General features: G+C 38.8%; 1 protein-coding gene across 3 annotated transcripts; it reads right to left on the bottom strand.

Annotated features, from left to right (window-relative positions):
• Positions 1-60,883: 60,883 nt before the first annotated feature.
• Positions 60,884-140,152, bottom strand: ADAMTS18 (ADAM metallopeptidase with thrombospondin type 1 motif 18). Of its 3 annotated transcripts, none has more exons than XM_054841062.1 (23): positions 139,824-140,152; positions 139,592-139,670; positions 137,414-137,730; positions 111,993-112,275; positions 108,102-108,301; positions 107,274-107,357; positions 106,246-106,405; positions 105,534-105,639; positions 101,666-101,803; positions 100,081-100,234; positions 98,941-99,036; positions 97,836-97,984; positions 92,138-92,310; positions 90,045-90,175; positions 89,786-89,909; positions 88,309-88,553; positions 77,509-77,650; positions 75,832-75,958; positions 71,187-71,391; positions 68,676-68,867; positions 68,086-68,298; positions 66,482-66,629; positions 60,884-62,855 (listed from the first exon to the last, which is right to left on the bottom strand). In XM_054841062.1, exons 1-23 carry the CDS (start codon positions 139,923-139,925, stop codon positions 62,740-62,742), a joined length of 3,684 nt encoding a protein of 1,227 aa, XP_054697037.1. In that variant the 5' UTR covers positions 139,926-140,152; the 3' UTR covers positions 60,884-62,739. The 3 variants fall into 3 exon arrangements, with proteins under 3 accessions (XP_054697037.1, XP_054697038.1, XP_054697040.1); XM_054841063.1 differs by having other exon boundaries at positions 139,820-139,861; XM_054841065.1 differs by lacking the exons at positions 137,414-137,730; positions 139,592-139,670; positions 139,824-140,152 and having other exon boundaries at positions 111,989-112,113.
• Between the last annotated feature and the right edge of the window lie 4,027 nt (positions 140,153-144,179).

Raw genomic sequence — 144,179 nt, 5'->3', positions numbered from 1 at the left:
GCTCGCAGTAGGTTTTATTTTTCTTGCAAAGAAAGGTGACAGCTAGAAAGGGAATAGCTCTGGGACATGATCCTTACAGGCTGTGTATGCAACACCTGCGTGTACATGAGCATACAGACATCATCTTGAACAGCCTGAATAAAGACCAGGCTGATCTGCAGCCTCTATGATAGAATGACTTCAGTGTGAGCTATTTATAAACCCTTCTTTCATTCTCAACAATGCTTTGGCTGGAGCCAGAAAGGACAGAACTACTGGCAGACTGGCCCCTTGCCTAGTGTGCTGTGACTGACATGTAATCTGTCACTCCCCATCATCTGTGGGGTGGTGATAGGAAAATAATGCTCCTCAGCTTGCCTTAGATCACACATTACTCTCCTGAATACAGCTCCCTAAAGCTGTGAAATGGCCTTTAGAAAGTGTCTTTGTTCATTTTTGATATAGGAGAATGAGAATAAATGATAAACAGACTGGAGGGAAGGAAAGCAAAAGACACATTAGAGACCTGATGAGAGAAATTGGCTACTGAGATTTCAGTGTGATCCGATGACCTTTTTGTGAAGAATACCCATGGTGTGTATCAGAGGCATACAGGGTGCAAGAGCTGGGCTGTGTACTGACTAGGGCACTGGCTGTGAATGGCATTTCCCAAGCTTTAATCGTGGTTTAACCAGCCATGTTCAATATATCCCTGGGAAATCAGTCTCCTCCTGTTTCTGCACTCTTTAGAATATAGAGTTCCTAGTGTGACTTTCCTCTATAGCAAACACGTGTGGCATAACAGGGTCCCACTTCATCTGATGACTTGGAGTTACAGCAATACAAATACTCTAATGGTAATGATATAATGCAATAAATACAATAACCATGCACCTTCTTAGTTACACACATCTTTTACTAAATTAGAATTTTTTGGATGAGTTAAGGATCATAGTTGTTCTTTAAAAAAAAAATGGCACTAAATATTCTTCTTTCAGGCCATTTTCTTTGATGACTTGTTTACAATCCTTCTGTGCTATGAAAACTCTCTAAGATTTACAGAGATACCAAATTAACTTTCTTCTGTCTCACTCCTCCACCACCCCCTGGTGCCTGGGAACCAGTCCTCTCTGTTTCATGGTTTGTATACAGTGAAGTTGCTGATGCTCTTTAGAATATTATAATGCTCTCCCTGAGGTCTAACCTTGCTGCTTCAAATGACATTTATGTAAATTGTCACCAGAAGTTTAGGGCACATCTCTTTTCTTCCTTAATAACATGTCATACTGATGTGGCTTTATTTGTATTTCATAAAGAGATGATTGATTAAAGAGGCCAAAATTAATTTAGATTGATATTCACTGGACTTCTTGTAGTGACATTGAAGTATGACTCCCCCATATTTTGCATTTTAATTTGCTTCTCAATAAACTTTATGACTTCACAATCTCACTGACCCCTCTTAAGGCTTGCTGGACAAATTCCTGAATATAGACTTTCAGTCTTCTTACCATCTCTCCCTCTTACTCAGTCAGTATGTTACAGGAGAAATAGAGCACCAGAAAATATCTCAGACACTGTATTTGCACCGGTCTGTTCAAGCAGAAATTTGTAAGTGCACTGTAGGTGATAATCTGTGCCGTCCCATTCTTCCCTGTAGAGACAAGGCAATGTTGCCATTGACTCTGATGGAAGCAAAATCAAGACCATACCCTTTTTACTCATGCAGATGAATGCAATGTCTACTGAAAACCTATCTCAATTATTCATGTTTTAGTGTACTTATCCTCTGAGCATCTTTCACATTCTTTACTGTTCTCCCAGTGTAGATAGGAAATACATTTTAGCTCAGATTTATACTGGCACAAACATCAAAGCACTGACCCATGAAGCCCAATGTAACAGGTTGTTTCTTTTGTATCACAGTAAAAGACCCTGATTTATTCCCAGTTTACCTAGTAGGAGAGAACAAGAAATATGGAGGCTAGAACTACTTGGGTGCCTTCCAAAAATGTGACTGATTTTACTCAGGTAAGTATCCAGAAGCGGTGCTTCAGATATTATTATTTTATGGTCAATGTCCCCATAACCCCACACAGAGCTGAAGCATCTCAGGTGGTAAAACAATTTCCAAGATGACTAGCACCTTATCACAAAAACAAAGCTTCATGGAACGGCTGAGAGCAGAATAAATCCCATTTTAAAACTGGTTTGAATGATCAAAAATGTTACACAGAAATAAAATTCCCATAGAATAGAATCCTGGCCATTTCCAAAAGGTATTTATCACCTTTCCAGACACTGTTGATCACAGATGGAGGAGCCAGTAGGGCAGTTTTTGTTTGAGTTTGTGCCCTTTTGTCTGCATTCCAGAAAATTCTAGAAATTTGCTAAAATTAGCATTTTCCCTGCTGCCTTACTTACAAGGACCACTCTGTCCTCCATGCCATTGGTCCTATCAAATTCTTGTTTTGCCATATTCCTCCAGGAACCTTGAGGTTCCCTTTTCCCTGCCACCACCATGTGTGAGGGGCTGTGGGGAAGAGGGATATACTCTGCTTCGGGACAGCTCTGAACATACGGCTGCAGTCATTCATAATGACAAAACTGATCTCTGAGAACGTGAAAATAACTAGCTTGAATAACTAGTTTGAAGACAGCGTGTCAGTAGGTAGCATGCAGGAGTATGCAGCATTTTTCCCTGTGATTTGCAGGATAAATCAAATACCTTGTTTTATGCTTCATTGTAAAAGGTTTCTTTTGTGTACAGCTCTTCACACATAGCTCTTAGCACTATTTATGGATTATCTGAGGCCCTATTACCACCTCTGGGTAAGGTAATGAGTGAATGCTGGAAATTCTCACACTACTGTGCTCATGTGTAACAGAACAAAAGGGTCAGTTAAGTTACTGTAGAGGGTTCTTTATGAAAGAGAAATGCTGGTTATAGACTCGGGATGAAAAAGGACCTACCAAAAAGAAGTTATACATTTCTTCAGGCTCCTTTCATTTAAAGAAAAAGACAAAACCCTTCTCTTTCCAGAGGCTTCAAGGCAGGGACCTACCTATTGTCACTAGAACCCATGGGTTAGCGTGGAGTTACCTCATAAGGAAGCTGGATATTTTTCAAGTCCAAAAAAATAATTAGGAATGTGATGTACTTTCAGAAATAGAATTGAGGTGAGAGTGATTTTGCTTACATTTCCGTGTAGCAAGTGCTAGCCTGCCTGTTCAGGCCTGTGCTTTTCCACGTTCTTCATTTTTCTCTCTGCGTATGGTTAGCCTTTCATATCCAGAAGGGAGCAGCTGTATCCTCTCAGGGACCACATGTTTGCTCCCCTTGGGTTTTGTTCCCATGGATGTAAGAGGACCCAATTGCTCCTGATACACAGCTTTCAGCAAAGACCACCTACATTCTCCATTTGGATAATGTGTCATCATTCACTTTGACAATTTCATCATGATCACAAGAGCTGAAAGCAAATTTAACTCCCCTGGTGTCTGAATTTGAACTGTGTCACACTTGCAGCCATAGATTTAATCTAGGTTTTTGCTGTGGTAGGTCTGAGTGACAGAGATTCACAAAGCTCTCTCACAAGGACAGTGCTGACTGGGTGTGCTGCTGAAGAGTCTTGAACAAGAGTCTATCATCATACACTCTGTTATTTCTTAATGGGAACACTTTAATTGCATATTTCATATTTATGACCCTATAAAGAATAATTTTAATTTGACATTAACATCTGAATGTGATTGTCTGAAAGACAATAGCAGCAATGACAAATACCAATATAAATCAAACCAGCTGATTTTCAATTTCTAATTAAAGATGACACTGAACACTCAAGGTAAGAGACATATGGAGAGAAACACATTTCTTTGCAAGAGGAACCAAAACCATATGGGGAAAAAGTGCAAAGATATCAAGCTAAAATCTGAACTTCTTGGCATCTGAAATGTCAGTAAAGGGAATCCTAAACTGATCATCTTCCTATAAAAAATCATTTATCAGTCTCTTCCACAAGCTACTGAGTAAGATGTGAGACATCTCAAGCTGTTCAGAACAACTGGGAATTGATTGTACGTAACCTACAATGCAATTGTTTTACCAGTTGAGACCATGAGACAGATGGCATGAATATATTTAAAGATGGGGACAAAGCTGATGTGACACCGTGCTGGATTACTGAAATGAACAATGCAAGTCACAGATTTGTTATCAGATGAAAAGAACTTAGCTCAGAAAAAATGGGTGCCAGTGCAGCCAGTGGTCTGCTGGGGACTGGGAGAATAGACTGCTAGTCCCAGGATCAGCCCCACCATCTGCAGTCCCAATAATCAAAACTTTTAACTACTCCCTCTCTGCAAATAAGCCTTGAAATAGGTAAGGCTTTCATCATGTTACAAAGGGTATTAAAAATGTTCACAGAGGAACAATAAGGAACAGCCTAGCTACAGGCTGCTGATACAACTGTTATATTCTAGGCTATTTCACAAGTCAAATATTGGGAATTGCCTTATTAAAGTGCCAGTGAAAGACGGAGAGAAATTTTAAAGGCTTTTAGAGGCTTTAAATGATCTTATGTAATATTGCAATCTTAACTTGCCTGTTTGTAAAGAGCTTATACAACCTCAGAGCCTGATTTTTGTTGCGCTTTGGCATAAAACCATTTGCAGTATTGAGATTCACTTTTGCTGCGTTTATTGTATCATCAACTACTTGTTTATGTGGGATGGAAGATGAAGTGGTTAGCTCTACTGCTTGTTTGCTGGGCAGTAAACAACTCTATCTGTAACCTGATGTCTCAGTTCCTTCCTCTTAATGTTCCCTTCTCTCTAAAGGCCTTTATTTTTTTGTTTTAATGACAGTTTAAGCTGCAGCTTTAAAAATGAGTTAACTTCACATTTAGATTAGTTCCCATAAACCTGATTTTTAAAGGGACCTGATTATCTTCCTCGTTTGTAAACATAATTTTGTTGAAATAACTGAAGATACAAATTCTGCCAACTCAAAGCCTAAAGACCTAGAAAAGAGGGCTAGAGCTGAATCTATGGACTGTACCAGGACACTGAAGACAAGCCATGGTTTTATTTAGGTCAATGTGAAGCCATTCATAGGAAGGAAACCATACTCCTCAGAAGACAGGAGCACCAAAGATCATATATTAGCCTTTAATGTATGTTTTCGCTAAAGAAGCCTAATGACTGGTATGACACAATGGCCAGGAATGAAGTTTTAACTATCTGACAAGACAGGCAACTTTTAACTACTGCAAAGTTGAGGCAACTAAAAAGCATCAGTCAGAGAAGGATGTAAGTTGCCTCAACGTGTGGCTTTAGTATATTGCCACACAGGGAAAAGGGCTGATACAAACAACTTTTTTCAGACTATATTTAGTCAGCACTATTGTGTGAACTATGCCTTGCATGGTGTGGAATACCATCAGGCTTTTCCACTCTCTGCCTGTGGTTGCCACGGGTTTGTCTGCTGAGGATCAAAATGCCTTAGTCTAGACCACGATATTGGTCTGAACCTTGAGGTAATTGAAATTAATCTACTGCGAGATAGAGGAGATCAAATTGGCCCAGCTACCTTAAATTCTGTGAATATCAAGAGAGGGAGAGAAGTCAGTCAGTGTAAAACCTGTCCTTCACCAATGTAGGATTTTTAATAAATCCCAAATACATTTTTTCACAGCTATAGAACACTTTTTCAGTAATACAGTACAAACCAGCCTTTATAATACCGGAATCAAAACTGAATGCTTCCTGTATTTATTCTGTCCCCTGTGCAATAGGCAGGTTTCCGCTATAGGGAAAAAAATTCTTAAAATGGAACATCTAATCGAATGCATATTTAGCATTAGACTATGTCATCAGAGAAATGTCTTAGCTCTATGGCAATGACCTAGGTCCTATGTTTGCTCACATTGCAGTTTACTTAATGACATGATGTGGGAAATTTTTAGGAAACAACTACAGTTTTTCTTCTTTCCCTTCTTAAGCATTGTTTCAGGCTGTAAAAAAATAAGTCACGTTCCACAACTTCATGAAGTTATGATGTTGTATTTGTAAACATATAATGACATTCATGGCATAAAAAATGGCACAATTGCTATGGGTAATTACTTACAAGTATCAACAGTGAACACTCTTAAATAAGCACTCCAGCAGAGCTCAGGGCACTTTTAGAAGACAGAATGAAGAAGAAAAAGTTAAGCAGAAGTTGTCCATTGCTATTATTATGTGCTAGGAAAGAGATTCTATTTATTGCTCAGGCAGTTAAGCAGACTGGCTTCACTTCACTTGTAAGATGACAAGTTCATAGCCTGAGGTATAAAGTCTGCATCATACCATTCTGTTATATTTTACCAGAATAGGCTTAATGACCTGGCATCCCAGATGAAACACATCCAACTCTCTTTTTACTCCTTTTAGTTCTCAGCAATTCCAGGGTCAACGTTATATAATCTGATGGGTGAATAAGCATCTGTGAAGGAGTTTGATATGTGTCATGCACAGTGTGGCTGGAATCCATCTCTGCCAAATCTTCCTGGGACACTAGGATAATTCAGTAAATCTAACTTACACTCATGGTTAACAACTTTCAAAGTTGAAAGAAACCCTACTTTTTGTTTTCCGAAAACCTTGGGATGGCAGGGGAGGGAGGAGTGATTGCCCTGGATGTGATAATGGCAATAATTTGACGGTGTCAGCTGTTAGCTCTAAGCTGTCAGATCTCTAGAAACATTGAGGTTAAGGCTTTGAAGATGATTTCATAAGAAAAAGGTACTTCAATGATCTAGGACTTTTTTTTTCTTTACAAGATGAAATCCTGATGAGGTCCCAGATGAAGGCACATCATCATGTTAATGTAATTACAGAGAAATAAGGACTTGCAAGGGATTGTGTCAGATGTATTAGAAATCATGCTGAAAGAGTGAGAACAGGAGAGGTTAACATTTGCGTGTGCTAGTCGACATTAAAACTCGACAGAATCAGAAGAAAGTGACACTATTTAGTACGCCAAGCAGTGTTATATCTCCACAGAACCATCACTGCAAGATAAATCGTGGAAGCTAGTAGAAATGGATAAAATAATATAATCTCTCCAGGACTTTTTTTAATCTGGGCAAATTCTGTGCTTTTAAATTCTGTGTCATGCATAGGAATATAATCCATAGTGTTTCTGCTATTTTATCTAAACTGTGTTTTGCAATCAGCCTCGGTTTTTATTCTCATTGTACAAATTAATTGACATTTATTATCTTTCAAGGCTTTTTTACCCCGATTGCACCTGACTTACTGAAAGTTCCTAGGTATATCACACCAGAAAGGAAGCTGGTTAAATGCTGCTGTTACCAACGGTATAAAACAGAGACATCAGCAGAGTCCAGTGCAAAAAGCCCGCAGATCTTTTTGTTAGTAACAGTTCAAGAGAGCATTTAGACATGTATTTAACTTCTGCAGATTTATGTGTCTTAAGCACAGGCTTACTTAGATGCCTGACATTTTGCCTGTGCCTATGACAGCATCCAAGACGGCGTGTCAGTGAAATACACACTCATACAAGAATTAAAAAAAAAAAAAATCAACAATTAAAACCTTAAATAAACTAATAGGCAAAGAAAGGCCTTACTTGTTGAGAAACAAATGCAGATTATAGGATGAAGAGACAGAATTAGAGACTTTGCTAAATGCCTAGATTCAGCAGGAACATACCTAATGTAAAATATTCCTTCCAGTTTAATAGGAGATGAGGATAGAATTGGGAATTTGCTTTGCTGAAAACAAAAGGCTTGCAGACTAAATGAAACTGGAAAGTTTGTTGAGAGGTTCTGACAGTGTAGTCAATCTGTTTGTAATGGGAGAATACTGGGAGATCCTGGAGGAGTGTGTATAGAAGCTACAGTGGACTGGGTTTGAACTGGGGAGTGAAACTCTGAAGAGCTGCCAGCTAAAATAAATCAAAAGCAAAGGACAACCATTTTTGTTGGAGCCTTTCATTAAAATATTGGCAGCTGCTGATGCATAACAAAAGCTCTGCTTGTGCTATGAGATATTAGAGTTGAAAACCAAGGAGGCAAATGTTCTCTTCAATTGCAGTGCAAGACTAAATGGCTCCCAGCCAACACAAAACACCTAAGAAAAGAAAAATTTCAATAATGTTCTGATAAATTATTCTAAGATTATCTTTCTCCATTTTGCTAAGGATCAGGAGTTCTCTCACATTAACTGTTCCTAGATTATTTTTTATGAGGGTTTTTTTTGCCTTTTAAATTTTCCAGTTTTAGCTTTTATTCCAAAATTGTTGTCTAGCTCCATATATACCTTGTAGGGGGCTTCTCTGTTATAATGATAACTTTCTGTATGAAATTCGTCATAACTAGAGAGTTAAAACAGAGTAGGCTTGGCACCTATAGCAGGAATTCAAACTCTTTGTTGTATTTGAAGTACAGGGAAGTGTTAAGTTTATTTAATGACCTTTACAGTTCCTAGTATTTGCAGATGTCTTCTAAGTGTAATCTTAATGCTGATATTATTAGGTTTGCAATGTATGGCTTGGGGAATTAACAATATGCCTCTGATATTTTATATCCTTAAATGCCTGGTACGCATGAATCTGAATTTTATCTCCATGTGATTGTTCATCAGGAAGTAACACAAGGTTATAAAATAAAAGCTAACTTGGATTTTTCAAGATGAAAAATGTTTCTTTTAATGAAATTGTAGGAAAATATAACATACAAAGAGTTTATTTTATTTTATTTTAGACGTTACTAATTCTAATGTTATGTCTTTGTGAGATCATTTCCTTGGTAAATTATTTTTCTCCATGCAAGAAGAAAACAGAATTTGAAAGCCTGCTTATACAGATTCTCTGCTCACTTTGCTTAGCTCTCTAAATTACTACAATAACTTATATTTCAAACAGACGGAGACCTCCTCAGTGTCAGCAGTATAAATTTCCATTTAGTCTCTGCTTTTCTATAGCTTCTCAGCAGACTGGGAAAAATTCCCTTTCGGAGGGATGGCAGAGTGGGTTCTGCTGGGGGACGAGGACTGCCAGCAGCCCCTAAGGGGCATGGCAGCTCAGTGGGAAAAGGACTGAGAGTGTCGGCAGTCAGGCTTTAGGGGGTTTATGGCTGAGTAAGTTTGGAGGACAGTGGTCTTCCGAGTGGCTCTAACTGGACGAGAGTAGTTGAAAGAGGTTCTCACTTCCCACCTGCTTTAAAGTTTTTGCATTTCTCTACTCTCTCCTTACTGGGTTTTAAAGGAAGCAGCCCTGTATCAGAGCACTCTGTATTTGAAGTGCTTCCTAGGCTTTTGGAAAGGAAAAGCGCCAAGATGGGGAGACTGCTAGAGTGGGACTTTTGGTGGCTGTTGCTGACAGGATGGAGCTGCAAGAGGTGACTGCCAGCACTGGCAGGGAATGTGGCCTGTACCCGAAACTGTACGTCTTACACATGCTTGATGGCACCGCAGCGTCTGCCAGAGCAGTTCAGGCTGATCCGCTGTTAAAGAGTGGAACAGACAACAGCAAAGGAGAGAGTCTGCCACTTCTTTTAGTCTGTCTAGCCTGTACCTTGAGCAGGACTTGCATTCTGAATCAGGATTGACAGGACCTGCCAAGGGGCTCCAGCACTGAATATTGGCTCTTGTGAGGTCAGATGTTTTTCTTCAGCCTCACCCAAATGTGCTTGAAGGCAAATCCAGCTTGTTCTATTTAATTTCAGGTCATCCTTGTTTCCATTTTAGTTTTCAGTTCAAAAAAGAAAAGAAGTGAAAGTGGGATTATATAGAATGTAGAGAAAATTATCAGTGTCATTATTCACCAGATATTACTAAAACATCAGCTAAGCTACTGAAATGATGATATTTTAATGTCATCTGCAGCATCTACTTTGACATAGAATGTCAGAAAACATCCTATAAATGATTCATGATTCCTTTTCCCTTTCTCCAGAAATCAAATAGTCCTTTCCATAGATTGCTGATCCTGAATGAATATTCTAATTCCTGATAGGAAACATTTCATACAAGTGGTTTCCATTCAACATTTCTGACAGGGTTTCTCATGAGACACTCTCATGAAAACTAAGCTGTCAAAGCATAAGAGAAAAGGTCCTCTCATGTATTAAAAACTGGTCAGAAGATAAGAAATAAAGGGTAAGAATATATGGACAGCTTTTCCATCGAAGGGAGGTTCCAAGGCTTTGAGCTAGGATTTGTGCTAATCAATGTATTATCAGAGATCCTGGAGAGGAGGTTCATGTGTGGTGGCAGTAAGAAAATTATCAGGATAGTCAAACTGAAAACTGAAAAGCTTAGACCTTGAACTCACAGAACTAATAAAATAGCAGATAAAGTTTAGTACTGAGAAGCCCAAAGTAATGCTCAGGGGAGAATATTAAAACAGGAGAGAGGCAACAAGAATGCTCAAAATAGGAGGAAAGATCACACAGATTAGAAGTCTTTGGGATGCATGTGATGGAAGTGGATAAAATCATAAATATAAGGGAAAAGCATCAGGAATTATTACTTTGCTGCTTTTCAAGACGGGTGTACAAGAACATAACCAGCAATCTTAACGGTGAGTATGTTTAACAGAAAGAAAAAGAAGTTCTTTTTCACAAACTATGTAATTAATTTGTGGAACTCATTGCTACAGGATTTTTAGAAGATAAAATTAAACATAGATTCAAAGTGTGATTAAACTCTTTAAGGGCAAGCTTATTAGAGGCTAGTAAAAGCAAGTCTGTGTTCAAATCTTTTGTCAGAGACTGAATTGTGTCCTTGTGTATTCCCATTTCTTGTACTCCCTCCTTGGTCACTCTCGGAGACTTGAGTACAAAACTAGGTGGTCTTTTCATCTAATGTAGTGCAGTAATTTTTAGTGTCTATGGAAGTGTGCAGCACAGAATAGCTTTTCATTGTTTTTCCTCTGTTAGGGCTTTTTTCAATGTATCACATATCAGGCAGGTCTGTCAGTATATGCTGATTAACCCCTGGTGAGCTAGGCAAGCAAACCAAGCCTTTCTATTCACAAACGTGTGTGTACCAGCTGCAGAGACAAGCATTCACAGATACGGATATGAATTTCATGGTAGTGCCCTTTATTCCACTTTCTGACCTAATTATTAACATCCCATAGAATTGACAAAGAAAGATTGGATTTAAAAACCAAACCAAAACTAGTGTCCTAGAATCAAGCACATGGGGAAAGGAAAAAGTCCAGAATGGACTATTTCCTGCTGTTTACTCATCTCTGTTAAAGAAAAAAGATTCAAACATTAGTATCTGAAGGTATGCCATTTTACCCATGATGCTTAGATTTTTCTTTTCTCTTCTGCAGGAATATATGATTGTCTGATCTTATTTTTAAATGGCCTTTCAGAAATTATATTTAGGAAGAAATATTTTTTACTTTTCTCCTGTGAATTAGGGATTACAGTAAAGGGATTTTTTCCATGGTTGGAAGATGATGCTGTATTTCCCACTGTAATGATTTCATAGTAAGTCTATGTTTTGCAGTGCTTGCCAACATTTACAGGTGAAGCAAACCCATCCGCTAGCCCTAGAGACCTTGAAATGTAAAGGCATCCGGCAGTGTGCCAGGGGGTGGGAGCAGTGAAGCCAAATGCTCATGAAATGGCTCTGGAATAGGAGAAACTGGAAAAGGAAAGGGCTCTGCTGACCTTCCTAATGGCTGCATATCTAGCCTGAATTTAGAGGTTTTCTGGTATGGGTTGGTTTTTGTTGTTGTTGTTGGTTTGTTTGTTTGTGATCTTTTCAGTCATTTCCATTTACGGATTTTTCAATGTGCAGCAAATTTTCTTTGCTTGCTGTACTTTCTGTACTAACGCTTCCGATGTTCATTGCAGAAGCAGGTTGTTTTGGGCAAAATCAGGAAGGTGTCTGCTGGAGGGCCCATCAGAGGCTGTTAGCAAAGCGGTGTCAGGCAGAGGCTGGCGGCAGTCTGCGGAGGATGGCCCCGTCAGAGGGCTGCCCCTATGATAATACCCCGGGATGCAGGTTCAGTGCAAACAGTGCGGGTTGGCAGCAGCGCGGCTGCTCCCCTGTTGTGTCACTTGAAGTACACACTGTGGAGGCGGGTTTCAAAGAGAGCGGGTGGTAAGGACAGCCCCTCATATCCTGTCCCAGTCTATTTCTGCAAGATAGATGTATTTTCCTCCTTTCTTTTGTTATGCAAAGTTTATCTCATTTTCTTCAGTTTAATTAAATCCTTTACCTTGTGCAACTGTCAAAATCTGTCTCTGCATCTCCAGCTTCAAGAGAATGAAAATCACTGGCTAAAAACCCTTTTGTAGCTTCCAATTGTAAATAGATCAGCTGATTCTGTTGTTTGATTCCTCTCAGGCCTTATGTTTGTTACTGCCTTATATCAGGTTGGCCACTACATATTGAGGAGGTACACACACTGATATCTTGATTTCTCTGCTGATGATAATTGCACAAATATTAAGCATATCAGGGCTTCAAATAAAGCACTATCAGCCAAACCAGACCTGTTTTCATCAGTCAGTTTAGCCACCTACTGCTTTGCAATATCATCCTAATTCTGTGGAAAGGAGCTGCCATTGATTAAAATCAAGTGACCCTCGCTGCTGGTGAAGGTCAAGTGGGTGCTAATGCAACGAAATGCATGTAAATGTCTGTTACAGTAATGTTGGGGGGGGGTGGTGATGTTTGCCTACTTCAAATCAGGAAAGTGAATAAAGTATTATGCCTTCCCTGAATAGCTTATGGATGGAAACAAAGGGAAAAAAGAGATGAGATGAAATGGCATGTCCAAAATCACTGGGCAGTGACACGTCCAGGTTTTCTGATACTCTGCCCTGAACCACCTGCTTCTCCCTTATTGCAAATGATGTTATTACTAATAGTGGTATTATAAGTGTGATTATCATCATCATTATTTTTAGTCTATGCAACTGCATGCATGACCATGTTTCACTTGGAAAAAAGTAAATTATTTAAATAGTAATTTAATTGGGACTTCTGGTGACATAGAAACTCCAGCACTTACCTACAGCATATGTGAATACATGCAGCCCTCAGCAAAAGAGAATGGGCCCATCCCCAAATTATTCCATCTGGCAGAGTCAGTACCTGCTGTAGTTCACACATGAATAGCATCAATTTGCATGTAAATAGAGGCCTACATGCTTCTGTGGAGCTAAAAGCTGTATTTCAACATTTCACAGTGGAATTAGGCAGTGGGCACATCACTACATGATGGTTCAACCTTGTAGTGACGCGCCAGCTAAAATCATTTTAAATGCTCTTCTCCATATTTCCCGGTAGGATTATTTATTGAAGTAGTGTGTAAGAGCTCAGAAGAATCCTCTATTGAAATGCTGCCAGCTCCCAGCTACGATTCTGACATTGATGTTGTCAACTGAGATTAAGCATTGGTCTTAATGAATGCTGACAGTCATGTTTCTTAGGTATGGTCCTGTACTTCCTTTCAGCAAAGAACCAAAATAGAAAGGCTGGACATGCAGAAAAAGATTTAGTAGCAGGGATGTTTACCTGCTACTTGAGCTTTTTTTTCTTTTCTGCTTCTTTCCTTGAGAGGTGCAGCACTAACAGTTAATGTTTTCATATCAAGATGTAACGGCAAATGATCATCTATCAGTTTCAGGTAAAAGAAATATATACGCTGTGTTCCTCCAGCAGTGCTTTCAGAGAAGCTGGGAAATTCCAAACTGACTACACAGAATAAAATGAGACCTTCCTTCCACTATATTGATTCAGTATTTCCTTTGAGAGATTGGATAATATTTCCTTCTCCTTGCCCACATAAACCCTAGGTTTGATCACGTTGCCCTTAAATTTGTGTTTTGACCCTTTCCAAATGTATATTTGGTTAGGTTTTTTTGAGAGTATGCACTACACTTAAGTCTCAGTGGTATTTAGACAGATAGGTGCTCAAACGAGACTCCATTTCACAGCCTAAACCTTTATATGTTTTTAAATTTGTTTAGTTCATTTGCACCTACTTCTTGGGACATCCATAGGCTAGAAAGCTCCTTGTCCACGATTGCAGGGAAAGTTTTATTTTGTCGTTGTACAAACATGCTGTTTTGTTGCGAAAGGAAGGTGACACTGCTAAATTCAATAGCATCCCTTTCATGTTAAAATCCCCCTGAGCAAAATCTCATGACTAACTCCTCTAATTACCGAATATGAAAAAAAGGTATGCACATAGTGATAGAGCCTGGTGGCTGCAGAGCGCAAGGAACTTTTCCCTGGGGTGAAGATCAAGGGTGAATGTTTCCGCTCTGGAGGGAGCAGGCAGGCCCGTCATTCTGAATGCCAGCAGCGAGGCATACTTCACTTTGTAAGACAAAAGTGTAGTGAAAGAAGATAGCAGCCAGGAACACATCCATCTGGACTGACTGGCAGGGAGGGACTGAATGCACAGGGGGATCAGACTGCAATAACTTGGGCAGTGTTCCCACCTTTTCCTTCACTGCAAAACTCAAAAAGAAGATGCACTGAGGCACCAGAAATGTGTTTCCTTGTAAATTTTTACTGCAGCTTTAAGACTGAAATCAAGCAATTTCGGTGGTGGCAGGATTGAAACTTGAGTGCAGAATGTGCCCTTAATACTTATTCAACCCATAGAGAGTGATACATGCTCTGTAGTCAGTAGATGAAAGTGGATCAGGACAGACTTTAAGGTAGATCCCTTTAAGTAAAACAAATAGATTTTGCTTGTCATTTTTGCTGCATTTTCCGATGTGTTATTTGCAGTGTTGCATATTTAAAAACCACAATGAAAGAGAAATAAAAATCAGCCTGGCCTTCTAGAAGCAAGGTAAAGATTTGCCGGTGACCGGTATAAAATTTTCCATGTAAGCACATGGCCTGGGCTTATTAATGGTTTACTGTGAGCTGTGCAATCCAGTGTCAGGTAATGAGAGGTAACAAAAAGCAGACAGCAGGATCATTGTGATGGGAAGTTAGAACTAAAGAACAATCAGGCTCTGACTTCCATTTGACATTCAGGTGCCAAGCTGTTGAATTTGGGCCAGTTCCGTACCTCAGTGAATGCAAGAGACCTTCTTTCCCTCTTTCCATTACTTTTTTACAGACAGAAAAAAAAGCTGTATGGCAAAACCTCATCAAATGGCATGCACATTTACATCTGGATGTATACCTTTCCTTGAGCACATGAAGAATGGATCGGTAGAGCGTACCAGGTTAACAAGAGCGAAGGGGGCTGCATTAAGCATTCCTGTCAATAGGCAATTGACCCTCAGACTGTTCTTTGTGTGCTGGCACTTACTTGCAAGTGGTATAAAGTGACATATCCTTGGGAGCAGCCCGAGAAACAAATGCCCCGCTTGCAAAGCTGCTTCTGTTCCTATTTATTGTCATTGCCAATTTGTTTCAGAAAGTGAGTGGATGAATTAATACCCTTATGGACACTTATCTTACAGGGATGCTATCACGTTTTCATATTAACAAAATTCCAATTCAGGGCAATTATTGACAGTTCTTTACTATATATCTTGGAGGCAAGCTCCAGGTCCTTACTTTGTTTTCTTTAAATGTATCATGCTATTGCAGAGCCAGGCTATTTTCACAAAGAAATGAGTTGTATCTTTATACCAAGTGCTGTTAAAGAGGATTATAAATAGGCTTTAGACTACAGACCATAGCTTTGCTTTACAGTTGAAAAAAAAAAACATCAATCACCTGGCTGAGACTAAATCCTAACGTCTCACCTTCCTAACAGATTTTAAAGGTCACAGATGTATAGAAATGTTCAGCTTAATCTTAAATGCATTGACTAGTCTGGCAAAAGCATTTTAGGGCCTTTTCCTTTTTATTTTCTGCCAGCTATTTAAAATGTGAAAGAAGTGTCACTTATAACTAAAGAGTGGATCTTTAAGAGAAGGCAGAGTATCAGAGATCAGACTCGAATCTCAGAAAGGTCTCTGCAGTTCTGCTCTGCTTTTCAGTCAATATCTGATTCGTAATGTTTGCAGATTGCACCGCTTCACCCCCACTCCCCCAAACAGGTTATCAGCAATCAGCTACATGCTGGGGACAGAGAACAACCTCAAATGAGCTCTAGCCTAAAAATAGCCATTTTCAAATTAAAATCTTGAATCAGGCAGGAGAATGGGTTGCAGCTGGGACATCTTTTATTTGCTTATGTCACCAATGGCAAACACCTATAACAACAAAAATCTCTCCTCCATCCTGAAGTTGTTGGGATTCTGCTTATTAAACATATTTTATTTTGCAGTGATGTAACAGAAACACAAATTAAGCTGCAAGATGATTTCAGGTGCCTGCCAGTGGAATAAATAGGACCTCTTTCAGTCTGCTTTCATCTAGACATAACTATGATTAATGTTCAAATGTAGCCCACAAAACCTGTATCTAGGTAAGGAATATACTTGCTCTGATACATTGCTGTATGTTCGCAGATATAAAGAGGCACCCAAAGAAGATTCAGAGCCTTTTTGATCTGAGTTCTCCTCTAGAAGTGTGTAACTCACTGCTGACAGTATAGGGAGACTGTGGGTAACACACCTAAAGTTCAGGGTACTATTTTCAGAAATTTCCAGTGAGGGAATAAATCTGAGATATTTTCATGTTCTTGCCCTTTGTTATTTTGTCTTTTTCACTTTTCCTTGCAATCTCTGCTTCACTTTTTGAATTCCACCAAGTTTGCAAAACAAATTGGGAAAAGATCCAAATGGGAAGTACTCCTTTTCTAGATAGTGATCCTCTTGTTGACTGTTTTCTTCCCGGTATCCTAGTCATCATTTCTGAAGAAATACTTTTCTGACTGAGTAAAGGTAGAATTCTGGCACGGGGTAAGGGCAATGGTATATGGGAGCAGCTTGTCACAACAACATAAGTTTACCTTCACTTCATAGCTAGATTAAGTTCTAGCACTATGAAATGGAAAAGGAGATGGCTGATTGGGCTTCATGCCTAGCCTCGTAAGCATTATAGGATGGAAGGAAGCTGGATTTCCTCCTGAAAGATATGCTATAATTCAGCCACAATTTACTGGATCTAAGGACTGCTTACATGGAAGGAAGCAATAATTCATTTGATGATAGCAGGATTTATTGGATGAAATTCTTTGGCCTGAGCAATGCAAATCAAACTGGATAGTCATAGCTGTCTTTACTGACTTGAAAATCCATGAATCCTGCAGGCTGATTCAGCTCGGGTTTGGTGAGGTTGTGTTAATTTTCTTATCTGTAAGACTTGCTGAAATAAGACCTTAGGAACTGACATCTTGAGCTGCATGTATTTTAAAGATTGTGTAACATCTGTTTAGGAGCAAAGATCTATCTCACTGTCTTTATCTAAAGTAATGATGGAAAAAAGAAGCTAAAGACTGTTTTTGAGGAAATCCAGCTTCCTTGAAAGGCAAAGGCCACCTGGGGGAGACCTTCACTGGGTAAAGCAGTCTCTGCTGAACAAAGAGCTCCTTGACTTAAGAAAGTGAAAGGCTGTAAGTTGACTCCAGTCTTCTCTAACTGCAAGGGAGTGTATCTAACTAGACATGCACTGCAGTGGGTCGTTAGATAAGAATAAGCATGTAAATAGACTGCTTGTGCTTGGTTTTATTTTCATTTGCTTTAAATTTTTGCTACATTTGCTAATAATATGCTTGTTTAATAAATACAGTATTGGTAACAGGATCTTGAGGAGTTAAAAACACATATCTGGTTTGACCTTCACATGACAATCAATTAAAAACAGGGCATATACAGATCCATATGAAAAATGGGAGATCTGCCCTAAAAGAGAATAGATGCAGCCACAGAAGTCAGTAAGAAGATGAGAAGGGTAATTAGTTCTATAACCATGATGCTTTACTAAAGGCATATTTAGAATATTTATGTAAACAAGTAGTTGTTTAGATCCTCTCATTTTCCACAGTGACCTCCCAGCACTACTAGTTCCTGGTACACTCATGGAATAAAAATGGATATAGCCTTGAGCTGCCATCAGTTGCCATTACACTTGTAGAACTGGCATTTGCTTTGCAAAACAAAAACAACAGTGCAGTGCCCTTGGTTTCAAAATTAACCTTACAACCATTGTACTGTGCTTGGGTTGAAAAAGGTAGAAAGGCTCCTTTTGAAACTTCTGTCTTCTCTTACTGTGTATTGATTTCCATACCTGTTACCGTAGCATGTGGTAGCTCTATGTATCAGGTCCAAAAGGCCTGATTTCCTCTTAGCAGAAGGGGAAACCCACTTGGATTGACCTAACAACTTAGTCTTCTGGCCACGATGCAAACAGTGTCACTAGTGTTTGCTTGTTCCACGGCATATCCTGAAGCAGCTGTTCTGAAATAACTCATGATACTTTTATAGGAACAAAGTCTCTGAACCTTAGAGGAAAAGCATAAAAATAACTCTTCCTTCCCTGCAAATCCTATTTGCATTATCTAACCATAACTGCACTTGCTTACTAGATATCCCTTGTGAAACAGAGCTTTCCTCTCTCCTCTCAGCTGGCGTGGTAACTTCAACTCAAATCCTTTCCTGTGAAATATTCTGTCTCCAGAGTGAGCAGGGTGGAAGATGAGGGTAGTGTGTAAAGAATACATATGTATCAGTGAACCTTTTTCCCTCATCCAATGAGCTGGACTTGCTGCAGTTGCATGTGGACTTCTATCTTTAGTCCAATACAAAAAAAGTCTGTCTGTCTGTTAGACAAGCAGATCTGTCTTTCATGGAGATCAACATTTCTAATTCCTTCTTTGAAGCCATTTACATTTTTATTCTCCATAACATTAAATGATATTGAACTCCATAATGTAATTGAGCATTTTGTTTAATAAGAACCTGCTGCCAGGTAAGAAGATTGGGTACCCCATTGCTTGATGAAACACTGAGTATGCAAGTCTTTAGTTGTCTTTTCCATACCTGTCTTTGGCTCTGTGGTCTGCCAGAAATATTGTGAGCAGTCCTTTAGCAAACTACTCGGACCCTGTGTGATGCAGTTTCCCAATTGTAAATGGAGATAATAGTATGACCACACACCAAAAGAAAGACTTGTTTATGTACTGTGAGAAAAAATAAGCTAGATGACTGCATGACTCTTAGCTATGAGGGACTTTAACATATGCAAGGCATGTGCTCACTGACCCACTTAATACAGCCAAATTATATATCAATGACAATGGATCTTAAGTCAGATTTAAAGTTTTTGACATCTAATCCTAAGCACTTCTCCACTTCTTTCCAACAACTGGTGATAAAGGCTATAATAACAGGAGAAGAAAGGAGGGAGAAATGGGATGCATCTCTCTCTAAGCACTGAGGTGAGAGCCCTTGCTATGCTGTCATGAACAGTCCCTGTGCAAACCTCAGTGCCTGAGGAGCACACAAGGGGTCCTCTTATTCCTGCCATGAGACAATGAATTCCAGCAGAGTGGCACAGACAGCTGGAAACTGTAACTACCTTAGTTGCCACAGGTTAATTTAGAGATGGTGATGATGCTAAGGTAGATCTCTGTGCAGGCTCGCTGACATGAGTCAGCCAAAGACACTGAATTACATGGTAAGGAATTTATGTGCTTCACTGAGCAGATGCTACCCTGAGTATGTCTATGGCAGCATTTCCTCAGAAGCTGAGCTCTAAACACTGTTTTGTGAGTGCTAACTGAGTGTGCAAGTCAGGTTTTTAATGTGTAAGGAGTGTGAAAAATAGTTAATAAATCAACTAGCTGAGTGATCTGGAAAGAAATACAAAACAGAAGACAGATTAGGTAACACATACACAACCTAAAAGGTAAACTCTGTGTTAGTGAGTGGAGTGATCCGTGAATCTGTTAAAATGACACAGCTTGATGGACATCTCTGTTGTAGTAAAGTGGCTTTTCGCAAATCCTGATGCAGCTGGCATCAATATCAAAAGTCCCACTGCCTGCAATAATTCTTGGATCATGCTCAAAAGACTAATGCTACATTGCTTTATCCAATCTCCTTTAACTTTTCATTACAATAGTGTCCTATTATGTAGAGGAAGAGAATGATCTCATTTGTGTACTTATAGAGAGAAATAGCTGAAGCTAATTGGGCTGTTAAACAATTAATTCAATAAGTGGGTGTTATACACTAGCATTCAGGTTATATGAGTTAAATTGTCTAAAGCGTAAACAGAAACTATGGTCCAAAATACGAGTTCATAGACAAGCACTCCAAGAGTGAGATGATATAAAAAGAGCACAGGTGTAGAGAGACCTCTAGTGTTCCACAGGAAAAAAAAAAAAAAAATTACACAATCCTGTTCTTTTAATAATCAAACTACTCAGCATAACCAGATCTTCAGTTCTATTAAATCTCATTTAGCATTTCCAGGGTGTTTTAATACAATACATCAAAAAATAGCTATACATTCTCAAGTATATAAATATTAGCCAGAACTCCCATTTCTGCTATACTACATAAACAGCACCGATGATCTAAGGCTGTTTTATCAGAGTATTCTAAAGTGGCCCTAGGGTAACAGAGAATCAGACATACATCTTTTCAAATAGTTCTTCCATTTAACGTGGGATTTTAACATGAATACATTATTATGGCTTGTTTCTTTTAGTAAGCCATCAAATTATTGCCTTGCTAGGTGTGGAGTTTTTTCAGTTCAAATAATTGCAGTATCATAAGGATTATAACAAACATTTCTGAAAGCTTTTTATTTTTAAATGGTAACTTTGCATACTTTTAAGATAGTTAAAAGGCAAGATCTTCATACTGCCTGTAAATGTGAACAATTTTCTGTATGCAATTTATCTTGTGGCATTATCTGCATAAGAAAACCTGCATATGTAGCTATTATATAGGCTAACATGGAAGCTACTAGGACCACCTTGCTCTTATTGACAATAACGAATGTCTGTGTTGGCAATTTTCAGAATTATTCCACCTTCTACAATGCTCTGGTGTAAATTAAAGCTCTGTCATTAGGCAGTGGAAGTATGTATCAATATGGGCATATATGTGTATAGAAGAAAGTCATATGAGGGTAATCAACATGTTCTTTCATGTTCAGAAGACATAAAGAAAAATCTATGTGAGTATTGAAAATAGACAAGTAATATTGACCTCAAAACAAGTTGTTTCTCTTGGCCTTTTTTATTATACTAAGCTGACAGGGAGAGAGCAGAGGAAGTCTAGCTGAAGGAAGAGGACCCCTCAAGCCAGCTCACCTTCAGACCCTCCGACAAATGTGCTCTGAGGTGGAGTACAAGGGTCCTTTAAACACAGAGCAGTGTCTCCTGCTTGGTGCAGTATGTCAGCAGTGGTGCCCTGGCTGCTGTGTCCTCTTTGCTCTAGCGGTTCCATTGTGGATCTCCTGGTGCAAAAAGACGTTTCCATGTTTGCCTGGGCATTCGGTTGCTGAGAACAGCTGGCTAGAAGAGATTAGACTGGCTTTCCTAACTGTAAATGTATCTTGATAGCTTCGTATTGCTGAGAACAGTAAGAAAATGCATACCAAACCCCTTGTAAAATGGATAGAGGAGGACGAGGTGAGGAGTGCCTTAAAAGCAAACAGCTCTCCAGGATGCTGTTTAGGACTGGCTGTTAGTTTTCAGCCCCAGCAGTCTCTGCTAATTCACTTGCTCCCACAGCTGAGGTTTCAGATTACTCAGAAAACCTTCAGGTCAGCAGAGCTCCTCTGCTAGTCATGTTCTGTAGTCTTGAACAAATGCTTGGTTGACCATTCCAGTTGACCATCCTCATTTTACAATAAAGTCAGTTAATTTGATCTGAAGGTGAAAAATCTCCTGTGCCCTAACTCCCTGGTTCTGTGAATACCCTAAGGATTTGTTTCTTATCCTTCAGAGATAACTGCATTAAAATAAATCACTGAACAGGAATAAAACTTGCTTATGATGCAGTTCCAGGGGATTTTCTTAACCTACTGCTGACTGGGTGTTCTGCTTCCTAAGAAACGTGCAAGTATTATAACAATTGAGAGAAGATCTTCTTTGACGAAGAAAGAGAATGTCATCTTAATATTTTCAGTAGGCAATTGGCATGTCTTGGAAAGTGAAGATGGTTTTGTTTGTATTAACCCAATGGCAATGTTACTGAATAGGGTTCAACGATTGCCCAACTTCAAAAACTGGTGAAGCTCAGCTGAAAACAAGGCTGGAACACAGACTGAGCGAGCTGTGATGTTAACTGATAGCTGGGGAACAGTGAGTAGCTATTGCTACTTCTAAAATGAAATTTAATCAAGCAAATTTGGCTATTCGTGTTTCTAAGAATGTGTTTTGTTGGGGGGGGGGGGGTTTGATCTTGAGATCTCTCCTGTTCTTTTTGTGTTGCATTTATGGCTTTTGTTCTTTTTCTGCAGGTCTAGAATTTGTTAAGAAGTGTTCAGAGGTGGATGATGGTATCTGGACAAGAAGTCATGTGGCATTTCCAAACCAGGTATCCGTCATATCTGTTATATGCCTCAATAACTCCAGCCTTATGCCATTCTATGCTTTTAAATATACTATTTTTAGTAAATGAACAAAAATTGCAAAGATTAGAAATGTTTTGAAGAAGAATGAGGGCCTTTTCCTTTTCCTCTATCAGATGCTTCTGGTGTGTTAATAACTCCATCTACAGTTCATCACTGAAATAGTTCCAGAAGTATTGGAAATACAAGCCTGAACCAGGTCACTAATAAGATAAAACCCAGATTCTGTTCACATTTTAAACAATGGACTAAGTGAGGAGAATACACTAGTGTAAAGGCAAAAGTGCAAAATTCTGATGTTTTGCTGGAACTTTTTCCATGGCACGGAGTAGAAGGAGCATTAGCACACAGTTGAAGCTGTTCTGCAATGGGTGTTGGGTCAGTTTCTGTTTTGATGTTGGAGACTTCAGGGCCTGTGGGCAAGTGTCAGTGGGAAGGGTGCTAATGGACTTTCTCCAAGTGGGATAGTAACTCCCTGAGACCACACTCAGAATGGGCAAAGTGAGCAGATCTCATCCCAAAGTCCAAAGGCAAAGTTGGAGCGGAAAAAAGTGAAAAAAAGCTATGCTCAGATGCAGACAGATACACATCTGCTTTCCCCACGCTTTGAGCTGGCCAGACAAGCTAGTTTCTGGTCAGGTTTCAGCTGGCTGTTAGCTAGCCTGGCCACATGGTTCCCAGGCCAGACCTCCTTCACAGCTGGCCAGCTCAGGACGTGCAGAAGAGACTTTGTCTGAACTTGATGTGCTGATACAGCTCCAGGCACTGCGGTCTAGAAGAAGATGAACAACAGAGTTTCTGATAAGGGTCGGGGATATTGCCTTCTTACATAGAAATCTATTTTCACAGATTATTTGACTACTTTTATCAGTGTTACTTTTGGCAGTAGACCTGGGTAGCGTTAAACAAACATACAGTCCTTGTACATGGACTACAAAGACAGTCCAAAATAGATAGATACTAAAAATTGCTAATGTGTATTACTGTAAAATGAAGAGACAGTGGTAATAAACTCCAAAAAGAAATTTAACTACTAATCAGTTATTATTGTGCCTGAGCTTACAAAATTTGTGGGCATCAGTTTTAGCATGTATGTCCACATGTGGGCAGATGTATTAAAACAGCTCTGCTTTCAGAGAGGCTCTTAATCTTTGCAGCTTTCACCGCTTTCCCTGGAAGCTGTGGGAACTCTGTGCTTCTGAGATCATTATTTTGTAGGAATCATATAGGTGTCCTGGTGTATTAATTACTTCAGGTTCCTACATAATTATTTTTTTTAAATTTATCAGTCAAACCACCTGTAAATTTATTAACAACAGACTTATGTGAGCTGCTTAAAAAAAAAAAAAAACCCAGTTAACGAATTAAGGAGGACAGAAATACAAAAACAGTTTTCTAAGCCCAAAAAGCAAATAGGAAGTAGAGCCACGATATCATGGCACTGGTGGTATTTGTTAGCATGTTACAAATATAAATACATTTTCTGCCACAGTAGGATTTTGCGATATGTACCGTATTATAGGTGTGGATCTTAGACCACTGTAAAAAACATGACCCAATGCCTTTCATCTTTGTGGCTGGTGACTTCTCACTGTTGCACCATCTTCTTCCTGTATGGGTGTCATTCAACACTGTTTGCTGGCAACTTTGGCAAAATCTTATGACAAAATAATTCTAAAAAACAGTATTTGATCTAGGCATTTAAGAAAATAATGTCATTTATTCTGAATGATCATGATAGCTAAACATTTTTTTAATGAATCAATTTTTTCCTAGTGTTATTTGCTCTTGAAATCCTTGGGAATTATATTCTAGTGACATCTGTTAACACTGCTGCACTTAACATGTAATTAGGAAGAGAAAAAAAGAAAACAGAAAACAAAAGCCCATGCCAATCTCAATGTGCTTGAAAAGTGCCAGATTGATAACTCTGGAGAATTGAGTCCTCTGTTTATCCTCTGAATTAGTGCAGCAAAATCAATGGCAGCATAAACTTGCTCATGTCACCCTGAAATGTCTTGTGCTCACTGAGCTGTGAGGGTAGCCTGGGCTTCATTTTGCCAACAGTCCTTAGGATCCCAGTAGGAATGATATGAAGGATGCCGTCCCGTGGAGGAAGGACTGTACTGAGAACATGAAACTCATTTCAAATAAATTTCTGACTGTCCATCTGGGCAGTCAAACTTTTGGTTGTACTTTGCAGTTCCTGCATAGATTACTAGCGGTGATTTTGAATTAAAAGGCTTTATAGTGCATTTCCAATCTCTTAGCTATCTAATCCCCTGGTGTGTTTTATTTAATGCATAAACTTCCATTGACATGACAGAGCCAGAGGCATTACAATCTATCATGTCAAGATTTCATACATTAACAGTTCTTGTTAGCACGCATTGGCACAATACACTGTAATAGTTCTGAATTATGCTAATGATCCATGGATAATGGGTCGCAAGGAGATTTTTGAACCGTACCTTTAAACCAGTGCCACAGTGCTTTTAGGATGTGTCAAAGTGCATGGAGGCTTGGCACTATAACACGCTTTAATGCATCTTCAGAGCACCTTATCTTGTATGCTCTGCTTTAATTGAGATTAAATGGCTTTGAAGGACCTAACACAATTTCAAGGACAATGCAATATCTCATATTCTCAGTGAAAGGTTTTTAATGTATTTCCTTAAAACCAAGACAAATATTCCATACAAACACATTACACCAAACTGATGTTAAAGGTCTGTCTCAAACTTTGAATTCAAAGCATTGCATAGTATTCCTGAGGCTATGACTAGGACGGGGTGAGAGAATTGCATAGGATCTTGGGTTCTGCAAGAGAACCAGTTAGCAAAGTAGCAACAGAAGCAACACTTTTTTAAAGGAAAGTAGAGGTGCCTAGATCCTGTGGAAAGTCAGATTGAATTTGTGCAGGGAAGGCTTGTGACACTACTATTCTAGGAGTACATACTCTGAATTCTTTGCATGGTGTCAAGGCAGGGGCAAAGCCATCCTGAAAGTTTGGTTTAGTTTGTCCCCCAGTCTTTACTATATTCCTGTAATAATGGTTTAAGAAAAGTTAAATAGATGTCATATGAAAAGAGAAATGACAAAAAAGAAACTCAGCCCTCCTGCCCTTTTTTTGTAACTTCAGATTAATACGTAGCGTTTTATTTAGTTGCAAACTTGTCCTCTCTGCCTTGCTTCAATAATGATATAAAGATGCTGCAGTATCTTGGAAGATGTTGTTGTATTCCAGTAATGATAACTGTGTAGTTTCATGACCCTCTTGAGCTTACATTTGAGGACTCATTGGAAAAACTGCCATCATATCACAAGGATGTGAAGTGTAATACTGCCAAATTTTTGAATTATTCATTAGTCGGAAGGAAAAAGAAGCAACAAAGACACAGACGACTTCTTTTTATTTATGGTTTTACTACTCTTCATATTTTTTAAGTGAAGGGAATACAATTCTTCCATCTTTTCCACAACAACTCAAAAAGAAAAGAAAATGTGTACGCTTGAAAAGTTGGGATTTCTGGGAATACATTTTCCTCTTTTAGGTTGCATTTTAACATAAGGTAAAACATTTTTTTGACAAGGTAAGTAGAGTAAACAAAGATCAGTGAGAAAGCAGAAATTATTGAAGTACTGGAAAAACTGCTGCAGGCTACTTTTTCACACATTGCTGCTCAAGTCAAGATTATGCTATGACAGTTCTAACTCTCCTGCTGACATCCTTATAGACTCTATTACATTATTTACTTCTTGTAAAATAACATTCTATTACAGCTCCTTCATGTCCTGCTGCTATTCTAAGTTCAAGGGGAAGAAATTCTGCTCAACCATAATTCTTCACTTCCAGCTCGTTAATACAGCTCCGAGGAGATCATTATTAAAAAGACTGATATGTGGCCTCTATTTCATGCCCTATTTTCTGTTGCAGTAACAACTGTATTTCTAGGGTGCTGGTCTTCACTTCAATCAACAGCACTGCATACGATGCATTAGCCTGTGTCTTGAAGTATCAGATGAAGCATGCCCCACCCTGTGCTGAAGATATAATGTCATTTTTATGTCTGTAAGCGGGAAAGCTTTCAGATATTTCTTTTGCTTTTTTGTTGCAGGGAAAAGTGAAGCCAGGCATGCAATCATACCTGATTTCAGAAGAAAAAGAATTGATTCTCAGTAGACTTGCCAGGAACATCTGTGGATAAAACAGGGTTAACAGCAGACAGGTTACTTGAACACTCTCTGAAAATTGGCTTAGGTCTCTTTTTCAATGTCAGGAGATAATCAAACACATATCACTGAGTTCCACATAAGGAGTCTGTTGAAACTTGTTTTCTGGGAAGACATACTTATTAGGACCCAGAAAATGAATTTGCCTGCTGTCTCTGAATTCTCACTGTAAGTCCAGTTAGCAACCAGGTGTCCCACTAGCAAAATATTCCCACAGTATGGTAGAATGCTCCCAAAGCACCAGCCTTTGAAAAGTAGTACTTTCACGACTGCCAGAAATCACCCTGGCAAGTCAATCATCAGCCCTGCTGCTTGCAGTGTGAATCTTGAACGCAGCACTCGACACTTGAAGAACTGGCATCAAACCAAACAGCAGTGACCACATGCTTTGAGATGGTCAGAGGACAGGGAACCCCGGCACTACACACACAGTTCTGAGCAGTGCACTTCATCAGCTTTCAAAACCTGTTTGGACCATCCCTAATTAAATTTAGGTAGCATTTCATTGTAATAATACAGACAACATGATAATTATCTAATTATCCAGTCCTTGGGAAGAGATACTTAATAAACTTCCCAGCAAAAACTGAATCATACGTGGTCTTTCTTCAAGGCAAACAGTGAAACAGCTGGAAAATCAGCTCTGGCTGCAGTAGCATTTCATTATGTATGTGGTAGGTCCTGATAAGAGCAGTGCAGAGCATTTGGCCGTTGATCTCTCAAGTTTGGCAGGGACTGTGTGGGAATTAAGGGTGACTTTTGCCATTTGCCTCTACCTGAACCAGGACTTCAGTCGCTGTCTCTATTATTTTCACAGTTTGCTGTGAAATTGGGGATAAAGTTAGATACGTGAGTGTGCTGTGTTGGAAGCTAGTGATTATTAATTCTGTCTTCATGGTAATGGACATGGCTAATTAAATATCTCATTCATCATGAGAAGATTCTCTGATGACCCTTCACAGAGGCAAGAGGTGAGAGTGTCAGGAGGTCCAATTTAAACAGTGTGGCTACTAATTCTACTAGAGTAATCAAACAGGATAGATACTTGCTTTCAGATATGGGGCTATTAGTCAATCTGAATTATTTTGATTTCTGGTACCCTTTGATTTTGAGGGAGTTTGGGACAGATTCCCATTATTTTGCTTCACAGCCTTCTTGGTGGGTTAGCCTATGGAGTCCCTGGGTGGGTCACACTGTACAGGCCACATATTTATTACTGGCAAAGAAAAAAGCAGATTGCTAGCTAGTGCTGCAAATTTTCATTTCACTTAGGCATAAAAGATGATACTCTTCTTCATCCTCTTACTTCTCTATCTCCCCAGTCTGACCTGCTTTTTCTGTAAGAAGGGTCGATTCTTCTCCTGGAAAAACATTTTGAAAGAACTTCAGTAAAAATGAGATGAATATCTGACCAGCTGTTAAAGTCATTTAGTTCAAGTGCCTGTGGAATGTTTTTAAGATCCAGTGTCCTAGCTCAGTTTGCACTAGTAATCCAATCTCTGAACCAGGGAGTCATATTTATCTGTTTGGGTTTGGGTTTTATATACCACCAATTACTGTTATCAAAATATGTTAAATTAACTGTGTTCTAGAAAAGCAGATAATTTCACTGTAGACTGGTAAATATCCGATTATAAATGAAGCTACCTTTTATTTATTGCAAAGGCTAGCACATTCATCAGCATGCCTAATTAAAATTTAACAATTAATAAGCAGTGGCAAACCCTGTACGAAGGTCAGTAGCAACCTAAGCAAACTTATCAAAAATGCAAAGGGGTTTAGAGTTTTTTAAAAGTTCATTCTGTCCTTAATTAACAGATCTAATTACAGCTCTGCTATAGCAAAATGCAAAATGATCTCTTCAAAAGACAAGAAGTCAAAGGTTTAATAGTGCAGATAACCTTCTTCTTCAGTACATACCAACCCAAGTGTAGAAGGGAATTTTACCAAGCAGTCAACAGAGTTGATTGGATGGCTTTGACGGAAATTAAAGCTAAGCAATACATAGAAATCCCCAAACAGCAAAGGAATTGAGAGGGAATAAAAACTCTCTTGTGTCTTGGGATTTGAAATAACACCGAGTCAAGACTTTGGATAATCTCCTTTCTTAGCAAGTTGTCAATGTATTTATTCTGTGACCTTTGCTGGTTAGTTTTGAATAACACTTTCTGGTCTATAGACTGCATGTGTTTAATTATCACCTCATTCAACAAAAATGGACAGTGCAAAAATCAAGGATAATGTAGCATAGTAGAGCTAAATACAATAGAGCAAAACACTTAAAATTCCTGCAGTTAGTCAGCATTTAGGAGTTGAAGGACGATTTTCCGAGTTTCACTGAAGGGTTTAGTTATGCATTACTTCTTCAAGAAGACTAAGAAAAAACTGAGCTCAGAGTTTTGCAGGAAGAGGCTGGAAATGAACAGAACTGGGTTCATCAGTAAGTGAATTAAATCTTCCTGGCTGATTTATGTGGGCAAGGGTCATTACATGTGGGTAATATAAAGTGGCTGAAAGAAAAATTAGACTGATTAAAATGAATAATATATAGCTGAAATGAATTGTTACTATTCATCTTTACGTTTGGATTAGCAGAAAGAACACCAGTATGAGAGGCAAGATCTCTTCAGGGAAACTTGACCTATGTGAATATCCTTATTGTTCCCTTCATACCCTGCCAATGACAAAGTGGATGTAGACCTACGTGGGTACATAAAGTAGAAACAATTGTCTTGGAAAGGCTCAAAAACACAGGAGCCATATTCATCTTACACTGGAAACGAAGTGCATCATAACAAATTTTTCAACCAAAAGGCTCATTAAACGCAACATGAAAACAGAAAGTCTGTTCTGAGCAATCTCCATGAATTGTTCTCCAGCTTTACAGCTGCACTATCATGACCTGAATTAATTTTATATAGCATGATAATTTTCTACTGGCTGAAGAAGGAAAAAAAATGAAGCCCGCTCAGACCAATGAGCATTTTAAGACTTCTCTTTAATGCCTTTTCTTAAAAAGAACATAATCATATGTTTTTAAACTGCCTGGCTTGAACCAACAGGTAGCATCAACCATCAATAACGTGCCATATTAATGTGGTCTCATGCTAGTACTGTGCTATATACTTGAAAGCAGAAATGGTTAGGCTTTTAAATTTAACAAACACATTTTTCTACTCAGAGCGAGATGCCCTGTATGGCCATGATGTGATCCCCACCTCACCTTTAAGGAAATTATAGTGATCTGTCTAAAATGTGGGTGCTCAAAGAGAGTTTTATCTGCTATTTGGTCCTTCTCTGCATCCTGCCTCAGTAGAGGAGACAAAACTGGCCCTGTTACGTTGCTTAAAAACACAGAGAACAGAAAACGCATACCGCATTATCACATTCCTTTCTTTGGTAACACTTGCTTTGAGATAAGAAATGAACATAATTACTTCAGTTCTGCTGATAGGAAGTGAAATATAAGAGGTAGGTATTATTATTACTGTTACTGTTATTATTATTATTGAAGTAGCAGGAAGTGCAGTGCTATAAAAACTCTTCTAAGCAGTCACTCCCTCTTACAGACCATTAAAGGTTCACTTCACACTTATATCTCTTTCTTCCAGACTGAATCCTGCATCATTAATTTTACACTTGACGTTCCTAAAAGAAAGCTTTTTTGAAGCGAAACCTTCTCTTGATGTCTGAATGCACCCTGAAGATGTTAATCACCAGAGCTGTACATTCAAGACAAAAAGCCATCCAGGTACCTTGAATTTATTGAGACTTGAAAGCAGTGAGATGCGAAGATTTTTATTTTCCAGCGCCACACAATGTCCAAGCTTTAGACAATATCCTTTACTAATAACAATCTGAGTAAGCAAAGTTGTTAAAAATAATATGTGGCCCAAGACACTATATGAAAGGGTGATAAATTAGATTCAAGAGAACAAAACCAAACCCTTCCTCCCCTCCCTTGCCAAACTCTCACTTTACAGATCAACTAGCTTTAAAGATAAAACTTCTAGAGAGACTTGACAGTAAGGGTAAGTACAATCTTTGGGCTGTGCAGGTAAGATACCTCTAATGAAGACATAGTTGTTTTTTTTTTTTTTTTAATTCTACCTGCCTCTATAAATATTTCTCTTCTCGTTCCCCCTTTCTTTTCCCTTTTTCCTCCCCTCTCCTTTCCTTTCCAAGGGATTTTTCTCTGTCAGTGCTTCACCAAAATACAAAATAACTTCAGGGATGTTAAAATGTCCTTTAATATTTTGTCTGGAAGAGACACCCCTTCCCTGTATGCAGATATCCTTCCCAAAAGAGTTTCTCACTTTCTTTTAAGAATATCGTAGCAATGTGAGAGAAAACAAGTGATTTTTCATTTCCAGTCTTCTGTGAAGATTTTTCTTCCTCCTTTCCTATCCCAGCACAAGTCCTTTCCAAATAAAAGCAAACACATGAAGCAAATGATGAATTCTGCTTAACTGTTAACAAATGAAGACCACCCATCTCAAATATTCTCAGGCTCAGGTGGTCTGAATATCTCATGCATTATTGCCCTCTAGTGTTACTTCAGAATGTATGTAGAAGATTCCATCTGTAAAATTGAACAAATGCATGTTTCAAAGAGACAGGGCCAGATCTGAACCTAAGTGGTGACCATACATCCATGAAAAGAGGCGCTTTGCAGTCCCTTGATTTCGGTTGGGTCAGTTATTCAAGGTTTTTACCAAGAACCAGTGCTTTGAATATTCATTTCCGCACAGAGTGGGGGGAGCACAGGGATCTTTACTTTGCTATCCACATCTCTATTTGTACTCCAAAGAGGAAGCCACTGGTGCCTTATGGGCATTTTGATCTAATGTCAGTTTTCCTGTGGCTGAAAGTTTAAAATGTTTGGTTTAGTGATGGGCCAATATAAATAAAATAAACATGGCAGTGTAAGCTCAAAACAGCATTGTTGTAGAATGGCATGAAAAAATTGGAATGTGACCTGTTATCATGTCTAGTCCACAAGACTTAGATGTGCATCAAAGAATGGGGGGGGGGAAGTAAATAATTATAATTGAAATATTCTAAGACTTTCCAGGGAAATTTACAATTTGAAATGGGAAGAAAATTACTAAGTCCCAGTTCTTTCCTTATGTCTAAAACAAATTCTTGATGCAAACAGTCCCAAACTGTGAGGGAGTGGGGGTCCAGATGTGCCTTCTCCATTAAAGTAGGGACAAAATAACTACTGTTCCACTGCCAGAGAAAAATTATATATTAGTAGACAGGCTACTAGCAGTTTGCTAGAGTGGGTGATGAAAATTATAACCCTGTATCACTATTTAGATAACTCATTGAACCTGATCTAATACCATACTCGCTAGTTACAATTTTAAGTAAAGGCAATCCACAGGAATATTGAGTTTCTTTGAAAATGAGACCTCTAAAATCATATTTTTGTTGGTATTTAAATGATGTGCAGTGTTACTACCAGACAGACATCAAATACCGCATATTTCCTCATTTGATAGGGGTCTGCTGGAAAGTATATCATGTGGCTTAGTGGATGAAGTTACCACCTGTGGGATGCTAAGAGTTCAAAATCTGGATTTCCTGTGCTTCATTTTTCCCATCTAGAAAACAGGATGATGAAATAATTCTCTTACGTAGAATTCTTTCTGTAGATAAAAATGGTCCATCAGAGCTGGGGTTTTACTACATAATATCCAGACTTCCTCTGAAAGCTCTAAACATAATAGGATAAATAACTAGATTTTTTTAATTCTCTCCAAACTCATAACAGTTTTTCAGAAAAGTTCTCTAACCTTCCTGAAAGTTTTGAACCCAGATCAGCAGGTAAATGCACTTTCCTCAAACCATGCGTCATATTCATAGTTTGAAGGGAAAATCCAGAGGACTCAAGTCAGGAGTCCCAAAGTGATCCATGCAAAGTACAACTTCCAGTTCTTTCACAGGTGGTTTCATGCAGGAGCTCATGTGCACCACTGGAAAAGATTTTGCTGGGAACATGCTGATGAAATCCAGCAAAGAACTCTGCTCATTTCTTATTCAAAATCCTGAAATCCCCAACACAAGATGAATCATGACATCTTAGCTGTTTACAAATAAGAAATGTTGCTATGGTTTTTACATACTCATACTGGGCATGATTTTTATCTCATACAGCTGTATACTACAGTCAACTTCAATGCCATAACATGACCTATCCTAATAAAAGGAACAGAATCAGAGCAGCGTTAAATGTCCCACTACATTTGTGATCTGTTGCTTTAAACATGTAAGGGATCTACTCTATATGTTCTTTTGCCAGTCATTTAAAGGCACTGATGATTAGACTTTCAGTGTCATTTGGGCACTTGCCATGCTCAGTACCTCTTGGAATTTTCAAAACAGCTGAGATACTTCCAAATGTAAAGGATTTTGACAAGAATGAGATACTAAAATTTTCAAAACTGTCAATAGGCATTTATCTACATCTTTAGAAATGAAATGTCTGTCAAAATGTGACCCTAATCCCTTTCTGAGAAGAGCAGACCGTGACATCCCAGTACTGGATGTGTTCCATGACACTTTTAAAACACACTTTGCCAATGTTTTTACACGTCTCCTTGACCTGCCTGCAAGAAGTTAGCATTCAGACAACTTAGAGAGGATGATTTAAAATCTGATCTTGAACAAGACACTATTTTTCTAAAAGATTGCAAACGTCTCTAACATTTCATGCTCTGAAGCTCATTTCTTTAACGATGTTCATAACTAGATTTTTATGGTGAATCTTTATGATTCAGAGAAATCAAATCTCAGAGTGATTTGTGTCCCCCCTTAGCTATGGTTATAGCTTTATAGTAATTTTAGGATGTGCACTAGTTGTTTTTTATATTCAAGGCCTGTTAGAGGATTTATATCTAAAGCTAAATCAGTAAATGTACTGCAGGTTGCACAGTTTCCTAGTACATCATGAGGCCAATTGTCTTCATGTATGTGGCTGAAGGGAGAGGTTTTCCAGAGAGGAGTTCCACTATGGTCAGGGAAGTCCTCAGAGCAGCAGCAAAGATGTCTGAAGATTTACTTCATAGCCCACAGCAACTGCAGCCATCATGGTTGTAAATACTTGTCTCCTTAGAGGAATCTGTCAGGGCAAGCACAACAGAGGCACTTGGCATAGCTCTTCATATGCATTAAACATATTTGTTTCTATAGCTCTGACTATTCACTTGCTGTCCTGAGCAGCCCAGCTGTACTGGCTGATACTACTGAACCTGCCAGCTCTGATCTCTGAGCAAAGGAACTGAACATGGTGCATAAGGTACCTTCATCTGCTGGCTCTGGGACACAGCTGCCTTTGGGCCATCACTGAACTTGCTGCACTCTAGATTTACTATTGAGCCAGTCACAATAGTAGTATGTGTAAGGAAGATTGCATCTTTACCTCTAATTTGAACTGGACACAAACGGGATTTTTTTCATGGTCAGAATGCAAGGGTTGTTTAAATTTGGGGGGATTTATTCCTTAATTTTTGCATAAGCAACCTACACTGGAAGGCGGGGAGCCAAGGAACACAAAAAAATTCTTTTGAGTTCAGAAAATCTACAGGTCATTGCTTGCACCTGCCTGTCCCTGTGTTCCTTCTCTCCTGGTCAAAAAATGGATCTACATATACTGTTCCCTTCATACTCATTAGATCTGTTCCCTGCATGCCTTTTTCCTTTCATATGGCAAAAACAATTTCCAGAGTCTTTTTATTCTTGTTAGTCCTGTAGAATCAACAGAGCAGTAGGGAAATAGTTTGGATAATTTTTTTCTCTCTTACATTAACAATAGAGTTTTAACTAAGACGCCACTTCAGAAGAGTAATGAAATGCACAAGTCAAGGAGAACACAACTGCAACTTTCAGAGTTTGTAGGGCTGTCAGCAAGAGAAAAATATATCTTTACCTGTAAAGTGGGCAAATTTATTCTGTAAGACTTTGAGAGAAAATAAATTTGGAACTTCACAATGCTATTTATTCAGAGTCACTTTTCAGCATATAACCACTTCTTAAAGTTCTCACAATAGTCAGTAGGAATCTCATAAGCATCTCAATGCACCTTACGTTCTTACCTCTGTCAAGAGTCAGCAACCAAGTTGATAACAAGACCTATCTTCTTTTATTTTGCTAGAGACACTCTTTTAATCAGTTCACAGTTGCCTGGTATGTGCCTAATTTTATGCAGTAAGATGAGCATATCCATACTGACTTAGCAAGTTCAGAGATATTTTGCTTTGAAATTTACAAACAGATAGGATCCATGACTGGAATTACAAATGTAGATAAGCATAATACATTTAGAATTGCATTTCTTTTCTTCTAAATGGTTTCTCTGCAGCTTGTCATTGCTTTTCTAACATATCAGCAGACTCAAGACAGGCACAGTAACACCAATGCCATCGGGCCACATTCAGAGTAGGATGCAAACTCTAGTTTCATATATGCAAATACATATCTTAAGATGGTTCACATTTTTTAAAAAACTGTACATTAAATATATGGGAGAATAACAAGAAACAAGAAAAGTTTGGCTTTAAATGCATTCCTACCACTATGTCTGGAAAATCTCCACTGCATTCTGCAGAATTTAAATCTGTACTGAGAAAGAAATTTGGCCTGGGAAATAGCACAGGCTACATTACATGGGTCTAGCCAGGAGCATGCTGAGCTAGGAGGAGAATTGGGTCCATGTGGTTTAAGACCATAGTTTCTGCCTTGAGTGCAAATAAAGCAGAAAGACGAAAAAAACACCCATATTTTAAGCATCATTCTTTAGCTTAGGACCTAATGCCATAGGAGTGTTGGTGGTATTATGTATACCTCCCAGCAAATACTTAGCACATAATACATTTCAATAGGAACAAATTGATTTAAGACTTTAAATGTTAAGTGATAGCTCATACAAGGTTTCAAAGATCCAAGTAGCTTAAACCTTACTGGTTTTGGCACCTAGGGTCAAGTTCCTCTTCATGTTCTGAGAGCCATATCTATTCTTCCTACCTGCAGGGTCTGAGCATAAGTGGGAACTGGTCTCCATGTACCTAGGCTTCCTCTAACTAGAGAGCAACAAAAGGTTCAACACATAGGGCTGTACCTCTTATAGCAGAGTTTGGGTTCAGATCCTCTGAGGTACATGGCTTTCAGCTGGCACGAGATGCAGTAGATAACAGGTGCTTAAGCTTGTTTAGGATCTGGACCTCAAATGTTGGCACTAATTAGCTCCTTAAATCACTGCTGAATGGAAGTGCAGAATGAAAAACTTTTTACCCTCAACCCAGTCCTTTCCAAATTAGGACAAGATGTTTGCTAAGGATAGAAAGTATCTTGAACATGCTGTACTTGCACTGTACCTGTTCTGTAGCTACGCAGAGAACTCACAGTCCTGGCACCTCTCCCGGACTCTGCAGTGTGTTCACTTTCAGTTTCAACCAGTTTAGTAGTAAAAGATCCTTCCTTGGCAGTGGCTACAAATATCAGAATTCCCACTGTGAGGGAAAGTTTAAATATTTAGAAATTCCCCTTCAAAGCATTAGTTGAAAATCACTATAAGAAATTCTGCTCTTGTCTTTTTGTCTTTTATCTTGTGAAGAAAAACAAATCCATAAAACCTTAAGAAACAAAATCTATCTTTGACCTTAGCCTTACCTGGATTGGGCATACACATATATGGAACTAGAGTCTTGCTAGTTATCAACTGAATGTATTTGCAAGTTTAATGATATGGTGTCCAGCCTATTCAATTACAGTGCTAGAGCTTAATCACACTAATAACAAGCTCTTAGAGATCTGGAAGCTGTATTCTGCTCATGCTTGCTACTTTTCTTTTTACCTGTTACAGTGCACTTGGGCATCTGCTACTTTTGGCAAATTCAAGTTGACATTGTCGTAGAGAGGCGAGAGAAGACCACAGCTGCATGCCCTAATTGTAATTCCCAGAGAACCTGAACTGGGCCAGCTAAGTAAAATGAAGTAATTCTCTTGGTCCAGTATAAAAAGGATCTGATAAGTACTGTTCCAGTTGACTGTTATTATGATGGAGGGGAGGCCTTTAGAGGAAAGTTTTTAGCTACAAATGCTATTAGAAAAAGTTTTTCAGAAATCTTCAAGCTCTATCTTGTGATTCTTAATTCATTTCTTTAGTAGTCAGGCTGAAGAGAATTGTCCCTTTGCTCTTAAGCTCTGACTATAGGAAATATACTTGTCTTTCTAACAGGCTGTAACTGTAGGCTTTGAAACTGTAGTTGACTTGATGTGTTCTTGGCTTGCTGACTTTGCTTTATCCTCTTAACAGAATAAATGATCTCATGTAATAACAAACCTGACAGATCTTCATAATTGATCACTATTCCTGACATATGAAGGGCACAGGATGCAAATGGAATGAAGCAGTATAAGGATTGTGCAATGTAAGTATTGATTCTCTTAATAGCAGTACTGCTTTTCTCTGTAAGTGCCCACCTCAGCAATAAGAAATTATGGAGAAAAATAGAAGTGGGAAGTAAAATTAGACTTAAATGAAAAAAATATGTAACTGATAACTCATTGAGAGCCTGCCCAGTAGCCTTATTGCTTAAGGGTTCAGTCTTACACAAAGCTTGTAACTGTACCAATAGATTCCTTTTGGACTACTGAAGGCTAATACAAGTATAAGTGGGGGAGGAGTAATAAATCAACCCTGCTTGTACTAGACACAAGGTAGTAGTGTTCAAAACCCCTTTATATAATTACAATGATTTACAGATGAGTGATTGTCATAGGCTAAGAGGTGCTGTGGGTAACAGGTAGAGTGGTGTGGGGAGGGCTGCTCCCACATCTTACAGCAAAATTATAATCTAGCAAGTTGTGCTTTCAAAGCCTGATGTCCTTGATAAACAAGACTTATTAAAGTGTAGTCCAATCATTATTATACCCTGATACTGGAAGAGATAGGTGTCAGGTTCTGTTACTGCTGAAGTTTTCACAGCATCCAAACAACCCCTTTTGAGATGTGTGAGATGGCACATTGGCACATAATATGTGCACACCTATTCCCAAACCTGCAAAACCACTGTGGGAACCCTTTAACCTGTTCTTTCATCTTCTCTTATACATCACTGTTGTCTCACAATCTGCTCCCACTGAGCATGCTGCAGTTGTCTAACGAATTTCACATTCAGATGGTTGACTCACATTACACTCCACAGGGTCATATAAATGTTCTGAAACTGACAGTTGTGATTACAAGTTAGTTGGGTAAGAAGAGGACCCCTGGGCACAAATCTCTGATGTACCTGAAAATTTTTTTGGCAGCAGTGACTAAATCTATCCCAAGCCTACAAGGTCAATTTGCAGCTCAGTTGCCATCCATATTTATCTGCCTCACACATTGAAATTTTACTATGACACTGATAGGATGTCTAGGAAATACCTCAAGTAGATTGTTTCTGTGGATAGCCTGTAATCCTTATTCTCTTGAAACAATCTTCCAGGATATATCATTCTCCTGATGATGCCATCTTATGTTAAGTTAAAAAACAGTGAAACAAAACAAAATATGTTTTTATAGTAATAGAATTCACCTTGATTTCAAATCTCAATGGCTTGTAACTTCATAAGCCTTGGTCACAGCACTGTGACCAAGTGTAGGCGTTGTTCTGCTAAACAATAAAGGGAAAGGAGTGGCTGCTAGAAGGGACAAAGAATACAGTGTAAGATAATTAACTTAAATTTCTTTGTGACATATTATGGAGGCACTTATGAATAGAAAAAATATGGAAGATGAGAAAAATCCTGCCTACATATACAGCTTCCTTTCTCCTAAGCACTTCCAGTTTCTGCTGATTTGTCAGTAGGAATTCCTGTTGAGATCTAATATATTTAATCACAATAATAGTATGACAAAATGCCAGATAACTACAGTTATGAAAGGAGTCATTCCTACACGTATCATGGGGATTTCAGAAGCAATAGCAATTTTAGAAACAAGTGGTAGTGGTGGGAAATCAGACTGTTGAAACTGTTTTTAAAGTAGTTAGCATTTAGCAAGTTTTAAAGTATTTAGCATGAGGTAATATTTACAAAGTTTTCAGCTGAGTCTCTTGAGAGAACTGCTTCTCTTGGTCTGTGATCAAGGCAGTGCATGGCCCTGTGTGATCTAGGGACATGCCTGAAATGGAAGAAGATTTCAACTAGGGTTTTGTAATTCACTAACTGAAATGGCTGATTCTTTTCAACTCAACACAATCCACTTCTGAACTGCTAAATGTTGGAAAAAATAAGACAGTCATTGCTCTGAAGTAGCTGTTTAATACTGATAGAATCATAGAATCTCTAAGGTTGGAAAAGACCTCTAAGACCACCAAGTCCAACTGTCAACCCAACACCACCATGTCTACTAAACCATGCCCCGAAGTGTCACGTCTACACGTTTTTTGAACACCTCCAGGGATGGTGACTCCACCATCTCTCTGGGCAGCCTGTTCCAATGCCTGACCACTCTTTTGGTGAAGAAATTTTTCCTAGTATCTAATCTAAACTTTCCCTGATGCAACTTGAGGCCACTTCCTCTTGTCCTTTTGCTAGTTACTTGGGAGAAGAGACCAACACCCACCTCGCTACAACCTCCTTTGAGGTAGTTGTAGTGAGCAATAAGGTCTCCTCTCAACCTCCTCTTCTCCAGGCTAAACAACCCCAGTTCCCTCAGCCGCTCCTCATAAGACTTGTGCTCCAGTCCCTTTACCAGCTTTGTTGCCCTTCTCCGGACACCCTGATGTCCTTCTTGTACTTGAGGGGCCCAAAACTGAACACAACATTTGAGGTGCGGCCTCACTAGAGCTGAGTAAAGGGGCACAATCACTTCCTTACTCCTGCTGGCCACGCTGTTCCTGATACAAGCCAGGATGCTGTTGGCCTTCTTGGCCACCTGGGCACACTGCTGGCTCATGTTCAGCTGGTTGTCAACCAGCACCCCCAGGTCCTTTTCCACCAGGCAGCTTTAAAGCCACTCTTCCCTAAGCCTGTAGCGTTGCATGGGGTTGTTGTGACCCAAATGCAGGACCTGGCACTTGGCCTTGTTAAACCTCATATAGGTGGCCTCGGCCCATCGATCCAGCCTGCCCAATGCAGTTGATATTTTTGTCTGATTCTTTTTCCAAGAACAAAGCATGTAAAAGCAAGGAAGGTTGCTCAATGGTTTGGAGAAACTGGTATTTTTTGTGGTAGGCTGTAAAATGAGCACTGAAAGGGAGAGAAAAGAACTTTCTCTAGCTCTGTCTTACACGTGTTCCCTAAGTTGTGGAATATCTATGTAGCATAAGGATTCAAGAACGTCAGCATTCAAGCACTGTCACTGCAGCTAACTGCACTGAGGGCCTAATATAATGCATGCTGAAGTCAACAGGACTCTTTCCATCAGCTGGAATGGATGTTGGATCAGGTTCAACACAACACAGACGTGCACGCTCTGCAGCCCTTGCTCTCAGAGGAGCTCTCCACCATGTCAGCTGAAGTAAACTCTCCATTAGCTGAGTGGGTATTGTCATCTGCATTACTGAACACATCAGCAATTCAGCAAAATGAGCCATATGCTAGAAGGTAGAGATAGGCACTAGATGCAGGTTAGTACATATCTTCAGAAGCCCCGTCTCTCTGCTGTGTATGTGCTATGATGTGCATTATGCAAAGTTTCTGCTTAGCAGAATTAGTCTTTTCTGTACTTAATTTTGATATTTAATCAAAAGACTGTATTTTATAGTTATTCAACAAAGAGTATTCCCTAAGATAAGGAACTAATGTACAGGGAGATGGAAATGCAGAGGGTTTTTTTGAACTTAAGCGCTGATCTCCCTTGTGACCCAAGGCAAAGTTGCTGTAGCTTCCTCCACCATTATTCAATTGCTAAAATAGCAATAACACTTAACTAGGGGCCAGAAAATGCTACCAGTGTTCTACTGTGAATGTGTGCTCTTGCCATTCACAACCTGGAATCCTAGTCCTGCAAAATTTTGCTTTTTATTTACAGCCCTCTAAGTACATTACTAGAGCTAGATAATACAGTCTTTGTCAGAAGTACAAGCAGTAAAATACTACTATATAGCTAGCACTTCTGAAGCTAGAATACAACCCAATCAAACTGACACAACTGATAAAATTTGGTGCTGCAACGCTTGCAAAGTCTTTGCAGCACTCTGAAATGCTTGACTACTGAGTGCTCCTGAAATCAGTATGGGGTTGCCATAAAAACACGCTGCATCAGTGCCAGGGAATAGTGTCCTTTGCTGCACTGATTTAGTGCTCCATGCCAACCCCATTCTCATTGGGAACTGGTCACCAGGGACAACTCAAAAGTGTTTTGCTGCTTTTAAGAGATCTAAATCAGTGGAAGCTTCAAGTGGAGGTTTGTGTTTTCTTTTGCTACCAGTAATCCCTCTGTCCTTTGCATCAATAAAACTGATTGATTCTGTATTTGCTAATCCTGTTGAAAATGATTTTATTGTATTCTCTCTGAGTCTAGTAAATGGGGATAGAAAGTGATAGTTACAGTAGATGCAGTATGATGTGGATGGTGAGTCAGAACTCCTGAAGTCCAGTATGTTGGGGTGGTTTTGTTTGAAGAAGTACTCTAGGTCTATATTATAAATGTACCTTCAGCCCTAAGTATGCTTTGTTTCTCACTTATTTCTTGAAGAACTAACTTTATATTAGGTAGCAAAGTATTTCTTCCTATGCAGAGGAAGAGAAAGTTTTGGTCTCATACTAACACTGCACATTTGATGACAGGAGAAAATATTAACCATATGTATCTTTGAGGTATCTACGGTGATATGGTACATAGCATCACAGGTACCCGTATAAAACCCGTTAAAGAATTTCACTAACTCTTGTAGTTTACTGAGCCTGGAAACTTGTTCAGTAACTACCTAGCTTTTAACCACTTGGATTTTTTTGTCCTCCCTTCTGCCCCACAGGAACAACATAAATTTCAATGAAAGATGATTTACAGTGTTTTGAAATACCATGGTATATGTTAACTTGTAAGTGTCAAATATCATTAGACCTGATGGGAAGGATGAAAAAGACTGTATTCTGTGCCACACAAAAATGCACTGTTTATAACACAGGCTTGCAGCAAACCTCCCACCCCAGCACATTTCCTACTGCTTTTCCATATTGCTGCAGGTGATACTAGGGAGCTAGACAAAAAGAAAGAGATTTTAGTTTTTCAAAGCTGCATCTTTCCTTTTCATCTCTTCTCTGCTTATCTCTTGCTGTTGTTCAGACCCCCCTCTAGGAGGAAGATTAAAGAACAATATGGAAAACAAAGGAAATAACAAGAATGTTTTATTTTAAAGAAACCTTTCTCAGAGTCTCTGCTTTCAAATGCTTACCTTCAGATTTTAATTTTGTTGTTTGTTTTTTGTGTTTAAACACATTCCACTGTGTCATAAACACTCCTTGTGCCATTTCCAGCGTCAGGGAGGGAAATCTGGGGCTTGAATTGATTGCGTAAAGGTACAGTTACAAGGAGAAGCAGATGGAAGATAAAACGTTGGGTGAGATTTTCTGTCTGTCTAGCCACGCGTTCATTTATTGTTCGTTTCCATCTGTCTTTGCCTGGCTTCCAAGATTGCATTGTGTATTTCTGTAAGTGCTGTTAAGTGCCAGAGATTTGACTGAGCGCCACACTTGTGCTACATTAGCTTACTTCAAGAAGAAATAGTATTTAGTTACACTGAATTGGATTTGTGTTCAGTGTTTTTTATAGGATTTTCTTAAGTATAGTTGTTCACGGGACTGCAGAAGGCTTTTATGACAGGTTTATTGTGTAGCTCATCTTAACTGAAGATATCTTACCCACAATGTAGGACACGTGATTCAGGGTCTTTTTTTTTCAGTGCTCATATCTTTATTTGTCTTGCAAGTGTTTAATCCTTATTCTCACTTTGCAGCTCCAGAGGCATGCCTCTTGATAATTTTTTATTATTTTCTTTAAGATTTATTCAGCAAAATACTTTTAGGTTTTGTTAGGATGGGAAAGGACAGGATTCAGTAAGGTAGGTGGGATTGTATACAGGTTTCAAGGTGACTTTCCTGAATTCTAAGCAGGTCTGATCTTAATGGGAGGTGTTACTTGAGAAGGGGCATAAACTTCTTGCCTCTGTCTCCCCAACTGGAGCATAGAGGTGCTAATGCTACTCTCTCAACTGCAAATAGCTGGTTGAAAAGGACAGTTACACAGTATTAACTGTTTTATACACCCCATGCTGATAGTTGTAAAGTGCTGCAGCCTCAGACTCACCAAACCTGGTGGTTTTAAGTTCACTTGACATTTTGTTCAGATAAACACCAGTATTTTACATGTAACATGAAAATCTGTGTATGTGTATGTATCAGAATGCAGTCTATTGTTCAGATTACCAGCAGCTTTAGGTTAGAGAACTGAAATGACCCAAAATGACAAAACCGCTAAAATGTCACAGAATCCTGCTTAGAATAATGATGGAAATGTCCAGTGAACTGAATGATGCAATCCTAACAATTCCTGGATATGGAAAATGAGATATGGCTGCTGTAAAGTTAGCTAGCCAGAGCTAATGGCCAGGTGCTGGTGTCGGGAGCTTTTAGGGAGAGGCTGTAGGAAATTACCCAGGTCAGATCAGCAACTGAGAGGGGTTGGATGTTTTGGAGAAAAGATCAGGAGCTGGAGGTAAGAGTACTTATCTTCAGGTCATCGGAGCAAGATGGTAATTTTAAAGACTTAAAAATACAAATTCTGACATCTTTCAACACCTGGTTACTGCTTCATTCTCAGTGTGGTTCTTTTTTAACCATTCGTTCATTCATTCGTTCATTCATTCATTCATTCATTCATCTTTTCTCTGATTTCTTGTCCTGAAATAACAATTGTGTGAATTGGCTGAAAAACTCCACAAAGTTACATCAGGTTTTAACAGATTCTCAGCCTTAGGACAAAAAAAGAAATCCTTCCTGTCAATTTCCAAGATCCTTGTCCTCTCTCCTCTGAAGGATAGGTGCACTTATTTCCTCTGTTAGCTCTATTTGTGAAATAGTTAAATGCTGCTAAGCATTGAACATCAATGCAGAATCAGTTCAGCTATGATATGCCACAAAATCCTATCAGCAATTGTTATGCTGTTGTGGAAAAGAATTCATACGCAAGTTATTTCTCAAGTTTGTCTCAAGACAAACTTCTATTTCTTTGTGAAGCTTAAATATGTTACTAGTTTTTTCGTTATTATTTTTCACTCACTTGAGAGTACTTCTCTATGCAGTAGACTTCAGTGAAAGCCATTTGGGTAAGAATTACAGAATTAAGAAATGTAGGACTAGAAACTTTCTTCCTAGAAAAAAATTGTTGGTTTCACTCTAAGCAATTATTTTTTTGGAGTACATCTGGAAGTTCCCCAAAATTTCATGCCTGAATTTCTGAAAAGAGTAATTCCATCATGATCATTCCCATATGTTTTGTAAAAAGAAATAGCTGTCTGTATTCAATTTGCTTCAAAAATAAGCATTAACATATTTGTTATATATTTATAGAGGACACAGATACAACATGTATCTTCATGCCTTGTAAATAAGTGCTTTTTCTGTTTGCTGGCTAATTTTATGCTATAAGCCTTTCTGAGATACCATCATGTTGAAATCTTAGCTGGCATGTTTTGTTTCCTGCCTTTTTATAACATTTCAGTGGTTTGGGACCTGAATTATAATACATTCCTCAATCTGATTTATTTTGTTACTTTATTTTTAAAGTTGCGTGGTCACTGCAGTGCTGCTAAGATGTTCAGTGTGAAAAGGAAAAGCAGCTAGAGTTTTTCTTCAACCTGTTTTGCAAACTTGGCAACACTAAGTTGCAAATTGGTGTTGGGATGTACTGTTCTCCACATATTCTCAAGGGAATTTCCTGGTATGAGGAGTCTCCAGTCTGTGTAAAAATAGCACAGCCAGCTCCTTTGCCATATTCCCTTAGAGAATCTGAGGACAGAGCAGAATTGTGTCTAATGTCTGCTGAACTCTGACTATCTGAGTATGGGAGATGTCATGTTGGAAGCTACCCGTTATAGATTAGACTAGTTGCTCTGGCTTCCCTGACTATTAAGATACTGTAATTGAGTTACTGATTTCTCCAACATAGTCAATCCCGTATGCAGAAAATGTTTTCACATAGTAGTCCTATAAAGCTATGCAATAACCAACTTCATCGCCATTTTCCTTGGCACCTTTACATGCAGATGCAGACATAACTGCACTGTCTGGGATGTTCTTATGCGATCCCTTAGGGTAGTACGAATTCTTTAATGACTACCACAAGTTATTCCAATAGCTCATTGCCATGTAGCGAGACACTGCTCACATTTCCTGTGCCTTTTTCAGAGAAGAGAGTGTTTCTGTTCTGAGAAATACACTAGATTCTTCTTAAGTGCTTATGAAAGAGGAAGAGATAGCCATTACACTGTCATGTAGGCTGTTTTTCCAACCCCATAGTTATCTGGCAATAAATACTTGGGTAGGATTAAGATGAAGTTGTGAAATTGAATCATGATATCTCAACAGATGGTCATAAGCAGCCTAAAAATCAGGTGAGGTCATCATATGTTTGACTTGACTCTGAGAAGATTTGTACAGTTATGTTCTACCTTAAAAGGAAATACCTAAATACCTTTCCTTTTCTAGATCTGTACTACATTAACTTTCAAAGATATACAATATCTCCATTGCACTCTAAGGTACATTATTCGTTCTTCTGAGCCAGGAGGCATGTAAAAAATGACAAAAGGGAATAGGCTGCTATTGAATTTACCAGAACAAGTGGATGAATTGTATCTAAAAAGGGAGGTTGGAAGTATAAATATGTTCTACATCCTTTCCATGACAGGCTATGGAATATTTATTATAAATGGAGACATAAAGCAGGAATAATCTTCCCCATGACCTCACTGTGACAAACTGGCTTTCTAATTCTTGCTGAGTGCTGATTATTACTTGGCTAACGTTCTCAGCTAAAGATGAAGCATGTGCTAAGTTGCAGGAATTCTTACAAATGGGTTGAGCTATTTTCAGAAGGGCAATTTTAAGGACACATTCATGTTTTTACTTGCAGAAATATTTTTTTCTTAAAGCATATGAGTAGATCCACATATGTGCAAAACCTTCAGGCAAATAATACGAATGCAATTGCTCATTTATGCGTTGTGTTTAGCACCTGGTTCAATGAAGTAGGCTTGTGAAGTGAGGGTTAGAGAGCTTGGTTACACGCCATGAAAGGCACTCTCATTAAACATCTTTTTGGAGGTGTATATTAAAGGAACAGGTGTAACATTAATAAACTTGTTTCAATTTTTATCAGCTCAGAGGGGACGCTACTGGCAAAGGTAGCTCAGAATTAGATGGGTATAACATGAAAGAGTAAAGTGGTTCCTTGTTGAGTTTTGTCACTTGCTGGAAACATTTGAACTATGTTTATGTACAGACTTTCCTCATGGATGGAAGCAAGGATCCTGCTTCTTGTAGCAGTGCAGCTGTTTTGCCATGTGCTTCTATGCAGTGCTTTCAGAAGGCTAGAGAGAAGAGCTACAGTGAAATCAGAGAAAGAAATAGGAAGTCATGAGTAGTACTATTAAATTAAGAATTGTGCTGTTCCTCATGCTAAGTTTCCCCTAGGTACCATCCTGATGATTTTACCATGATCTGAATTAAGCCAAAACTACTTCTGGTTTGTACTTTGAAGGTGGCAATGCCCTTAAGCAAAGACTCACCAGATCTGTCTGACCACAAGTAGGCCATCTCCTCTCCAGACTTGTAACTGTAGGGGTAAGGAGCCAACTTTTCTACTGTGCTCTGAGCAGCGTAACGTAAACTTTATACTGCTTAGGTTTAACCTGGACACATTTTAATCTAGCAAGCAGGTCAAGCCAGTCAGATGTACTGAAACAGTTGTCTTGTTTTTCCATACCTTTCCCACATTGCACGATACACTCTTCCAAATCTTGCACTGACCTTTGATCGATTCCTCTTATGCTTACATAGCAATGAGCCGTAGTCAGGGGACCTCTGCAAGCTCTTTCTTCCCATGTTTTCAGAGCCTGTTAGTGGTAGTTTTGTTCCACAGCCCTCTTGATGTGTAGAGAGAGGAACAAGGGGAAAAAAGGTAAAAGGTTTCCAGGTCTTACTGATACTGAACAGCAAGAATAGCACACTTCTGGGGATGGTTGTTACAGCATTTCTTCTAATAATGTCCAAAAATTGTACAAAGGAAGGATTTATCATTCATTTTGTAATAATCTAAACACCTGTAACTTGCTTTCAAAGTTTTCCCATATGACATAGGAGTTTCTCTACAACTTATTCTACCATCTCACCACGCAGTCTGCTTCTATGATACAACACTTCTGTTCTGAAATTAAGACCACTAAGGGAGATCAGTGGAGGGAATTGTCTCAGATGAAGAATATAAAACATCAAACAGAATGAGCAAACACCTCTTTTAAGTTCTAGATGAGCTGTGGGAAGTTTTTGCTTCTATGAAGTTTCACAGACTGCCTGAATTTAAATCTCCTAAATCTGTAAAAACAGAGAGGGGTTTTTTTATTTCTTTCAGATCCAAAATACGAGACTTTTTCCAAACGTAGATAGGCTCAGCATTGAGCAACACTGACAAGAGAGAAAAGCTATCTCCAAGCGCAGTAACGTGTTTCTATTGGCTCTGCCATCTGAGCCCTGTGGTATTATCAATACAACCATGCTGTTACTCCATGTAATGTTATTACATCAGCAAGTATATCTTAATTTCTCAGATGGGTCAACATTTCTCCTGTTTTACAAAAAGTGTGACAACTTTGTGTCTCTGAGGTTGTTTTCACTAAAATGGAACAAACCAGTTTTTGCAAGCAAGTCATCTAGCAAACATAGGTTTTTTTCTTGTATCCTTGATATGACTTTGAAACTTTGCTACCTGCAAAGAGTCTCAGGCAAGTCATGTCTGCAGAGCATCTTTTGCAAGCACACACTGCATTAGTTCGGTTGATTGCAGTTCAGTTGAATTTGTCAAAAAACTTGAGCAAATTTTAATAGTTAAATTTGCATTCTTGTGTACCTCGTTCACAGGATAACACAAACCTTTACATAAAATACACTGGAGATCCAAGCATATGCTTTCCTAATACTGTGGGTTACTCTGCAATATTCTGTGTCAGCATGTCAGATTTGAAAAAAATAAAAGCACAGTAATATAATTTCCAGTACATTTTAAATTTCAAATGCTTGAGAGTGCTGAGAGTGTCATGTCGATGCACATGTTAATCGTGTTAAATGGTTTTACTCTGACATTGGAGGTGAATTTTTAGTAGTTCCATACTTCAAGTTCTCATCAGCTTCAACTGTAATTTCATGTTCTTGCCTGCCTTCAAAACTTAAAAAGAAAATCTCCAGTTAGTAAATCAGGGATAGAAACAATAAAATAATCAAAACTCTGTTTTTTGAAAGGTCTGTGAAGTTTTAAAAGGGATGTTTCTGTAGTTAAAGATCTGGGAAGCAATGAAAATCCACCAAACTGTCCTCTGCAAGAGAAGTCGTGGTTCTAATTTTGCCAGTCTACTTGGAGTGTTTTCCAGAGGCTTTGGGGGATACCAAATTTCCATTTACAGGGGTAGTTCACCAGTGACAATGGTATCATTCCTTTCTAAATCAGAAGACCCTGGAGAGAAATTTTTGCCTTGAATCATTAAAGGTTAAACCCGTGATCACAAAGATAATCAGTCAAGTCCTGCCCTTAATTTCAAACCACAGAAAGATGGATGCATCTTTATGGTCATTCACAGGAGACGTTGGGTATTTTTCCAGTGGCCACAGAAAGTTGGTCTGCTTTCAGTTCCTTGGATCCTTTCAGTTCCTGCCTAGACTTTTCACTTAATGCAGCAGAGCAATTTGAACAAATCATCAAATGAATGAGCAGAAGTCCTAGAACAAAAATACAGGCTATGCTTGAACCTATCTGTAGGTTCAGAAGTTGTTCACATTATTGTTTCTACAAGTTTAAATTCTACAGTGTCTTATGGCTCTTAATTGGTACCTCATGGGATGATTCTGGTTACAGGGTTGTGTCAGAACAAAAGGTTATGGCGGAAAAAGAAATAAAAGCTGATTCAGGTTTTACAAGAGAGATGTTTCTCCATAGCAGATGTCTATAAACATGCAATACTCATCCACTTTGCAGGAATGGAGGTCAAATACTATCAGAAAGGGACCTCTAGACATATGATGGGAACATACAGTCAAATTGCTCCAGGGGAACTCAGATATTCTGAAGGACAATTTTTAGGGATTGTCACTGAAATGATTTTAACCATATAATGTAGAAATCAGTGCTTTTACATGTCAGCATAAAGGAAATATATTTTATACATTCTCTAGTGTTAAGAAGCAATACCTGCTGCATAGTCTGATGGGGATGAATTTTACTTGCACTTCAGGTGAGCTGCATAAAAGCAAGAATATAGAATACATGTAGGTAGGAAGCTCAATACAGACATGGCTTCCCAGCTAAAGAAACTGCTTCAGGTTAGAGTAGTTTTATAACTAATCACGAGGATAGTACTACCTTAATACAACAGCACTAAGCAACTTTCTCTCTTTGGCCGAATTAAATATGACTCTTAATCTAATTTTGTTGCTTCAACCTTTAATAATTAAAGAAAAAGGCTTCTAAATTTTGCTAATAAGATCTGTGCAGGTATCTGTACTAAACTGGAGAAGCACATAGAGAAATCATGGAGACTGTGGAGACTGTCCCTTTAAAGAAGGTTGAGTGTGTAACTAGACAATAACCAGAAGCAGATTTCTTGATAAAATTCCTGGACAAGCTGCAGTATTAGAAGTAAGATAAAAACCAAACAAACAAAACCCCCAGCACAGAGGAACCGAACTCCTAATGGCAGAGCTGGAAACCTCAGCAGCTGCAGAAGTGGCTGGCAGAAGTTCAGACCAAAATGTCACACGCAGCACCTGCGAGTGCTGAATTCCAGCAGCAGGGGAGTGCTGGGAACCAGTGGTAATTTGGGGAATGTTTGTAGGTGACCCCAAGTGGAGAAGTATGACACCACGGTGGAGATACTTCAGAAGGTCTATGTTCCATTGCAAGATCTAGAATGAACCCTTGAGACGACAGATAAAACACTGTAGTAAACAAAAGACATTCAGGGCCAGGATAAGGCTTGTGATATGTAATGCTGGATATGTTTGAACCCATAGTACACACACACAAAAAAAATCAAACCAAAAGCATATGCTTAAAAATACTCAGGACCAGGAAAGGAGAAATCATAGAAGAACGAACTGCAGGACTTTAGCTATGACGACCAATATCTGTTATACTGAAGTGATTGAAATAATTCTAGTGTTTATAAATATCTACTTAGAGCAAACTAGATATTCCTATCATTCCAATTCTCATGGAGTATGAATTTTAGTACTTACTATTAATAAGTATGGCTGGGAAAGGGGGAGGTGGAAGACTGTACTTTAGAGATGCCCCAGTTCTTTAATGCCAAAGCCTTAAATATCTGAGCTGGAACTGGGACACTGAAAAGTGCTTATCTTACATGGCTCGTCACGGTCACAGAACACCACAGCATCGTGGCAGAAATTCCTCCCTGGATACAAAAGAGATGAAAACTGGGTTTTGTAGAGGGAGATGGCAGAAGCATGAATTTGTCAGGATCTTGTCTGTCGGTGGCAGTAGCCACACTCCCTCCAGTGATACCCTTCAGGGCCTGGTGAGCTGCCATCAAGATTTAACCCCCCTTGCCCTGTAAGGAAGGCAGTGAGATCCGAGTTTGTATTCCGGTCGCTGGGATGATAGCAGATCTGCTTGTGTCTGTGGGAGGATAAAGAGGCTGTAACTCTTATCTGGAATAAATAAATAGCGTTTCTCCTCCTCCACAGATTTTGTGTGGAACCTTTGTGCATATGTTCAGCTTCTACACAGAAGCATGCCATATGTGCAGGCTAGCTCTTCTTGAGGTATAAAAAAGTAAGAAATCAGCAAATGGCACCAGCCCCACGTCTGGGGAATTTCGGAACTGGAGCTCTGTCGGCTGGCTGACAGTAAATTCTTAAGGAACAGGGAGAAATTGGGACAGAAGAGCAGCAACCAGTATGAAGGGGAAAGGAGAGGCCTGGAGCACAGCATGCAATCTCAGTGTGACTGAGTATTTTGTTGTGAGCTGAGCCATGTGAGGCTAGGAAGATGTTGAGTGAGACCTAATTAAAATCATCTGGCCCTCATGAGGGAGATTCCTTTTTCCTTGCAATTTTTTTTTTTTTTTTTTGTATTGAGGATATGTAATTAGGCCTGTGTTAGTTGATGTTTCTGAGAAGAATTCAAAGCACACTCGTCGCTATTTTTAGTACATTATTACATTGTTGGATTTGGGGATTACAAACACTGCAAGAAACTACATGTCCAAGGCTGCAGCAATGGTTCAGGATTGACATGATCTGCAGCTACAGCAGTTCTCTGTATCTGATTTTTAGGAGGCAGTATCTAAGCATAAATTCTACAGCATCCCAGAATATCGTCATCAGGGTTTAATTGTTTCTTCTTTGACCTACTCACCTCCCTGCAGCTATTCTGTGGCATATTAATATTAGATAAAAGTTTGGAGAACTGTGGTTTTGATAAGGTTTTCCACTAGTGTCTTAATTTTTATTTCAGCTTTTTTTTTTTTTTTCATTTTCTTTTCAATGATCACAGTTATAAAAAGAGACCATCTGGGAGCTTTCTCCTCGCAGGTGGTCTTGATAGCAAAAGGTAATTTAGCAAGCAGGAGTTAATAGGTAACCACTGGACTGATGAGGTGCCAACTCTGGCTGCTTCATTATAATTCCACACATTCTGTGTCTTTCTAACATGAGGATAAAACGGCATGTTCTGGTTCTGTGAACATCCAGAGCACCATAAGTGTGTAACTTTGTCAGAGGTCTCCCTGGAATAACTTTGCAAAGGCAAACTCAGAAATCATACCTGAAGATTTTACTGTGAACCCTTATGGTTGAGGGCTTTTTTTCTTTTTCTTTCATAGACCTAGAATTTAGCATGCTCAACTAGCAAATGCAAGTTCTATTCCTGATACGAACGGGGCTCATAGGTTCTCTTGTCTTACTCAGAAGACTTCATGTTATTTTCACAATCACATTCAAGGTTAGGTTAGCTGAAATGGTAGACTACAAACACGCTGGTGATGCGGGCTCTCTGTGTGTATTCCCAGAGGCAGTCCTAAGGATCTCTCCCTCTGGATTTTGCCCCTTTTATATTGCACGGTTTTCAGTCAACAGTAATGTTTTCATTTAGAAATGGGTAGGTAAGAAAAAGGTGAGGTGAATATATAGAGAAAAACCATACACATGTGCTTGTTCCTAAACAAAACTTTGAAATTCACTTAACCCTCAGACATCTTTTTTAATATTTGAACTCTCACCTGAACATTCATTTCTAGAATCATAAAGTGATGAGGAATCTTGTCTCATAGCTGTTAAGTAATTCAAGAGCCCTTCTGCTCTGCTACTGCATTGACTATGAGGCGAAAAACCTATGAAAAGCATTGCTAATTTTAGCACTGTATTTGTAGTGTAACTCCAGTCTCTGTGAAGTGTTCACCGAATTTTCTTCCAGCTCTTGATTCCTCACTAGACTCACTAGGTGGCTGTCTAAGAACACACATATTCTTTTACTTGCTGAAACACAGCTCTTTTGTTGGTGTGCCATTCTCTGATCTCACACTGGAGAGCACCCTCTCACCAGCCACAGCAGGTACCAGCTGCAAGGTCTGGGCTGAGGGAGCCCAGCCCCACACTGGGAGTACTGGTACTGGACACCAGATACCTTTGGTTAAACCAGCTTTGTTCTCCAAGACAGAGTTAAATATTTATATCAACTAAGTCCAAGCCTCGCTTTGATTTGCTTCCTTGCAACGCCAGTTTTTCAAATTCTATGCAGTATTCACGGGAGTTAGGTAAAAACAGGGAATAAGGTAGACTGTGTGTAACTAAGGCTAGTTTGTTCTTCCAGTAAGCTAGAGGAGCGAGGCAAAGCAGCTTCTGAAATCTGGAAATTGTGGTTTGTATGTGAGGGGATAGACTGAGAAAAAAAATATATGCTGTTCATTTAACATCCTCCTTCTTGTTAAAGTCCTTATTACCAGATGTGGCTTGAATTTGGCTTGAACACACTGATTTTGTATGGTTATGAATCCTTTAACTTTAGGGAAATTATTTCTGATTGAGAAGAAAATTGGACCCTAAGGCTCAGGCTGAGCTGAACTTTGGGCATGTATCTCAGTTTTCCAATGTCTTTCATTGGAAACCCTGACTTATGAAGGAAAGTATGCATGGATCTATCTCCAGTCCATGTGTCATCCTATTGTCTTCAGTACTGCAGAATATAAAGCAGGGAATAAGACCACACAGGAATGCATCTCTCTAGAGCACCTCTGAATCTTACTTACATGGTTTGTGTTACTCTGTACTACCCCAAAAAGATTTGGTGGGGAGTAGGCAGTATCTGGTCTCTTTGCCTTAATGTGATCGCAGCAAAGCTGAATCGGCACATGGCTGGGAACGATCTTAATTGCTTATGCATGGGGAAATGAGGGGGAGGATGGGAGAATAGTAGGGAATATAAATGTTATCTGTACTTAATCAGTTTTTTCCCATCACTGTGTTTTCAACAGGATACTTACATTCCATAAACCAATATTTTTTCTTTTAGTTTAGCCTTGTTGAAAAACCTAGATTTACCTGACACTTTAACAATTTTCAGTTGGAAATGCTGAAACAGGATACTTAATCTGAGGGCTGGGTCAACTCCATATCTTCCAGAAAATCTCAGACTGTGAAATAGTTTGTTTCCTGTCATCAGGACACAAAATGCTGATGTACAACTCTCCAGTGCCTTCTGGGAGTTGTAATTCGCTTGTTCTCTGCCCAGCTCTGGTATTTTTTGGCACCTTGCAACAACATGATACCTTTTCCACGTGAAGATAAATGCATAGTTTTAAGCCTTCATTTGCCATAAATCTTAATTTGCATATTGCAAGTTTAGCTGAAATAATAACAAATTGCCAAAATGTTTTTGCCTGGCCAGGAGGCGAGTATGAAAGCTAGCATTCTTGGCTCAGAATCTGCGGGATTAATATGAAACGCTAAAACATGATACTGGAGCTGATCAAACCGTGCAACCTACACCTGAGGGGAATTTTTCTCATGGAATTCATAAAAATGTCCTTATTTTCTCTTGATTAGATGTGACTGTTAAGGTTTAAATAGAAAGCAGCAACTTGTACATGGACAGCAGTGGGAGCTTTACTGTTCCAAAGCCATAACTTTTAATCAGCATAGTTCCCTGTCAGAGTGGATTACCCCAAGACACTTCACAACCCACTCTGCTCCCCACCCCCCCGATGGCTTCGGGGGGGAGCTTTGGAACAGGAGGAGAGAAGCAGTGAAAAAGGGGATGCAATTGTCCGAGAGAGACAGAGCTATGTGCCAAAATGTCTGAAAGTTTCAGGACTGTATGATTCTCACATTATTGGTACTTTATTTTTTAATCGACTGCTGTTTGCCTTCCTCTTCTATATAGTTAGTATGCCACAGTAACACAATTTGGAAACTGAGGTGTAAACTCTCCTTTCAAAGAGTCCTTTGGTAGTTGAAGGATGCTGGCTGGGATCCATCCAGTAGGCATGAGGTTCAGAAGGTTAATGAGAAGTTCAGGGAAGAGCATTTACAAAAGCCAGCACCAAGAATAACCCAGTTCTTGAAGTACTCTGGTCCTGGGCAAAGTATGATTGTGTAATCTAGGAAGCTGGGGAACTGCTTTACTCTGGCTGTTTCCTGAATAAGACGACATAGCATGTATGAAATAGTTTGGGGTTTTTTTCCACCTTAATAAGTTCCTTATATTAAAAGAGAGCTAGATAAACAGCCTGGAAGGACTATAGAACCCTGTTAGAGGTATCTCTACTCTGACCTAGAAGAAGAAGATGACCTTTAATCTCCCTTTAAGTCACGATCTCTCAGCAGGTTAGTGCTGTTATCAGTACCAGTCAACATGAGGGCCCCATTGCGTTTGCCTTCATGCAGACGTGCAGTGGGAGTTGTGACTGCCCTAAATAAAATTAACCATTTAGCCAAACTAATCAAAGAGGGGATAGTGGATATAGTGAGCCAGAGAGAGATGGTTAAAGGGCTGAAAGCGATTGCTTATCGAATCCGGTCTCTGACCACAACAGATTGCTATGTCATTGGTATAGAGTCCAGAATGAACCAAAAGAGTATCTGCTCTTCTGTTCACCTTCCCCTCTTCCTTCCCCAGTGCAAATGTAAGAAGTTGCAAAAACACTTTCTACCACAAGAAAAGCATCAAGCAGATTTGATACAAAGGTGAAAGACTCAAAACCTGGTAATTTGCAGAAGATTGTAGAAGAGGTTAAAATATGTGCAATAATACTAGGAATGTATTTGAAAATGTCCAGATGATCTCAACTGGCTAAAAAAAAAAAAAAAAATCCTCCTTCTTGACCACAGATTTAACATTGGGTGTAAAAAAAAGAGTGAGCAAATCACTTAACCAAGAACAGGAGAGTACTGGCAAATCCTGTACAGTATCTTGTCTCTGTTTTTTGTCAGTCAGAAGATAAATGCCCTTCTATTTTGTGTTTCCAAGTTACACTTTAAGATGAAAAACCCATTCTTGGCCCCTGCTGAAGACCAGCAGAAACACTGGAGAGTGGGTCAAATTCAATGCAATGCAAATACTGTGCAGCAAACACAAGTCAGTCTGGCCTCCCTTCAACCTTGCAGTTGATGATGACAGGTCAAAGCTCAGAAGCCCTGTAATCCCAAAATGTAATTTATAGCTCTGGCATCAACCCTCACCTGTTATATAAGCAGTTCTCTGAACTTCTGGCTTCTCAGCTCCTTAGCCCAGATATAAAATTTTTTCACCAGTGCTCACAACTAACCTGCAACACTGCCTTGTGGCAGGAAGGCATTAGCTCTGCCTTACAAACAGCAATATGGCTGGTGAAACTGAGCAGGATTCTCAAAAGTGTGTGAGCTCTAGGTTCAAATCACTGTGCTAAGGGATAAATGAAATGGCTGATGAGTGTGCCAGATGTTAAAAGTGTTACAGTGAGTTAAGTGGTTTCTATCAGCTAACTGAGAGTTGCACTGGTACGCTCTTGAGTCTGTGTGGCTAATGCAGCTTAGGTCTAGTCTAGGTAGGGGTTAGTAGGCTGTTTCTGACCCTTAAGCAAGCTGTATGGTTGTCTGAACGTTAAGCTTATAAGTTCATGATTTTCGTGACAAGTTCCATTGCAATTGAGAAACAGCAACAACAAAAAAGGTCAGCATTAGATGTTAACTGGCCGCAAGACACAGCACCAATTCAAGTTCAGAACATGTAATATGGGAGATGTATATCACAGTAGCCCATATACCATCTAACCGTCTCGCTCAATAGCTGAATGCTTTTCAAATTAGATGTTCCAGTTTGTTTATATACAATTTTGGTTTTGCAACTAGTATTTTGGAAGTGGACACCAAAACCCTCAAAATTAAATTGTGGTAAACGATACAGTTTGAAGAAGTATACACTATATTTAATTGGAGAGTGCTGTGTTTACAGCCTGTTATTGTCTGTGTTGGTTGACTTTTCCCCACACACCAGCAATGACAAGAATGAGTAAGCCATGGTAGTTCTGGGCAACTTGGCAGTTGCAGTGTATTTTTACAAAGTCTGAGCCGATGAGCTTTCTGCTGACAGGCAATATGGAAATGAAATATTCTGATCCAGTTAAAATATTATCTATCAATGGAGAGTGCTGTACAGATAAAGTCTTTGAAAGTTAGAATTCCTTTAATGGACTTGGAAATAGAGTATCTTTTTGTGGACAGTCAAATAATGATTTGTGTACTGAAACTTATCCAGCTCCTGTGGATAAATAGTGACACATCGTTAATAGAAGGAATGATACATGACCACTTTCCGCAGGGTTTATCTATTTCTATCATTTGGGGAAAAATCAGTGAGATGATCTGTTTGGATATTAAAAATATACCTACAAAACTTATTCTGTCTTTTTCAGTTAAAAGTTATATTTCAGCTACCAAAAGCCCCCAAAAATGAAAGCCACAAAATATTTTGTTTAGTAGTTTATAAAAATCATTTTTTGGTGGTGCAAAGGAAGACCTCTATTTTGAGGAAATCGAGACCTTGATTACCTTTTACTAGCTCAACATTTATGTTATATATACAGTGTGGAAATGTAAGTTCCAGTGCTCTGGGGAACACATTGCACCAGAACAGCTTTTCCTGTGAGACCAGTCAAACTGCATCCAGGGAGAACATGAATGGCTTTTTTTTTTCTCTCATCTTTCTTCCTGGAAGGAAGATGTAGCCACTTCTGTGTTCAGGTGCCTCCTCTGCTTGAGCCCTGCAGGAACTGTGGGTATCACTGCAGTGTCCTGCAGCGCCTGCGATGAGGAGCCGGGATGGCTGCAATACATCACCATGCTAAAAGCACTACGGCAGCTGGTCAGAAAGGGCATTACGGATAGGTTTAAGTATTTTGTAACAGAACAGCTCTTGAATTCTGCAGGTACCCTGAATCTCTTCAACTATAATCTAAATAGACCTAGTAGCGGGCCACGATTTCCATGGAGGCATGGGAGTGTTGGTGGGGTATTCCTGCTTTGGGGAGAATGCCTTCAGTTTCTCCTATGAGACAGACCAAATTCAGATATTACGGTGATATGAGAAGGCGAAGATCCCAAAGAGGGAGTCCTTGTGTATGCTTTTCTCTGAAATCTGTTTGCTTCTCATAGGGGAGAACTTTGTGAGTAAACATTTCCATTATAAACCCTTTCATATTCTTTTTGAATGAGCTTTTGTGTCAGCTCTCCTATGTTATTATGAAAGGATTAGTGAACATTATCACAACAGAACATAATAAATTAATGCTTGGCCGCCCAAGTCACCTAAGGGATACTAAGGGTCTGTCTTAAGTTGCAGTAGGTACACAATAGTGTTAAGGAGGAAATGTATAGTGATAATACCTTGATTTAATGCTTAGAAAGCCTGGAAGTTAGGACTTAGCTGAAGGTTCCTGCCTCCATTGGCAGAATCCAGAAATTAAAACAGATTCTGTTCATGATTCAATACTACTTATTATTGAACAGAAAGTACATAAAATATTTAGTAGTTTGAAGTGTAAGTCCCGTAACAGATGCTTTTCTTCAGGGAGCGTGAGGAAAACTGGTTTTGATGTTACTACATTGCATTGTGAATTGAGAAAATCAAGTTTTGTCTCTAGTTCACCCAGTTGGGACATTCAGGCTGTTTCTGCTCCAGTATCTCTCATGGCAAATGAGTACGCTACTTCCCTTTACCCTGCCTGGGGTGTGCTGGCTGTTAGAAGGCAAGCTCTTTGGGGCAGAGTGTGCTTCGGATTACCTCTACCCAGGCAGAGGGTATGACTTCCCACGGGCAGTGCAATACAAATGCTGTAAATCGCAACCCGCGGCTGTACCGTGTGCAGTGCAAGTCTGAGAATCAGTACGGCCCTGCTTCTGGTCTGTCACTGCCTGTTCTTGTGGGAAGCAAGTGTCATCTGTAAGCTGCAAGGTGAAGAACTTCGGAATGTGATATATACATCGAAGGACATGTTCCAGCCCAGCCTGGACCCAGATTTGTTCTGAAGAGCAGAGGATGAAGAATATCTATGATAGTGGTGCACAGTGTGTGGGAAGTAGACAGGAAGGTCAGCTTGATTTGGCTGGTGTTCATACAATATTGGCTGGGGAGGCATTTAAGGTATTTTTCTAGCAGCTGCATCTCCTTATTTCAGAAGGTTTGGGGTTTTTTTTAATGGAAAGAAGACTTACTGCCTCGCCAAAACGTCACATCTCTGTAGTCCCTGATAACTGCCAGGCTAACAGATCGAATGGTTCTTATGTATTGCTTTCCTCTTGTGATAGTCACTATCTTGGTTAGGACTCAGCATTGCACACACCTCATTTTTGATTCGTTCTGCTCCCATTCGTATCCCAGCTCCTCTACTGCCCTCTCAGACCTCAGCAATGTTCAGCATTTGCTTTCGAAACAGGGTAAAGATAAAGTTCCTCAGCACTGCTCTTTCAGATCTTATCTGCATGGAGCTGCCTTTGAAATGCTCTGCAGTGTCCAGACAGACAGCGAGCCACGAGCAGCACTTTTTCTCCTATTCACAATGAGCTCACTGTTAACTTGTTCTTTTCCTATTGTTTCTTGTACGCTCGGGACTGTACGCCTTTCATGATGTGTGTATACAGTGTTGTACACAATGGGATCCCAGTGACTCAGTAGGGTTGGACTTCTATTACAATAGAAATAATAATGTTAATTTATTTTATTGATGCTTTTGAATAGGATTTGTTGAAAAATAAAGGAAATACGGGATATGGATCATGTTACCATAAAACCACATGCAGCGAAACGTTCATCTGTCTCCAACGTTTCATGTCTTCTGGGCATCCACGATAGCTGAGTTTGATTTATACAATCAAGGCATTCATTAAATATCTGTTTGAGTTTTAGGCAGATGCATCCTTTACCTGAGTGATGAAATCTGACTACAGGAAACAGAGCTATTCCTTTGTGAAAAGACCCCATTCTGCTTTATAAAGTGAGCCTTGCAGCAATATACTTTTAGAAAACTGCCAAGCTTTGTATACCAAATAAAACAGTTGTAGACTTGGGGTTGATCCAACCACACAATAGCACATCTTTATGCAATATTTCCCCTTTCAACATCCATCTCCAACACTGTAATTCACTGACAACTGTCAGTTTCATTTTAATTCCAAAATTCTAGCCCAGAACACAAAGCAGTTTAGAGTCTGAATTCTTGTGTGGACATATTAATTATTTAAATCACTAGTCCAAATCATGTTCAAAAGAGTGCTTGCTGGGCATACTTCAGGAGCAGACTGATCTATTGCTTATTATCTCCTACTAGATTACACTGGAAGCCAGAAGCATGCCCAGTGTTTCCTATCAGCAATACTCTATATAGCTTGCAGCTGTCAGCTGAGTGATGGTGAATGCAGGGAAAAGCAGCAAATCTCTGTTCAAGAATATATATATGAACCGATGCAATGAATCGATGTAGTCCCTACTAGGGACTGGCTTGGAAACTTGTGAGCTGAGTCATTTTTGGTAAAATAAAGTATCCCCAGGCAGATGGGAGAGGCTGTAAAACCTAATGCTGTGCTGAATGAGGCTTCTTATCTTGCAAACCACCTTGCAGATAAATGCATGCAGGGAAGACTCACGTTCTGTGACACACAAGTTTTCACTGTGGTGAGAGAAGCAATAGGTCAGTTTTGTCTTGCACATGGGGGGGGCAACTATTTTTGTGTATTTTAGCTTTCATGTTGTTATGAAAATAAAACCACGAAGTTATGTCCATTTTGCCTTTTTGTGTCTGAAATGGGCGCAATCCAAGCCAGCTGATTCAGCGGTAGGATGGTCATTCAAATGAGAAACATCTTCTGCTCTTAAAAGGCAGCTACAACATATTCACTCTGTTGAATAGCCAGTGGTGCATTCCTCACTTGCCAGTATAATGGGACCTTCAAAAGTAGAGAAGTTTCACATGACCTTAGCACATACGCCTGACTTTGAGTGCCTGAAAGGAATGACCTCCATCCCATTCATCATAATGGCTTGTTAACACTCAAATCCACTGTTTTGAGAGTTCCCCACCAATAGTAACCCCTACAAGACCTGAATGGTAGGGGCATGGTTAGGCAGAGGTCACGTTTAGCTACAGTGGCTAAATTTCCGCTGCCCCAAAGAACAGGCTTTTCTTGTGGGCAGCTTTTGTCGCTACCTCTCCCCAGAAGTGGCGTGGGCTCAGAGTCACAGATGTTGGCCAACTACGTAGGCAGAAGAAACGAGGATAATGTTTACTTAAAGACACTATGGAACAATCAACACAAATGCAAATGACTGCATACACCACTTCTATGGCTTGATATTTACTTATAACCTCCATATTTTATTCATGAATTTTACAATTTGAAATATAATGAAACAGTTAGAGTACTTTATTACAAAGCTTATAAAATAATTAAATATTACACTTATATTTTTTGCTTTTTTTACACCATAATTCATATTTTGTGACACTACCATTTTCTTTCCTCAGTTGTCACTTAAGGAAGTGAGCAAAGAAATATAAAGAAAAAGCTATGCATTAATAAATTAATTATTTTACATCAAATAATAAAAGGACACCATTACAAAAACAAAACAAAAACACTTGTAGTTTTTTTCCTAGAAAAAAGGTTATAATTACACAATGTCCAATATCAAGACAGAGCAGTATAGATTGAGATATGTTTCCAATCACCATTTCTTAAAGTATCAGAGAGTACATGTTTTTAATTTAAATTGTTGCAGAAGGAACTGCTAATTTTAAGTGACCACTGTCTGGCATTAGTGCTGAGCTGGCTAATCTGCCGCTGAAACGATACTTTAAAAAAACAGTAAAACTGAACTACATTCATCAAACGACATTGTGGGATTGGGTGGAATTAGATAAATATGTCCCTCATAGGCACTCCCCAGAAAATTACAGTAGAACACAGCTCTGTCTCAGAATGGGTTTGGCAAATAGGTTGGGTGTTTTTTCAATGCAGAAACTTTTTAAATTGTACCATTTGCTACAGAGTGTCACCGAACATCTTGCTACTGCATGACTACAAATATCATTATGTTTACATTTCTTTTGTTTGCTGGTGGATTCTGAACTAAATAAAAATATTAGGAGAATGTATAAAAATAGAATTGACTTTTATTTGGTTAGAGTAAATCATCCACTTTTTTTTTTCTCTAATATCTAACCTGTGCGAATAAATAACTACTTAGCAAAGTTTACCATGAATTAATAGACTGTAATATTGTTGTTATTTCCTTTGGGTAACAGATGAATCAAAACTTGCAGCGAGATCTGAGATTAAAAGGAAGACATTCTTCAGTATCTTGGCATTCAAACAACCTAGCTTCTGAAAAAAACTACTTTAAAATATCAAGTTTAAATTTTAAAATTACATATCTAGGAGCTTAGAAAGTTGAAAACATAACCATTGAGCTCAATAAATCTGAGTTCCTTGAATTAGTTGAGATATGAAATTCTATTTTACTTGTAACACAGCAATATTAGAAGTCCAAATATTCTAATGCTGAATATTTCTAGGAATATATTTCAAGTTACTAGTTAACCACCTCTGAGTTTCTACACAAAGCAGAAAATGAATTCTTCAAAACAATAAAAACATTAGCATGATGCGAAACTTGCTTTTCCAGCAGCAAGTCTAACAGAGAAGCACCATATATCTTTGTAGTGCACCATTTACTTCTTGTGGTCACACGTGTGATGCTGCGTTCTCCAGACATCAGCCATGTGAATGTCTTTCTGCAAAAGTGGCAGTAAACAGCTTCCTTACCCTGGGACGATAGTATCACATAAAAATACAAAAGGAAATGCTTTTGATAGTGTGATCTGTCGTGCTGCCATGCTGTAACCTTCCTCTTCGAGCTCCCCAATCACTTCTGCTCTGCATTCTGGTAAATTAGCCAGAAAAGGCTTCCTTGCCGTAATTAATTCCTCATAACATATGACAGTGCAAAATGACACTTTTAAAGAAAGAACTGCCCCTCGAGTATCAATGTTCAAGTGATCCATAGTACCCTGTACTTTAGTGAGGTCAGCAAATAAAATAAAGAAACATTCCTTTTTCAACATCTATCCAACAATTACTGTACCTCAGACATTCCCTTAGAAAAAAACGTCTCTTCCATCAGTGGTTTATGCGGCACCATGTCTTGCCTCAAAGCAAAGTTAATTCCAACATAAATTGAAGAAGAGAATCCTGTCACTGAAGGGTTCAGATAACACGCTGATATCAGTTCTTCTTCGTGCATGATTTACAACATTGCTTGCCATAAAATTTGTGGTTACAGACACCATGCTGGGGTACCAGATGACACCAAGTGAAAAAATCCACACAAGAAGGAACATCTGAAGGAGAGAAATCCAAGCAATATGGTAAGACTGTGTTTTAGTAAGTCTACAAGTCAGGCAATAGTTCTGCATGCTTGTATGCATTTGGTAATATTAAAAGCACGATGGGTGACTGAATTGAAAGAAGAGGAACCACGAACTAGCTTTCATCTCAGAAATACTAGTTTATTTTTTAATTTGTTAAGAGATGTTTAATATGTTAAGAGATCAAATTTGTTAATTTGATAAAGACAGAACTAATATAATAGGAGGATCAGAGGCTAAAGGAATTAAAAAATTTAGAGCGCACTTTGAAGGTCAGGAAAACAGCAGGAAGTTCCACCGTAGAGGATTAAAAAAAATCATCTCTGATTACAAATGTTGTTCTAAAGCTAGGTACTTGTACAAGTGAGCCTGCTCCATGCTTGATGCTGACTGCTTGTTGCCATCATCATCACATGGAGTTTACCTGCACCTCAGAGGAGTGTCAGCTTTGAATGTATGTGTGTGAGCGCACAAAATGCATGGAAATTTGAATGTGTGGACCCTGCTCTGTGCATGTGTGTGCACAAAGTGCTCTGCTGTGTGTTTGCGTTCCAACGCTTGCCAGAGGGACTTATTTCTCTCCGTCTGACCATGCAGGGAGCCTAAGAAATCTCTCCTCTTAGACACTTTAGTTAGGTGGCGTGACTCAGACTTTTAGGACATTGACTATGCCATGTTGATGAAATCTTAATTAACTGCAATGGGAAAAGAGACAGGCTGGCAATGTTTAGTTCTGAAAAGCCCAGCTTTTAATTACAAATACAAATAAACCATATTTTTCAATAAGACTTTATTTCCCTTAAATTTATGTACAGTTCATTTATATACACAGCCCAGTCACTTTAAAAACATTTCATAGCTGCTCCTTTCTACAGTTTTGTAGTGGATGCTTTATGTTTCTTTAAAAGAGCAGAGTGATGATTCATACGGATGATTTATAAACAAATCCACCATGTCTGAGAGAGCAGTAAGACATTTAAATGAGGTTTAGCAAAATTTATAGCTAAACTGAAATCTCCTGTGAGCATGGGAAAAGATTCCATTCAACTCTCAGAACTACTGTTTACATGGTCAATAAAAGGAATTTACAAGGAGACAGTGAAGAAAAATCTAGCCACCGTTGTCTGCGTTCTCAGATCAGCCAAGCTGAGTCACAGAAGATATATGCTCCCTCACAGAGCACAGACAACTTCTTCATATTCTGTGGGCCAGGAGTCATCTCCGTCCCTCTATAGGAACTTCTTTTGATCAGTCATCACTTTGCTTTTTTTCATTCCCTTTTAGATGATGGCAAAGGTGATTTTGTATACCTTTGTCACCCTCAAATTTATTTGATTGAATAAGAAAATAATAGGTTTTTAAAATTTTATTCCTCAGTTTTCAAAAACATAAGCCTGTCTATAAATGCCAATGTCATGTAAAGAAAATACTGTTCTTGAACAGTTGTCCAGGAACTAGGAAGCTCAGTACTGAACTGCAGCCTTCCCACTCCACAGCATTGCCTTTCTATTCTTAATTGGGTGTCAGCAGGGAGTTCAGCACCAGCTTTCACCTTACTTCGCCTGCTGTCCACCAGACCAGACCCAAAGGAGACAACAGATGAAGAACATGCACAGCACAAAGTGAGGAAAGCTGTTCTGCTTAATTCAGGAAGAAGCTCTCCTGCCATGAAAGGGTAAATTTTCAAAAATTACAAATTACTGTTTAAAAAAAAATTATAAGCACTGAGGAGGCAATGTTAATAAATCTTTATGCCCCCTTTGAAGACTGGAGTGCAATGCTAACGTTACAGAGGTATGGCCAAAAACTCTAGTCTTGGGACCCAATCCAAAGACCACTGGCATGAACACAGAGTCCTACAAACTTCAATGGATGTGGATCGGGCTGTCACTTCCTTACTTCTATTTACTCATGTATTTATATGTTGTTTAAACTTTCGTTCATTTTAAGCAGTTGGATTTACTAGGAGTTACGGTGACCGTAACTGCATCTAACAGAGGGATGGAAATGACCCAGTTTGTCTAGGAAAGTGTGTAAACTCTCCCCGAAACATTAATTTCTTGACTGTGATCACTGAGCTGGAGCTGCATGGCTGATAATAGAGACTGATTTGCTTCAATGTGATTCCAGCACAGCTGGTTCCCTCTTGTTTTGCTGGTTTAGACAGAAAGTTAGAGAGCAGTGAAGAGATAATTGATCTCTAGAGCCTGACGACCCAGTTATAGTAAAGGGGAAAGGGCTCCTGCAGATGTGAGGAGAGAGAGAAACAGGCCAAGGCCAAAATTAATAACAGACATTACTCCAGACATGAAATATAGCAGAGGAAGGCAGAGGTGAAAGAAAAGTGCTTGCTGTATCATGACACAAAAGGATGTCATACAAAAACTCCAAAGTACAGCAGAACTTTTCAGGAAGGCTAATTTGAAGAGTTAAGAACATTTACTTATAAAAACAGCAGAACTATTTACTTATCCCTTTTAGGACCATTTCATCTATATATCCTTGTTTGGATTCAGGTTCCCTGATACATCAGTCTGATACTCCGCATGTCTTGAGCGGATGCAGTAGAATGGCGTGGTAAGATAGCCCTGGGTTTTACAGGGTCTCTGTGCCCCGTGACTGCAGGGATCGGTACAGATCGGGGCGCTGGCTAATGTCAGCTTACAAGATGCAGGGCCAGAGCTTGGCCTTTGCTCCCAACTCTATTGCCACCTTTCTCTTGCAATCCGGCCTAGATTTTATAGAGGTTTCTTTCAGCTCCAAGTTTTAAAATGGTAACAAGACTGTTAATGTACGGTATTTTTAAAGTTAATGTTTAAAGTGCTTCAGCATACCTAGATAACTAGCGTTGTATGGGACAAACCTGGAGCTCCATGAGCTTTTTTCCCACAGCTAAGAAAGAGTCACAGACCGTAACCAGCCTGTAAGCACATCTATGGGATGGGGCTAATGCAGCATGCACCCCTTCCATCATTCAGAGTGACAAAACCTCTCGCTTCTCCTGCTCTTCTAGAACTGCAAAACACACGGAAGAGGTGGAGAGGGATACAGCAGACATACAGCTGGGGACAAAACTTAATTTCATGTTCCCTGACTGCACATCATACCTGATCAGAAGCAGTAAGAAGTACATTCTAGATAAAGCATTTTTGGACTCCCAGGATATGGGTGCAAGCAGAAGCTTGGGCAGACTGCAAAAGACTAAAAATAAATGGCAAATTCTTATTGCTTAGCTCAAATTTGCTGGGTTTAATCATAGAACAGTACCAGCATAGGATGCTTCTATGTTATTCAACAAGATAGTGTAAAGATGCAGCTCAGAACCAAATGGCATAACTTTTTGATGTACTTTTGTTAAAACATATCCCTGGTTTTAAAATCTCCTGTGTCAGTTATACTCTCAAGTCTGCTTTCAGAGGATTCACTTTGAGAAGAGAGATGCTGTGGTCTCAGAGAGTAACTGTAAAGCTGTAAAGTCTGGGGAAAAAAATCATTTATGAAGGAACATGCCAAATACTGATCTTCAGTGGTTATAACTGGAAAAGGTGATTTTTGCTTGTTCTAAGCAAGCTGCTGCAGCACGTAGAGCTGAGTTTTACCTCTTTTCACAGGGACTGGGCAGAAGTTAGTATTGCAAGCTCTCAGGACTGCTGGTTTCTGATGGGGCAAGCACCCAGACGCTGGTCTTCCTTGGCGCAGGCACTGTACGCTCCGGGTTTGCACTCCCCCTCCACATGTTACTGTACACTGTAGAGAGGTAAAAAGTAAAAGCCGTCTTTCATTATAGAGACTGTCTGGGAGCCCATGAAAGCCAAAGGAGTGACTTTCCAGGGCTTTGGGTGAGACTTTCAAAGAGAGAGAGGTCAGGATTGGATGTGATGCTGTTCAGCAATCCCTATCAGGACCAAGCCCCATCAGGACCAGCTTTTCAAAGATGTGTGTGCATCTGTTCTCTCTTCCAAAAGTTTGGTTATCTAACCAAACTTTCAGCTGAAAATTTGGTTCCTTATCTAGGCATCGAGACAGAAACTGAACATTTTAGAAAACTTGTTCCTGATTGTCTGCACTGATTTCTTTTGAACTCTGAGCCTCTGGGCCCAATTCTGCTATCTGAACAGAGAGAAAACTCCCTTTGGAACCATAATTATGTCAGTATCTGGGGAAAACCACTATGCATTTGCAGGAAGATCTATGAAGTATTTTTAAATGAATAAGCCTTTTACTTGTATGTGTTTCATGAAAAGTTGTCTTTAAGATAAATGTGATCATTTTCATCTGATTACAGTTGTCGGGCATACATTGTTTCATGTAAATGTTACTGAATGAGTGTGTGTCTCATTGAGATGGGACTCATAAAGTAGATAAGTTCCAGAAATACAGAAGCTTGTTTGCAAGAATGTAGAAACAAATACAGACTGATCCCATAATTAATCATAGTATTTAGGGAATTCCAGGCAATCTGTGCAGATGCTCAAATGCATTGTGCATATAGATATGTAATAGTTCAACCACAGTGCAGTTCGAAGAGAACTGAGAAGAAAGTCTTGGAAAATGAGCGTGGAATGTAGTGCCTCTCGAGCATGAATAACATTTTTAGGTGACATTCTTCAGTTTAAAGACAAAGAAATGAGTTGCACCAAAGTACATGATGGATGTGGACCAGCTGCATCGTGTTTCAGTGGCTGAGTGGTGTGACCTTCTTTAGGGAATGGTTACGTGCGGGAGACACCTGTGGACTGTCAGTACTGAAGATATCTCCTCCATACAATTGGACATTTGACTACAGCACAATGTAAGACTGAAGCCAGCTTTAATCTAGGTAGCTTGGACTCACATTGCCCTAAAGTCACAGTGGCGTGGTCTTCAGCATTTTACGCCCGCCAGGTGTTTGTGCCACTCCAGCTTGTGTCCGTTCCCTGGTGTATGATGCCATGGCTTCTCTAGGTTTGGTGCTCTCTGAGCCCAGCACTGCAACCTCACCTTCTCATTATGTGGATACAGACCAAGAGTCAGCAGTCACATGGTAGTTGTTTTGTTCTTTAATGCTGTGTAGTGAAAAGCACTAGGGGATGCTACTTGAGCTACTGTGTAGAGAAACTTGCTCCTTTTGCAAACTCCATAAAAGTCAAGACATGAAATGGTGCCAGAGGAAGAGTGCTAGCTGGGACAGGGGGAGAGAGGCAAGAAAGTTTCCCATTCCTACCTGCTGCCAGGGTGAGGAATACCAGCCAGACACCATGTTATACAACGTTTGTGATGGACATGCTCCCTTGTTACAAGCTTCTTCCAGGTCAGTGTTTGGTTTCTTGATGTTTCTACATCTTCTCTGAGGAAAGGTGATCAATTTCCCATGGATGCTTTTCTCACCGCATTTTAGTTCTCGCTTTTGTACACCTGGGCCGCAGGAGGCTGAGCACTGCAAAGGCAAAGGACACCTTTTAAACCTACAGAGACGCACTCAGATAAAGGGGAATGTGCTACGTGCAAGAGACCCCAAATTACGTGAAATTACAAAAGCATTATATAATTAAACCCACAAAGACCATGTTCCATAATGTGTAAACTGAAATATAAATCCAAGTCAGTGAAAGTCCTGAAAAACAGACATCAGGGTACATTTATCTACATCTGGATGTAAAGAACTCTGGTTTTACACTGGCTTGCCTAGAACACCTGATTTTCAAATGACAGCTCAGCTTTCTTTCCCCCATGTGGTTTGTGTGTGTCTCCCCGAGTCAATGTTTCCAGGAGCAGCAAAGGCAGGCAGTGAGCTGTGTAACTGCACCACTTTACCTCACTCCAGGAGGAAATCACCCATTGGAGTCGGTCATTTTTGGGGCAGCGTCCTAGCACGCAGGTCTGCTGGGATTCAGGTTTGTGATCTCTGCTGCACATACTTTCAGGCAAGATTTTAACCTTGGGCGAACCAGTACTTTTGCAGAAGACATCCCGTTTCTTAACACCTCTCCCACAAGTCTTGGAGCACTGTGATGGAAAGAAATATTCATTTGAACTAGAGGAAATGAAAATTGGCAGTATTTGCATTTTACAGCAGAGCACAGAAACCATGGCTAATGTGATGTGTAGCTGCCATTATAATGTAAGTAAACTTGAAATTCTGTTGGTAAATAAGTAACAGCAACATCTGTATGTCACTTCTAAAGCATTGTTCTAAGTGCTTTCTTAATGTAAACTATGAACTCTTACAGCCCCCATGTAGAACAGATAAGTAATCTCTCTCTTCCGTAGATGAGGAAAGTTGGAGTTTTGAGCAAAATGCTTTTTTCCCTGGACAGCATAGTTGAAAGCTGGTTCTAACCTCCCATCGCAACATCTCCCACGGCAAGATGTTCTCAGCTATTTGTTATTTTGTCCTCACCTTGGCCTAGAGGGATGAGATAGAGTCAGAGAAAACTGCCCAGGGAATCTGTACATTACTGCTTCACCAAATGAATCTCACTACAAGACAGAATCTGATACAGACAATGGTTGAGAAGTTTGACCAAAGGTATTTTAATTGCCAAGATTGCAACTGAAGCTTAGGGCAAGTCACCGGTGAATAAATATGCGTTGCTGAACCGTGGTTCAGTTGAAGAGACAACCTATAGTTTTCATTGCCCTAGCATACAACAAAATGCACGAATGAGCCATTTCTGATGAAATGAAGACATAAACAGCCCTGAAATAATGCTGCCAGCTTTCTACCTTGTTGCATCCTCTTCCAATTGTTCTTTTTAGTAATAATTAAAGGGCACGTTCCAAGGCAGAATCCTGTGCTATCACTATCTGTATTAAATCACAAATGTTTTTAAAAGATTTCCTGAAAGCAGAGTTGTACAGAGGATGCAACAGAAATATATGCATTCTGAAAATCTGTGGTTTTAATCTTTCCCCCAAACAAACAAAAAACTCCTTTCATTTAAAATTACTGTGATTTGTGTAGAGAGGCTGGGTATTTTGCATTTTTTTGCCCTCTTAAATCCTTTGAGCCTGTGATACAACAGCTTTCAGCTGAATCTTAAAATCTTCACTGATGTGTTCAATAGGCCTGTTCGTTACATTTCAGCAAGGCTTGTGAACTTAATTTTCACGGGCTTATTTGAAAATCCCAACTTGAATTGTACGCCTCCTAAAGAGGAGGAAAACTGATTTTTTAAATTTTTTTTTTTGTTTTATTTTAGAGGAAGGAAAGTTTGAAAGTGTGAATGTGGTGTTCTTCCTTTTTAAGTATCTAATCATCATACCTGTTTTTTATAATCTGCCACACTAAGGTTTCCTCCACATACACTGGAATAAAAAGTTTCTTTTTTAGCGTTAAAACTCTGTTACAAGGGACTATTGAGTAGTTATTGGTCTGTCATAGTACATTGCAGGGCACTCGCCTGGAGAGGCAGTCTGTGCTTCTCTCCTGGGAATGCTTAGGTCAACATGTTCTTGAACACCTAAAGAGTAACAGTACCAACAAGTGTACACAGAAGTAATAGATTTTTCAGTAAATTTAAATCCACGTTGAAGATCACTAAATGAAGATGGAAAAATAAAAATAATGTAGCTCCTTTTGATATAAATGTACTGTCAACTCTCTCTTAAATCCCAGATTTCCCGGTACTTCATTCATCCTTACATTAACAGTTCATACCAGCATCAACAGTAGTGAAAGAAAGAGCAGAGTTTTGTGTAAACGTGTATGTGTTTTTTAACTCAGGCTGGTTTAATGTCAGGCAGTTTGTAGGTTTGTGAAGCAGGGTGTGTGCACACAGGAATCTGCCCAGGGGCCTTATGCCCCTCGTGGCAATTAACTGCAGCACTACTCCTCTTGCAATAGAATACTTACTCTAACAAAGGCAAAAGTACAGAAGTGATTAGTGAACATGTAAATCACAAGTTTATCAACCCACAAGTCACATATGTGTGTACATTAATATGCAACTCTAACCCCAAATGTTTGTTTCTTGACTGCCTGTCATCTCTGAGAAAAGTTAATAGTGCTGTGGGAAGTGAACTCAGAGGGGGGTTAATGGCTTTGAAGAATTCATAGAGCCTTAGTTTATGAAACCAGAAAAAAATATCGATCTCTCTGTGTGTACCAAAAAGGACACCACGTGTCCACTTCTGGCAAGCCTTACTGTCTGAGCACTTAGGAGGGCTAGTTGAAATATATACATACTTTACATATCTTCAGGAATAGAGCCACTTGCAAAATACTGATCCTCACAACGTTTGCACTATTCTTCTTTTTGAGCAGTTTTTGGCAATGTTTGCATTATGCCAGCAGGCAAAAATCTAAGTTTTTCTCCAAATTACCTGAGACCATAGACCAGGGCTCCATTCAGGTGGGCAGTCCTGACTGTTGCACATCTGCACCTGTGTAGGGGTGCTGACAGGACACAGGGAATGGGCCACTACCTCCTCTCTTTGGAAAGCCCTTTTCTGGACACACTGAATGAGACGACTTTGTTGCCCTCCTCCACAAGATTTGCTGCATGCGCTCCATTCACCTGTTGACCAGCTTAAAGGAGAAAATGTGTGTTAGAAACACAGGAGTCCGATTAGCTTTATAAAATCAATACACAAGCCACCTATCAAATGTGAATTATTCAGAGATTCTGCTTAGCTACCCTCTTGATGTACTGATATCTGCCCAAGCAATCAAAAAGCCATAGTTACATTATCTTCAAAGCATGGAACATTTTGCTAGGGATGAAGTCTAAATCACACTACTAGAAAAACTAGAATTACTTATTTACAGTTCTCACCTACCAGAACCAACTTGCCTATAAATCTGACCTGGAATCTGGAATTCCACGGTGATGGAGAAGGACACTGCCATTGAGGCTGGTAGAGTATCTAGAAGATCTATGGGTCTGGCTAACAAATCACAATTCCTTTTTAACCTCTAAAACAGGAAAAGAAACATCTTTTCTGAAAAAATGGTAGGATGATCGCTTTTGTCACTTTAGCTGCCGAAAAGACCTCCAAATAGACAAACAGACCGGAGGTCAAAGGAAGAAGCCAGACAGATGGAGAGAGTTCTGTAAATCGATTAGATTTGATTATTGGAAAGGTAGGCCCTTTGTTGTTACATGTTTTCCTTTTTACATCACTCTGGGAAGACAGGGAGGAGGAGGGACATTCACCTGAGCTGATACAAGGGAAGAAGCTGGCATGGCAGGGAAAGAACGGGGCCGGTTTAGCTGAGCATGTATCTCCCAGGGCATTTGGGTGTAGATACACTCACACAGGGCGACAAATGTTGACATGGTGCTGTCCAGTGGGATCTATGTCAAACCCTACTGGCCTGGCTAAAGTCACCAGTCCTGTCATTAGTGTCTGGAGGATTAAATGTCCTCAGACTAATAAATTTGGCAGACAGTTGATGTGGAATCTAAGACAGAGGAAATTTAACCACCAAAAGCTGTTGGGCAAATCTATACTCCAGTCACAGGCACACTCCAGTTACACATCGTATCACTGAAGTTACACAAAATCTTAAGAATTATTGCCAATTGCTTAGGCTAAGTTCAGTTTTGGCATGTCAATAGCTGCTCAGTATTTCTATTACTGAAGCACTGAGTGGGTCACCAGCCTAGAGGAACACTTTGCAAACATACAAATGTCTTCATCCTCGAAGGCTTGCGATTTAAGACCATAAATAACAGCTAGATGGGAAAACAGAAGTGAAGAAACAAAGGAAATGATGAATGACTAAATGATTACTCAAGTTGAGAACTCTTATTCAAAGACCCAGCACTGAATTTAAGCTAGAGGTTTTAAAACAGCAGTTTTACAAATTTTTAAAAATTTATGCCACAGAAAAGGTTCTCAGCTCAAATCCAACAGCTTGGCCTGTCCTACTTCCAGTTTCTCACAGCATCAGTCCTGTGACCACTGGAATAGCTGCTTACATACAGTTTAAATTACAAGAAAGCTTTTTCTTTTCTTACTGTGTGAAAGATGAACAGCATCTCATTTGCCTGTCTGTTCACATCTGCCTGAAAACAAAGCTAATTTTAATTTGTAAAAAAATGTATAAAAAGCCTATTCTGGAAAAATTCTTTTGGGAATAGAAGAAATCCCAACTCTCAGTCTAGTAACTTCAGTATCTGCCAAAAGTAGTGGGAAATATAAAAAGCACTAATTTAAGGACAAAGAAATATTAATGTGAAAAGTCAGTAGTTGTGTAATTCCAGACCATGTCAGAAGTTTCCTTCTTGTCTGATTTATAAAAACTTGGACTATCGCAATGCAAACTTCCGGACAAAAGTCATAGCTTTAATCCATTCTACAACTTTTAATTGGTTTACCTTGATGTTTCTGACAATGGTGATTGCTAGAGCAACAAAAAGTGTTCATTTTAAGAGTTTATTCACTGTAACTGCCCAGAGTTCCCCTCTTCACAGAGGTGAGGGCAATAAACCTGCTTTAATGTCCTCTAGTAACCTGCCATTTTCCAAGATTATCTGGGCTGTGATCCAAGAGTATCTTTCATTAACTCAAATAACTAAATAATTATGACCAGATTTGGCAGTTCTGAAATCCAACAACAACAGTGTGCAGTACCGATGCCTTTCTGTGTTCTTACTGTTGGGACAGTAGTTTGGTCCCACTCAGACTAATAAGTCTTTGTTCTTATGCAGTAATTATTCCTCACTGACCTTGGCAAGTCTGGAGCCTCATTTATGTCACAAAACTGACACACTTGTATCTCATCTATTACTCACCTCCTTCCCTTGCCTATTATGCCTACTGTATTTGGATTTATTTGTTGGCTATTAAGCATTTTTTGTTTCCTCCATGGTGTTTATTAATACTACATTTTTTGATGTTGGCAGTCGCAGTTTTATGGGAAATATTACATGCTGTGACTTTCTGGGCAGATTCCTCAGCAGAGATATTCTGGCCTAGTTTCACTCAGCTGAATGGCAATCTGTTAATTTAAGACATGGTCCTACATGTAGATCCTCCACACATTAATATATCCTAAGGATTTTAAAAATAATTAATTAGTGAGTTGAATTGTTTTTCCCTAGAGGTGGCTTGGGGCTTTTATGATTTTTCTTTTTGTACTCTTTTTAGGGTTCAAGTCATTCATTGTTTTTTAAAGTAGTAAATCTAAGAATATCAGAGCAATTTCAGCACGAAAACATAGCATGGTGTGTCAAAATGGATATTCAGCATTTTCAGTGATAGGTCTATCAGTGGGTGTTCAAAATACCTCAGGATCTCTGGTTAATAGAAATGGGAAATTTTGTGTGTGGTCAATAGAATTGAATATGATTTTGGTGAAGCATAACGCCACATCAAAACAAAGGTAAGCATAAACAGCTTAAAAAGACTCCTGGGAACATCACAGACACTACATTTCTGCGTACATGACACTGAGTTCATTGGATAAAAATACTTCTGGCAGAAGATAAGTCACATACGAACAGATTGTGTTTGGCTACAAAGATTACTTAAAGTTGGTATTGAGAAAATCATGTGGCTAAATGCAATCTAAAGAAACTGCTGAAGCAGGAACATGGGGCTCTCATGTCACATGTTACCATTATTTAAACCTTATCTCTATCGTTTTGTGGTCACAGTGTATAATTTGCCATTTGGATTTTGTATACTCTGCTGTAATCTTTAAATTTTGCAGGAAATTCCAAACTATTACTGGACTATTTTTTAGTATGTTCAACATATTGCAAACTATGGTTTTTAAGTAAAAACACAGCCACTGCAGAACACATACATCTTTTTGCTTTGCCCCATCATCCTCTTCTGGACTGGGGTAGATGGGGAATGCTTCCTATTAAGCTTCATTAAATGTGTTATTCTATGAACTATGGGAGCAGGCTTAGCCAATTGCTTTTACTGCTCATTGCTTTTATCACCACAGAGTAAAACCCGCAGATGACACCAGGTCTAGAGCTTTCCTCCATTTCCTCTGCCTTCTGCTGCCTGTGCGCTTCAATGCATCTTCAACTGAAACGCTCTTAATTTTTTCCACATATCGTTTTAGACATATCCTGTTTTGGAAGTCAAAATGTCTTGTCCAACATAATACAGCTTTTCTCATCTTTAGCATAAAATTAAAATAATGCTAAGGTTGTGAAGTCATGAATCCCAAAGTGAAAAAAACAGCAGAAGACAGACGGCCAATGTGTCCTTATATCTACCCATTTATAGCCTAAGCCACATAATACTGTGTTTAATTATATAAGCACACAACATTTTTTTTCCAAAGGACCCTTACCACAGCTACTATAAATCAGTGTAACTCCCTTGTTTTTAAAGGAGCTCTATTGATTTAGACCAGCTGCATTCTAAATGCTTATCTATATGTCAATGTCTTCCTTTGCATCTCACCTTTCTTATGTCTTTCAGGAAATAAGATTGTTCACACAGGCAGTATCTTCATATTTATTTTTGTGGGCACCAGGAGCATTGCTGATGATTTATTTGATTTAGATAGTCCCCTTCTTGCTATCATAATACTCTGTGAGACATTTTGTCCAAAAATCACTAATTACACTTCACAAGATTCTTTTAACCTAATCTAATATGTGGAATCTGAGTCTTGGGGCCAAGCTTCCACACGGGGAGTAGCACTTTACTCAGGAAATGGTCTTATTGATTCAAGGTGAGTAAAGGTGGCAGAATAGGCCTCTAAGTAACTTAGATTTACTCAGTGTCACATAGCTAACCCCAGCATGGTGACAGAGCTGCAAGCAATCCTCAGGAGGTCTTGCTTAGCAACATCAGAAATACTGCCTCTGTTGTTATCGTTGGGCAGAAGCCTACACAACTAACAGTTTTAAACAATTACAGGTTGACGTTACAGAATAAAAGTGGGTTCATCTAGCAGGCTATACAGTTCTGTGTGCCTATTGGAGAGGACTTCTTTCGTGGCAAACTCAGTCATAAGGCACAGCAAAAAGGTAGAAAAATGAAGAGAACTTACTATGCTGGACAGGGATTAGTATTGCATAGTTTTGTTTCAGTTAATGGCTTCATCCTTGGGCCACAAAAGGAGGAATTAACTCGTGTACGATGATCTTCTAAACAAATTGCTTTTGCTGTAATGTGTCCTATGGAAGTATTAGAAAAAAATACAGTAAAATAAATGTTTACTCAAACTATAGGAGAAAAAGTAGTAGGGGAGAATTTTAACTAAACAAGTCCAAGCTCATCCTTGGTACAATTCCATTGACTTGAACTAAATAAAATAGAATTTAATTTGGCAACATGGTTTTAACATTAATTTCCTTCTCTGTAGCACAGGTACTGTTGAAGTCAGATGAAACATTTTAGTTATAAACAGCATATTTGCAGAATCTTCCCCCAGCAAAAATTAGTAATTCTTCAAACCCTAATTCCCTGCAGAAACTAGCAGTGCTTGCTCAGAGCTCTCCTCATGCACTTGCAAACAGCCACAGAACATTTTGCAGCTGTTTACAGTACGTCTTTACAGACTTCAGAATTCTGCAGGCTCCTGGACCTAAACTCTATCTAGTGTCAACATCAGGACACATTACAGAGAAGACTACAAATGCCTTAAGAGATGAAGTGATTTTATAGATTTATCTTTTAATTGAGATGTATCGTTCACCTCACACATGGTTCATTGGGCCCAGCAAGTCCAATCTGGAAACACGGTTGTTTCCAGCATCTTTATATCCATGCTCTAACCTTCATTTACTTCGAAGGGAAGCAAGAAAAATACAGTTGTCATATTTTATGTATGCAGTGCTCTTGGTGGGTCTTTCTTCCACGGTTTATTTATATTATGCTGTGAAGTCTGACAACACACTAGCAAGATATTGCTGAATTTCACCTGGACTTCTTTGCCAATACAGGAGCAAAACATGGCATTTCCTTGGTCACCCACTCCTATTCCTTGGTATTAAAGACAAACTGCATCGTACAGTCTTATTTATATGATCCAGTTCCAATTTAAAGGCCACTAAAATTTTAATTGTCAATTCTTTTTGCAGGACTTCCCACATGCCAGTTTTCTGTTTTCATTACAGCCCAGAATTACTTTCACTGACAGAACATCCAGGATTTAGAAAACCAAATAGATGGTCTGCACAAAGCAAATACCTAGAGAAATATGGTAATAAGAAATCTTTAGTTTATACAGAATTTCAGACTTCGACCTGGCAGAACTCTAATATTTGTATTTAAACAGTAAGAAGATCAGGGTGCAGCTGTTGTTAGTAAAGGTCTTGATAATATTTTAGTCTTCAATTACTCTCTACAGGTAAGATAAATTTTACTCATTCTTTGATATATTTCTATGTTCCCAAATTACAACTTCATCAAAGCACATGTTTAACTCCCACATTACTTCAACAGCAAGGTATCGTATGCATACAGATTGACCTAAAGAAAAAAGACTGAGTCACTGCAAGTGACATCAGTTGAGACTGGCATGGATTCTTTTTTCCTATAAGGGAAGTATGAAGGTACTTCATCTATGTTATACGTTGTCAGATAAAAAAAAAAAAGGACCAGGAGTTCAGTGTAACCCCCTGTATGTACTGATACACATTTGCAAAATTGAAGGCAGCTGAAATGTTTGAGATGTGTTTAAAAAAAGAGAAAGAAGAGGATTTGTAATTGGAAAGTCACCTACCACCACCACAAGTAGCTGAGCACTCTGACTGCACCGTCACCCAGGAGTAGCTATGTTTTTTGACAGATGTCTTGTTTTCATTGTTGATTTTGGAAAATGTATATTCCCAAGCAATCCCAGGATTTTTGCCTTGTAACAAGATCTATAGAAGGGTATTTGGAGTTTGTTTAAATGGAAAAAAAAGGGGGGGGGGGTAAAAAAAAAGAAAAGGATTCTGTCATTTTGAAGGAAGATGATCTAAACGTGATAAACACATAATATATTTATACACAACATGTTTGTGAAAGAATTTTCAGCAGACCTAATTTTTTGATAAACTAAAAACCATGGAAGTAATTCCTAAACAGCAAAGTGTTTGCTTGGACTAACCCCTGCAGGGCATATAACAGAAGAGTGCAGAAATACATGGTTCAGCATAACGCTCCTTTCAATCAGAAGGCATTAGACTGATTGGTGAAGTACAAAATCCTTCAGTAGATATGAAATAGCATCCCAAGACTTTTGGCAATGCAGTATTAGTCGCTGCCCCTGCCCCAGCTCTCGGTGCTCTGCTCCTGCAACTGGCCCTTAACAAGTGGATCCCCGCCTTCACGGGGGGCTCCCTGGCAGGGGCTGGAGTTTGCCTGTGGCAGTGAAGTGGATGGATTAAGCATTTAGGGATGGGAGAAATTTCCTCTCTTTTAGTAAGCAAAGTCCAGGCTAGCTGATCCTTCCACAATGCCGTCTATGAATGAAGAAGCCTTTGCCCATTCAGTAAGCAGGACTCAAACGCTCTACTGAAAGAAGCTTGAGCAAAGCAGTAGTATAGCTGTGTGGGGACTGGGAATAGAGGTAGTTAGAGATGGCTTCCTCATTCTTGAGGGTCAGGTTATAAAATAGATATTGTTGGCATTTTTTTTTTCCTGTAAAAAAAAATTTCTATGCAGACTGGCGATAAATTTTGTTTGGAAGACCCTCAGCTGGTATTTTTTCTCATGACTGAAGCTGATAAAACTTCAGGCCAGGACAGGACCCATCGCTGGGGGTCTGCAAGGGAAGAAGGATTGGAAAAATCTTTTATTCATGATTTTAGCATAATGTGTTAGAAAATGTATAGAAAGTGTGATTACTGACTATAGTAACAATCTTTGTCATTTAACTCAGGGAGCTTAGCGCTCGGGGGTGTACTATTTTAGTGGTGAATTATAGTGCAGCTTTCAGGTAGGCAACTTTCTAAAATTCACTGTATTCATTTGAAGTCTGAATTTTAATCAATGCAAGATGCATGAACATCTGACACATACCTAAATTTGGGGAGAAATTTCTATTTAACAACATTTATTTTAGAAACTATTTTTGGCAGTAAAGTGCATTTATATTCATACTTATATTCATACTTATATGCACATAGAAAAAGTGCAAGCGTTTACAGTTACAGAGCTCTATTAAGTTTTAATTCTTCACCAATATGGATCTGGTCATAGTAATATAAAGAGCAGGTGTAGTTAACCTCAGTTCCTAAATATGCTTTTTGATAAGCACTACATTTCAAGCACAATTCCAGTCTATGTTAATGATTACCATTCAAAATATTAATAAAATATCAGTTAAGTTCACATGATGTCTAACCTGAGTGCTTAAGCAATCCATGTAGGTAGAACTGATCTCTGTATAGACTGGTTTCATAAAATAACAACAAACTTCAATTTATGTCAGTTAAGACCAAGAAATATAATAACATTTTGAAATGTAGCCAAGGGTTTTAAAGTATTCTGAAAATGTATCTACTGGAAAACAGAAATTACCCATGACAGTGAAAATTCAGACCAAATTTACATGACCTCCAGCTCAATAATGTTGAACATATGAAGGATCTGGACTGCATACTGTTTACTTTTCTAGAAGAAAGAAAAACGGATGCTATATTTTCCATTCTTAATAGCCAAAGATTTTATTTCAGTCAGTGAACCTTAATAATGATCCAAACTGAGAATATAGGAATTAGAACTGTAAAAGGCAAAATACTTCCAAATGAATTGGAAAGTTACGTGCCTTCTCATTGGAAGATTCAGATTAGAAGATCCTCCAAACACAGGGAAATTAAAGTTTTTCATGTGAAAGTTTTCATCATCTCACCCATCCAAGCTTAATTCATGAGCACCTTAGAGTACCTATGAAATTATGGAAGAAATAGATCTGAGAGTGATTACTGACCTCTCTATTTTTACTGAATATTCTCGGTAAAAATAATATTTCTATATCTGCTTTAAGGGTGAGTCATATATATACCTATATACCACAACTATTTTACAAGAACAGGATTAAAATCAAACACTCTGAAATTAGAAAACATTGAGACTGCTGTGCAACTGCATGCTGCCCTGCACAGATGTGCTCCAAATCTCTGGATCTCACTCATACTGCCTTTCCAGAAAGCCTCAGTGCTCACAGCACACGGTGCTCACTAATGAGCCTGTTACAAAGGTTCCATATTTTACTTTATGCTCATTCATCACTGTGTGGTTCTGTGCCCTATTTGCAATGCTCTATTCAAACTGTTGTCAGTGTAACTTTTTTCAGGACCTTTCCCTTTTCCTTGGCTATTCATCACTATCTGATGTAAATGTTTTATAAGATTTAACAGCCCCTTCAGATGAGGGAAAATGTCTCTTCTATATAAAGTTTTATTTTTAAAAAGCTGTCTGACTGCTGATAGTGAAAAGTCCAGCTCTGTTAAAACAGCTGTTCCACAGTCACTTTGAATCTTGAACCTCAAGTCCATGGGCATTGTAATTTCTAGAAAAAACAGGTTGCAATAATATGCGTTCACTCTACTGTCCTTCTCTTAAGGACAAATTCAGAGAAATAGCTAATGTGTAAAGTTTCAGAACATGTGCTTCAGGAAAAAAATAGGGTGCATTAATCCTAATAAGAATTTAGCCCTTGAAAACTATTCCTTAATTAAACCAATTCCTTTCCCAGTTCTTCTTAAAGACCAGACCTCAAAATGCTTTAATTTGCTTTTACTCATTAGAAGGTCCTACGAATCCAAGATATTAGCACAGATCTCAGCATCGTAGGCAGCCAGAAACAATTTGAAAGAGTAGCTTTGTTTTCTTCTTGTGTTGGAAAAGATCTGGCTAATGTATGAACAGTCAAAGTCAGATTTCCTCTTTCATGGTCCTATGGGGATGCACTTTCTCCCATTTCAGGAGGTGCTCTGTGTTCCTTCAAGGGCACAGGCTGAAATTCTATCTGGCCTTTTAGTAGGTTGTGTCAAAAGAGGAGGAGGTTTTGTCCATACCTCAAGTCCTTGTGTAAGAGTTAGCCCTCATCTCATTTGATTCTGACAACTGTCATAAAACTGCTATGGCAGTAGCCAAAAAACCAGTAAAGCTTAAAACTTTTCTAATAAAAATATCTTGAACTGTTAGACTGAACACTTGTCTAATCAAAGTGCTCTTTACTTTGTGATAGTAGAGGCAAGAAACAGAACAACTGCATCCTCAACAACAGAATTCAGAACACAAAAGAGGGAGGACGAGAAGATAAAAGTGGCACCAGTTTTAGTCCTGTTAGAGCAATGTTCTCCTGGTACTTGAACAAAGTGAAGAGACCGAAGAGCAAATGGTCTCGGACGAGTTAGAACAAAACACGTTAGTATCTATCACTTCAGAGAACAACCACGCAATGATGTAAGAAACTCGCACCCTCCAGCTGAGTGAGTGCCTGGGGGGTAAATCCTGCATCCCAGGCGAGCTGGGCCATACACATTTTAAGATATAGGCCTACACTCCCTTCTTGTGCGTTGGAAAGTAGACACGGTTCTAACGGGCAGATGAAGTGAACTTCCTCTCCTTTTCCTGGCCGGCAGCCAAAGCTAGAGCCCCTTCCCACCCAGCAGACTACGACAGGGAATGTTTACAACGGAAGAGCTGCATCAGAGTCAGGTCTCTTTCCTCCCGTATTGTCCCAGCTACGTAGAAAAAGGGCAAAATCAAACTCTGGAAAAGTGTTGGAGACAGAGTATTGCAGGGCACAAAACCATATACTTTAAAGTCCCTGGCACTCATCTGAAAAATAGTATACAATGTATAATGTTCAAGTTTTCATCAGGAATGCAATACCATTGCAAAGTTGCAATTTTGCCCAAGTAATGAGCATATAAAAAGTTTTCTATCGTATTTTCAAACATTCATTATAAAGTCCTTCCTTAACAACCCAATAACTGAAGTCTGCATATACAGCCAAGTTATCAGACCTACAAATTTGGAAAGACCTCCAGTGCTAGTCTACTTAACTGGATGCATTCCAGCATCTTTTCAGCCAACTGGCATTTGCTCCCAAATTTACAGCTGGCAAACAACCTCCTTAAACATTTCCAGTTCCTCAGTAGAACTGTTTAATGTCTACCTTTAACACACCAACCACCTGACTTCAGACACAACACTCAGCAGCTCTGACCGCAGGGCGCAGAGTTATAAAATTTACAGCTTCTTGAGTTTGAAAACCACAGACTCTACGGCTGGAATCTGCCAGATCTATTCTGAAGGAAAAGAACTGTGGCTTTCGCTTAGGGCACAAAATGTTAAAACAATGGATAAATTGAATTCTCCTGAGTAAAGAACCTTTTCCTTTTGCTGCTAATTTTGATTTCAAAGCTAAACCAATAAATTTTCTAAACTAGCTGTGCATCTGCTCCTTTGCGTGAGATTACTTTTTTTTTCCCATGGCTATCCTAAGTTTCCAATACAATACTCCATTTTGCAGGTCAAATTTTTAAACAGCCCATCAACATTGCTTTGTTATGATTGACTCTGTGCTTTTCAGGTGTTTTTTACTGTAAGACATGTATGTGAAGTTACTTGCAACACACTGAATTAAAAGAGATCAATTTATGCAAGATAAGGTCCTCTTTCTTCCATAATGTTCTGTCCAATGTATAGGAAAGCATACTAATGCCTGGCATGTAACAAGCTGAAAAAAACAACTCATTATCTCTGTGAAGGACTAACAGACATATACAGTTCACTTACAGAGTGAAGCTGAGCATAGAGAAAAAGCCAGGTAAAGGAATAACTACTGTTTGCCCATAGGTGCTTCATGTATTTTCATCTTGACTCACTCTACGTGTGCACAATTTACAAAACAGGCCCGAGCCCAAACTTTGAATCCCAGTATACACGGCAGCTCTGATCTGAGTCTTCACATTGCAGCTACATTTCCTGGCTCACTCCCATGGTTTGTAAGTCTTTGATTATTTCTTTAGGTGGATGTAACAGTTAAGCAATCTGCAGCGAGCCATCAACTGCACCTCTAAGGGCAGAGGGACAAGTCCACCTGTGTGGAAGGCTGGTGCCTGGCTGTGTTACACTTGCAAAACCTGCAGTTTTCATCCACTGTGGATCTACATGCTGTTTAATAAATACTGTAACAACCAACATCCTAAGCCAGATTCTGATTTCTCTATTCAGTCAAGATTAATTCCATTGACTTTTATGAATTTACTCTTGTTTCGGTAGGATAAATCTAAGCGTGCAGCATATGATGATGGTGGAAAACTGTTTAAAACAAGTTCTAAAACAGGAGCTTCAAAGGAAAGTGAGAGAACACCTGTTTGGAAAGCACCAGTAAAGGAAGAATCACCCGTTGGTTACTTAAGCCAAACCTTAAAACAAAAGGGGTTTTATCCCTTCAATATTTCTAAAGTCACTTTAAACACATCTTAACTAAAAGCTTATAACAAACTATTGTTTTTCAAGAAAGTCCACTAAGGTCATTAAAAGGGAAAAAAAAAAAAGAATATCCTTGAAAGGTCCTGTATGATCTCATTTCTACTTCAGCTGTTTCAAATTTATCTTCTGTTGTTATTGTCTCTCCATTTTTTTACTGTTCACATGCTAAATGTACAACCTTCAGGGATACTGTCCAGCTAATCTCTCCTCACTAAAGGAGAACCCTTTTATCCATTGTCTTGAATCAACATCTGTATCTTATAAGCACATCTTAGCTCTCATTAGCTTACTTTCTCTTTAGGGGAAATCAGTACAAATTTATCATCTAGTAGCTAATAATAAATGTAATGCTTTACAACTGCAACTTGGCTTTCTCCCAGTGGCAGCTAGATCATCAGTAAAGTCATTCCACCTGGCCTCCTTTCTCTTTTTTTCCCTATTGATAAAGAGGAAGTGATTTACTGGTTTTAATTAGATATATTCCTGCTTTGAAGCTCCATTCATCTTCTCTTCCCGTGAATGTCTGCCTCTTTGCAATGCATCCCTTCCATCTGTTACTTACTGCTGTCAAAATAATTTTTTTTCGCAAAGGTTTCACAATTCCTGGATTCAATATTTCACTAAGTTTGAGGTAAACTTCAGTGAGGATACTGATCCCATCTCATCCTGAAAAACTTTACAGTGCTTTCTCAATTGGCTTTGAGTTCTCAAATCAGTCAATTCTTCATCCATTTATTGATAGAATGGAAAGCCAAATTATTAAACTCTCATGCTTTTAAGTTAGTTTATCAATCCCTGGCCATGCAATGTTTTTCATGCCCACACTTGGTTTCTTTTGTCATTTCAGAATCCTTCCAGTAATTCAAGTCAGTCATGGAGGGTGACTGAATACCTCAACAAATGGGTGTCACGAGTGAACCTCATACGAGTTCTGTATCGATAGAGCCCTGTGATGGCAACATCCCTCGTCCCCTGCTAGCCTTTTCTGGAAAGAATTTTCAGCAGTTAGTGGTGCCCAATGGCAGCCCTTATTTCCAAAGCTAGACAAATGATGAATTTGCTGTTTGTTTCCCCTCAAGTTAAGCATTTTTCAGTTAACAGAAAACCACTGACAAGGTCTTCAAATTGAAAGTGCTGACCTTAGATTACCTATGACCAAATGACAGATAAATAAGCTGAATATATTTAACTACTTTAAAAAAGAATTCCAGCATGTTTCCATTTAAGATGAGACAGTTATGCTACAGAAACCATATTTGAAAAACCTGGTATTAATTTCTGATCCTAGATTATCATTTAACTATTATATTTCTACCACTTTGACCTTTGCCTGTTATTTCATCTAGCCTGAATCTGACTGTTTCAGAACTGCCTTCTGAATCCATGAATATTTTTCATTTCAGCTTTTATTGGTTTCTACAAGCCCACAATCACCAAAGTATCAATAATACTAACTGCACCTTCAGAAGGACACAGATGCACAAATTCTGAAGGGCACTGCTTTACTGGGTTACCTCCCTTGCCTTCCCTCCCTCTGTGAAATTAATTCTTGAACAATCCAGAAAGAGTTCTGATGAGTTCTTAAAATCTCATCATGTGTTTACATTTCCAGTAGTTGTGCTAAGGAAATACTAGTCCTACACATTTAATTCCACATTCTTCTCACAATGTTCTCTTCCTCCTCCTCAGAAAATATTTGGCCACTATAGTTTGTATTTTTTCTCCCGCAACCTAGTTAAATTACAGACTCACTGCCCTTTGTCTTCTTTGGTAAGACTTGTTCCCATAATTACATACATATAATATATGTAAATATATATATATATGTGTATTTATTTTTTGGTGAAATTCCAGGGTAAACAAGAAAAGCACTTTATCAGTCTTTTTCTTGTTTCTTACCCATTTTTGAATAGTGGTTAGGACTGCAAAGTCTGATTAAATGATACATGCCCAGCTGAACTATTGGAAACCCTGATAGAAAAGCGGACGCATAGGCACAAACTGTACAAGATATAAATACAAAACATTCAGTAGAATTGCAAGGCTGAACTTGTGATATGCAAGACAATAGGGAATTTTGACATTTTTTTCCTTATTTGGGTTTCATCTTCTCTTAATACATGCTTCAGATGTCTCTTTCAAGAAAGTATTTTGGGGAATGACTGCATTTCAAAGGAAGTGATTGCCTTGAGCACAGACTTGCCAGACCTGTCTGGACGCATCCCTGGGAAGCACTGGTCCCATTCCCTCCTGTGAATGCTGCTCAGCGGACGTGAATAACCTGAACTTTCTGGGTACAGGCAGGCTGATCCGCATTCAGAAACACAGTTGAAAACCTGGACCGTTGGAGTCACTACACAAATGTCTAGCAAGACTACGACTACAAAATTAAACGGGCACAAGCTGTGTTAATCTGTCTTTCAGATTATAGTGGAATGGCAATAAATACACCTACAAAACCTTACATTTTCTGCCCACCTGAATAATAAAAGTTCCTGTGTTTATGCGTGCAATTTATTCAATTTCTCAATACCTGCACTGTGCATTTTTACAAGGGCTTGCACTGAATTCTTCTGGAAAAAAAAAACCTAATCTAGAAAATAAGTATTAAATTTCTTTTGAATATGACCTAGTTAAAAATGAAAAAAAAAAAAAATCTAAACATTACAGGAAGAAGTTGAGGTCCAAACACTGGAAAGCCTTATCTTACTGAAAATCAACTTAATTGGATAAAAAATTGCTGGCAGGACTTTTTTGTATGCTTCTTTGAAAATTACAGATGAGATAAAAATAAAAACCAAGCTACAATGTAGTACACTTAAATATTCGTTTTTCAGCCTTCTATCAGTTTCTAGTATTTATAGTTGAAGTAGGATTTGTTTAATTATTACTGCTGCAAACAGATCTTCAGCAATATGTGTGTTTTCTCATTAAAGCATATTTCTTAAATTTTCATTGGCATTATTGCTCCTTAGAGTTATTGGTAAATCATAAATAATGCAGATATCTGAACACACAACATTTTGCATTTTTTTTTTCAGAATTCAGCTTGTTGAATGTTGCTTAAATTATTGAAAGGGTAAAAAAATCTTAACTACGGCTCATAGATATATATAGATATAGATATAGATATATAAAAAATTGGGGAATAAGTAACTGTAACATTTACAGTCGTTAGAGTCCCTAGTTACCAATGCCAGTGGTGTAGGTATTTCAATAAAAATACAAGGGAAGTTTAAATAAGCTCTCATAGGAGCAATAGCCTCCAGTTAAATGTTAAATCTTAATAAAACTGTTTAGCATAATTTGATAGGATGAAAATAGAAGTGTTATTTGGCATTAAAATTTTTTCTTTAATCTTTATTCTGCAAAGTATGTGCACAATACGCAGCCAAGTCAGTCATCTTGCAGACAATTTATTATTCATACTTTAGCTCTACAATAATACAGTTCAATCTACTTTGTATTATGACAATAAGATTCCCGAGAGTTCAGCTTCACATTTCATAGTATTTATAAGTGTGCTTGTTTCTTTGGTGTAAGGCTATTTTGGAGATGATTTGCAGACAGGGTAGTCTACTTGTAGACCAAACTCTTCCTTGGACTAACACGTCCCTATTGATATATACACTCTAAATGAAAATTCTTCAACAGAAAAAATGTTTTTAAAAGGCATTGCAAATTGTGATAATAATTTGTGAAAACACACGCCCTTAGCCCATGTCAAACTGGCCGTTCAAAAATGTGTGTTCATCCCAAAGTACTTTAACATGTTTTCATGGTCCATGAACTTCACTGATTCTTAAAGATACCTTTAAGTACATTACCCAGTATGAATAGCAGTAAGGCTCTTCAGTATTCCAAATAAAAACTTTACTGAACAGTTGTGAAAGTTTAAATAATCCTTGAAGAATATATTACATGTCACAGTCTATACTCACTGTGTTTCTTAGTTCAACAGAACAAAGCTGTGTAAGGGAGACAGGATGCAGAGTTTGGCTCCTGCGAAACTTCTGCAGAGAGCAGTTTGCAGTTACGGTGTTACACGGTGGGGCAGGAACCACGGATTGCTGCCTCAGAGACTGCGTAGAGCACTCGCTCTCACGCTCCTCGAGTGCTCGCCAGAGGAAGCTGTGTGATAGTGAGCTGACCAGAGTATTGCTGGAAGGTGTGGGAAGGAATTGAATCCCTTCTGGGGAGGGCTCCTTCCTTCTCACAGGGAAGCATTCATCAAAACAGACATAACGGATGAGTTACAAAGCCCAGGGTTTGCTAGAGCTTTCTAACAAAGCAGGCAAACTACTGTAGCTAACTGGGAGTAAAGACTTTGGCAATTCAGCCAGAAATTGACCCTCAAATGTTCTGATACATTTTAAAAGAAAATCTAGTAAAGTAACCTAATGCAGAGAGAGATTTTTCTTAAAACAGAAGTATTAGTGACCAATTTCAAAACTGCAACACTGGAACAAACCATGTAAGTACCAAATTTACTTTCCGCTAAATACAGGTTCAACACAGGACATCTGGCAGACAGAGTAGGTGATACAAACTTGACTGGGAGATAAACATATATAAAATTCATTATTTTAGATGCTATCACCAATAAAACAGAATCAACCAAAATGACAAAGAGGCCAATGTGTGGTAGTTTGACCATCTGTGTCCCAAGGTAGATTTAAACATGGCTACATGTGCCTGCAGTTTCAGGAGCAGCATTTGAAACTGTTACCATTACACCTTGCCATAATGTTAGATTTAATTTTTACATCACTGAATTTTATTGGATGCCATTTATGGGATGTGTTTATAATCTCTGTTACCACTGTGCAGCAACTGAGAAATAATGCTATATGGTGTGTTTTACGCACCTTCCTTTTCATTGAGTTTGTGACAGTTTACTAAACTTCAGACCTCGATAAACTGGTGAAAGTCCTTTGAATCTAGCATGACCACACAATTAAGTCTGAATACTGTTGTGACTCAACGCTATTCTTTAATCTTGCTGAGAGCTACAGTGCAGAGCGAAAGCTGTCGTTACTAATTCTGTAATAGACATCAAGGGAAGAATAAACAGAAGCAAGCTTACTTCAAAGACCAGCGTCTCATTAGTCGGTCCTGCCGCATATAGACTCTCTGGATGGTTAAAAGAGCGTTGATAATCAAAAACTGTTCCAGCGAAAGAGAACTTTCCTGGCCAGTCAATTGTCCAGTCTCCTGTTAGATAATACTTTTTACTGAGGTTGCGCACTGCAAGGTAGCTGGTCGAGATTTGCATTTCCTGGAGCTGTATACTGCGTGCTCCTGCTGGAATAGTGACCACGGCATAGTAGTCTGAAATGAAAGAAGTAAGCAACATTTTTGCAATTGTCATACAGGTAGAGATGCCTTATCATTTTTGAGCTAATTTTAACTTTTTGCAGTTTAAACAGTATTGAAGACAGCTGTTCTGATCCACCAAAGTTACTTTGTTTTCACAAGGAGAAACCAGTTCTGATTTTAACCCCCCTACGCAGCCTGTAATCAGAGTAACTCAGAGGTATTTCAACTCCTGGAATTTTTCTTTGTGATTAAAGACAAGAAAAAGCAAGTTCACCTTAGAAAAATGCAGAACAGACGAATGGTGGTTTCACTGTAATTATTTTACCGTGTTTTCCCTGCCGTTCCCTACAGTAGTTTGGAAGGTACTGCTTCCATCATGGACAAGGTTTTTGAGTTGAGATGCACTGGGATGCAGAGAGTTTTCACAGAGCCCTGTGCACCACTGGATCTCCCTGCTGTGAGCCATTGCACTGAGCATGTGAGCACGAATGAGATCTCACTCATTCTACAGTCAGACGAGACACCGCTGACAATCTCCAACACGTACTGCACACAGCGAATTTTGCAGAGCAGTTTAAATTATCTTTCTAGCACTGCATCTCTGTATTACTATATCCTAAACAATTTCCTGGCCTATATTACTGTAGTATTGACATGTCTTATGAACAACAGTAAATGGAGCCTCAAAATACCCCTGTGGGTATAGAAATATTATCTGCATTTTATGCCTGAGAAACTGAGGCACAGTGAGATTGTTTCAGAGGAAGCCTGTGACAGTCCACTAAAGAAAAGTCCACCTCCCAGTGACTGGATCATCTGTTGAATCAGCTGGACAGCTTCCAGGAAACTTAATTTGAAAATGGACATGGAAATACTGTCATGTTTGGCATTATGCTGTGTATCGCTTTTTATATCTTCTACAGTCCCATTCCAGGCAGCTGTTGACAGCTATTTTTTCACTTGCTTGAATCCTAAAATCTTTTAAGAGGAAATTCACACGTAAAGGGAAAATGTGGCTTAAGAAACAAGAGGAATGCTTGCAAATTAACTAACCAAGACTTATGGTCATAGCTTTCTTGTTACCAAGAAACAGGAGAAATGTGAACTCTCCTCTCACTCTCCCTGTGATTTTCAGTTCACATCTGGACTTTTAGCCACTGCCCTAATGAGCAAGGAGTCATATACATTACATGGGGATACAGCAGAGCAATGAGTTGATGATCATGTGGAACAGCTTTCCTTACCATTAGCTTTGTGCTGGATCAAGTATTGGCCTTTAAAGAACTTGCACGTTGAATTATCTCCTTTACAAACTCCACAAGCATCCAATGCAGCTTTGGAACCAAGTTCATGATCACACCCTACTTGCTGCAACCAAAAGGCACAAGTGAAGGACTCAGACATAAGGGAATTTGAAGAAACAGCTGAATTTTCCATAAAGGAGTGAATTGCCCACTTAAAAAAATAGACATTGGGATTGTAAGAAACTTAATTTTATCTTACTTCACATATTCCATCAATGCAAACATCATATTTATTTGGAGAACACAGAGTTCCATCCTTCACTTTGCTGGACATTGCAAAGAAAAAGTCAAAGTCTTCAGCTGTGCAGTACAATTTACATCTATCTTCCTCTGGGAAAAAACAACCCAAAAAACAAGACAAGAAAGTATTAGCAGACCTGCAGCACCATTTGGTTTTTTTTCTAAAAAAACGAAAAAGGCATTTGGCTATTGTTTCTTCCTGCATCCTAGATGAATGCAGGAAGCTACAAGGATTAATTGTGTGTGGTGACATATTAGGACCCCAAGATGGGCAGAAATAGCTTACATTATGCTATTTTAAAAGAACCTGTGGGTTTCACTCTCCACAGATGGAATTAAGAATTCAAACCAGTGTGACAACATGCACATTGCATTAGGTCTGCTGATGTGGCCCTGATTTCAGTTCCACTGGTTCACAGTTGAAAATTTCTTTTTTTATTAAGAGAAATGGAAGATTGTAATAATTTAATTTTTAGTTAAAATTCGAAAAAGATATAAGATGGCACAAATGATCAGTTCAGTTGAAAGCTTGGACTGGGGCCAGATTTTGCCCTAAAAAAAGTGCTTTTCCTCTAAAAAATCCCAACCATTGTCAATCAAATTTCTTCTTATACACGGGTGGTAGCTTACACTTATAAAGGGCTGATTGATTCTACATAGCTAAAAAGAGTCATACAATTGTAAATATTGTCACAACTGCCAAAATACACAATTTTAATACAAATAGTAAGTGCAACAAATAAAATGGTGTAACAAAATTTTGAAGAACATGAAATTGGATTCAGAATAGTATCCTTTTATTCTTAAATAAGCAGCTGGATTTTCAATAGCACTTTCTACAGAGGCAAGGCATCTGTAGCAATTTTGAAAACCGGATGCTGTTTTCAGGACTATAAATGTAGATCTTGGGGGAGATTTTGAAAAGCAGCTAAGAGAGTAACACAGGCGTTTTCAAGTTCAGAGTCACTTGAGGACATCTTGGTTTTGAAAATCATGCCCTTTGTCCCTAATTTTAAGCTCCTATTCCTTTCAGTAAATGCAGCCTCTACCTTTAAAACCAATGTAGGCTACCTTAATTTCTGTTAAACAAAATGCATTATGCTCTCTATTGTACAACACCCATTGTTACATGCTGTGAAACTATTTCCTCTTTCCCTGTTCACAATGGCTGTTAGAACGTAGATTTCTGAATACCCACGAAAATGTCTGCAAAGTCTTTTGAAGAAAATATAACTGGGCTATGAATGAAAGTTACATGTATGTGTATGTACATATATATATAAAATTATACACTTGTTATCATCAAAAGCAAATGTGTACAAGTGCTAAACAAAGCAGCTACAATGTGATATAATCCAGCCACTTTTATTCAAGTAGTAGCAATTGCAGCTCCAAACTGTGTTTTCAAACTGCAGAAAATACTTCTTGTATCTATAAAAATGAATACTGATTCAAAATATTTGCAAAATTAAGATGCGTAAAGTAAAAATAGACTTTGCTTGTACAAAAGGCAAACAGTTATTGAGACCTGAACTTTATAAAGATCTCTTAGTAAAAGATGACTTTAAAAAATTTATGCCAGTACATTGTTTGTTTTTCCAATTCTCATGGGACTATACCAACAGAAAAGTCAAAAGGTTGATTTATTGTTACGTTTCGAAATCTGAGAACATTCCAAAGGAAGGAAGATTCTGGTAGTGTTCTTCTGGGAGCTCACATTTCCCATGCTGAAAAATCCATGGAAATTGTTTTGTTTTCACACTAACAGATATGTAATATAAAATGAAAGAGAGGGGTAGCAACAGCCAGGGAGTCATGCTAAGGACAAAGGTTTAAATTCCCAACCAAAATGAATTCTGCATGTTCATACAGGCAGTATCGCACAGGAGGCCGGATTCAACTATGCTAGAAAGCAAACACATCTCCAATAAGCCAACTGAATTTCTATTTGCTTACATCAGGGTGATATTTGCCCAGAGAATATGGATGAATTACAGCTTACAGCTTGCTTCCTGCAATTGCCTTTGTCCATCAGAGCTGTGGCATAATTACCTTCCACTTTAGTATATGGCTTCCATTTGTAGTACCATCCCCGGAAAGGTTTGCTGTTGTATTCTGCACACTGCTGGGCACGGAAATCCAAACTATTGGCTGGACATGGCTGATTATTACAAAGTTGATAAATACGACTGGAACCTTGGCAGAATTTGCCACCATACTGTGGCCTGAAAAATAAAAAGTAAAAAAAAAATTCTTTTGCAAAACCTACTTTTTGTGTGATTGGCATGTTACATGTGTATTAACAGAGAAAATGAAAGGACAGGTTGTCTTAGGAGAGGAGTATTTCTTCTACGGGCCATTAATTTTCACCGTTCCTAAACCCAAGCAGAGCGGTTGCCATGAATTATCTACTTGGATCACTGCAAACTCAGCAAAGATGCAACCATCTAGAGGTGAGTCATGTTCTCACTAATTTAAATTTATAGGGCTATTTTATATTGGCTGGTTTCAATCTTGTTATATAGCTATTTTTACTCTGCTGTAACCCAGGAATGAACATGTGCAAAGAATTACCTATCACAATAAGAGTTAATAAAGGATAACATAACACTGATCAAACATAAACAGAATGAATAATTACATTTGGTTGTTCATTTGTTTTGTAAATCATTTTGAAAAAATGTGCTTTAAAACAGTCAAAGGAAAAAAGGACTCTGCACAGTTGCCCTGCTTTAGGAAAACACTGGAATTCATGGAGAACTTTAAACATGTCACATCCACTTCAGCAAACTTTACCTGGGCATTTCCCTTAATTTGAATAAAAATAGCACATTCTATTACTTTGCTAGTATCCTTTGTTATCAGAATCATAGTTTTTAACTATTTAGTCTATGCACACGACTGTAAAAAATGTAACATGTAAGACTCGCTCTTTTTAAAGTGACTGAGAGCTCTCACAAGCTGCTGAGAAATGTATTCACTTTTGTATTCCTTATGGATATACACAGGAATTCACTGGTGTTATTTCTGCAGTTTCACAATGCTCAGATATACATCTGCAAGTACTGAACCAAATCTTCACCAAATTCTAAAAATTCTTTGTCTTATTATACAATTTCTTGCGTCAAGCAAAAAGAAATGTAAAAATGCACATATTTATATAATGATTCTTAAAAATTAGGGAACATACATACTTGGAAGACAAGCTATGACCTTTCAGTGGACAGTTTGCCCATGTTACACACACATTCAGGAAAAAAATCAGACTAATATAAAAGATACTGAATAATAATAATAAATTAATAATAATTATTATTAATAATAATCGTATTAAAAATACAGTTGCAAAAAGTATGATTTGTTTGTTTAAATCCCTATACACTATGTTATAACTATTCCCCATATCAAGTATCCCATGGAACTTCTCTTGACATGCATCTGACTGGCGGAACATGGAGACAGCCTGGTGCAACATGGATGAGTAAATCCAGGTGCTTTTTCTTTTTGCTTTATTACAAATTTTAACCCTCATATGTGTAAGCCTCTAACCAAGTTGGGGCTTGGGTTTTATGTTTTGAATCAGCTTTGAATGTACACAATACCTGGCTTTTCCAGAATTCTGGGCTACAAAACAATCATTCAAAGGAAGAGGTGGAAACCCACCTGTTCCTCTATTTAAAACTGGGTTAAAGCACCAGCAAAATGTGTTGTGGAAACAAAACAACCTCCAGTGACTTTTCTTGAGGTCACCCACTAGCTACCCCAACACCGGGTATAATGGCAAAGGTCTTAAAACGAAGTCAGATTTTCTGTCCTAGTAGGTGGCAATTCAGTTTGTGACAGGCAGGGAGGATATGTAACATCAGTGAAGTCAAGGAGTATTTATGTTGACTTTGTGCAATTGGTGAGAGATTTGAGTTAAGGCAGCCAAACTGCTGGGTCCTTACTCAATTCTCTACAGACTTCCTTTACAACTTCAGCACATGTATGATTTTTGACCTCCTTCAGCCCCAGAGAGCAAATCTGCTTTAGTGTAAGGAAAAGAAGCAACCTTCTTCCAAGTAAATGCCACCAAACAAGCAATATAATAGAATTATTTATGGCTAGATCGTGATTTCTAGCCACAGTCTTGCCTTTGAGGATGGTATAAAATTCCACCAAACTAAGGGAGCACTGAAAGAGGCATTTTGTTTCCCAGCTCTGTTAAGGCATTTTAATATTGCAGCACACTCCCATTACTGAAACTGTTGGCCAGAGAATTATGGAAACTTCCCCACCTTCGATTTTTACCAACAAGATGTCAGTAAGAGTTAGGTAATCTACAGGCAACTAGAAGTAGATCTGCAAAACCTAATTTCTGAGAAAATACTATTATCTACACTGACAAAATCACGCTTTTATTGGTGATGTTTATACCACCAGTAGATTTTGGTTTGACTGCCTACAGAAGCTCTGTTAGTACAACTGTGCTTACAAAGGAATGCTTGCACAGAGGGTATCCCAGTATTTCTATAGTGGTACAGTGGTCCTAATACAGATATAACCTAAACTTTTCATCCATCTTCGTACCTTCCCAGCATTGGCATGTAGAGGTAAAGATACCTGCGTGAATAGATGCTGTTAGGGTGATAGTGTTAGACGTGAGAAACTTGGTGAGAAAGGCCAGCAAAAAAACAGTCTCCAAAGAATGATTTTTAAAAGGAGTGTAAATTCAAAGATGTAAATATTCCACTTCATATAAGACTCAAATATTAAAATGCTACAAGAGTAGCTTAAATTAATTTTGCAGTACACTTTTAAGAATAGACTTCATGAACAATGGAAATAAAATGGATATTCACTACAAAGCAAGAGAGAGAGTGAGAAATCCTGCAATTAATCTGATCAAGGAAAGTATTTTATGTATTACAAAGGAAATTAGACTCTGAAATTCTGGACTCCTATTTTGTCATGTTTTGTAATTGTTTAAATTCGAGTGAGAACATTTCTGCTCATATTATGACCATATTATGATAGTATCACAAAGGTAGACTATTTTATTCTGCATGAATTTGGAAGGTCTACAAGGTCTTTCACAGTCTTCATTTTTAATTAGTATTTTAAATGGCATCATTACTTTGCACCAGTTTACATCTGCATTGTCTGTAATCACTGTTACAGATGTTGTACACAAAAGATTAAAAAGATGTGTTCAAGCAATTTTGTTTCAGTTTTTTGATTGCATACATGCCTAAATCTCCATTCTACTCTTGCTGAACAATGCACTATTGTGAAGTGGGCAGGATGCAGTCCCACAGATATGATTTAGGTATTAATTTAAATCTCTCGGGCAGTCTTCAGGTTCTTTCCAGCTAAACTATTAAATTATGTAATCTATTTCTATCTTGGAAAAGTACCTCAATTGTAAAATGTTGTGATGTATGAAAACCAGATCCATGAAATCACACCGTGACAATTTACAGAACCGTAATGATTTTAGCAAATCTGCATAGTTCTGTGTTCTGCAGATGACCTCCATAGGTGTTTGTCGGTATGAATTTGTACGTAACTCGTGGTAATTCAGAAGCCATACACAGAGCTGTCTGGGTGTGGTCACAAGGCCTGTCTTAAAATTGTCAAGAGAAAGGAAATTGAATTGGTTGGATATTATTTGCAAGAGGACAATTTCACATACAAACACAAATAATGAGATTTTCATAAGCAGCAGCCTGAACCTGTGTTCTTCACCTGCCTCTAAGCTCCTAACAGGATGCGTCACCTTTAAAATCATTGGAAACCTAGAAATCTCCCTCAACGTTCATAAGAAGTCAGTTGCTTTGAGAAATTTGAAAACTCATTTTAGAGCCCAGTCAGTTCTTCAGAGATCCACACCCCATATCCTAATCTCTTACAGAAATACATGTTATTCTTTGTCATTCGCAAAATTTTGCTATCCAAAAATGTCTATCAAGATTTTGAACAAAATAAACATTAGGTCCTACACAAATCTGGATTAGGAAAAGTGAAATAAATATAGTACCTATGAAATAATATGTGTACTGGAATATATAAACATCTGAAATATATTTCAGAAGTTCAAAAAGAAAGGAATCATTATTCTTTGTTTATGTGTAGTTATAGAGGTGAACAATGAACAGTGACTTGGTTATAAATCGTTCCATGTGGTGTAACACTGAAAATGGATAGTATCATTTTTCTAATGATTCCACATTTATACAAAAGTGCTGTGATGGGAAATACAGCTACCTGGATACTTGTACACTGTTGTGTGGATGGCTTATTTATAGTCCTGTCATTTCATCACTCTGACTCTGAGAGAGATTTATAGTATCTTCTCTTTGCTCTAACTGAATTATCACTAATATAATAAAATCAAATTTAGTATAAACACGATCCCGTTCTGGTATCAAGTCTTGGTTACATCAGGTCTCGCATCAAGTTTTAAATATGTAACGCTGCAGTAAAAGACACCCTTCATGTTAAAGAGCTTCTATTTGAAGACCATTTGAAATCATTACCAGTTATAATAGTGCGCCAAACTGAAACATTTCAATTACTGGACATTATTCTGTCACACAGGGAGAGCAAGGGAAGGCTTATGAATAAATGCAAAGAACAATGTGCATACATACAAGCTTAGCAGGCAAAACAGGGACCAGAGTAGGAAGACCAAAATATATATATGACATGTAATCGAAACTCTGCATTCTCTTGCTATATTGTTTAATAAAGGAAACTATCCAAGTAATTTTATTTATCAAAATACACTGAGAAACAACAGAAAAGGTTGAGAAAATGCTCTGCTGTGGATCTGCAAAAATTGGCTTGACTGAGTGAGGGTAATAAAGACTATTTTAACTAACTCACATTTTCCTATAACATAGTATATGAAGCGTGGATATTATTACTGCAGCACTGTATAGTAGGTGTGAGGCTTCTTTAGAGCCTCATATAAACTGTGTCATATTTTCTCTGGTTTTTATTACTGCAGTTTAAATGTTGTTTTTATTGTGTGCAATGAAGAATACACGTGTCTATGCCTGTTGAAGTTGTGTATGAAATAAAACAGTGAAATCCTTTTTCCTTCTAAGTTGAAGCAAATTGAGTACTTGGGAAAGATGCTAGTCAGGTAACACTTTACTTCTACTTTGAAATAGTATTGTAAGGAATAGTAGTCTTTCCAGTGATAAGACACTCACTAGAGGAAAATACCAGAAATGTTTCATAAGTTAGCATACAATTCTGGGGTTCAGCAACTTTATTCTGACCTGTGAAACAGATAAGAATGCAAAGAACCTGACAGACCTACAAAGACATCTGTCTACAACCACTTTGATATCAACTTTAAACATTTTTGTTTTATTATCCTGGATAATATGATCTCATCATAAGTCTTAATAGCTTTTAAGACATTTTTCCCTTGCTCTTAAATTATTAGGTGTGAATATGTCTGTCTGGCCTTTGGTTACTTCTGCAGGTATTTGATAAACTGTAGTGTCACAAAATAAATTGAGAAAGTTGGGCTGTAGATGTTCTAGTACTCTAGCAGCCTTCAGACAGCCACTGCTTTCTAGTATCAGGACATATTTCTGTCCTTCAGCTACTGACTGGTCACACTGGACATGAAAGAAAGGTCTTAGAAATATTTTCACACATACTATTTCCCTCCAGAAATGGACTCTTATTTTTTTTGTTCTAAAAACTTAGGTAGTTAGTATAAAAATAATACCTTTTCATATCTATGTCTTACTTTGGATTATTGCAGTGTCTTTCTTGATATGTGACCCCACCTCCACAAGTGCGAGTACACTCTGACCACTCAGACCAGGCAGACCATTGGCCATTTACAGGCTTGGGTCCATGATCACCATATTTGACACACTGTCCTCTTCGACACCACTGCCAAAAGAACGCCAAAAAATATCCCATCAGAGTTAGCGGTACCCAGTAGATGCAAAAAAGAAAAAAATCCACATTTAAAGCTCCAATGCTTAACCCTAATAAACATGAGGTCACCCATTGAACTCAATGAGACAGCTAACAGGACAAGGACTCTGAAGTAGGACATTGACCCACACAATGGTATAGAGAAGTAATGTCCTAAAATTTGTCTGAGTTCTGAGTTGAAGATCTCTGAGGTACAAATTTTCAAAACTGTTCTCTTGGAGAGTATCTTTTTGGCTTACTCTTCCCCAAAAAATCCATGTTAATTTATGGTCCTCTGCTGTCAGAATCTCAAAACTTCCCACGTAATTTAAAAGTAGCCTGCTAAAATGCTGCTAAAATTTCTCCCTTTTGTCATTCAATTATGAAATATTGCACAAAGAGAAAAAGCGAAATTGAACATTTGTCAGTAACAATACTCTACTGGAAGAAACATTACAGCAAAAGAAAATATTTTGGGTGACTACAGATGAGTGTAAATTAGAAGGTTCAACTAAAACAAATAACCATGCTCTTTTAGTAGTGATCACTGATGATAATATGCATGATGGCCTTAGTCTGTATAGCAAATATTATGGCTTAAGGAATGTTTATATCAGAGTGGAGTCTGAAACCTTCATCTAACTTCTGTTATAATTAATGGTTTTTCTTACTGATTCAGATTTGCCAGATATATCTTACTCCATAGCTCAATGGGAAAGGCATCACTCCCTACCATCAGACTGGTGCCACTGTGAGGACCAGTCCTGACTATGTATCACAACACGATCTTTTACAGAGCAATCCGGAAGTCCATGCCAGCAAACCTGGAGGGATCTGGATAAAACTGGTTTTGACAGGAGCTGGTATTTGACCCAACACACTCTAAAAACACGTTAGAATGACTTTGTCCTGTTTATAAAACAACTTACCATACTTATACCACAAGCTGTTCCTTCTGCTGCCGGCATGAACTTTGTCTCGCACCTATGACCCACTTTGTGACACCAGAGAGATTTGCATATATCCTGAAAAGAAAAAAGTACTGACTATAGTACTCAATTCCCACTATTTCCTAGTGTTTAGAAAGAGTAACAAATGATACATGCCTTTGCTACCTGAAAAGCTATACAACTAGCTGAATTTTCTGAATTTAGAAAATCCAGGGTTTAAGATTCATAGCACAGCCATATCCTGTATATTCCCTTCTCGTCTATGCACCATTTCACTATGTATTTTTTTAAAACTATTTTGAGTGTGGGACTATAACAGAACAAAAACTGTGTTAAAAAGTTCAAGGCTAAAATTTCATCAAGTCTACAGTGACGATAATACTGTGAAGAGACTAGATTTTCTAAAACACAGGAGATGTCTGGAAATATAGTCTCTTCACAGTGCTGTTCACTCTCTCTTCTTTGTTTATTAGCTGTAGAAGAAACACAGTTGCCACCACCTGATAAATGTGGTTAGTATAAAATAAACCAAAATACTCCAGGATAATAACAGGAATAAAAGAAATTACAATACTTCTTTTCAGAATGAGCACTGCAGATTATTTAATAAAATGCCTTCTCTGAAGAGATCAGCAAGGAGTGTGTGTAGCAGTCACTAAAATAACAAGTTAATCTAAATGAATCCTTCATCACAATGTCAAGAGCATAAGTTATGCTTTTATTGTTCTAAAATAACCCTATAGATCTTTTCCAGACTTTTCTGTCAATGCATGAGTAAAACAAAACACAAGAAACTGAGTCGTCCTTACCCCACACCCCAGGCAAGTTTTGATCAAAACTCTAGTGCCTGCTAATTTCCCTTAGTAGGGAAGGGCTCCTGAGCCTTATGCATTCAACTGAACTCCTTATGGCTCCTGGAAAGGACACATTTCCTTCTGAAACTCCCCTGGGACTGTGATATTTCTCAAAAGAGGCCAGTACCTTCAAAGCAAATTGTCAAACAAGATAAAGTACAGAAATAGCCCAGGCCTCTGAAGAACACTGTATTACTTGTATTTGTTTACTGTACTGCAGTTCTCTAATGTAATTTTAATTTTTCAGAAGTATATCAGTAGGTACCTTTACAAAGCTGAGGTTGCACAGTTTTGCTTTCATTCCAAATTGCCATTTGCACTGGGTATCAGCATCATAGATCTGCCCTGGCAGTTTGTCAGGGTATTTATACTGTCCTGTTTGCTTAGGTTCATCAACCAGGCAGGCAGCTTGAGCTGTACTATAATGAGAATGTATATTAGTCATAACTATGATCTTTATATCAAAATATTTTAATTTGCTACAGACCAGCAAAAACACATAATATGGTATACAGTACCTTTAACTAGCTTTAGAGGTATGCACTGAAATAAGAATATCTGCTTGCAGGAGCGAAAAGATCTTGACATCTTCTTGGTAGCCTGACCTGCAAAGTTTTAAGGAAGCAGGAATTTCCAGGCTTTGGGACTGTTGTGACAACAAGAAAGAATGATGTCAAATTCTTTTCCTCCCTTTATTCCTGTGTAACCAAGAGCAAGGTGATCTAGTCTGCTTTTTTCGCTTAAATGGATTCCCAAAATCAGGAATCAACAGAATCACAGGCACAGTGTCTCATTTCAGCATTTGCATTGTGTGGATTGACAAACAGAAGACTGCTGCAGCTTGTGGGCTTTGGGTTGGCCGTGTCCAGCTTAAGAGCAAAGGTACCCTATGGTCTACTTTTTTCTCCTTTGTATATGCTTGAGAACTCATGTATACAGAAGGCCACCCTATGCTGGATTTATCTTCCAAGTGTAAGTCTCTTGGACCATACTGCATGTTGGAGGGCCTATGTGACTTTTTAGTTGTGTACTTAGAGTATGTTGCATCATTGCAGCAGAAAAAACCCACCAGAACTCTGTCACCTTTCCTGGCTTCCTCTCTAAGATACTAACTTGGAATTCAAAGATCAGATCCACAGAACTATCTAGGTACTTGATTCTCACTCTAAGGAACTGACATCTAAAATGCCTGTATTGGATCTGGGTCTTAGTATCGCTTACGTATTTTTTAGTACTCATGTATAGTTTACCCATGTACGACAAACAAAATAAAAGGAAAGTTGTACAGGAAAGGACAGCAATTCTGATGACATTAAGCACGGACTGAAAAACAGTTCCTTTAAAAGTACCACTGAGTAATGCCAACATGCTGGAGAAGTAATGGGCATCTTTCTTTTTTCCTTTTTTTCCCCCCTGAAACAGTATGCAAAAAATGTAAAATGTCCTTATTCATGACACGAGCTAGATCAAGAGAGAAACTCCAGTGAGAAAGGCCACTAATGTTAATTTACATTTTGTAATGACTTTGGTACCACTGTGTCTGCCCTCTTTTGTGTTCACTTCCCACTAATTCTCTAACAAACCTAGCTGCTGACAGGAATGCCTGGGAAAGAATGATATGCCAGGCATTACTGCAGGATATTCATGGAGGGTGAAATTCATTCTTTTGAAATAAGGCAGCACAAAAAAACTTATACGTCGTACCACCTATACACTTCATACATGGGTTTGAGCACATTTTAAAAGAGGTGAATTTCACACTTAAGTAATTTTTATGTCTGTTCAAGAGTTCAAGCCCAATTACTAAAGATACATTCCCTGGCACCGGCCCAGATTTACATCTGACCTACCTGAGAAATTTGTTGAGATACTGCCTGCTGCATACAGACCAAGAAAACACTCCATTGTTTCCTGTGAGTGTGGGAGACATAATATTACCCTCAGCTTTTCTACAAGGATTTCCTTCTCCATCATGAATCATACCAAAGCTGAAAAGAGAACCAGGTGTGAGAGTGAAAATCTAGATTAATCAGAAGCAAGACACAAATTGGGGCACAAGAAACACTTTCTGGGTACAAGTTCTATGTGGAATTCATCCCTTTCATTCCAAAGGGATGAAAACATATGCAGGATACTAATGAATATTAGTATGAAACAAGCTCCAATTAATAGCATTCAGATTTTATTGTCATCATACACTTGCCTGATGAGAAAAAATAGTCAAGTTTCAAGGAAGACCCATACTGGTGATGCACAGGAGCTCTGCAATGTGATGAGACACTGGCACGTAAGTACCAGAGCTGCAGACTGTGTCAGAAGTTTTACAGTTTAACCATTTCTCTTTCCTGAAGGAGAAATGTTTTGTGGTGAGATGGATGGAAGGAAGTAGTGGATCTTATGTTCAGTCACACTTGTACTTGCCTATAAATCTATATCAGCTTAAAACATGCGTGCAGTCTGAGCTTTTGTTTGCCTAGTGATAATGCTTGTTAACATGAATGGCACGGAGATCAGAATCCAAGGAAATGTCCGAGTTACACAGCTGTAAGAATATAACATTCCTAATAGGAGGGAAGAACTACATAGCTGCATTCAATCTGTAGCAAAAGAAGTGGGATTGAATGAATAGCATACAAGGTATGGATATAAAAATATGATTCTTTTTCTAATTTTGGTCACTAACTTGCTAAATTACCTCAGGCAAATCACTTTCTTTTCCTCGCCTTTGTTATACACTATCACTTAACTTGTCTAGACTGTAACCTCTTTAGTGGGAATATTGCGTCTTATTGGGTGCTTTGCTCAGTCTGTAGCATCAGGAGGCCCTGCTTCCACTAGGAGAGGTGTTAGGTTAATATAAAGAATAATAAGCAATAATAAAAACCACGTTAAAAATTATAAATGATGTGGAGCTTATGGTTATAATAAAGCTAATTTTCAGGTTTTTTCCTTTCACTGTTTTATATTTACTCACTGTAAAGGACATCTGTGAATTTCAATGTATTTTGAATAGAAATTTCATAATTTGTTACTTCAACATTGTAGTACGTTGGCGACTTTATGAATGTAATCTGTGCACGTGCAGGGAATATCTAATTTACTGGACTTGATCCTCTACTGTTATAAATCATTGCAGGCTCATCAGAATTACTGTAAGTGTTGCCACCAGCTGAGGCTCCAAACTTGCTAAAATATATGGCTCCTTCTATAAATGGACAAAAAAAGACGCAACTGACCTAGTATTTCAGAATCCTTTATAAAATACTAACTTTGTCCACACGCATTGCAGTCAAAGAATCCACAGTTTATATACCCAGTGTCACAATGGGCTCTGAACTCTCAAAGGAACTGTTAAGCTTTCAGGTAAAAACACAAACTACTTAAAGGAAACCATAAATATGTATAACAACTGAAGCTACTCAGTGGATCAGAGTGTGATCTATACGGTATACAATGTTCTCCTACTATGAAATCCTTAGGTTAATGTATTCACAGTGGACCTCAGCACTTCCATAGCTGTCACAGTTTTTTTTTCCTCCTGGAACCTCTGTATCACAGACAGGGAGTTCTGTTGTCTTACATCATATACTAGGTAGTCTCAGGAACATGAACACGAACAAATAATAAAGACATTTTGTATCTGGGGTAGATTTCTTCCAGGAGATAAGATGCATTTTATTAGACAGGAGTATGGAAGTATACCAAAGAAAGGCTGAATAATATGAGAATCAAAGGCAGTGGTGAAAAAGAAAAAAACCCCAACATTAAAAAATTTCCCAGCATAATCTCTCAAAACAAATAAGAAAATTAACAGGAAGGAAGGACATTAAGAGACTAAAGGGGATAATTATTGAAAAAATAAGCTATAGGCCTGATTCTTAATATTGATCGAAGGGCATTAAAAATGTACTGAGGTCAGTGAAATTGCACTAATGTGACAGGAGGATCAAACAATATGTATTTTACATATTTGGTCCCATTGAAAGCTTTGGCAGAGTTCCCACAGGCTTCACTGGTAGCTGGATTATTCTTTAATTCCTTGTTTCCCTTCAGATGTACAGAAACCTGTGAAAGGCTCACTCACGTAGACATTAGGTCATAGTATATACTGTAGAGCATATTTGTACAATGAAAACCAAATAGTCCTGATTCAGTCATGCAGAATTGGAAGGATTCATGGCTTGACCAAACAGCAGAATACAGTAGCACTGATTTTCAAAGATATTCTGTGCAGTAATTCTGCTGCACAAAATAAAGATCCTATGCCCATGTTTTACCTGAGCTTTGATTTCAGGTACCACAGTACCACATAGAGAAACTGTGCTTCTGGACTGCCAGTGGTTAGACAGACTCCAGCTTGAGCTGTGTTAAAACTGAAAATCAAACCATGCAAGAAGTTGTGAAAAAATAATTCAAAATCATTTGGGAAAAAAACAGGACAGCAAAACCTAATCATTTTCTTTAGTTTTAATTCAACAATTCAGAGAATAGCTGAAGCTCCATGGAAGATTATTACTGATTTTGTTTGAAAGACAGCAGGTTTTTACAAAAATTACAGTCCTGTTACCACAGAAATCCAATGGAAATCCAAGATATAGATACAGAAAGGCAGAAACCTCCACAAAGGTTTTTTTTAGCCAAATCATTCATTAAATACGTAGAGAGGACAAAGAAGGACAGGTTGAACGGAATGAGTGGCTCCCAGATCCTATGAAACACCATGTCTTCTGGGAAAGGGACCTCTAAGAGACTCACAGAGATCACTTCTCCATACTGTAAGCTGCAGTGTCCCTTTCCTTTTCGGAGCAACTACACTGATACTAGAAGAAATTTGTCTACCTGAACATGGTAGCAGTGGGCAAGCTTGTAGATTATTGTTGTCAGATTTTACTGTTTGTTCTGGTTATCACCTGGAATATATAAAATGTCAAAAAATAAAAATAAAAGGAAAGCACCCTGGGCAGCTGATTCACCATTTCACGCTAAAGGACACACCTCTGAGTGAAGAGTATTGACTGTGGCCCAAAATTGCCTATGGCTTCCCGTCAAATTAGAAAAAGTTGTGAGGTACTTGCATGAGAATAAGATCACAGAATCATAGAATGGTTTGGGTTGGAAGGGATCTTAAAGACCATGTAGTTCCAACCCCCCTGCCACGGGCAGGAACACTCTCCACTAGACTAGGTTGCCCAAAGCCGCATCCAACCTGGCCTTGAACACTTCCAGGGATGGGGCAGCCACAACCTCTCTGGGCAACCTGTTCCAGTGCCTCCGCACCCACAACAGTGAAGAATTTCTTCCTAATATCTAACCTAAATCTCCCATCCTTCAGCTTAAGGCCATTCCCCCTTGTCCTATCACTCCATGCCCTTGTAAACAGTCCCTCTCCAGCTTCTTGTAGGCCCCTTGAGGCACTGGAAGGCTGCTAGAAGGTCTTCCTGGAGTGTTCTCTTCTCCAGGCTGAAAAACCCCAACTCTCTCAACCTGTCCCTCCACCTATGGCAGCAAAATCGATCAAAATCTCAGTGATTATTTTTATGATTGCTGAAGAGATGATATTTAATAAGACCAAATGGATGCTCTGTATGATCTAACCATTATATAGCTCTCTATAAATGATCCATATTTAACTGATTTATATTAACTGATGCTATGTTTCTATTCACTTACATATTTATTTATAGAAGCAGCATGTGAGATTCGTGAAAAATAACTTACTTGTGTCCAGATTCATGAGCAATTGTGAAAGCCAGTCCTAGACCTGTGTCTTCATTAATGGTGCAGCTACGGTATTTGCTGCACATGCCACTGATAGGTGCAAATCCTGAAGGAAGGAAGCAGTAGAATAGCTTGTTCCTCTATAGAATTTCAATACATATATCATCTGCACTGGTCCTAATAAGGCAGTCTATTGTGGTGTATGAAGATGGTTGTCTACTTCATCAGGTTTATCATGGAAGAATTACAGCAGACTTATTTGACAATAAAGGGACTCCTATATAAGAAGTATATGCAAATCAAACCTAACCTCCCAAAATACACTTTACTTGTAAAGATTATTCTTTCCCCCTCATGCCTTTACTGCTTCCAAATTAGGGATGAATCCCATTCAAAAAGGACAAGTAGTCACCAAAAAAAAAAAAAAATCAGAGTGGCTCAGAAATATTCTCAAAATCAAAAATATTCCTTGAAAAGATGACAATCCAAAAGGATGTCTTCAGATAGCTTTTTCTGGGGCAATGATACTAGTAATACTCTTTTTCTTCTTGGTACCTCAAAAACAAATATGTAAAAATAATACTGTTCTTTACTCTTCAAGAAGGCTACCATTATGTGCAAAAATGGACTGTCTCATTTTAAAACATCTTAATCTCTCAAAATCAAGATGATTCTGTTGACGCCCATGAAATTCTGTGTTTTCATATCATACCTAAGGTATCACAGGGCTCATTTTTCCAAGAGCAGATATCAAAACCTGTAAGCAAGATGGCATGGTCATGGCGCTTTCCATTCTTCCCAACCAGAGCAGATTGCCATTGACAAAAGCTGTTCAGTGACTGGTCAGCATGGTGGTTAATCAGTAATCCACCCTGTAGATATTTCACATACACAGAAATAAGGTGCTTCCATCAGTACTTGAGAAAGGCGATTGAAAGAATAAGAATTGGTTAGGGAAAAGGGAATTAGTTTTTCATATTTGTTCTACATAAACTTATGTATTCCCACATTAACTGCCTGTGATGACCAACTCAGTTGATGAGTGAATCTATTACAACTGTAAAACAAAACTGCACCTCTTGCCAGACACATAGCCATTTTCAAAGTCAGTGGTTGGAATTACAGTGTACAAATATATTTCATTCCTGATAAAGCTGAACACTAAATAATTTTCAACCTTATGATTAAAATGTTTGGATAATTCTGTGGAGAAAAAGTATTATCCAAGTTGATCAACCCATTACAAATTTTTCATGAAAAGAGATTTTGTCTTCTTTTGTCTCAGCATCCTCACCAAAAGAATTGGCTCCACTCCCACCTTTTGTTACATGCTATCTTCAGCTTGGGATTTTTGACTCCTTCCCTCTTCTGACCATCACATCCTGGCAAGTCCAGTTCAAAATATTTTTATTTATTTAAATATTTCTTAACTAGATTTCTGATTCCAGAAATTTAATCCCAAGAAAATGCTGGAAATTTTTAAGTTTTATCTTACTGGAAGCATTTCGATGTTTCTAAAGAACATTTACATGAAATGAAGATTTTACTATCAAAAAATGAGAAGCAATGAAATGTACAAAGTGTGATTTTGGAAGTTTTTGTGATTTTAATCTTCTTCTCATGCTCTATGTCTTAAGAAACCTCTAATGAAAGTTCATGTACGTAATGTGGGAACACGCAATGCTCCCTATGAACAGTAGCAAATGAAGTATACCACACAAAAATTCTGACACAACTTACAGGCTCTTGTTCCAAAAGAAGAAGGCTCACAACAATAATGTTTATATCACTTCCAATCGTTCCATCTTTAAACAGACTAGAGACCTGCAACGATTATTGAAGAGGAAATATCATCTACATGTACAATATTTTTTTAATGGACTAAAGATATGTATTGAGTTATTGCATTGGACTTCAATTTTCAATACAAATTAATGGAGTTATCATCTACCTTGTAGGATTAATCCAAAAGACCTTAACCCAGAATAATTATGCCCCAAACCACTACACTTATTCAAAAAACTTGAAAACCTTCTATTGATTTCAATGGGCTTTGTTCTGTCCTTGGCCTCCTGGATCAAGCGTAATCAAGTTCAAAGTTAAAAGTTCAAGTTTTGTAGTATGAAAGCCATGAAGGAAAATATATTTCTAGTTAAATTGCATTATTTTTCTCAAAATGAATTTGTGTTTTCTCAAATAAAGTTTTGTTTCAAGGAGAGACATCAGACAAAACAGACTAAGCTTCATGATACTAAATGAAATGAAAGTTTCAGTTTCGGAGTACCTGCCTTTTTTGTACTTCACAAAGTAAGAAGTATTTTAAAATTTAACATTTTAAGTATTTTCCAATTATTGTTTTTCAACCCTACAGTACTGTTGCCAGAACTGTGATAATCTAGGGATGCATTTTTAAAGAGCTTTTTGACGTAAGTAATACATTAGATCCAGCTTGACAAAAGGCTTGTGTAAGGTGCCCCTCCGCTTTGCACTGTTTGTCTAAGGGAAGATCCTACTCTGACATAACAATATTCTACAGGGAAACCACAGTTTGATTACAGCACATCTTACCATATTCATAACTGTTAAGATGTACGTTGTTACATTTTCCTTGCCATGTTTCTCCAACATTTTTTTATCTGCCACAACAAGGGTTTCAACATTCAGACTTCCATTTTTCTGAATTTTAGCAGACGATCTTTTGAACCTTGCAGAAGTCCCATATTCATCCGAGCGAATGTATGTCTCTTCTGAGGGTGGCTTAGGTGCATCTAAAAGGAAATAAAACTCAGTTTTGGAAAGGGTTCAGATCATCAATGATCAGTTTCATCAGAAAATGAAGTATCACAGGTTTAGAGCCTTAGATTATTTTTACAGCATATGATTTAATACTTATGGCTAAGTTCTTGTATATTAATGAAAAAAGACCTGATTCACTCCTGAGGGAAGGATGGCTACAGGAAAAGAAGGACATGGGAGAACCACATTCGTATGCATTAAGCAGTTTAAAATAAGGAATTAATCTAATAAAATGGTAGCATCTGTGGTAAAAAATACAATTTTTAACAGAATATCTACATTTTTCTTGTCCTTTTGATAACTTTCTGAGGTGTTTGGCATGTGCTACTTACATAGCAGTTGGTAAAAAACTCCTTTCCACAACAGATGTCCACCGTCAGTACAGAAAGCAGACACACATCACAAGTAAGATTCCTGCCAGCCTGCTATTGTGATTGACATTAGCCTTCTATGCGAATTTGCCACTGAGATTATTCCTGCTGGGAACACACTTATTTAGTATAGGGAAATGTCAGGCAACAGCGAGGAGGGCTTGACCACAGGATATGTGCATCCAGCCTGCACACCCCAATGCCAGGGTGCACTTTTTCCCTCTGTGCTTGTGTAGCACAGTCTATGGCACAGTCAGAGAATGGTCTCTACTCCATTTCTTCTGAGAGCCAGAAAATGGGAAAAGAAATCTATATCATACATCTTATAATACTCCAGTTACTCATAGCTTCTTTTGCATAAACCTACACTGCCTTTGCATCAAGAATTAATTCGAAGGCCACTTCAACATACTATTTGGATAACTATAGGATTTTTTTTGACACAGGATGTAACATGACACAAGTGAGGGAGCCTCAGGTAATTAAAAAATCCTGCCTGTGCCTCATCAGAAAGTTATTCCAATGACAGAGCTAAAACAGACGCTAATTTCTTCCATGCCAAACTGGGAAATCAAGAATACCATAGAATGCACAACAGTGGTCTGCTTTCAAGAACTAAGTCACTCTGAACTATATTTAACATTGCAAGTGACTGTGCTAGTAAGATTTTAAAATGCATCACTCATTATAAACAATTGTCTTTCACAAGCTCAAAGAACTTTTCTCTTCTGGAAGCACGTCAAAACATGAAGGCATGCCTCACCCAAGAGTGAAGCGTTCAGTTCAAGGCACATCAGTTTCCATGTACTATTTTGAAGGCAATACAACTTCAACAATTTGACTCATAAATCCCTGAGCAGTGGAGTTTTGCTCTTGAATTAACTTCACTGCTACTAATAAAACCTAAGCAGCAGCAATGTTTGAAGCATGATTTACTAACTACAGTCCTGTCAATTCTCATGATCCAAAAATATTTAGATTGTGAAGAAGAGTCTGAAAGATGATTAACTGGCTTCTCTAGTGCTTACAAATTGCCAGCATATGAAATTTTAAAACATGGTGAGTGGGAAAACCTGCTTTTCTGACACTAAAAGTGGCAGTGTGCTCTTCCCTCTTACTGTTCAGCAAGCTTGGATTCATTCTTCGGTTAGGATAAATGAACCTTGACCAGGCAGTGTTAATAGCAAAGGACTGCCGTCCATAAGACTGCACTCTCCACGCCTTTGTTCATTCAAGCTGAAATTTTCTATTACAGGTGACCAGACTGGATTTTGCTGAAAATTTCAAACTGATATGACTCCAGATCTCAGAACAAGACCAGGAAAACAATGTAAAAACTAAAAATAAAAAAAAGAAAGGAAGAAGAAGCAAAAAATCCCAAAGACTCATAAAAGGGGTGTTGCCTTTACCAGAGTGGTATGTTTTTCTTCTACATCCTGTATTTGCCCCTACTCAACTAAACGATCACACATGATTTTATTTGTAGGACTGCATTCATTCAGTGAACATGAGATCGACTTGTTCTATAGATTAACCAAGGCTGGGTATGGAAATAGATTGTTATATTTTAGAACTCCTCCTTCCTTTCTCTCAGAAGGTCACAGGTATGTACTGCATGAAGTGAAAGACTGCAGGATGTGAAAAGAGTTTCGTGGTTAAGGTAATCAAATGCAATCTTGCTTAATCAGATTCTAATAGTGCGTCTGACACCAAGTTCCTAAGCAATGATGGGTAAATCACTTATACTAAACTCATCACAGTCGGATGCTAACTGCATGTTCTTCATTTAACATAAACCCAGCCTGAATATGCAGCTGAGAACTCACAGCTGTAACTGAAATTACTGAATATATAGATACACATATACTATTACAGGAGCATATATTCTGATAAGTATTTTAAAGAAAAAACTCAGTTTATCGATTTGGTACCCAGAAGCAATGGTTATTTTTGACCTTCCCTGTGTCTGTGAGTCCCATTTATAGGACAGGAATAATGATAATATCTTCTCACATCCCAGGAGGTTATGAAAATACAGTGTTCAAAATGTACTCATTTCTTATAGGGATAAGCTCCATGTAAAAGCTCAAGAGGACAGGAGTAATTCTGAATTTGGACAAGCAGTCCCCAGGGGTACAGTAAATAAGGTGCAAGACCACAGTGGACAATGCGCATAAAATAAACCACTGTAGAGCAGATGAGCTAACTTAGCACCATTACCCTTTGCTCTGGAGCAGGCAGCAGACAAACTAGACAGGAGGGAAAGGGAGTATGTAATGAGGTAGTTTTGAACTGTATCAGAATGCAAACATTTACAGGTTGAATCAGAGGCTTGTGTATCTGGTATTTGAGGTCTAGCTTTCAAATCTAGGGAGAAGGATTTTTGAAGGAGTCATCAATTTTTAATAAGCAGGTTTCAGGCCTCAGTGTCAGCTAGCCACCTTTTCTGCTCCCTCCTTTCTTACTTTCCCTTCTATTTGTTTTTCTCTTTCTTCCCTACACATCTTTTGGAAAAGGAACCTGCTCATTTTTTCAGAAGTCAAGTAGGAAGTGAAGAATGTACCTGGACTGAGACAATGTATTCAATATTGTGTGCAGTCCTGGAGACCCTCATTAAGAAACTCAGCTCAGAAGCAGATCAGCTTTCAAACAGAATCAACTGACTGCTGTAAGTATGGATATAGGGTCCAAGGGAGCTCTAAACTGTTCTGCAATTTGAGGGCCTAATGAAGGACTCAGAATAGACCTTGGCAGAATAATATATTCCAATATGTTTTTTAAGAGGTGGCTCCAAAATCTTATTTAAACAATTTACATGGGAGGGTGTTTTTGAAGATGTCAGTTGCTGAAAATTTCATTATCAAATGGTGAGTTCTGAAAGACCTCTCAGAAATTAATGATTTGTAAGACTTTTTCTTCACCTTCAAGCCTAAATAGTTATATATCTCCAAACTAACAGACAGTTCAGAGACTTGGCATCCATCGCTGTGCAAAAGCAGCAATCTAAAACAGAATTGCTTACTGAAAACTCTGTCAATGTCAAAAAAATCAGGCGAGGGATCTTTTAATCTAGGTAGAGAATAAGAAAACTAAACAATGATTCTGACGGCTTAATAAAATGGATGATGACATCAATTTAAAGGAATAATCAAGTTTCTCATATCTATTTTGCTTTATAATTCAAAATTATTATGTCTCCATCACAAAGGCGACTATGAACCACACGTCAGAATCACCATTCAGCCTCTACGAGCCACTATCTCAAACAAGGAGAGAAAGCTTCCTTACATACATTTCTTGCGACGTCCACAAAAATGTTGCTTTTGAAACCTTCCATGGTGGTAACCATTTGCTTGAGCATGATACTTGTGGGAAGTGTGAATCCTGTGATGACCAGAAGAAAAGCATTTGGGATTGGACTCTACTGTGTACCGGTGCACCTTCTCTTCTGCAGTTCGTTTATATAATACATGAGGATGGTGTCCAGCAGGTGATGTGTAGTTGTGCTCCTGTGCTAGCTGCTGAGGTAATGGAGATATAAGGAATTCGATCTTCCGTGTCCTTATCAAACCTGACTGGAAAAAAAACACCACCACAAATTAGAGGAAAGATTGTCAAGGTTCACAGCTGGAACATGCTAGCTTTAGTGATTTCCCTTCAAAGCCTAGACAGATTGAAATGTGCTCCTCTCAATTACGTTTACTCAATGTATCATCTAGATAGTCTTCCCAATTAAAGCATACATTGTTTCACTTTGGAGATGACCAGGTTCATGTTTGGTAACACACAGCAGAAGAATGTTGTGGGACTGGCAGCATAGCACCTTCACACAGTACCATGAATAATTTAATATGCAACATTAATCCATTCTTCACAGTATAGATTTGTTTGTATGTGTGTTTGTGTACAGGATATACTGTCTCACATAAAAAGAAAATGCTTTCGGAAAGTGCAACTTCTAATAAATGCAGACATTAGTAAAACAAAATGTTTGAATTAATATTCTTTTTTTTCTCCAAACAAGGTATTACCAGATGGGAATCCCAGACTTAAGGTGGCTCTAAGTAGGAAAGTAAGCACATTATGGTACAACACCACCAAGCTGAAGCATCTGAACATTTCAGTGCTATCATTCAGTAATCAAGTCCCTGCAATGTAATCATCATAAAGGCAGTTTAAAACTTATGCTCTCCTACAAGAGAAAACTGATCAGTGAAAGCAAGTATCTGTTTTCCTTCTTGGATCCCTGAAAGACAGAAGCAAGTATGGGAAAACTACACTGTATTTTTCACATAGTATCCTTGCATAAATGTGCACATGTGATGAAGTGTTTCCAGGATCAGGGCCAGGGAAATGTGGGTGGCACCGAGGAAGCATTTCCATGCAGCTCATTAATCGGTTATGATTTTATTTCATTTCTTGGTTTTGTAAAACATGTTGTAATAAACACTCCTTTTTACCAAGTCAAAACTCAAGAAGTTGTTTCATCAGGTAATTCTATTACATTATATACGTAATACTAGATACAGATTTTTGTTTTGGATCAGTGAGGCTCTACAATGTGCCAACACCCTCCTGCCAAAATTGACATCCCACGAGGACGACATACTCTTATGCTTCAGAAAAATATGTGCAGACAAACAAATGTCAATTGCAAACCATCTCGCCCGACATCTTAAGTCCTCCCAGATCATGATTCCACCTCCTTCCTCAAAAAGTATTCTTTGAAAATGCACATATTAGACATGTATCTCCTATTCCCTTCTGAAATGGATGCTTTTCTTTAGCCTAACCTCCTAGGACCAGAATGCCAAGAGTATCAGAAGGAGAGCAGTTTGAACGCCTAATGTAAGCATTGTATTTCTTAAGGGTTTCTGGAATTTTCTGCACTTTCAGAACTGTTTCCCATGAGGAAAACTCAACAGAAAATGAAAAGCAAGTGAAAATAGAAAGTTACATACAAAATCTTCACAGCTTTAACTGTTTACTAAGCTAACGCTGAAACTGACTTTCAGTCTATCCAACCAAAAAGATTTATCAGAGATATATAGGTCCTCAAAAGTCTATAGTCATACACTATGTCCTTTCCATGGAAATTCACCTTTGTCTTTCCAAATCAAAGGTAGCTTCACTCCCCAATATAAGCATCTTTCACAGGGGCCTAATAACAGCACTCATAAAATCGTACTGTGATCTTAATTTTGACAATAGAAGAGATTCCATACTATGAATTGGGAGGGTCTAACTGCCTCCTGAAAAATAATATGAAAACAAACAGCTGATATTCTGATTAACAATTTGCCCACTCTCCTTTCTTCAACATGAATTCAGAATTACATATCTCAGCCTATATCTACTTAACATTCTAAATGAAGGTTAAAATTGCCTCTGTCAATAAGAGACAGGCTTTAAATAATTGACAAGAATTTAACTTGCTTGCTCACTGCAGTAAGTTGGCATATTTCAAATGTCAGATCACATTTGGTCATGACAAAGTACTTTCCTGTAGGGAAGAAGACTAATATTTTAATCCTTATGATGTGTGTCATCACACAATTTAAAAGTGGTTCTGAGAGGCAATCTTTATCTACTAGAGTGCACTGATAACTGGTAACTGCTAAATGATTATTTTTTTTTTCAGCTGGAAAACAGAAATGTAGTGAATCTGGTTTTTATTTCCCCATTTTAAAGGTTTCTACATCTGAAATTATTCCTGTAGGATTCATTTTGTAAATGATTCAAACCATATGGAACAAAGAGTTTTCTACATTTTCCTGTAAGAAATTGTCCCTGATGTACACCAAGCTTCAGCCCCAAATGTAATTTCTATATTTAACATTATAAGGGTGGACTGAGAATTCTAGGGGGAAAAAGAAAAAAGCAAACTGAATTCTGGGCCCTGCACTGCATGTATATTGCTGCACCTTCAAGTAGGCTGTAGCTGACTGAGTGCCTTACAAACGTATTCACTTTTTTCCCAGCAGAAATGACCTTAAATCTCCAATAAGACTTCTTTCCTTTGGGTTTTATATCAGACACATCCTCCAAATTGAAAAATGTTGTGTGAATGAAAGATACCTTCTTTTTGAGATAACATCTTGTTTTATGAAGTTGTCAAGAAGAAAGGGGAAGTGCCACAGAGCACTCTGGACACTCATTCAATCACAGACCATTTTCCATTTCTTCTAGGTATGGGATAATTTCAAGGATTCATATTAAAATAATCTCTTTGGTAATTCCAAAGTAATGCTGAGAATGCTGACCTGGCTTCTGACAGAGATGCAGGCCTCTGGATGGCTGCAAAGGGGGCAACTGCGCAATAACTGCCAGATACTTTTCCTGCAGGTTCTTGAATTTTAGCCTTAAGTAAAGCAAAGTGGCCTATGGCTATGGTCGTGTTGGCTGGAAAACATGCCAGCTGAGAAATGCCAGAGGACAGAGGCAGGATACTAGCACAGAATCATCTTTTCTCACTCTACACTGCCAAGCCATTCCAGTTTCTCTAATGCCAGATTTTCGCTAGTCTGTACTCCTGCGCAGCGTAAGTGTTAAAAAAAAGTGTTTCTGGGAATTTTTTCTATGAACACATGAAAGATCTCTGTGATCATGAGTTAGATGCAATATGTTTATCCAGCTCAAATATTTCAGTAGATGAACAAATACTGTCAAAATTGTCATGGAAATTTATGCATTAAGTTTTCCTACTGCCAGCATAGCTTTAAGTATACATGTGATTTCCTTGAACCAGAACTCAGTGATATCTTTCCATTGACTCTGATGGGTTTGGGACCCAACAAGGAGAGGGTCATAAAGGTCAAAACTCCATTTTTATTTCAGATTCTTTGCAATTATAACACCATGAGAGGAAGCAGGATGACAAAATCTAACATTTTTATTAAGTCTAGACAACACAGCATGAAAAAGACCAGGGACTCCTGTCTATTCCCTCTCTCTCCCACTGTGGCTATCACTAATAATAGCAGTAATTGTGAGAATATGGTGGGAAGGAAAACCCAAGAGATTGCTCAGTTGGAATTTGCTGTTCTCTTGTTCTTCCCTCACAACACATATTTGCTATTCTTCTGTAAGGGATATTCCATGCCATTGGAAAGTAAACGTAAAGACATACGTTGATCTGTGTGGTTAACAAATAATTCTGAATCAATAAATTAGAGGAACTTGCAGTTTGTTTGCAGAAAAGTTGAGATAAGAAGGCAACATTCCTCCCACTTGTTATTTGTTACGAAGTGTTTGCTTAGCTCTGGGCTAAAGGAATTTTAAGATCCAATATGCCTTTGTGAAATTCCTCAGTATCAGGGTGTTATCACCAAGGTAAGGCACTACTTTTGTTTTCTTGGTGTGTTTCAAAAGGAGGATGAATCTCAAAATGAAATTTGGACAAGGGAAATGATAATAAAATATATGCTTCAAGATTTTTTTTAATTGAAGTTAGATTATAAACTGAAAAATAAGGTGCATTTTTTTAAATCACTGAAAGTTCCTCTTAGCTACACAAAACCAGGTAAATCTTCCACTGATTTTAGACCCACATGGAATGGTTTTGAGAGTCACACTCTAACATATCTGTTTCTAACAGGTCTCATTGGCCTCTGACTGGAACAGCACAAAGGCTGCTCCCATTTGTCTCCCCCCCGTGCTCTTAGACTCAGTAAAGCCTTTAGCAGCTTACTAGCCTGTAAACCTAATTCATTTTGAGGTTTCAGCATCTCCAAAAAACAGGCCCTCCATAAGAAACACAGCGGTGACAGCAGGTGAAGGATTTTCAGAACTCACATTTTTTGCCTATATTTTAACAAAGCTAAGTTCTGAGATGGTAGACAAACCCTTGCTCTAAGCTAGAAGAGCCTTGTGGCTGTGGGTTCTCTGTTTGCATACAAGGGATTTTCATTACATGCTAATTAAATTAAAGAAACAGCTTGGCCATATGCATATTAAAGTTACAGGAGTTTCATAAACCAGATGCAAATAATGAGGTAAGAAGCATAATGAAATGAAATGAAACTGAGAATTAAAACATATAAATAAATGAACTGCAATGTCTCTGCTAAACACAACTACTTAATACTGACTAACGCAAAGTTAAATTACAGTTTGTATAAAGACAGGAGTATCTCAACTAAATAAAATGTTAAAAAGGGTGCATGTATTGTCTAAGAAATACTACGTACATTCAGAGTGCTTTATTCAGTGTTATGATTATATACATAAAACTAGGTATTAAAAAACCACTGTGTCTTAACTGATAGCAGCTAAAACAATGGCCAAAGAAATCAATGAAGTCTGTACCATTAGATGGGTGTGCATGTACTCAAGATGAAAAAACCTCTCAAAAGGAAGAGTTAAATATAGTTTCACACCCATTAAAATAGTTCCAAATATTCATGAAAAGTTTTAAAAGACTTGACAAAAGGCCAACCGAAATTGGCATAAAGCTTTCCACAGACTTCAGTGGACATTGATCCAAGACTTCTGTTGTGTTATTTCCCAACTGTCCAGCTCCTAAAAAACACAAATCATTGATTCAAACACATCTTAACAAGAGTTACAGCACGTAAAGTACAGAGACATAAAGTACAGTTTTTAGTTCTACTTAAAACAAATAAAAACGCAAATTAAGAACTTCCTTGAAATATAAAGAAGAACAGATGACCTAAGAACTATAGTTGCTGGTTATTTAAAATTATCTTAGGTCAAAGATGCTTATATATCTAGTATTCATATCACAGTATTGTTGGTACTATTTCATGTCACAGCACATTGGGGTCTTTTCTCACTCACTTTGCAGTGAAAACTCATGAAATCATCTTAGCTACAGTTCATTTTAATCAAAGTCAAACCCTTATTTTCTGCCCTGATGCTCTGTTAAGTCTCTGGCACTTTGGCATCACAAAGGAAACACAGAAGACCTATCTCTGCCACCAAAGAATTCCCTCACTGGAGGGGAGACTCCTCTAGCTCAGATGTCCCACCTGTGGGTTTTGTCTGCCAGACCATTTCCCATACTGGAATAATGCACCTCTTAGAAGCAGAAAGAGTGTACGATGGAGATCCAGAGAACACGGAGCTATTCACACAACTTAGAGCTACCTGACAACAGCCATAAGTTGCCTTTAGGCCCAGACTGGCCTCTAGATTTGGGCAGATGCCAGTTTTCAAATACCAACATACTGCACGTGTGCTAGAAGAAGGGAGAGGTCTCCCCATAACTCCTGTACCACTGCTCAGACTCCACCACAGACTGATGGGGAGATGAGGCCCTTCGCTCAGGTTTTATAAGCTGATAACAGTAGTCCCTTCACGAAGTACAGAAATGATCTTCATGTTTGCAATCAGCCCTCTATTCATTTTGCACATACTCCAAGGCAGCTCGTGGCAAGCCAGCTCAAACTAGAAGCAATGTAGCTGCTAAGAGACTGGGTTATTAGTTCAAGCACAGCATAACATCTATGTGTCTACATAGCATTTTGTAACATCTAGTTCATGGCTAGCAGCTTGGAGAACAGCGACAGTGATTTCAGATCCGTTTCACATCCATTTCAGAGAAACCCATGTGGAGATGGCAGTCCCCTGTGCACGTACCGCAGCCTGACACAAAATCCTGTCAAAACAGCAGGAAAATTGCCAGCTGTTTAGAATGGGGTTTGGGTCAAGCCTGGGAAATGGTATAAAGATATAGTTTTCTCGCACTTGCCAAGGAACCTCAAGAAGAATAAAGTCCTGTTAAGTTTGCCAACATGCATCTTATGGATTCCTCTTTCCTCCAAAGCAAGGATATCCAACCAATATTAGTGCAAGGCTGTTCAAAGCAATCCTGCATCATGTAAGCAGTCTAAATGAATTATTGTTTCTTTAGAGAATGTGTAATGAAGTAGACTCACCTCTTGGAATGGGTTAAGTTGGTAGTCTGAAAAATATGCAAGCCTATAACCTTACTACAATCCTAAGCAAAACTACTTCCAAGAATTATAGCCAGCAGTATAGTACAGCCTGACCTGGAATTGTAGATACTCAATATTACTAACTGACTTTTTGAGAGATGGGTTATTGAGCACCTCTCAGGTTAGGGTCAAAATGTCAACATTCTGGAAAATATAATCAAAATGAGCAAATTAAGATGTGAAATTAAGTAGAAAAAAAATTACAAGCAACATATCTGGCAAACCAGAAAGAAGGAGCCGAATTGCAGAAGGTGTTGCTGAGGTGAAAGATATCTTTACCCTTGGGAAGCATCATGAGCAAACCGCCAAACCAATGGCAGTAAATCATGGTAATTAAAGAAGTTCATTCCCTCTCCGTTATGACCTACAGCCCCTTTTCTGGGTGGTAACTGCAAAGGGGACAGCAGCAGCTAACAGACCTGAGGGGTATTTTGCCTCCAGATGTTGTTTCTGTCCCCCTCAGAAGGGCATTTCACATAGATGTGCCCATGTTACTGAACCACTGGGTAAATTAAACAAGCCTCTGAGACACAGTGACAGGGACATGATCCATGATTCTCCGACAAAGAATGAAAGGTCTGGACCCTAAATCCATACACAGGTTGTGAAATAAATGACTGACTTTTAAAGAGTGTTAAGCACCCAGGAGCTGCCATTGAGCTGAACATTGTCTCCGCAAGCATTTCCAGAGCTCATTTATAGCAATTTGGGAAAGAAAATGCTCTGGGAAACTAGTGAGAATGGACTCTCATGAGGTTTCCAATAATACACATGTATTATTGAAGTCAGAAATCCCATGAGTAAAACTCAGAGCATGTTCATTTTTGATCCTATCCCAAACCAGGCAGTACAAAGGCATGTGAACACACAAAATGAAAGAGAATTTAAGTTAACTAAACTTTTCCCTAGCTTTTATGTTTGCCAAACAAATTCACCCATCCTTCAGAAAAGTATCAAGTCTGTGCATGGGCAGTTACTGACAGCTACCCTGGAGTCAGGGGAGTACAAATGTAATGTTCTATCGGACTGGGTCCTTGGCTGATGAGCATACCCTCAGCAGACCTTTACCGATTTTCACCAGATTGGAATATCTGGCTCTGTACCACAGCAAATGTTTAGGTTAAGTTAATGGCCTTTATACACACTAAAATATTTTTATTGTGAAAGAAGCATTAGAATCACTGGTTGCCTATTCTGACTTGAGAATTGTAGAGTAGATCACATGTTTCTTTAGATTCTAAATGACTCTCAAAAATAACTCAATTTATTCTGTTTTCTAACATAATATAGATTTATTCCAAATGTAAAATGTTAAGTGTTCTTAACAATATAGCATTTTATTATCTGAGGATCTCAGCAGAGTATGATATTTAAATTGCCAGTCTGAGTTAGTCATGAAAGACTACTCTGTTCGGTTGCTCAAAAGAAGTGCTATGCAGAACGTTCAGCAATTATTAAAACAAGGTAACAAAATTGCATGTCTTTAATTATTCCTACATGAACAAAGACAGTGTTATCTATGAATAGTGCCTTTGTACTTCTGCAGTTGACTGAACTTGTTTAAAATATCTTTATGCAACCCTCTGTCAACATATGGCAAATAAGGAAATATTCTTATTTGTTCCCTCACTTAAGGTAATTGAACCAGTCACATTGGTATTTAAATGTATTAAATTGGTATTTATTGCAGAGTAATGAGATATTCTAGAGCTAACACAAATTTGATTGCTTTGCCACAGATTAAATACTTGCTTGTCAGTACGTGAGCTCCCTCATTTCTCATATTTTGCGTGGTTATTTTTAAAAACAAAAGAAGGCATAATAAATGAACAGAAGAAAAATACTAATGTAAACTACAGCATCATGACACTAACTACACACTAATGATATTTAAGATAAGTGCCAAACATTTACCTAGTTGCACTCAAGATCACTTCATTAATGATACCATCAGTATGGCTCTTTAGGTTGCTATAATGGTTCTGGAAAGCAATTAGCTAAAACCAACAGCTTGAATTTAGGTTTGGTAGCTGTACAAGCACTTGGTTATGGCCTGTTTAAGCAAATCCCTGCAACTGTAAGATAAAATCTAGATATTTTATTAGTTATGACAGTTCTGAAATCCATCACAAAGCAAACAGGAAACAGCATGTTTGTTTTATGAATGCATTTATGCTTCACTTTTCCTAAAAAGAGGCAGCCCACTATTTGTCAGTGCTGTCTTACAGTTGATTAGTTACTTACGGTACAACAAGAATAACAGAACAACTGACTTCAGAAGGTAGCATAGTTGGTCCTCTAATCGAGCATCCCATGTAACTGAGCACACAGCTTAAGGGAATTCTTAAAGTGTAAGAGGAGGTGTATTTTTTGGCAATTTGAAGCACAGAAAATGCAGCCTTCCCTGTCCTCTCATTCTGTGTGACAGCGCAAAATAAAAGCACCATTTATGTTTCTCTTAAATGTGACTTTGAGATGCCTAGATCTTTAACAGACCTTTGGACAGGGCAGAATTTCACCCTAAGGATGGTTTGCTATGAATTATTCATGCTGCTCGAAGGATTAGGTGCAATGAAATTGTTCTGGTAAGATTCTCCTCCTTTGTGTACAGCTAATCGACTTTATGTGGACCTAATTCAGATGTACTAATATTCTAGGGAAAGTGCATGCCTCCTTAATGAATCTTCTGCTCCTGTAGTTGTGACAAAGGCAAAACCAATAAGATTAGGGCATAGTGACACAGAAAATGAACAGCTTAAAACAAAGAACTGATGACAGCAAACTAAAATCAGTACTTGGAAATTCTTTTCCATAGGTACTCAGCATTAACAGATGCTTGCTTGAGTGTTTCCAATCAGGGACATTGCTTCCTATCAGACATGCAACTCCAAACATTAAAAGTCATGAATCAGGCCTTGCAGGAAACAACACTATATGAGATTTTAAAAAATAATGCTGAAGGGCTTTGGTGTTTTATCTTCTTTCTGATTTCTTGAACCACTTTCAACTGAGTTTTTAAGAGGTTTTTTTTACCTCTAGTGTGTACTAGAATCAAACTTGGAGTTTTTTAGTGAAAATGCAGCTTTTCCTGTGATGATGGGACTTTGGCAGCTGGACCTGTCAGAGAACATTTCATATCATAAGTGAGAGTCGCAGACAAGCCTGAAAGACTCCCTCTCCCTTACAAGGTACCCTGTTGAAGTTGCAGCTAAAAGAGAGTGACACTTACTTACCCAGTGCACATGGACACTACATAGGGCTAGCTGGTGGTAGACCCTTCACTCTGTTCAGACGTCTTTGCTTCAGTGACGTACACTGACTGCATCAAATACCCAAAGCAAATGCTCTAGACAGCAGTGGTTCACTACCCATACCCACTTTTCCCCAGTGAAGATCCTCCAGATAAAAGTTTCAGCCTGGCAGAGCTAATGCAAATGAATTTGAGGGGGCAGAAGATCTGAACCTGTCTGACCTGGAAAAATTTGCATTCAAACAAAATATATCCAGCTCAATTCCCACAGCAATTTTACTTTGCTATGAATAGCTCAGGCAGCTCCAATAACGAGGAGCTCAGGTTACATCTGATTGCCAGCTGTATTGCTTACTAAGAAGTTAGGTCAGTGGTTCCCAACCTTTTAATTTTCCTTATTGGAGTATACATTGCTATGGATTAGTTACATGAGAGAGTGGTCACAAGGAACTCTGTAGGGAGCAGAGTATCAGCTTTGCTGATATTCCACATACACAGACATATACATATGTTAAAATATCTATGTGGGAAGGAGAAAGGGAGGGGAACAAAAGAGCTTAGGCCATTAAGGGAACGGAAAACAAGAAGCAAAGATGGCCCAAGAGTGGGAATGTCAGGCTGGCGCCTGAGTTATCTGGATTAAACTCCCAGTTCTACAGCAATTCAGTTTCTCTGTTCCTTATTTCTCAGTTTTATAGGCAGGATTTTGTAATCAACCCAGTAAATGCTCGAGAGACTTGTGAGGACTCACATTTGACCCCAGTTGTGTTGTTCTACAAAATGCCTCCATCTTTCTCACTATAAGCTGCAGCCCCAGCCTTCAAGATGTCACTCAATAGCTTGAGCTGTGATCCAGTGACCAGTTGCACTAAGCACAGAAGGTCACAGCACAGCTACGTATGTGTCACCTAGCAGGGCTCCATGCTGGCAAGTGCCCCATTCAAAGACACACTCCTCAAACATGGCCCTGCCTGTGATCTGTCCCTCGTCAAATCACTGCCATGTGACAGAAGCTCATGTGTAATCACCTCTTTGAAAAAGGACAGCAGCCTACCTGTGTCTGAATCACTTTTCTTTTTTCCAAGAAATGGCAAAATCAGTAAAACCTTGAATGCCATTCATACTATTCAACCTGAAATACAGGGCAGCATCATCCCAAAGATCTGCTGAGTTAAAATAAGACCTCAATATTTTATCATTTTTTCACAACGTTAAGAAACCTGTACAATGGCAACTCCGTGTAACATTTAGATAACCATACAACCCATAGAAACATTGTTGGCATCTGGATCTTAGTTTACAATGGGCATTTGAATAAGAAGCAAGTTATTTGCTAAGATAAATGTAGTAACTTATATCTATATTCCATGTCATAAAAAAGCCTCATATTTGTAGGCACCATTTACAGCCATGAAATCTGCCTTCACAGTATTATATTGCAAAGTATAACATGGGTCCAAAGATTCTGTTTTCCTACCTGTAGCCAAATGCTACCAATCAGCAGTGCTCAGACATACTGCACTAATCCCTGTCCTGCTTTAAAACTGTGCACACTCATTCACACTCCTCTTTCCCACACATTAGCCTGTGTTTCTATTTTAAGGGGATGATGCACAAAGGTGAGCATACTGTAACTGCTCTGCTGGTGTAACTGTACTGAAATTAAAAGCAGGAAACCTGGGTGGATTTGTCCCAGACTAGAAAAGTTTTTAATACTATTACAAATGAAAGTTTGATGAGAAATAATTTTCAGTGAAAATCTAATCTAATTACAGAAATCTCTGTAATACAAATAACTGTGATGACATGCAAAAACTGCCACAAAGAGGTCCTGGTTTGGTATGAAAAAAACCCATCGTGCTATAACTATCTTAAAATGGAAACAGTAATACTACCTTAATATTGGTCCAGATTTTCAGCATGAAGTGATGTAAATCAATTCTTCAACCCAATACATCAATTTACATCTCCTGACATCCTGTCTACTGACAGGGTCAGAGTACAACATACAAGTCTAAACCAGTATTGGAGTGTTAACACAACAGTTTCCCAGGTATTCAGATCCGTGTTTGATCTGTACTTACTGAATAAGCCTGCAGAACCAAACTGGTCATGAGAGGTTACACTGATTTTACCATAAGCAGACTGTAGTATAAGCCTGTGAATTATGTGACTGTTTAGCAGGGATGAGTTCTAAGAAAAGTATGAAAGACAGTGTGGGAACATTTACTTATGTCTTTTCTTTGAAGAAATCAGTTCTATTATGCACCTCTGAGAATCAGAAATGAGAACAGAGGACAAAGAAGCAGCTGAGGAGAGGACACGAAGGTTCCCATTTCTACAGAGTCCCACAGAAACTGATACAAGAAGGGAGGCGTTTGAGCCCTGTGTCAGCAAGCACCATTTGCAATGATTTTCAAGCAAGTGAATAGCATTTCTTCATGAAAGCATTTATACAGTAGCGTGTTTTCAACACACTACCTTATATATTAGGTTCTCAAAATATAGTCTGTGGAGCATCAAAGATCTAAGTTATGATCTCGGAGATCTCAGGAAATAGGAAAGATAAAGTGACAAAGGGAAGGTTGTGCTTGAAAGTAGCTTCTTCTTCTATGAGATATTCTTTATATTAAATTGGGTCAAGAAATCTAGAAGTCTATTGCCACAGATGTTGCCACTATGTTAAACACTGTAGGCCGCCTCATTGAAATAAAAATGCAGTAAAGTCAAGGGAGATACAATTATATAGAATTTGTTGATAGCTCAGCATGCTGCAAAGTTATAAAAGGATGATTATAAAAAAAAAAAATCAGCAGAAGATTTAGGAGGCAAAATTTCCTAAGCAGCCTGACCTTGTCTCCACAATGAATCCACTGAACAGCAGGTTAAGCAAAGGTCAGGTTAAGCATAGGTTAAGAAAAAAGCTCCAAGAAGAGGAATGTGCTGTCAGGGTCGCAGAGGCTCTGGGACATCAGGGAAGTGTGTGAGAATTACAGACACTTCAATCTCATATGTAGTTCCTAGTCCCAGGGCCCGAGTGTGCTCTCTGCTCCGTCTTGACACCGTGGAACACCAGACTGAGTTCGCACCATGCCACACTGCAGCCAGCGGCTGCTCTCTGTGGACTTGACGTATAACTTGAGACAAGTGCTGCACAGCTTAGCTGCTGTTGTATCTTGAGCCCTTACATAGAAATCAGGATACACTTGGTATGCTGAGAAGTGCTGCATGAGTCAAGTAGTGCATCAAAGCACATCAACTCCCATAAACAAGATATAATTTGTCTACGTTCATAGGCAAGAATGAAAAGAGTGAACATGAAAAGTGAAAAATGTGGTCCTCCCATTCTGAGCCTCTCTGAAGCTCCATGTCACTTGTACAGCCACTGATTTATCATTCTCAGATTCTAACTTCCCTGTGAGAGCCTGCCCTCAAGCCCCTGTCCCTCACATTAGTGTATCCCTGACTTTTCCCCAAAATAATCTGGCTGCTTAGTAGCACTAAAGGGGCACTGCCTGCCAAAAGACTACTGGCATGAAGGTAGTCAAGCTCTATTTGTGCTTACACATTTTCGTACATAAGATTATATGTGCTTCCAAGAGCTAAAGTGCAATCCTGCCACTTCTCAGTGTGAATTTGCCCAGCCTAATGTGTCATGACTAAATATGTGACTGTTCATGCAATCCATCTGGATCATCAGTCACTTACTCCACCTTTTCTTCTTTCCAGGTGGTAATGTAAACAAAGGAAAAGCCAGAAGGACCTCTTGTTGTGAAACATTTCCTCTCTTCACAGCATGTTACACGATACACTCCTCCCACAGCATAAAACCAACAATGCTAATGGGCTATGGAAGTAAATTAGTCACAAATAGCACCATAAGGAACTTAAATATTTTGAACATATACCATATAATCAGGAAATGCCCACCCTCTTTATCTGTCAGGAACAAGGAAATCAAAAGCTTTGTAATTTTGAACTGCCCATCAGTTGCTAGGAATCAATCACACATTTTGCTGCGGAAAGCTAGCATGCACAAGAACGCTGGTAAGATAAGAGAGGGTTTAAAGTACACTCCTTATCCTGTTGGAATAGTTTCAGCCCAAGATTCCAAATATGATCACTCCCGTCCAGGCCTTCTCTTTATAAACCTCCACTGAACTCCTTGAAAGAACTACAATAGGACACTGAACTTTCATATTTTTTCTAATTATTTATATTATTACCAATTTTCACCTATTCAAAATAAATTTGATTTTTTTCAAGAGCAAATAAATTTTATAAGATAATTTACAGACTTATAGTGTCTTATTCCTTTAACACATATTAACATATAATGATAGAAGTCATGTAAGACTGATATACATCCTCTAGATTATCATTTAGTGTAACAACCCTACATCCATCCTATTACTACAAAAATCAGAGACAAATCACATCAATTTTCTCTCTAAAATTTAAGTTCATTCCTGGAAGAAACATGACAATGTTGATTTAAATTATAATTACTATTTTGCAAGCATCTAATATAGTTATTGAATGGCAGAAGACACAACAGCTGTGAAGAGCATTGCCTTGTTCAACTTTATGGAAATACAAATATATTAATATTTCACAGACAACGGACACTGAGTTGCACTGTCCTTTCTAAAATCAAGATTAAAAGATTGGCACCAATTCAGTGCATTGGTATAGACATGTATATATAAATTTCTCTTCCTTTTTATTGGCAAGTAACATGCAAAAAGTCAGGTCCAGAAGCTAAGCTATCATTAAGGGCATGTGGCATATCCATGGAGGTATTCTGGAGCACACGGGCACCATTCAGAGCAGGATGATGGTGAGCAAGAAACATAGACCTGTGAGGAAATGCTCCACATCTTCTGTTAAATCTAACACAGAAGTAGGGCTATGGAGGTAGAGTGACCTTTGCTATGCACAAATGCTAGTTTGCAGAAGACAGACCTTCATTCTGGGTGAATAACACTTCCTTCTGTCTTGTTTCTCACAATACAGCGTGCTCTTGACTTTCCCAAACTGTAATCTTTAAAATTATTAAATAAATTATGTGAACAGCCACAACAACAACAACAACAATACACTATCTTGTCAGCCCTCAAGCTATTTCTAACTATTTTAGTGTCGTGGTGCTATTCTGCACACCAGAAAGCTAGTTTTCAAGAAATGCTTGGAAAATTGCAACAGAAATAAACTCTTCATGGCACCATAGCCCAAAAGCTGAGAACCTGTAAAAAGAACCAGTGCAATATTCATAGGCCAAGACCAAAGTCTGGCACATTTTTGATCCCAGCTTCAAGTGTCTATAGTAATCTATCAGCTTCTCTTTCTGATTCGGCTTCTGGTCCACGTTGTCCTTTTCTTGGTATTTCATCTGTCACACAGGCTGATGGAGAAACTAAGTCTTCGTCACCATACCATTAGTCTGATGTTCAATGACACATGGCACCAACTGTATGCTGTTCTGTCATGGCTCCCACCCTGTATTTGGGTTCATGCATAATCTTCATTCAGTGAGACCCGCAGGACTCTCTGTGCCTCAGGCAGTTAAAATAACCACCTAGGACTCTCTGGTAGGCAGAAGAATCACAAGAATCAGAGGAATCAATTGACTATTTCTGTAACATGTTAGCCTCTCTGCAATTATTTGGCTCTTCTATCAAGAGCAGAAGATGAACAAGGTCTTGCCTCCTACAGATGTTCCCAGGACGACCAGCGATAATATCCTTGCACGTTTTTGTAGATCAAAAACTGTGAAGTTCATTCGCTGTCTAACAAGGGAAACAAGCCTTGAAAGCTACTTTCCTCTTTTACTCCCAATGCCAGGCTTGACTTTATCAGGATTCGATTGGGATTAGGCCAAGTAACCTCTTCACATTTACTCTTGACCTCGTATTTTTTGGTGGCCATTGTGCTTCCTTTGCTCCTTCATTGTCATAACACTCTGGCAGCAGAGCAGAATGAAAACAGTTGACATTGGTGCACTGAAACATATCTGGCAGCTGCAGGCACCAGATGCTAAGCACTTCATTGCATTTTCTAGCAGCAGTAGCAGCAGTCGGTTCTCTGGGAAACTGCCTGAATTCCTGCCTCATTTCACTCCTGGCTGTTATTAGTCTGAGTGGTCCATGAGAACAGCATAGGGTCAGTCTGCAGATGGGTTTCTTTGCCCTTCAAGTAGGCAGTTTTCTTCCATCTCACTTCTGATTCAGTGAAATCTGATTATACAGCACCACCTTGGATAATTTACAAGATGTGTTTTGGTGTCTGTCAGTTGAAATGGACATGCTTCCCTTTCTTGATGAGCCAGTGGTACTTCCCATTTGCAAAATATCTTTCTAAACCGAATAGTAATTGTAGCAGTGTTTCCCAAAGAAATGGTCTGTCTCTTGACTCAAGGGCCAAGATGATGTTAGGAAGAAGAAAAGAGAACTCTCCTGAGGCCAGGTTCTGATCCAAAGCAGTCAGCATAAAACTTTTTACTCACTACAAGCTTTAGATGAGGCAAACCACAAAATACCTGTCAATGAGAGTGGAAGATACTGTGCTGCAGGAATCAGTAGCCATCAGCTGCTCACTTGTGTCTTAGCCTGGAAATTGTCCTTTTTCTGACCCTTTGGTCAAGCTTTTGCTGCTTGAGGCAGGATAACAATCTGATCATCAGTACGTGATGTTGGGTGTGCAAAAAATATCCATACGTCCTTCGGCATGACTTCCAGCATGAAGAGAAGTCAGCAAACAGAGAAAAAACTAGAGGCTGGAGATACTGTTGTGGTAGGACAGTGACCAGACATCTATTGCAAACAATGTAACAAAGAGGGGACTATAAGGAATGATCCTTTGTCAGAAAAAGTCGCAAAAAAAGTGCAAAAGTAACAGAAGCATTTTTCCTGTCCGCACTGTAATCATCCACAGTGGGCTGAAAAAAATTGATCTCTGCCAGAGCCCAAGATCAGTATTTTATCCTTTAATTTATACTTGCATCTCCCAAAACAAACAGCATAACTTTCTGTCAAGTGTTAACGAGAAATGAAACTGGGTAGTCACATTTTTAGAAAAGTTTAAACTTTCTTCTCCAACACTGTGTTACAGCATTTATACCTACCCCTTACCATGACCAGCTTACACTTTAATTACACTATTAACTTGAAATATTTCTTGAGGTTTAGACAAGCCTAATTTTAAGACTTACTGTTTTGATGACTTCTTCCTAAACAAAAAAAAAAAATGTGTGTGGCGTAAGACAAGCCTGCTCAAGGTAAACTTATTTTTAAATGCTCACTCTTCTCACTAATGTACAATAATTTGCATGAAGAAAAAGCAAATCTGTTTTTAATTTCATGATTTAAAAAAAAAATTATTCTGGCATTATATAAATTTTATATCTGATGGCAAAGAAACTGCAGATCTAAAGAGTAATCCATGTTTCATTAGTTTGTGTATTCTGCCACAGAATATAATATTACATTCTTAAATTAGTTGGAAGCCACATTGCGCTGCAGAGTATAAAAACAAAAGTGAGGGCTCAAGCTAGGTCAAGCATATTTTGTATGGTCCATTAAAAATCTCATTCCATTAATATTAATAAAGATGTTGAGACACAAAAGTCCTTCAATTAACATATATTAGGCAGGCAGGCACAAGCATTCAAGTGATCCCACTGTGAACAGCAAGAATCCAGTCCTCAAAGAATAAAAACCCATGAGTGTGCTGTGTACATAGTGGGGCAGCTAGAAATGCTAATGCCGCAGAAGAGTGAAAAGGCAACGCCCTATTGTCTGTGCAAGTAAATATCACTTTATTGCCTCAGCTTCCTCTTCTGTTAAGCAGGTTTGTGCTGGGCCTTGTTATTCCTGTAAGAATAACTTCAAGACCTATTATCTTTGTCATCAAACTTTTTTCTTTTACTATTTTTTGGCAGGAACTAGCTGGGCAGCCACATATGAGATTCAGGAAAAGGATTTTCATCTGACTGTACAACTCGTTTGCAGATTTCCCCAGCTTATGAACTAACATTGTAAAAAAGAAATTAACTCGCATGTTCCAGAAATTACTCTGGGCAATAATGGTTCCCACGGTACTGAGCTTCAACCATCAAGACTCATTCACTTGCATATGACCTGATTATTTGACATTTCTTCACCCTCATTCTTAGTGACTTCCGAGCATGATAAACAATAAAAGGTTACCGATGTCAACCTATTACGAGCCAGGATGCTGTTCTGGTCTAACACACAGTAAAGCCAGTACTGAAGCTTAATTAATACATGTTTGTAAATTGTGCTGAACTGCAAGGCATTATGATTTCAGGTTTCTTCTGTAAATGTTTACCTCAAAGCTTTAGTCAATGCTCTACTGTCTGAACCAAAGTTAAGTTCTGCTTCCATCAGCTATTCACATAGCCGGTCAAATCACTGTCAGAGCAAATCAATAGGAAATTCCTTTAGCATACTGTAATTTATGGTAGACCTGCAGCAACAGAATTGGGATTAAAATGGGATAAGAAAAGGCAAGAAAGAACCAACATTTCTGCTCCCAGGGACATGATCAAAAAGACAGAGGAAAACCTTGTTTGTAATGTAATTACCCACTACAGTTCAATTCAGATATCATTTAAGGGCTAGTCAGAGCCTTCCTAACACAAAATGAGTGGGTTTTAGAAGAGATACTGAAGTCTGAGCTTCAGCTGATATAACTCACTGTAGATCCACTGCTAGCTCTCACTGCAGAGGTAACCGAGTTTAACCCCTCTCCTGCCAACTCACTGAGAGAAGACCATTACAAAATTGACCAATATATTACTGGCATCACAGCTGTGGATGCCTTTGCCTAGCATGGCCCCAGCTTTTATCTTGTCCCCATTCATGGACTACAAATTTCAAAACCGTGACCATCCAGACTGGTTATGACTGGGCAGCCTACGTTGAATCAAAGTTAAGCTCCCAACTGAGTACACGTGTGCAAATCACAAAGCTGTCATGATAATCAGGGCACTGGTTTTGCAGAGAGGCTAAGCTTCAGAAAAAAAATGCTTAAGAACAGGTTTGATACCACTGTTTGCTCAAATTAAGTGGACTCTGTGGCAGGGCCAGGGCACAACCAAAATACTCCTGTGCTTTCTACCCACTCTACTGCTATGTGTCAGGTGCAGAGCTCTAGGAGTGGGTGGCTTGAGTTGGACTTGAACTAGTTTCACAGACTGTCATTGTGTTTTGGGTAAACAAAAGCCTTTACACTCCATGTCTGCAAACCTGGTATCTTCCTCAAACACTTCTGAACTGGAGGAAGAAGGGGAAAAAGACAGAAATAAAACCTTGTTCTGGTTAATTATTAGTGACCAAAAGGTGCTATTAGTTATTAGAATCTCCCTCTAAAAAGAGAAGTATTTTAGACGTTCAGCAGTTCGCAGCTATGCAGAAAAAAATACGTTGCATCTCAGCAGCAGAGATGGTATGGTCCAAATGAAAATAGTGGCGCTTAAAATAAAAATCCTCATTTACATCAAAGACGTCCTGTTATGAAGAGGTCAAGTCTGTGCAGACAGGTCATCCTCTCCCGACCCTTACGAGGGCATTTGACTATAAGCGTCTCTCTAATGGACTAGGGAAAGTGTGGGAACTAAGCTCTGTGGAAAGACTTCGCTACAGCAAGAAAAATGCTCATGTTTCAAGTATAGATAGAGCCTACTAATTCCTTTAGAAGTTATGATAGGACTACTGCTTAACAAGAAAGGCCAGGATGAACTTCCTATCTATGTGCAAATGGATGGCTCCCTGTTTCTGGAATTGCTTTAAAGGTGCAAGTAGCAGTGCTCGCAACAGCCTGAAGTTTACTCTGAAATACACCAGCAGACAATTTCCATGCTCTTACTGCTAGCTGTGCAATAATAGAGGAGGCAAAAAACGACTGAGAGGACCAGCTCCTGTGGGCACTCTTGTGAGCTGTTCTATGTCCGCAGCCCGCTGTGTTCAGGCTGACAGAGCCAAAGTGCTCTCAGTGACACAGTATTTCCTCTATGTATGTTCCAGGGTTTCAGGGGTTTTTTTAATGCAAAACCTGGAAGAAATGCAACCTCTATTACTTTTCCCATCCAGCAGAAGCAGATTATTTCTCCATCATTAATCCTCTTTAATTCCATTTCTTACCCATCAGAAATCAGTAGGGTCAAAATGCCTGGGATAACACTGTCTTTGTCTTTCAGAGCTAAAGCCAGAGTTAAACAGAAAGCTTATCAGACAGATATGGAGAAGAGCAATCAATAATCTAATCACACAATTCATTCCCCATCAGCAGTCAATTCAAGGCTGAGACTAGAAACGGCATCTTGTATTTGTCTAGTACAAGTTAAAATATCTTCAAGCATATGGCTTTTTCCCATTGCCACCTCATGTTCCTGTAAATAGTTTTCTTATTTTCATCTTTACCGTATTATGCAGTGAATAATGGCAAAACGTCCATCAAAACAGTGGACAAAATGATCATCCTGTAAAACATGGTTTGTGTTTTATTAAGGATGGGGATGCAACGGGGTGTGAATATAAAGAAAGTCAAAGAACTCATATGCCAGATGCTGTTCATGTTGTGCTGGTATAATGGCAGAAAACGTAGAATTTGTATATTGACTTGTGGATGGACTAAAAATAGTTTTGAGAATTAGTCAAATCACCAGTTCTGTACTTAGTTTCTCTTCAAGGTCCCACTGGGCCAAATTTTGTCATATTTTTACAGCTGTAGGTTTCTAAAGGAACCTCTTTGTGAACAGCAATTATTTTGTACTTTTACCAGCAGTCTGGCTCACTGATTTTGACGGGAGTTTGTCTGCATAAGAACCTTGGGATTTGTCTCAACATATTTAATTGGACTTAAAGTGTGAGCTCTAGGAATAAGAGGCTGTTGTTAGCATGAACTTAAATAATGCTAATACAGGGTGCAATTAAACTACTACAAAGAACGGGTACATGAGTTGCCTTGCCTGCCTCTTAGGTGGCCAGACTGCATTAAGAAGCTTTAATTTTGTGGCTTCTTTGATACTTTGAGCAAAGTCCTGCCCTCAGACATGCACACACAACTTCCATTGAATTAATACATCTCCTGTTTATCTCTCAGTGCTACATCTAACCCTTTCTCCAGTCATAGACTCCTCTGACAGCTCAGTGAGTGTAACATGATTCATCCTTCCCTCCTCTTTCTCTTCCCTTGACTAGACACTAACAAACATAACAGAACTTGAGACAAGAGAAAGAGGCCCCTTATAATGAAAGATTCAATCACATCTTACCAAAAACAAAGGATGGCACCAGCTAGTGCATGAAGCTGACTCCACTCTTCTAATTGAGGTACATAAATACAAGGGAGAGAATGGCCCACATTCACCTCTAGTGTAAGCAGGTGCAGCCTCTCAGGCCTCCATGCTGCTGCATTTGCTTAGGGCCGAACAATAAAACTGCGTATCATATAGTTTTAAAAGACCTGAACTGTTCCACTGAACTGTACTGATTTTCTCTCTGACCCAAAATACACATGTATGTCTCCTCTGTGATTTAATGGTAGGAGAGTTCCTTTATGTTGTACATATGTTTCTTCCCTCTGGGTGCACGTGTTTTGTACTTGCTATATACCCTCACCTGTCTCCTCCACCAAACAGCACCAACATCCCCACAAACACTATATTAAAAACTACTCATTCAATATGTTCACTATTTTCTATGTTGCATATTGGAATACCTGTAAACTTGTTTTACTTAGTTCTTGTCCACAAGGGAAAATGTGACTTCTGCTCCTAAATGCACGTTTTAAATTACTTTTAAGAATGTCTCTACAACACAACTGGCCTACTGACAACTCTGGGGTTCTCTTGTCTTCTGCCCTGATTTACTGTGGGACTGCAAACAACTCACTTTATACGAGAGATTATGTATATGTAGACCTAACATAAGCAGCACATAAGGAGACAGAAAGGAGACAAAAACTAGCATATAAAGTGAGATAAAAACTGTACTTTATACACAGACTAGGAAGACAGCAGTAAGGCTTTCAGAGACAATGTCATCATGAAAGAGGAGTTAAAGATGGTGAACCTACAATAGATATGTCTTTTTAATGCAGATGAGATAGCACAACATGTGGATGAGGCAAGAAGAATGAGGTAGGAATACAGATACAGCCACACTGAGTAAGTCCTAAAAAACAATTTCTTATTCTAACAATGACCAGTACTATCTCCTTCAGAAAAACTGAAACCCCCTTGCATTCTGTGGATTTGGCATGGTCTGCCTCCCAAATAGATAGCTAAAGGCAATTATAAGTAATAATATATTACTAAATAATAATAGTAATAAAAACATATAATTAGAACAACTAAGAATTAGCTCAAGTCAGGAGTTTCCAAAAAATTAATTTGGGAAGAATGAACAATTTGAAATTGGAGAATGTAAACAGAGGATGAAGCAGCAAGACAAACCAGTGGCCTGGATTTATCAATTGGGAGAGCACAAGGGATTGAAGGAAACTCCAAGATAAAATGACTGAGCAAATCTGTGTGATGTACAACATAAGCCTGAATTTTAACAAATCCGTCATACTCTTATCGCTAAATAAGTATGATGCTGCTACTGAATGCCTGATGGCACCGATGACACTTAGGAAGATCTAAACAAGATTTCTTGCATACAATTTAATTTCATTTAAAATAATAATAATTAAAAAAATAAAAATCACAGCTTTCTTGCTGCATAACAGATGCTCCAGTAAGCAAAGGATGCTGACTGACGCAGGAAAGGGCAGAAGACAGAAGAAAGCAAGTTTCCTGTTGAAAATCAAAGTACCTAAACACTTTGATGATGAAAAGGCAAGAGACAGTACTCATAGCAAACTTGTACGCATTCTCCTAAAACGCCAATTTAATGTATTAGAGTACTTATTCAGATAAAGAGCATAGATCCAGTTTTGCCTTCTGACACATCAAGAAAATTGTGTTGACTGATGGAAACATTTGGTCTCAAATCAACGAATGAGCATAAAAGTGTGGGGCCTTACTGTCAACTAAGCTATTAAAACGTGAGTAAGATACACACATCTCTTGATAGATCTATACCAAAGCAAGAAATTCTTGCTCCTTTCCAGTGTTAAGTTAAGGTCACCCTGCCTAACAAACCATTTCATATAGACTCTCTCAAAAGTCTACTCTGCAGGCAATGGCAGATAACAGACAGCTGAATGACTGAATACTCTAGGTCATCCAAAAAATTAGATCAAAGAGTCCCTGTATTCTATTGAAATGCAATTGCTTCCAAATCACATTGTGGTGTTCCAGGCTTGAAAGAATGGGTCACTGCAGTTTTATTGTAGAGAAGCTATTGCTAATGAAAGGAACAATGGAAAGATTAGTGCTACCAACCATATAGAAGAAACACCACTTTCGGTTTAATTGCAGTGAACAAAGCAAATAGGAAAGAAGGGCAACCAAGTGACAAAAGTAGTTGGTGCAAAGAGGATATAGAAGCTATTCACAAGGTTCTCTTGATCAGAGCACAGCGTCCAGACTTAACATATGATTACTGAATTTGGATCACAGTAAAAAATGACGTGGTTGTCATTACAGACAGCTGACGACACCTTTTTAAGAAGGCAGCCTTACAAACAGAAAGACTAATAATCCTGTTGATAATTTGCCTGGGATTCATTAAGTGCACGGAAATTAATAAATGGATAGGGAGAAAGGAACAATAATACTTCATTTGTGATACCTACTCTGCAGGAGACAATTATAAGTAAAGGTTTACTTCATTTACCACTTTAAAATAACAATTTAAGGTGAAATCTATTGAACCATGGAACCGATTAAAGAAAGAGAGAGATTCCAATTGGTGATAATCTAGGTACTGAAAAAGGTTCTGTCGTAACAAATTTGTTCATGCCACAATATTTATTCTCTTTTGATCAGTTTTTGGATCTTTTCTAAGTGAAGCTTACCAGTCATAACAATCTCTATGTCGAGACAGTGGTAAAAGATCCATTTCAGTCTCAGTTAAGATCACCACATTCTGTTTCTCTGTGACCTGAGGCAGACTTGAACCTTCCTTCTCCAGACAAGACTTGACAAGCCCAGCTTCACTTAGCTCATCAAGCACGTTAAAAAACAAAATGTGACCAAACAGGGGAGATCACCCAAACTGTAACTGTTGTGTGCAGGTAGAGTGCTTCTCTTAGAGGAAAAGACAAACACAACGATAAGGGAAAACAGCTTTTTTCTGAATAAATATGGTAAAAGCTAGTAGTTGTGAAAATGAAGCTTCCACAAAAACAACTAAACACATCTGATATTAACAGTTCAGCACTACAAACACAACTTAAAAAAACAAGAAAACAAGCTTCATTCCAGTTCCTGGCACTGGCTCCAAACTCACATTTGCAACTGTTCAAATTAACTGTAAGATACTAATTCCTCCAACTTGCTGAAAAAAAAAGTAGAGCATTCAAAATATAATCCAGAATACTTCAACCAGGTATCAGTATTCAACAGCTCTTCCTAATGAACCACCCTCTTCTCAAGTCACTGATTACTATTTCAAAGGAAACACTGGGTGTCTCAAGTGCTCCTTTTTTGGTCCCCTCACACAGTTTAATAGCCCTTACGGACAAGTACCTTTGCAAAACAGATTTCTAGAGGGTGACCCAACATATCCTCTGGACCTCAGACAACCACAAAGCATACAGAGAGCTTCATATACCAAACACTATCAAATGTCACTGCTTTCATCTGCATCCATAGGAGATTGCTTTGCAAGTGCAAGGGTTTAAGCCTAAAAAACATCAATGACTATTAATTCTGTACATGATTCTTCTGAATTACTTCAGTAAAGACTTCTCTGCAGGCAATGAGCATTGTCAAATGTATTTTGAAAAAATCATTTGTGAGTAATAATTTTTCATGAACTTGGATAACAGCCATAAATGGAAAATATGCAATGATAATATTTAACACATTCATAAGAGATCAACTAATCAAGACTTATAAACCTGAATAAGGCTGGAATTGTCAAAGGAAACAAAGGGAAATTGGTTCACAATTCCTGCTCAGCTAGGAAATTCACCCTTCCTTAAAGGTGCAATACTTTTCCTCATAAGCTTATGGACTGATTTTTTTTCTTTATTCATAGTAATTCACAAAGGCAGGAAGAGCATTTACTTAAAAGCAAGCAAAAATGCATAAACTATCACAAACTATAACAAATGAAAATTGCCATGGGATAATTATGAGGACTACCAGTCTTCCGTGTTTTTTTCCTGAAGGACTGTGATCAAAAAATACAAAGGGTGTGTTGCAGTTGATTGACTATAACTAAACCTCTCTGTTAAATGCAATAGCAACTAGTGGTGTTACGAAAATCAACAAATGGTGTACTGTATCATGAATTACATACCTCCAGCTACTATTCCACATATGAAAATACTTTTAATGCTGATTTGTTTTAAATAAACACTTACCAAGCCTACACATGTAGATATTGCTACCGAAGAGGTGCTATCATTCCTTATAAATCCCTGGTAGAAACACTGCTCAATTTCCTGTTCCTGAGAATTTGAGACTCCATCTTTCCCGAGTACCTGAACAATAAAACTGTTGCTTAAAATGGTCGAAGGCTTAAGTTCTAAGTGAAGTTCCTGTCCAAATGCTGAAAATTTGTAGTGCAAGGAACTCTTTGAACTCTGAGTTGATCTCTTTCTCCTAGTACTGTGCAAAACATCGTGTGAAATGTACGATCCACTGGAATCCACTTTGACGGGTGTCACAAATACATAATCTGTAATGATAAAAAGTTAGCCATCACCTTTTGTATCCAACAAGGATCCAACAACACCATAAGCATCAGGCTTTCACTATGGCATGAAGCATTCCTCTTTTAGGGAATGGCCTGAAAGCTCTGCAGGCTATGTGTGTATAGGCTTGACCGCATAAATTCACCCCTGTAAGTCTCACAGGCTCTCAAACAGTGTTTGTTTCCTTTCTGCCCCACTGAGAGGTACAGACTAACTACCATAGCTGTGAACATTCCCACAATCGCTCTTCTGAAGACATTTGTCATCACCAGCAGATCTGTAGATTTTCCCCTCCCCCTGTATTAATTGCTGTCAAATGTGAAGGCTGCTCTGGTTTGAGTGGGATTTTTCCTTCCTAAGAATGCAGCAAATTTTGTATCACTGTAGGGGTAACCATGACTGAGACTTTGTAGAACTGTACCACTTGTTCAAATGGATTAAAGGATTAATTTATTAATGCCTTAACTGAGTAAGATCTCATCTCTTTGTAGTGACTCGATTAGACTGGGTTTCAAATTGTAACCGACCTTCAGAAGAAGGAGATTACATCCTACCTAATAACCTTTAGTCAGCCATTGCTAATTGCATGTCAAAGAAGTTTACTGTTTTGGATAAAATATGTGCAAAATTACAAAACTATGTGTGAGGAGAAGACTAAGATCTACTCACGACCACCTAAGAAAGGAAAAAACAGAGGCCATGATTCAGCTAGCTGCATAAGCAGGTGCCTAGCTTGAAGTACATTACATTGCTGTTGATCCAGCCATATAGGGATTACTTGTGTCCTGGAAGTTGGGTCTGAATTTTAGCTGTTTGCTGAACCAGGACCTTTGCACCTATTGCTGGTTATACGAGTAATCATGCTGAATAAACTGCTTCCCAACCCCATTTCATTTTTGAGCTGTATTTCTCTGAATACTTAAAGATGTCCATGCATTTGACAGTAAAACAATTCATTTATCTTCCTAAATTGAAATAACACCATTAAAAAAGAAGAAAACCCCCTCCTTCTTGTGTTGTAACAGATGTTGCAAAAACTATCTATCTCTTTGCCTGAATAGACTTTATTGGACACACATTAAGCTGAAAACATAACCAGTGACAGGTTGTTTTTCCTTAGACAGTGGAAACAATACATCAAGAACTTTCACTTTCCTTGAGTGGTGTTAATAAACGGCAGAAGTTGAGGACTCTAAGCAGGCTGGTGGCCAAAAAATGCAAGCAGCTGCTGGAAAGAGGGAATCCCCCTGTGAGCAGACGATAGGATACAAGAGGGCTTTCCTTTCTGCACCCTGGTGTGGTTCTCTATTGTACTTTGTTTCCACTTGCACCCAATAAAAAGCACATACTGCACTTCAAACTTCCCAAAGTCATCAGCATCTAAGTGTTAGTGTCTGCAACCTGGGAACAAACAGCTCCTGAGCTCTCACTCACCCCAGTCCTTTCTCTCCAGGTTTGTTTTCCCTTAGCCTGCATTGCATAGCTGCTTCTGCTCTCCCACTCAAATCTTTTCCTTACTTTTGTCTCATTGCTTCCATAACAGACACATGAGGTTTTTTTGTTTTGGCTACATACACATTCATCTTTCTAATTGCACATGTAAACGTGGATGTATTTACTATCTCATTCATTTGCTTTGCTGTTACATATCGTTTCTTTTAGCTTTTGCACACAGGGCTTAACAAGTTAATCTCTGCCTATGGTTAGCTATTTTACAGCAGCCAACTTGCTCTCACTCTATGTTCCCCAAACACCGTGTCTTCTTCCCTTTAAATGCTCAGTCCACCAAAAAAAAGCATCCATGCAAATGTTCATATACACAGACACAGAAAGAGCTATACAAACCATGATTCAATTCACTGATGCTGTCACTGGTTAAAGTTGCTGCATGAGACATGCAACAGAGGCAGCACAGCTGAAGGGTCTGCAAGAGAAAAAAAAAAAAAGAGAGAGAAAAGGAGTATTGGGCAAGATTTACTTGACAAGGGAAGACAGAAAGACAAGGCACCAGAAACTGTGCAGTAACCTGGTATAAAAGTACACTAGGCGACTGCAAAAGAAAGTGCTCTCGACCTGCCTTTACAGTGCTTCCAAGCCACGGAAGGGTCGGGAATTGCATGGAGCTGCGGCTGAGAATCGCAACTGGTAAAGTCCAGACGACAAGCAGGAGACAGTCCATGTTCCGCCGTGCACCTGGTGTGCTACCTGCTCCCCGAAGCGTGCGGCGGGCGAGCCCGGATCCCCCGCATGGTCACCTGGGCTCTGCCCCGCAGCAGCTCCGGCGGCCGGCTCGCAGCGCCGCGCCCCCGCCGTGCGCGGCGGCGGAGCCCATGGAGCGGCGCCCAGGTGAGCGCGCCCTCGCCGCCGCCGGCGCGCACGCTTTAAGCCGCCGCCGCCGCCGCGGGGCAGCGCTGCCTCCGGCGCCGCGTCTCGGCGCGGCCGCCGCCCGGGGGGCGACGCGCAGCGGAGCGGGCGGGACCAATGGGGAGGCGGCGGGGCCGGGCCGGGGCAGGAGCCGGGGCCGGGACTCGCGGTGCAGGCGGGGAGGCACCTGGGAAAGGGGGTGGCTTGCGCCCCCCCCCCCCCCCCCCGACCTCGGGGGAGGCGAGGAAGTGGGTGGGCTGGGCAAGGGCAGCGCCAGTGCTGGCACACCTGTGGTGAGCTGCAAAGAGATCGGGGGCACCTCTGCTGGGGCAGGAGGGCTGCAAAAATGGGGGGGTGACCCACACGGCTTAATCAAAAGGACCGGAGTTTTCGTGAGGATGCTGGGAGGAGGAGTCCGGTATCAGCCATCCAGCTTCCAAAGTACCATTCACTTGGAGAGAACATGCTGTTACTTTCTATTATCTTTAAAGGTAGCTTCATGGGAAAACAAGCAAACAAACAAAAGAATCAAACAAAGATTAGGTTGCCTGGGAGGACAATACAGCTCTGATAGCCAAGACCAGTCACGCTGATGTCCATAAAGGAGCTGACTTTCACACAGTGGCTGACATGTACAGAGCCAAACGCAGCACCAGGTTCTGATCTCTCCTCATCTAGTCTATGCTATTAGGTTACACTTTCCCCTCTACAGAAAACTTCAGTAAAGGATCAAAGATCTAAAGAATCTAAAAGGAAACTGAAGTATCGAAGTGAATGGGACTGGTCCTGGTTGGAAACCAACACAGAACTTGTTTCTGATGTTTTTGGCTGCACTTGGAGAAGTGTCCCTCACCTGATGATCTCCCTTTTGTGCTAGAGAGTTTTCCAGCATGTGTCTCAGTCCAATCTCTCTGAAAATCTCCCCTGTCCCAGGGTCACACCATGAAAAGAAAAGGTAGCTGTGTCAATTTTAGGTGCCTTGCTGCTCCAGTTGGCACACAAGCTGGAGAGCACAATGGAAGCCGAGGTGAGCTGGAGGTCATCTCCTCTATCTACCTCCTTCACCAGGGGTTTCGTGGTAACTAGTTTGGGGCAGTGGATTAGACAGATCAGAGATATTTTCCCTTCTAAAGCATTTCCTGTATTTAAACATTAAATGAGTTCCCAGGTGTGGAATTTCTCCTTCACCTCTCTCTCTATTTCCCAGTGGGTTTTACATTATCACCTTGCTGAATATATTATGATAAAGTTTCAAGATCTTTTTGTAACAGTGCACCTGTCACCTCCCACTGAGTATATTCAAATGAAATAGCTGGCTACAGGTTTACGATGGTCCCAGTGGGGCAGAACACATAAAACATGCTGTGCTTTGCAGATAATAGGAGAAAAATATAAAATTATTGGGCTGTAATTTTATTATTGGCCCTCCACACCCTGAACAGACAGACTTGACTGTTTTCAGTAGATTACTTGACTGTGAAGACTGAAATTATATTTGCTGTGAGGGGAGGGAAATGAAAACAGTTCTCTAGCAATTACAAGAAAGAAAAAGACAACTTTCACCATAAACCTAGCACCACTGAAGGGAGTTTTGCTCTTGATTTCTGTGGAGTTAAGATTTCACCCTGGGGATTTATAGTTTCTGAGTATGATCAAAGAAGAAGAAAAAAACGCGACACTGGTTTGCATGACTATAAATGACAAGCATCCAAATCTGAGTTGGCATTAGGCAGGGGACCCCAACCTTTCTTGGCCTGTAGGCAGCAACATTGATCAGTTAACATGCTCAGACAACATCATACTTTGCTCCCCAAGTCAATCAAGATCCCAGCAGTGATGGTCATAAACATCAGAGAATCCTGCAGGCAGCTCGTTACCATGTGCAAACATAGTTACCATGCAAAACATTAGAGAAATAAAGCTTCACAGTCAGCAGTGTAGTAAACAATGCAGTCAGAGGGGTTTTTTCCTCCCCCACTCCCTAGCAATTCCCACCTCAGATGACCAGCAAGCATATATTCCTTCAGAGATAATCATTACCATACTACAGTCTGTTACTGGACTCTTCTCTACTTTCCCTAACCTGTCAGGTTGGATGCTGCTATTGCTTTTTTATGCTGATCAGTTTTGTCATGTTTTCAGTAGGTCTTTTTCTTCCCCTACTTATTTGTATCCACCTGTTATAATTGTGTTCCACCTACATGAGAAACTCCTCCATTACTGGTGAATACAAGAAAGTGTGGGGACCCAGTAGAAGCTTGTCACCCTTACGCAGCATTGCCAGCGGCTGAGCACCATGCAGCTGCTCACTCACTACCGCATGGCGGACAGAGAATTGGAAGAGTAAAAGTGGGAAAACTCATGGGCTGAGATACAGACAGTTTAACAGGTAAAGCAAAAGTTGTGCGCATAAGCAAAGCAAACCAAGGAATTAATTCCCCACTTCCCATCGGCAGGCAGATGTTCAGCCATCTCCAGCAAAGCAGGGCTCCATCACGCGTAACGATTGCTTAAGACGACAAATGCCATAAAAACTCTGAACGTCCCCCCTTCCTTCTTCTACCCCCAGCTTTATACACTGAGCATGACATCATATAGTATGGAATATCCTTTTGGACAGTTGGGGTCAACTGTCCCAGCTGTGTCCCCTGCCAGCTCCTTGTGCACCCCAAGCCTAATCGCTGGTGGGGTGGGGTGAAGAGCAGAAAAGGCCTCGACTCTGTGTAAGCACCACTCAGCAGTAACGAAAACATCCCTGTGTTATCAACACTGTTTTCAGCACAAATCCAAAACACAGCCCCATACCAGCTACCATGAAGAAAACTCTGTCCCAGCCAAAACCAACACAGTACCATGACTCAGGAAGTCAGGATTTCTCTGGTATCTGCAATGGAAAGCAGGGGGTTTGCTACTCTGTATCAGCAGTGAGTTACTGCTTCACTTCCGTCGCCACACTGAGGCTCACAAGACCAGAGCCCAAGTTTTCACCAGGGCTTCTCCTCCACCCACCCTAGACAGATCACACCTGCATGCAAAGTGTCCATATTGTCTTGATGTCTAGATGCAAAGATGTTGGAGGTTCTTGTTTCCACTTGCTAGCTTACCAGAGAAAATGGATTATTATTTTTAATAACTCTATTCTTTCTAATTCTGAATCCTTCTTGTGAATTTCTGTAGACTTTTTCCCCCAAGAACTATGTTGTCATGGCCATCATGATAGACTCTGGCCCCATGCAGAACTCACATTATCAGTAACATGACTGACAGGCATGCAGAAGAAATATGCCCTGAATAAAAATGCCATCGTGTTTGGTTTGCCATCTTTGTTAGAGCAAATTCTTTATCATGTGAGACATTCGTGACCACTGAGATGACAGTAAATGATTCACAGAAGTCCGTTGTTAGATAGCTGTCACCTCTTCCTCTGTCAACCTAGATTATTTCTCCAGATATATTTGCATTAGAAATTAATGTGAATAATTTATATGATTGGATGACTGGAAGTAGAGTACTTCCAATGGGAAAATGGTGCAGTGAGTTTTAATCAGGCAGTCACATCATATTGAGTGAATATGCATAGTATAATTGGAACAGATACAGTTTTTGCTAACTCAGTATTCAGTTTCTGCCACTGTTCATTCCTACTTGACGATTTTTGTGACTATTTCTTACCAAATGACATACTTGTTGGGTTATTCAAGATACATGTAAGCACCCCGCAGGATTCTTCCAGCTCAATCTTTGTGCTCTCTTTGTGTTTATCCTCATGAAGATGTTTCACTCTTAGGAAGCACAGAAGCCCTTTGCCTTCATTTATAGTGAGTGGCGATTAACCACATGCTGGGTGAAACTCCTTGCAGAGAAGTCTTCATGGAAACCCCTTTACAAATGAAAATTACCTTCTTTAGAATGAGCCGGTAGTTTTCAAAACCCATCAAGTTCATCTTTGTCCCAAGTTGAAGAGGCTCCAAAGTGAAGTTATACTTCAAAGTTGGTTATGCTCCATACATACCACAACTACTAAGGAGGCTTTTCTTTCCCACTGTATTATTAATTCAATAATCTCAAG

The sequence above is a fragment of the Grus americana genome, chromosome 13 (assembly GCF_028858705.1).
Source record: "Grus americana isolate bGruAme1 chromosome 13, bGruAme1.mat, whole genome shotgun sequence".
NCBI classification, from domain to species: Eukaryota; Metazoa; Chordata; class Aves; order Gruiformes; family Gruidae; genus Grus; species Grus americana.
This window is presented reverse-complemented; position numbering and strand designations above follow the sequence as displayed.

Excerpts from the sequence above, each read along its gene's own strand:
- ADAMTS18 (XM_054841062.1), bottom strand. The coding sequence starts at position 139,925 with ATGGACTGTCTCCTGCTTGTCGTCTGGACTTTACCAGTTGCGATTCTC. Across the intron at positions 108,302-111,992 it reads TTGTGGACGTCGCAAGAAAT|ATGCACCTAAGCCACCCTCA; the intron begins GTATGTAAGGAA and ends ATTTCCTTTTAG. Across the intron at positions 105,640-106,245 it reads TGAGCCCTGTGATACCTTAG|GATTTGCACCTATCAGTGGC; the intron begins GTATGATATGAA and ends TCCTTCCTTCAG.